This window comes from Rhinolophus hipposideros (assembly GCF_964194185.1).
Source record: "Rhinolophus hipposideros genome assembly, chromosome: 23".
NCBI lineage: Eukaryota > Metazoa > Chordata > Mammalia > Chiroptera > Rhinolophidae > Rhinolophus > Rhinolophus hipposideros.
In genome coordinates, this window is record NC_138069.1 from 17143680 (window position 1) to 17287444 (window position 143765).

The window sequence follows — 143765 nt, forward strand, 5'->3', positions numbered from 1 at the left end:
CCTCTGGAGTCTCACAGACTGGCTCTGAGCAGCCTTGGGCAAAGTTATTTCACTTCTCTCAGCCGTAGTTTATTTATCTGTATAATGGGGATAATATAACCTACTTAGAATTGTTGTGAGAATTAAAGTATATACTGGAGGTAAATCAACTCGCATGTGTCTGTCCTATAAGTGCTCACAAAATGTAAATTACTGGCCCCGTTTCTAATGCTACTAATAAAGGTGGGCTGTTCTTTTCCAAAACATGTGGCTTGAGTCACTGGAGTGAGCTGGCAAAGCTCCACTCCCCCAGCAGGTCTGGCCTTGTGATTTCGTTTAGGAAGATACAATCTGGTACAAGACGCTAAGGGAAGGAAACGCATGTGGCTGCCTTGCTTGGAGCTCTGCTGCCATCTTTCTGACAATGCATCAGGCCAGCAGTGTGGCTCTTGACATCAGGAGATGCATTTATTAATTATTTTTTATCCCACCAATATTTATTGTGAACGTGCTATGTCAGATCCTAGGTCCAATGTCTTAGGAAAAATATGTGGGTAGGGCAGCCAGGTTGCTAAGTGGTTAGAGAGAAGCGCTCATAACACCAAGGTCGCCTGTTCAATCCCCGCGTGGGCCACCGTGAGCTGCGCCCTCCACAACTAGATTGAAAAACAGCGACTTCACTTGGAACTGATGGGTCCTGGAAAAACACACTGTTTCCCAAAATTCCCCAATTAAAAAAAAAGTGAAAAAGAAAGAATAAAGACAAAATTATAAAACAAAAAAAGAATATGTGGGTAAAGGTGATGAGAGGCAGAAAGTGGAGACAAAAAACTTCAATTCTTTCCAAAACTAACCTCATAATCAGAAATGTATTTGGAGGCCATAGTTCATTTGCGTTTTGTTACACTATACCTGGCAATTTGGTGAACGGGGGAACCAATTTCTTTCTATGTGTCTTTTTCATGGGCGTGTGAGTGCCTCAAGAGTAATCATTGTGGGGACCATTGTATGTGTCCATCTGGCCATCCAACAGGTATCTGTTGGCACCTACTACATGCCTGGCAGTCTTCTGTGCACTAGCTGTTTAAATGATCTTTGAGATATGAAGAGCTTTCTCCTTGTCAAACAGAGTTGGAAAGAGAAAGGTGGAAAACCCATGGACCTATGGTATTGTCCATGCTGGAATCAAATGCTACTCAGGGATTGGGGTGTGATGGGTGGGAAAGGCTGGGGGGCGAAGGGGCTCTGCTCCTATTTTACAGTTCTCTCTCTCTGTGGGGGTGAGGTATTTCCCTAAAGAACAGCCTTCTGGACTCTCCTATGCAAGAAGTCACATTTTACTGTCAATTGGCATGGGGTGGTGGTGTTTCATTCTATTTATGGAAGAGCAACTGCTTACTCTCTCCTCACTCCACACACACTTGAAATCAGTCTCTTCAGAAGGAAGTTTATCCCCTGGTATTTCATTGGAGGAAACGGCTACCTCAGACATGTTGAGAAGGAGACTGAAGAATAATAATGAAACTAATTTCATAGTAGCAGTAGCCATCATGTTTGAATGCTTATAATGTTCCAGGCAAACAAGTGCTTTTCATACATCATCTCCTTCAATCCTCACAACAACCCCACCAAGTTTGTACTGTCATTCTCATTTCACAGACAAGAAAAATGGAGACCAAGAGAATGGTCACATAGCTGGTAAATAGAAGAGCTGGGAGTTGAGCCCATTTCGCTCAGTCTTCAGATGCCTTTACTCATACACTATCCTGCTGATGGGGTAGACCCTCCCTTCTCCTTGACCCCCTCCCCTCTCGTCCCTGCCCCTCCCCTCCCCTCTCCTCTCCTCTCCCTTCCCCTCCTCCCCTCCTTCTCTTTCTTAATGATTCTTCAATTAACCAAACCAGGCTCAGAAAATTCTGGTGAGCTTTCTCTAGCAGTGCGACCAGCAGAGCTTTCTCTACTAGTGCGGCTAGTAGCAAGGCACCCACCCTGGCAATGCAGGGGTTAAGTCTGGCTTAGTGCTTCAGAGATGGATGCCTTGGCCTTGGGAGACGGCTATCAGTCCTCCTTTCTAATTAAAAATCGCCACCACTGGCTTTCATCCCTGTCCTAACTAGAAGAGTCTGTGTGTTTGTGTGTTTGTGTGCACAGCTCTTTATCTCCATTTCCTGTTTCATATTTAATTCGGCATTTTTTCCAGTTTGTGTATGTGGAACATGTGTAAGGTCGGGACATCGTCTGTTAGTAATCATTCCCGCATTTGGGGGCTGGCTTGCTCCCATTGAGCCTGACCAAAGGCTTATGCATTCTAATCCCCCAGCGTCCATTAGGTACTTTGTCCTCATCGCTCTGGTTTCCAAAGGGACTGCCTTTGGGGCAGTGGTTTGGCTTTGCTCCTTGCTTTCTGCCAGGTCTGGGATGGTCCTTCTGTAGCAAGGGCAGGTAGCATGGAACCCTGACTTCGAGTTAATATAAACACTGAAGGCTCTGGGAAAAATAACGCCCATCAATGGTCAGCTGGATTGGGACGAGACATGGCTCCAGACCTTTATTCTTGGTCACGGTGACTAGTATATGTATGTTCACTTTCTGACCTTTCTATGAAGTCTGGGTCCCAAACCAATCTGGACTGGACTCTCAGGCTGCCTCTGCTCGGTCACATGGCTTTACAGACCCCTGTTCTGGAGTGTGGGGTTGAGGCCACATGGGAGGATGGTGACACTGGGGATGAGGGAAGCTCCGCCTTCTCATTGGTTGGTCCTCAGCTTAGTAGTGGGTCTGATGAGGCAGCTGGGAATCCTGTTAGGCCTTAGGGTCCTAGAGACCCCTCCCGGTGTCATGGGTGAGAGTTAGGGTTCAGACCTGCTGTCCAGGGGCCTGCCCGATGAATACCCTGGTGGTAACAGTTCTCCTGCTCACTTGAGCTTCTCACTCTCCTGGGAGTTTCTGAGCCACTGAAATGTTTCTGTAATTAGACTCTGGTTGTTAAGGATTATCTCATATAAAGAATGGAATTAAAGCAGTTATAGAATGAGAGCTAGAAGGAAGCTTACCAGTCTTTCTGATCTGAGAGGGACAGAACCTGGGATCTTTGGAGCCTTTGAATGTGCTTGGGGGGCATGAGGAGTCTTAGACCCCTCGATGCTGTACGGTTCTGCATGGTATGCACACATGCATTCCCAAGGAGTCTGGGAATTCTCCAAAAAGTTGAGAATCACTGCCCTAATCACTTCCTCGGCTCACCAAAGAGTGCTGTGGAAAAAGTCCTAGCAGAATATGGTAGGGGGTGCGGTTCAGAATGGACACGGGTGAGTCTAAGCACTTCTAGATGTCATACTTTCAGGTGGCTTCTGGTGATGGGAGGGGGACACTCAGAAGAGTGGATGAGGTAGAAATAAATAGTTCGTATGGCTTTGCAGACAAGAGTAATCCATTTTTATTATTTGCTCTTAGCTTTGAGGATATGCAGTGCGGAGTCTCAAATACAAATTATAACCAGCCCAGACGTCCTGACTTTGAATAATCCATTATAAGAGCACAGTCCCTTTTATCACAATATTCTTATCTTCTGTTTGTTTCGGAGCTGAACAGAAATGCCCTAAGCTACACCCCAGCTGTAGAGTTTCTAGACCAAAGGCTACTGTTTTCTTCCTGCAGGAACCCTGGGGTGTTTGGGGGTTAAAAGGCCTAGGCCAGCCATGTGTGTTTAAAAAACAAGGCTGATTCCGCAGCCGGTGGCTCCAGCCTGACTCCATCCTGCTGTTAATGGAGGACAGAGGACCACTTATAGCTTCCTCTTCACCCCATAACAAATAACCTGGTGCTCCCCCAGGCCTTCCTGCGCCCCCACCCCCACCGCCCTCCCAGTGGCGGCAGCAGTAGGCCTGTTCTGAGTCTGGTTTCTCAGCCCCCACATAGTGTCAGGCCCAGCTCCACTCTGTGATAAGCCCTAACTAACCACATTAGCAGGGTGGTGGGCAGGTTCGCCTTGCCTTTGCTTTGTCTTTGGCCACTCCAGGGCCTCCCGAGCAGGGTAGAGGCCTGTCTTGCAAACAAAGCTTGGTTGGGCTTTGAGCACAGGCTCCTGTGGCACCTCCTCTGGGAAGTCCTCCATGATTGTTCTAGCCCTGGTGGGTTCCCTCTTTGTTGTATTCATTGAACACATATTTGTCATGTATCCTTAAAAAAATGCTTTGTCACAGCCTGTACACACACAATTTAGCAAATTATTATTAATATTGTTAATATTCCCATTTATTGGAATGCACTATGCACTCAGCTTGGCACTAAGCATTTCACATGAAATGTTTTATTGGCTCAGCACAAGAGTCCTTAGGAAGTTGGAACCACTGGCATCCCACCTGACATACATGGAAATTGAGGTATTTCTGTATTTCCTTTTCGGAGCTTTTATCAGTCTTTGTGGTCACATTATGTATTTATTTGGTCACTTGTTTCATATCTGACTCCCATATTATATCACGAGCTCCCGGAGGGCAGGGATTTCCCACCTGAGGGGCTGAGGACCTGGCATGAGCAGTGCTTGGCAGCTAGGCGGTCCTTAATAAATGCTTATTCCGTGGTTCACTGAGACACAGGTGGCTGTCTCTTGTTCATAGCCTCACAGCTGGTCAGCGGTGCAGCTGGGATCTGAACCCGCGTCCCCAAGTGCAGTTTCTGCATTCGGCAGTGCTTCTCGTATGTGCGCGTCCTTTCCCCCAGGCAGAACTTCAGCTCCTTGGGAAGGGCCCAGTCTTACCTGGAAGGGCATATGGGCTTTGGAGTGGGACCCCCCCTGGGTTCAAACTCGGGTCCTGCCATTCAGTTGGGTGACATTTGGAAAAATACGTATCCTTTCTGAACCTGAGTTTCCACATTCTGAAATTGGAGAAATCATTCCCTGCTGCTTGGGTTGTTGTGAAAATTAGAAATACTATGTGGGTTGCCTGCTTTGTCACAGGTGCTCAAGTGAAATGACAGCTAACATGAAACTAGGTTCATCCTAAATTCTCAGGTCAGTGGACTGAGTTGAAAAGGCTTAGAAATCTATTTGTCATTTCTTATTAGATTATAAAACGAATGAGTACATACTCATTGCAAAAAAAAAAAATCAAACAATTGCAGAAATAAAAAACTAGAAGTTTCTGCATTCTTTTTTTGTTTCCCAAACCCATCTTTCTTCTGGAAGTAACTACTATTAATGGTTGGGTGTGTATGCATTTATCCAAATAATCAATATTTCCCATGCAATTATACTAGGCATATTGTTCTGAAATTTGCTTTCATTAACCTGCCTCGGGGGTCTTTTTGTGTCATTACATTCAGATTTACTTCAGTCTTCTTAATGGCTGCACAGTATGGCTAGACCATAACTTAGGTAACCATTCTCCTATTGATGGCTTTTTAATTTGTTTCTAGTTTTTCTCTATTTCATGCGAGATGACAATGAACATTGTTTCTGTTATCTATCGCTGAGGAACAAAGCCTTCAAAACTTAGTGGCTTAGAACAACAGTTTATTAGTTCTCATGTTTCTACGGACTGACTGACTGGTTCTTCTGCCAGTGGTGTTGGCCAAGATGGAGGGTCCAAAATGTACTCGCATGGCTAGCTCCTGGTGCTGACTAGCGGCTGGGAGCTGAGCTGGGGCTGTCACCAGAAGATCCTTGGCTCCCCTCCCCCCTGGTCTCTACCTGTGGCTTGGGTTTTTCACAACAGAGGTCTGGGTTCTATAATGTCACTTCTGTTGTCTACGATTGATCAATTGCAGTCACGGGGCAAGCTCTGCCTCAGACCTCAGCTCTACCCCAGATTCAGGCTCTACCTCTTGATGTGGGAGCAGCATGTGTGCCCGTGCAGGGAGCGGGGGAATTGTTGGGGACCATTTTTGGAGACTGGATCCCATAAATATAGAAATACAAATACATGTGTATCCTTATTCTTCATATATCTTTGTAAATAGATGGGAGTGTTTTTCTGTAGGTTAATTTTTTTTGTCTCTTATGTTATTCACTTGTTAGTGTTTTTTTTGTTTGTTTTTAAAGTTTTTATTGGGGAAGGGGAATAGGACTTTATTGGGGAACAGTGTGTACTTCCAGGACTTTTTTCCAAGTCAAGTTGTTGTCCTTTCAATCTTAGTTGTGGAGGGTGTGTTTTAGCTTCAAGTTGTCCTTTTGGTCTTAGTTGTGGAGGGCACAGCTCAGCTCCAGGTTCGTTGCTAGTTGCAGGGGCACAGCCCACGATCCCTTGCGGGACTGGAGGAATCAAACCCGCAACCTTGTGGTTGAGAGCCGACTGGCCCATGTGGGAATCGAACCCTCAGCCTTCGGAGTTAGGAGCACAGAGCTTTAACCGCCTGAGCCACCGGGCCAGCCTTGTAGGTTAATTCTGAGAAGGGAGTTGTTAGGTCAAAAGATATGCACGTTTCCAGATGGGAGGGGTTAGGGGAATGGGTGAAAAAGATGAAAGGGATTAAGAAGTACAAATTGCCAGTTATAAAAATAGTCATGGGAATGTAAAGTACAGCATGGGGAATATAGTCAATAATATTGTAGTAACTCAATAATATTGTAGTAACTCAATAATATTGTGATAACTATATATGGTGTCAGATGGGTCCTAGACTTATTGGGGTGATTACTTCATAAGGTATATATAAATGTGTAATCACTATGATGTACACTTGAAACTAATATAATACTGTATGTCAACTGTAATTTGAAAAGAAAATTTTAAAAGTACACATTCCCGATTGGAGCTACTGCAAAGTTGCCATTGACAAAGCTGTACGAACACACACTTTCCTCCGTGAGGAACAAGAGTACCCATTTCTCCGTACCCTCACCAGTGTTGTTATCATCTTTGTCAATCCAATGGGTGAAAATGAAATCTTGTTTTTCTTGTTAGTAGTGTTGAGCATCTTTGTAATGTTTCATTCTTCTTTATACTTGAGGAAGTATATGCCCATGAATTTCCCATACCTCTGGTGCCATCAAACAAAGGGGGAGCACATACAGCCTATGACGACTCTGAATCAGGGCCTTGTCAAACACTCCACTGCCTGCCCACCTACCTTTGAGAGAAGGCTTTCGCCGTGTTGGTGAGCAAATCATTAACCTTGTACCATCTTCAGGCTCATTACTTACTTGGAAAGGTTTTCAGAGGACCCTGAAACACCCAGTAAGTGAATGCTCTGCCGTTCACTGGAATCCTGAGGCCAGCTCTGAACTCTGAGCCCAGGGGCAGGGCTGAAAAAGCCTGATTAGGAATGAGGAGGGAGTACCCACGAACAGGTAGGGAAATCAGGAGGAAAATCTCCATTTAACGCCCTCCCGTTAACATGCTTTTCAGGCTTTTTCCCTCTTGTATTCCCATTTTCCCACAAAAGGGAGATGAGAGAATATAGGCAATGATGATTTGATAGAGGATCTGGGGTTTAAGTGAAAGCCACTCGCTTGTCCAGGTTGGCCCCCTGCTTTTCCAGCTTTGGATCTAAGTTTCAGTCTCCTAGACTTTGCACATTATCATGTCAGATAGGACATGCTCATTGTAAGAGACAGAAAAACCAATCCACACGCTGGCTTAAGCAGGAAAAACACAAGAGGTATTTATTGGATCATATACTAGGATGTCTGGGGTGGAGATGGGAATAGATTGGATTCAGGGCTCAGAGATGACATTTTTCAACCCTGGACTCTGTCTCTCGGATCTCCTATCCTCAGACCTTGTGAGCAAGATGGTGGTGACATGTGGCCCCTCGTCCTTGGAGGGTGGAAGACCAAGAGAAGGCCTGTCTGCGTTCCCAGCAAAGGCCTCTGCGGTTCATGGACTCCGGCTCCCGTGGGGCTGCTTTCCCATCCCTGATTCAGGCCCTGTGTCCCTGGGAATCTGGCAATGTGTGTCCTCCCCAGGCCTGTGTTTTGGAACCTCACCTTGAGCATGGAGGAGGGGTGGACCTCAAACAAACCCTGGGAGCTGTTTCCTGAAGGCAGAAGGAACAACATTAGGGTGTCAAGGTCAAAAGTCCCTGTCCCTGGGTCTTCCATGGTGCACCTCACATAGTCGTTAATTTAGGATATAAAATCTGGGGATCCAACCCATTTTCACGTAATGCTAATTCATTTCATTGCGGCATCAGCAGCAGCAGCAGCAGCAAGCAAAAAACTGCAGACAGTCCAAGAACAATTAGCAGTGACCCAAAAGCCGAACCAGCTATAGTCTGTTCATCCACCTTCACCAAGTGGGTAAGTAAGAGGCTAAATGTGACCCCTTCTCGGCCCTCTTGCCATAAGGGAAGGTGTCTGAATGGTGAAAAGACCAAGAAGGGAGGGCAGGAGCTGATGGAGATTCAGTGCTTCTTTCAAAAGTCAGTTACAGGGTTTGTATTCGTAAAATTGATTATCTTTATTACAAATTATCTGTGCAGCTTTAGGTCAGGGGTATATACAGAGGGTGCCAAAAAAATGTATACACATTTTAAGAAAGGAAAAAACTTTTAAAATTGTAATACTCAATATATATCGATAACAAAAGATGAATACAAGTCACGTTTGACTTCTGCAATGACAAGAGGTGTTCAAAGTGGTTACCATCAGCATCCAGACACTTCTGGCGAACTACTGCTTGAGCAACGTTGACCAAAGTGTCCACCTGTATACATTTTTTTTGGTACCCCCGGTATTCTCTTCAACCACAAACCTAAACAGTTCGGAGACGTGACATGTCCTTCTTTGCCAGGCAAGGTGAACAACCCTGGGATGTGCTAACAGGCCCCCTGGGGTCACTAGCCTCCTGTTAATCCTTTTATTGTTTACTTTTTTGTTTTTTAGAGAAAACGCAGGTTAAATATTTATTGTAGAGGAAAGGAATGCTACTACTTCCTCCTGCTTTGTTGCTGTTAGTTGTTTAATAGACAGTAGCATGCAAACCGTGTAAAATCTAAAAGGTACAAAATGCTCTCTGGGAAAAGTCTGTTGCCCCTGGATCTCTGCCCCCGCCCCACACTCACCACCTTAGAGGCGGTCCCTATGACCAGTCTCCATTGTGTCCTGCCTGAGACAGTCCCTATACTATTCCTTTTTCATAGAGAAGTGTACCACATACACATTACTGAATGACAACTTATTCTTTCATTCTTTAAAATAAAACAATGAGAGTGTTCCACCACAGTGACTTTTACAGCCCCCGAGTGAAAGCCACAGAGTTCAAGAAACACATCAGACCTCACCTCCAGTCAGCTAACCTGCCGACCTCTGATGAATGCTCACTGATTCCAGAGGTTCATACTCCTCTGTGGGTTCTCTTCCCACAGCGCTCCCCCACTCACAGGGCTGGCACCGTGGACTGCTTCCCAGCACATCGGACCATAACTGGTTTCACTCAGCATTATTTGACAAGCTCCCCCTCGCCTTGTTGGCCGTCTGGGTTCCAAATGGCCCACAGTTTCCAAAAATAAAGCCCATCTTCAAAGTTAAAGACTTGTCACCACGGAGGGTGTACCAAAGCTGCTGGCTCAGAACCTGAAGGCACCTCTGAAAGAACAGGCCAAAAACCATCTCAAACAAGGGCAAGGCTCCTCTGGGGAACGTCAGGTACCCCTCTGTGTTCCAGGCCTTGTGTTGGGCCCTGGGGGTAAAGTGACGAATAGCGCCCAGTCCCCTTCCTTGTGTAGCTTGGTGCAGTCCTGGGGGAATGGGCCTGGGCGCTGTTGTGACAACTACTCAGTGCCCCTCATGTGGGTCTCAGTCCCAGGGAGATGTCTATGAACGAACAGCATTATTTTAGACACAAAAGTTCTGCTGTGTTTCAGAAAAACAAATCAATCACTCTGCAGTCCCTTACGATACAACAAACCGAAGGCTGTGGAAATGATAAGACTGGTAATAATCCTCACTTACTGAGGAGCGGAAACAATAATTGCCGAGCACACGGGTCAGGCCCTGTCCCAAGGCCTCCCAAGATTTCCCTCAAAAGAGCCCTGTGAGGTAGGGCTGAGTGTCACACTCATTTCGCAGGCAAGCGCTTGGCCTCAGGGAGAGAGGAAGTTAGCAGCCCGAGGCCACCAAGTTGGGGCTTCACACCGGCTCCTTCTGAGTCCCGTGCCCACACTTTAGGCTCTGTGGAAAACCACTGCCCATCTGGCACCGTGAAGCCACCAATTCAGCCTTTGGGAATTTGTTATGAAATAAAAGTAGTTTTTAAAGTGAGCAGTAATTCCTGATTCCGGGTCGGCAGGTTCTTCCTACTGAGCTGGATTTGTGTTACAGTAAGAAGTAACGTAATTATTTCATAAAAAATAAACGCTTCATTAGTTTGTAGTAGGGCCATAAATTTTGTTCACTCCTCTCTCACATGTGCAGAGGAAGTATAATGTCTTTATTTAAGGCTTTAACTGGTAGCAGCCCCGCCTCACCTCTGTGTACTGGGGGTCAGGGAAAAAAGGCAGTGCTGTCCGGTGCAACTTACAATGGAGTCTGATCTTTCTGACAGTCTCTTGAGGTTTCCCTCGGTCTCTTCTCCCTGATCTGAGAGGGTGTGTGGCGAGGGGTGTGGGAGAATTCGCAGTCTGGGGCAAAGGTCCCTCTGTCCTTCTGCTTGTGCTTGGGTGAGAGCAGATTGGTGTCAGAGGACTTGCCTAGCCCTGTCCCTGAGCCCTCCTGGTATCCGCTGTACGTCTGAATCAATTCCTCCTCAGCTCAGACAGCTTCTGACAGGACATCCTTGCTGACTTGTTTTCCCCTTGGTGAATCCTCCTGTCTCTGCTTGACCTTCCATCTTGGTCCCTGGCCGGAGTTCCACCCTCAGCCTCTGGCTCTTAACTCTGTGTGCCCCCCCCCCACCCACCCACCACAGGACTGAGGAAGGCTACAGTGGGAACCCAGACCGCTCCTCCGGGCTACACCGCTTGGCCCACTCTTCTCCTCAGCCTCGTGCTGTGTTGGTAACCCTTCCGGAGGTCACAGCAGAAGCGGGGCAAGAACCTTCTCTGCTCACCGCATTCTCCTCACTGACCTAGCCGCTAGCACCTCTCAGAGTGAAAACTGGGAGTTACAAGTCTACCTCTGGATTCTTCGGCTTGCCGTCTTTTCTCCACAATCCTTTCAACAGCAAGTGTAGGCCTCTCTTTTCCTTCCTCTGCATTCTATTTGTTTTCCAACTCCAACCTTATAGCTAAGTCTTATGGCCAACAGGAGTGAGAGGTGCCTCAGCACACCAATAATTTTCTCCAGAGAAACGATCGTTTCTAACTTCTTCAGTCTTTTCCTTTGATGCCTTTAACGTGGATGTTAGCCAAGGGTTGTGAAGTCGTTTTTGACAACCCCCTTTAGGTCCCACATTGGGGGTTTGGTGCCCCATTTTGGGTGATAGGAATGCTTGGCAGCATGGTTTTGTTCAAAGCCACAGGAACCTCAGAAAACCAAAACATAAGAATCATCCTTAGCATCTGGGGTCTCAAGTTTTACAGTATATGTTTTAAGTGTCTGTATAGACACTCCGTTCTGAGCCTCTCAACAAGCCTATAGTGTGGGCAGGTAAACTGAAGCTTAAAGAGCTTAAATGATTGAGTAGGCCAAAATGAGTTGGGCGTATAAAAGAAGGATATGGTGGTGGTGGTGGGGGGGGGGCTGGTTAGCTCAGTTGGTTAGAATGCAGTGCTGGGAGCACCAAGTTTGCCGGTTCGATCCCCACATGGGCCACTGTGAGCTACACCCTCCTTAAAAAAAAAGGGGAAAAAAAAGGTCATGGTAGACATTGTTGAGTTTGAAATAATTTTAGATTCTTTTTGTCTTCCAGATTTACGCCATGTTTGTTTGATCTTGTTTGACTTGTTGAGTTAGACTTTCACTTTAGATAGGTAGGCTTATGTTGATTTAAAACATTTTTTTAATCATTTCATGTTTCAAATACTTGTGTTCTTTTTTTTTAAATTTATTGGGATGACAATTGTTAGTAAAATTACATAGATTTCAGGTGTATAATTCTGTATTACATCATCTATAAACCCATTGTGTGTTCACCACTCAGAGTGAGTTCTCCTTCCATCACCATATATTTGATCCCCCTTACCTTCATCTCCCTCCCCCCACCCCCTTACCCTCTGGTAACCACTAAACTATTGTCTGTGTCTATGAGTTTTTGTTTCTCATTTGTTTGTCTTGTTCTTTTGTTGTTTTTGGTTTATATACCATATATCAGTGAAATCATAGGGTTCTCTGCTTTTTCTGTCTGACTTATTTCACTTAGCATTATACTCTCAAGATCCATCCATGTTGTCACAAATGCTCCTATATCATCTTTCCTTAACGCCGAATAGTATTCCATTGTGTATATATACCACAACTTCTTTATTCATTCATCTATTGAAGGACATTTTGGTGGTTTCCATGTCTTGGCCACCGTAAACAAAGCTGCAATGAACATTGGAGCACACGTGTCTTTATGTATAAATGTTTGCAGATTTTTTGGGTAGATACCCAGGAGAGCGATTGCTGGGTCATATGGTAATTCTATTCGTAATTTTTTGAGGAACCTCCACACTGCCTTCCATAGCGGCTGCACCAGTCTGCATTCCCACCAACAGTGTATGAGGGTTCCTTTTTCTCCACAGCCTCTCCAACACTTGTTACTATTTGTCTTGTTGATGATAGCCATTCTGACTGGGGTGAGGTGATATCTCATTGTGGTTTTTATATGCACTTCTCTGATGATTAGTGATGTTGAACATTTCTTCTTATGTCTCTTTGCCATTTGTATGTCCTCTTTGGAGAAATGTCTCTTCAGGTCCTCTGCCCATTTCTCAATTGGGTTGTTTGTTTTTTTGTTGTTGAGTTTCATGAGTTCCTTGTATATTTTGGGTATTAGTCCCTCATTGGAGGCACTCTTTGCAAAAATCTTTTCCCATTTAGATGGTTGCCTCTTTATTTTGTCGATGGTTTCTTTTTTTCTTTTTCTTTTTTTTTTAAGATTTTATTGGGGAAGGGGAACAGGACTTTATTGGGGAACAGTGTGTACTTCCAGGACTTTTTTTCCAAGTCAAGTTGTTGACTGTCAATCTTAGTTGTAGAGGGTGCTGTTCAGCTTCAAGTTGTTGTCCTTTCAGTCTTAGTTGTGGAGGGTGCAGCTCAGCTCCAGGTCCAGTTGCCAGTTGCTAGTTGCAGGGGGTGCAGCCCACCATCCCTTGCGGGAGTCTAACCGGCAACCTTGTGGTTGAGAGGATGTGCTCCAACCAACTGAGCCATCCGGGAGCTCAGAGGCAGCTTAGATCAAGGTGCTGTGTTCAATCTTAATTGCAGGGGGTGGTGCCCACCATCCCTTGGAGGAATTGAGCTGGCAACCTTGTGGTTGAGAGCCCACTGGGCCATGTGGGAATCGAACCTGCAGCCTTCGGAGTTAGGAGCACGGAATTCCAATGCCTTAGCCACCGGGCCAGTCCCAGGTTTCTTTTGCTGTGCAGAAGCTTTTAAGTTTCATATAGTCCCATTCGTTTATTTTAGCTTTTACTTCCATTGCCTTTGGAGTCAAATTCATAAAATGCTCTTTGAACCCAAGGTCCATAAGTTTAGTACCTATGTTTTCTTCTATGCAGTTTATTGTGTCAGGTCTTATGCTTAAGTCTTTGATCCATTTTGAATTAATTTTGGTACACGGGGACAGATAGCAGTCCAGTTTCATTCTTTTGCACGTGGCTATCCAATTCTCCCAGCACCATTTATTGAAGAGGCTGTCTTTCCTCCATTGTATGTTTTTAGCTTCTTTGTAAAAAATTATCTGTCCATATTTATGTGGTTTTATTTCTGGGTTCTCAGATCTATTCCATTGGTCTACATGTCTGTTTTACTGCCAGTACCATGCTGTTTTGATTATTGTAGCCCTGTAGTACAAGCTAAAGTCAGGGAGTGTGATACCTCCAGTATTGTTCTTTTTTCTTAAGATTGCTTTGGCTATTCGGGGTCTTTTGTTCCAAACAAATGTGATGATTTGTTGTTCTATTTCTTTAAAAAATGCCATTGGGATTTTGATGGGGATTGCATTAAATCTGTATATTGCTTTGGGTAATATGGCCATTTTAACTACGTTGATTCTTCCAATCCATGAGCACGGAATGTCTTTCCATTTCTTTGTGTCTTCTTCAATTTCTTTCAAAAATGTCTTATAGTTTTCAGCATATAGGTCCTTCACATCCTTGGTTAAGTTTATTTCTAGGTATTTTATTCTTTCGCTGCAATTGCAAAAGGAATTGTTTTTTGTATTTCTTTTTCTGAGATTTAATTGTTAGTATATAGAATGCAATGGACTTTTGTATGTTGATTTTGTAGCCAGCAACTTTACTGTATTCGTTGATCGTTTCTAATAGCTTTTCGGTGGAGTCTTTAGGGTTTTCTCTACATAGCATAATGTCATCTGCAAAGAGTGATAATTTAACTTCTTCCTTCCCAATTTGGATGCCTTTTATTTCTTTCTCTTGCCTGATAGCTCTGGCGAGGACTTCCAACACTATGTTGAAAAGCAGAGGTGATAGGGGACAGCCCTGTCGTGTTCCTGAACGTAGAGCAAAGGGCTTCAGTTTTTCACCATTAATTATGAGATTAGCTGAGGGCTTGTCATATATGGCCTTTATTATGTTAAGGTATTTTCCTTGTATACCTATTTTATTAAGTGTTTTAATCATAAATGGATGCTGTATCTTGTCAAATGCTTTTTCTGCATCAGTTGATATAATCATATGATTTTTGTCCTTTATTTTGTTTATGTGATGTATCACATTGATGGATTTGAGGGTGTTGAACCATCCTTGTGCCCCGGGGATGAACCCCACTTGGTCGTGATGAATAATCTTTTTAATGCATTGTTGTATTCGATTTGCTAGAATTTTGTTTAGGATTTTTGAATCTGTATTCATCAGAGATATTGGTCTGTAGTTTTCTTTTTTTGTGTTGTCCTTACCAGGTTTTGGTATCAGAGTAATGTTGGCCTCATAAAATGAGTTAGGGAGTACTGTCTCTTCAATTTTTTGGAAGAGTTTGAGCAGGATTGGTATGAGATCTTCTTTGAAGGTTTGGTAGAATTCACTAGTGAAGCCATCTGGTCCTGGATTTTTGCTTTTGGGAAGGTTTTGGATGACTGATTCAATTTCGTTACTGGTGATCGGTCTGTTTAGATTTTCCAGTTCTTCATAGTTCAGCCTTGGAAGGCTATATGTTTCTAAGCACTTGTCAATTTCTTCTAGGTTATTGAATTTGGTGGCATATAGTCCTTCATAGTATTCTTGGATGATCCTTTGTATTTCCGTGGTGTCCGTGATAACTTCCCCTTTTTCATTTCTGATTTTGTTCATTAGTGTCTTCTCTCTTTTTATCTTAGTGAGTCTAGCCAAGGGTTTGTCAATTTTGTTAATCTTTTCAAAGAACCAGCTCTTTGTCACATTAATTTTTTCTATTGTCTTTTTGTTCTCTATTTCATTTAGTTCTCTTATTTTTGTTATTTCCTTTCTCCTGCTGACCTTGGGTTTCACTTGTTCTTCTTTTTCTAGTTCTTTAAGGTATAACATGAGGTTATTTGGGATTTTTCTTGTTTCTTGAGACAGGCCTGTAATGATATAAATTTCCCTCTTAAAATTGCTTTCGCGGCATCCCAAAAATTTTGGTAGGATGTATTTTCATTGTCATTTGTTTCTATGTATCTTTTGATCTCTCCTCTAATTTCTTCTTTGATCCAGTCGTTCTTTAAAAGTATGTGGTTTAATCTCCATGCATTTGTGTTTTTTCCTGCTTTCTTTTTGCAGTTAATATCCAATTTCAAAGCCTTGTGATCAGAGAATATGCTTGGTATGATTTCAGTCTCTTAAATTTGCTGAGGCTGATTTTATGTCCCAATATATGATCTATCCTTGAGAATGTTCCATGTACACTAGAAAAGAATGTATAGTCTGATGTTTTAGGATGAAATACTCTATATATGTCAGTTATGTCCATTTCATCTAATGTGTCATTTAGGGCTGCTATTTCATTATTTATTTTCTGTTTGGATGATCTATCCATAGCTGTCAATGATGTATTTAAGTCCCCTAGTATAATTGTGTTTTGGTCAATTTCTTCCTTTAGTTCTGTTAGTAGTTGCTTGGTATATTTCAGTGCTCCCTGACTGGGGGCATAAATATTGATGACTGTTATGTCTTCTTGTTATATAGTTCCCTTTAACATTATGAAATGTCCATCTTTGTCTCTTGTTACCTTTTTCACCCTGAAGTCTGTTTCATCTGATATCATTATGGCTACACCTGATTTTCTCTGGGTACCATTTGCTTGGAGTGTCAATTTCCACCCTTTCACTTTGAGTCTATGCTTGTCCTTGTAGCTGAGATGTGTCTCTTGGAGACAGCATATGGTTGGGTTTAGTTTTTTGATCCAATCTGCTTCTCTGTGCCTTTTTATTGGTGAGTTCAGTCCATTTACATTTAGGGTGATTATTGATATGTGAGGTTTCCTGTCATTCTATCTTTAGTTTTCTGGTAAGACTGTGTCTCCATTGTTTCTTTGCCTTTTTGTTGTTGTCTATTATTTCTGTGTGGTAATATTCTATAATGTTTTCCTCTGTTTCTTCTTTTATTACAGTATATATTTCAGTTCTGGATTTTTTTTTGAGTGGTTACCCTTAAGTTTATGTAAAGAAAGTTTGGTATTTAGAGTATTCCATTTTCTTCAGCACGCTTACTTTCTCCATTCCCATATTCCGGTTCAGGCCTTTACTCTCCCCCTTTTTATGTTGCCACAAATTGTCCCTGTTGATAGTGGTCGAATAGCCTCCTTTAGTATTTCTTGTAGTGCAGGTTGTGTTTTAGAAAATTCCCTCAGCTTCTGTATGTCTGGAAAGGTCTTTATTCCTCCTTCATATCTAAAGGTTATCTTTGCTGGATATATTATTCTTGGCTCATAATTTCTCTCTTTCAATAGTTTGAATATTTGATTCCACTCCCTCCTGGCTTGTAGAGTTTCTGCTGAACAATATGATGATAATCTAATGGGCTTTCCTTTGTAGGTTACCGTCTTCTTTTCCCTGTCTGCCTTGAGGATTCTTTCTTTGTCGTTGATTTTAGACAGCTTCAATACAATATGCCTGGGAGAAGGCCTGTTGGATTGAGGTAATTAGGTGTTCTATTTGCTTCTTGGATTCGAGGATCCAGTTCTGTCCACAAGTTTGGGAAGTTCTCATCAACAATTTGTTTGAATATATTCTCTGTTCCCCTCTCTCTTTCTTCTCCTTCTGGTATGCCCATTATTCTTATATTGCTCTTTCTGATGGAGTCAGAAAGTTCTTGTAGAGTTCTTTCATTTCTCTTAAGTCTCAAGTCTCTTTCTTCTTCCATCTGTGTAATTTCCATGTTTCTATCTTCGACGTCACTGATTCTTTCCTCCATCTGGTCAACTTTACCACCTAAGTTGGTTATTTCATTTTTAATTTCTTCTATTGAGCTCTTAATCTCCAGAAATTCTATTTGGTTCTCTTTTAAAATTTCAATCTCTTTCATAGAATGCTCATGTTGTTCTTTGATTGTGTTTCTGAGTTCATTAAACTGTCTTTCTGTGTTTTCTTGCATCTTGTTGAGTTTTTTCAGAACTGCAATCTTGAATTCTCTGTCATTTAAGTCACATATTTACTATCTTTAAGTTCCTTTTCTGGAGACTTTTCACTTTCTTTCTGAGCTGTCTTGTTGCCTTGGTTATTCATGGCAATTACTGATTTATTATTTCTGTTCCTAGACATCTACAGGAGTGGCTTCTGCAACAGGTTGATAGGAAGAGGTCTTTCTTTTGTTTTCCAGTACTTGTTGGTGGAATGTTTTATTTTCTCTCCAACTGCAGCCTGTTTTTCCCTCACACGGTAGTGCTATGTTTTCTCTGCAGTATTCCAGCTTCTCAAACAATGGGGGGATTTGCTGGGAGACAGGCTTCTCCTCTGTTAATAGGTCGCTTGGGTCACAGGTCGCAGTGTCCGTGTGGGTATGAGGAGAGCTTTTGAAGTTCCAAAGCTCTTCTTGTACCAGATTCAGAGGCTGTTGTTTCAGCAGTTCTGTTTACCCCTGCAGGTATCCGCCCAGATAGGTGGGGCCAGGGGCGGGGTCAGTTGTCAGAGGTGGCCCAAAGCAATGGCGGGGACACCACCACAGCTGGTCCTGCTTCCACAGCTCCATGCCCTTTGCCAGAACTAGTTGGGCTGCGAATCTGTGTCTGTGGTCCACAGTTCTTAGAACAGCAAATATTCTGTTCTTTTGATCTGACACTGCTACTGTTCCGCTTCTAGCACCGGGCAGGTGGGGGCAGGGTGGGCTCTGGGAGGGTAGGGAGGGGGCGGCTAGTCTCATTGCCTAAGGCTTCTGTTCTCCAATCAGCAGTGAGGACTTAAACCACCGTTTTCAGCCTTCTTCCCTCAGTCTTTGCTCCGAGGTCTCTGCCAGGAGCGTTGGGTTCAGCCGTGCTATATGCTGCCCCCTCAGCCCTGTGGGCCATAAGCAGAGCCCTAGCAGTCCGAGTCCTTCCCTCTCCCGCAGCTGCGGTAGTTCCAGGATGGAGCGAGCTCGGAGCACTGAGCTAGGTCTGTGTCCTGCATCCGTCCCCGCACTTCTCCCCTCTTTCCTCCCCCGCTCGCGTGATTCTGCCACCTTTAGGTGAATTCAGTAGTGGGCTTCTTTGTCTTGCCTGTATGCTGTGCAGGGAGTCCTTTGTGGAGTTATTGTTGTTGGATTAGTTGTAAATTCCAGGGGAGCTTTACAGAGGCTCACCTCACGCCGCCATTTTGATTATGTCCAAGTTCTTTTTTTTGAGATGCAGAGGCCACCTTCAGATGAGAGAGCCACATTTTTCAGGCGCAAAATGTCCCTGGTTCATGGATGGACCTAAAAATGTCAGTATTTTATGGTGCCACATGTGATGACTCACAAATTCAATACTACCTGGACAAGTTGACCATTTCCTGAAATGGGTCCTTAGAGCCGATGTCACTGAAGAAGGAGCAATGGCAGGAGATGTGTGTCCCATGGTCAAATAGGTTTAACAAATCACCCAGGCTTCTTAACTAGTGGACTTCTTACCTCTTTCACAGTACACGCCACTGTATTAATTGCAGGATGGGACTATTGTGGATAGTATTGCCCAAACATATTTTTTAATGAGCATTTCATGGAATTAATGTTGTGTGGAAAGTGCTGGTCTAGATTGAACCATGTAGAGGAAAACAAAGAACTCATATTATCTTAGTATTTTCTTGTGAACAAATCTTTGGTCCCTGAGTCAGACAGGGAGCCTGTGGGACAGAACAATTTCCATGGTTGGTGGAGAGCCCAGGATCACAGTGCTTTATTGCTCTGATCCAACAGGTTCTCTCCTATCTCTGACAGAAGCAAATTGTTCCTGAGGAAGGGATGGGGTCATGCAGCTTGGTTTGGAGGTAGGGCAGGATCTATTTAGCCTTAGGAAGTAAATATCCTTCAAGCCCTTTCTTACCCATCCCTATATCAAACACTACAGCTCTCTCCCAACCAAGCTCCACTCTGAAAGGAAGAGGTGGGGGGAAATTAACAGGAATTTCAAGAATTTGCATGACACTTCCTTTTTTTTGCTCTAGCGCCATATTGCTTTAGACTGCAAATAGGATTCTAGCCATGTAAGATTTGAATGACAACTGGAATTAGTTGTAACAGGATTCCACCTCTGTTTTGTTGTTATGTAGCCCCTTTAGCCAAGGTCTTAGAGAGGATAGAATTAACTAGAGCAAGTGGTATTAGCAAAATTAGCAAATCAAATTGACTCTCCAAGCCTGTAGACAACAATTGGGTGGCTACACTGGAACGGTAGACTGGGTTGGCTTTTCTAATAATAAAGACAGCCTGAATGCAAGTGTGTGTGTGGGGGTGGGGGGGTGGGAGAGCTCTGAAAGAATCTATAGAAGAGAACAAAATCTTGCCCACCTGGGAAAGACCTCTTGGGCTATATACCACCCTCTAACAGATTTATATGTCTGAGGTATGAAGCCAGCCCTTGGAGAAGCAATACTATAAAAACAAAGCCACAGAGGGTATAAATTTGCTGACTGCACAAGCCATAAATCAGTGGTGAGGGAGTCCAGGGACCTGTAGAGGTCCACTGCCTGCAGAATCAGAGGACACCACAGCTCCCGGGCCCTCTGCTGGGTCTGTCATGTCTGCTGTAATATAACCACAAATTTCCCTCATCCCCTTACCCCACTAGCCTCTGTCCTGGGGACTGAGATGCTGCTGATTAGAACCTGGTCATAGGTAGGGTTTGTCCATTTCTGAAGGCCACCATTGCTTCTTGGAGTTCCTGCCACATAACCCTTGTGGTCTTGAATCAGTATTTTGGGTGGGGGAGTGGCGGGAGAGGCTATAATAATGACTAATATATATTGAATGCTTACTATATGCTAGGCGCCATGGAATCATTTTGTTACTGTTTCATATCTTACTTAGTTCCCTTCCAAGATTGTTGGCTTGAAGATATGGGTTGTGTCCTGTCTATGCTTGTGTACTATATAATCCTTTGCATTGGATAGATGAATAGGTCACAATTTTGGGATGTGTCTTTCCTGCCCATTGACCCTTAGTCCCTAAAGAGTGCCTCCTCCACCATCAAGAAAGGGCCCAGGAGCCAAGTTTGTCCTACGGAAGCCTGCTCCCCTGGCTATATATAAGAGGTGAACAGCTGACTCATGATGGACTCACTCAGATTCTGTCTCCTGGGATTTGGGACTGGGGACCAGACACTAGTTTGTTTCCACTAGTCTTGTGAGCAGGGCATGTAAAACAGGAGCTGTGGATCATCATATCATCTTCTGTCACATGCACGGAAGACAGAAGAAGGAGGTCCGCCAAGAAAGGAGAATGGAGTAGATGTGTGGAGAGCAGCACTGACGATGGCCATGTTGCCCTAGAGGTAGTTAGAGGGGCAGGGTGCTTTGTCCGGCCGCAGATGGTCTCCAGGTCCTGGCGTCTGTTCTTCAGGAGGCCTGGTCGCTCTTCCTGCCTGTGGGTCCTGACAGATACACCTGAATCCTTATACATTCATCTTCTTTACTTAATCTAGTTTGAGTTGATTTCCATTTCTTGCAACCAGAGAGCCTTGATTAAGCAATAGGAAACATAAATGATCCTTGGTTAAATTCCCAGCTATTTTATCAGCACATCTTATTGGCTTTATCTTTAGAATATATCTAGAACCTGACCATTTCTCAGAACCCCCACTGCTGTGGCGTCTCCATGACCTCACTTGGATTATTGCAACACCCTCTCAGCTGGTCACCTTCCTTCTAATGCTATCTCCTCCCTCTGGTCTGTTCTTCACCCAGCAGCCTGATGAGCAGAGGCCCCTTTCCTCCCTTTTCCTCCTTTCCTCTCCCTGCCTCTCCTGTGCCTTCCTGTGTTTTCTAATTCCTTCTTGAACAGATTGGTCCTAAAGCCATTAGGTGGGACAAAGCATGGCAGGCACGTAGTGCACCTGGGGAGAGCTGCCCTGGTTCAGAATGAGGTTGGAGCCTGAATGGGGTAAGAAGGGTGTGTGTGTAGAAAGACTATCTGGCATGAGTCAGAACCCAAAGGAACGAGAAGGCATCCAAAAAGGAGGGAGGCCAGAGCATTTGAAGCGTGGTGAAGGTGTCCAGGTGGCGTAGGGGATGCCCTCATGTGGGAAGACGAGAAGACAGAACCTGAGTGGGAGAGGAATGTGGCCATTGGGAGAAGAGGCCTGCTATGGGGTAGCACAGTCCAAGTAGTGTGATAAAGGAATCTACACGGGGGGTGGGGAGCTGGGCATGAAGGGTCAGAGTCCAGGCAGAGTGAGGAACATGCCCATGTGAGTGACAGTTGTCCTGACACAGGAGGCAGAGGGTAAGATGGGTGTCTGGGGAAAGGATGGTGACAGCAGATTGGTGACATCCGCGAGAGTGACCACATAAGTGAATATATTAGGACTAATGAGAGCCAGATTTTTCACTGTCAGAGAAGAGAGTTACAATTGTGGTGAAAAATGAAACTTAAATGAACCCTGCAGTGTTGGACTGGAATTGGAGATACCTATCAGAACTCATGGCTTTCAGTACAGATAGGTAGATGATAAGCAGATAGTTAGGTAGGCAGGTAGACAGATAGATGTAAATGTCCACTATCTCTGACCACTGAGGATCCAGGAATAGTGATACCTCAACAGCAATGAACATACCTAGTATCCAAATCATGGCTTCTAAATATAATATTCCATTAGTAGGAGCTAGGGCTCCTTGGAGAAATGGCTAATTTCTAGATTAGGGCACAGAAAGTGCAAGAAGAGCCTGGAAAATCTTGTGCTGAAAAGCAACAATGTGCTCAAAAAAATGATGGGGAAATGTCACTTACACACAGAAGACAGCTTGAAGGGGCTCCTACTGGCCAAATCTGGGACAACTTAAACATCAAAATAAATAATGATAGTGATGGATTATTACCTACTGACTAAATCAGGAAACTATTACTCCATACTAATATAAATTGATTAATATTTATGTAGTTTCAAATATTCTCTCCATAAGATATTTTTCATTTAAAAGGAGGAAAACAGTGACTTTACAGTGACGTCTGGCAGACATCACATTAATCCAATGATCAGAGTGAACACTATCAGCAAGGGGACAAATAGAAATAATGTACCACTGATAAGAACACAGCCTGACTTCTCTGTTATTTTTGCCAAAGATGTATAACCAGAATCTAATCATAGGGACCCAAATTTAAAGACATTCTATGAAATAATGGACCTGTAATCTTGAAAAGTGTCAGGGTTGTGAAGGCTGAGGTCCTGTTCTAAATGGAAGGAGAGTAAAGAGCCATGGTGCCATGTGTGATTCTGCGCTGTGTCTGGGCCACAGGGGTTCAGCTGACCTGAGCCAGGCTCTATTGGTCTTGGCTCCAGGCTTTGGGCTGAGTTCAAGTGTGTAGCACATGTCTCTCATCCACCTTGGATCAGCAGGTACCTGAGGCACATTCTTTTCATGGCCAAAAAGCAAGTCAAGCCCAACTGCACAACCATATTTCAAGTTTCTGCTCACTTCACATCTGAAATATCTAATTGCTGAACGTAAATCTCAAGGCCACGCCCAATGTCAAGGGTGGAAAGGCATATTCTGCCCTCCGTAAAATCATGGAAAGGCATGGATGTGTGCCACTACTATAGGCCAGTAAAGAATCGAGACCAATAAGCCAACCTATCCACTTATTTACTATGTGCCTTAACCCTTTTCTAGGCACACTGTGTGGTCTGGGAATTCCCATGTTGGGTACATATTAGTACCAACCACACTGTGAACTCCAGGAAGGTGCTCATCCTGATTGATCAAGTGCTGCCAATGTTTTTGTATCCTTGTTGGGGAGGAGATTAAACCTACTTCGCATACTAGAACCATGGCAGTGCTCCCTACCTATGTGGGTTCCAGGCAAAGGGAGCCTTCCTGCAATCTGGACTTACCTGCTAAGATGTGAAATGTGCTAACCTTTGGAATCATTTATTTCTCTGTCCTGGATAAATAATTACAGATATGAGTTAAAAAAAAAAAAAGCCATGAACAAAGGTGTTTCTTATATAAGAGTGACAAAGGGTAACTTCCCCAAGGTCCTTCAATAGGGGAAAAGTTAAATAACACTGGCATTTCCATGGTAGTTAAGAAGAATGAAGAATATAGTCATATGTTCTTATCAGCTCAATTAGGAGGATGCACTATCGTGTTTCCCCGAAAATAAGACCTAGCTGGACAATCAGCTCTAATGCAGCTTTTGGAGCAAAAATTAATATAAGACCCGGTCTTATTTTGCTATAATATAAGACCAGGTCTTTAATATAATATAATATAATATAATATAATATAATATAATATAATATAATATAATATAATATAATATAATATAATATAATAATATAATATAATACTGGGTCTTATATTAATTTTTGCTCCAAAAGATGCATTAGAGCTGATTGTCCGGCTAGGTCTTATTTTTGGGGAAACACGGTAAGAAGTACAACGTGTGTGTGTGTTTGTGTGTGTGATGGAGATTTGACTTCACAGCATTGGGAGAGCTGGTTGGACAGTCTTTGTAAGGCTATTGTCTTCTCTGTTGCTGGAGCTTGACGTTCACAGGGCAGGCGGGTAGAGAAGAGCGATGTCAATAAAGTCAGGGAGTAAGGACCAGCTGGAGCCTACTGAAACCCATGTCAGCCTCACTGCCTCCAGCTTGTTGACATGAATGTCCTTCAGGAGAAGCTGACCAGGCCCAGGAGATAGCGGAGCTGAAAGAGGACACGGAGAAGGCAGAGCAGCTGCAGGTCAGGACAGAAAGGGCGCTATGTGGGGCCCACAAGAGCACCCGGTGACATTGCTCTCACCTTTCGAGAGTAAAAGGGAACAAGCTTGCTGTATCACATCTGCCCTCCAAATCTCAGGAAAATGCCTGTTGGCCCACCCTAACTGGAAACATGCAGGAACGTGCTTCAGCCTCGCCAAATTGCCGCATTACAAAGCCACCACTCTGCTTTGAGGGAAAGATTTCCAAGACACATGGATGTGTGAACAGTGCAAGTTTCAGGGCATTATGGACATATGTTCTAGAAAATACTTTTACAAAAATCATTTCCATCTGTACACATATAGGTGCGTGCACGCATAGAGACAGATTTGAAAGATAAGCACTGACCGTTGTTACCTCTGGAAGGGGATCGGAACTGAGGAAGGAGTGTCGAGAGGACTTTGAGTTCATCTGGATTCAAGTACAGTTGAAAGCAAACAAAAAAGATAAAGCAGATCCCCATCTGTATTAGTCTCTAAGCAATGAAGTAGGTATGCAGGACACTCCAGGGTAGATGGAGATGGTCAAAGGGTTATTCTGGTGTCCATTTATTTTCTATTTTGCATAATTAACAGCACCGTGACGCGGCACCACACTGGTCTGGCCCTTTGCTCCTGAGACTTAGGGGAGCACCCTGGGCTTCTGCTGGCAGTGAGTCTGGCCTAAGGGAAGGATGTTGCTGTCCCTTTTGTACCCTCTCCTGGGCAGAGGTCATGGGCAGTGATAATGTCCCGTCGTAATGCCAGGACTTCCTTCAGGGAGTAGGAGCAGGTCCCTCTCTGTTTATTCAATACTGAAGTTAAAGAGCAAGCTGGCACAATTTTTCAAAAGATGTTTCTCCCAAAAACGTTCCCATGGAACCAGAGGGAGCTCTCTCTCTGAGGATGGCGCCACAGATCTCTGCGGGGTTCACTCAAGAACAACAGTTTCAACTAGTTTTCAAAAGAGAGAAACAAATAGATGGTGCATGTCAAGAGTGCCTAATCAACTAGGGCGGCCGGATGGCTCTGTTGGTTAGAGCGCAAGCTCTGAACAGGATTGCTGGTTCGATTCCCACATGGGCCAGTGAGCTGCGCCCTCCACAACTAGATTGAAGACGATGAGCTGCTGCTGAGCTTCCAGAGGGGTGGCTGGATGGCTCAGTTGGTTAGAGCGTGGGCTCTCAACAACAAGATTGCCGGTTCAATTCCCACATGGGATGGTGGGCTGTGCCCCCTGCAACAAAGATTGAAAATGGTGACTAGACTTGGAGCTGAGCTGTGCCCTCCACAACTAGACTGAAGGACAACGACTTGGAGCTGATGGGCCCTGGAGAAACACACTGTCCCCCAATATTCCTCAATAAAATATATTTTAAAAAAATAAAAAGAAAAGAGTGCCTAGTCCACTGAAGAGGCCTCTCGGACCATGTCCCCAGGCTCAGGGGATAGCCGCCCCTTTGGGGCCACCCCCATCCCAGCCTCTTACTCTCCTGTCCTCTGGGTAGCCTTCAGGTGTTCTCTCCCATCTCTTTTTTTCTGTTGGCATTCTAACCACACTTCATATCTTTCGGGAAGAAGTCTCTTATGAGCCAAAATGGCTTTGATTTTCCTTCATCACCCTGATCTCCCTTCAAGGCAGGACTTGCTGCTTAGCTGTGGGCTGTCAGCAGGCCGCTTCCAGCTGTCGACTCCCTTAGGGTCTGCCACAGCTGCCAGGAGCTGCCCCACCCAAGGTCATGCCCTCCTCAGGGCAGCCCACATCTGGTGGCCTGAGGAGGCGAGGGCTTAAAAGCCTGGCCATTTCAGCCTGACCAGGACAACTCTGGTGCAACTTTTGCTCCCGAGTTCCCTGCTGGGTTGGCCAGGCATTTGACCGGCCTGCTTTGCAGCTCGACTTTCCCCTCTGCCCAGTTTTGCTGCTGCCTCCTTCCTTTCACAGATGTTGATCCCTAATAAACATCTTGTACCCCCAACTCCATACCAGCGTCTGCTTTTGGAGACCCCAACGTGAGACAGTTGGTGCAGGGGATGGTCCAGAAAAGCAGGCAGTAAGGTGGCGTTTGCAGCTGGATCCCTTATCCCAGAGCTGACCATGAGTTGGGGTGGAGCAGAGGCAGCCCTTGGGATGAGATGGTGGCCTGGCTGGCTGTTAATTCACCTGGTGGTGACGTGGGGGATGCAGGAGTAGGCATGGGAGGTACCCGAGAGCCATGGAGTTCCCAGAGCTGAATGGATGAAGGGGTTGGAGGGCTATTACTAAGCCCCTCTGATGCTCTGCAGAATGATAAAGGACAGCTGAGAGCCAGTAACAGGCAACTGAAAGGCAGGTCTAAAAGCCAAAGAGCCTGTTTGGGTCACACAAAGAAGTTCTAATCTCTTTCAGCAGAGGGCAGAGACCCAAACCCAGGATTGAATAGGCCAAGTAGCTGAACTTCAAAGAAAGGGAAATGCCCAACTAAGCAGTTTTATTATACCAAGGTCGAGACCCCGGGACCCGACGTATGGGATGGGGACATCGACGTGGACGCCTGAGCACACTGTGATTGCCGGGCTCCTTGAACCTTCAGAGCAGGCAGAAGTGGCCCAGCACTCCTACTAAGACCGACTGCTCTCTCTGTGCTAGACAGCCATGTAAGGACCTCTCCCCAAAGGCAGCAGGTACCTCTAGGATCTGCCTTACCTTTTCCTGGCCTTAGGCCTGAAATGAAAGTTAAATCTCAGCATAACCCAGTTGGGGATGTGAAGGCCTGATATGGGAGGAAAGGGAACATCGCACAGGGGCTGCAGAACCAAGCCAGGCGGTGTCTGCAGGGGCCAGGGGAGTGGGCATGGGCCTGGATCTGAGGGATGCTCAAAGGACCAGAACATATGAGTAATATGGGGTAGGAAAGAGTTTGCCTTTGATGAGCCCTCCTGAGATGCTGAACCCTGGGAGATGGTGCGAGCTCACTCCTGGGATACTCCCCCAGGTATGGAGAAAGTGACCACCTCTTGCTGAGCAAAGGTGACATGCCAGCATTGCCATGGCAGAAGGTGGAGGAAGGGACGAAAAGGCTCAGAGAGGTGGGTGTGCTGAAATGGATAGAGGAGGGACAGCCGGAGCACCTGCCTGGTTATGTCCCACGGGAGGGCTCAGAGGACATGCCAGTCCCCAATGGTGCTAGAACACACTGGTGAGAGGGGCCAAGCAGCACTCTCAAGTTCAGTGGCTCTTCTTGGTAGGCCAAAGCTGAGGGTAGAATGGCAGCCATAGACTTTGTCTCCCTGATAGTGGTTGGAACCCCAAATAATAGAAGTTGGGGGCATAGGAGACAATGTAAAAAAGTGGATTCCTGACGAAGATCCAGCTAACAGTGGGTCTGCTGGGTCTGTCCACTACCAACGGCATCCCCCCTCCTCACTTCCCTACCCTCTTAATTTGAAGTTTCCTGAGAATAGGACCAGGGTCTGAATTCCCCGTACTGCCCGGCATGATGCCTGCCGTGCGTCATGGGGTAGGTACTTAATAAACATCAGTTTTGTTGAAGCTTTTCTTGACCATTCCCAAGTGGATGGGGACCATACCTCCCCTGGCTGCCTATAGCTTTTGACATTTATTATGCACATTTGGAGCTTTCACCCATACTGTACTTACTCATTTTTAAAAATTTTTTATTTTGAAATAGTTATAGACTTCAGGAAGTTGCAAAACTAGCACAGCGGGCTCCTGTCCATTTCTTGTCTCTTCATTCTGCTTCCCCGATGGTAGATCTTACATAACTGTGGTGTATGAACAAACCAGGAAATTGACATTGGTGCGATACCATTCACAGCAGATCTTGTTTGGACTTCACTTTTTTTGTTTTTAATTTTTATTTATTTTAAGTGTGTTTTCCCAGGACCCATCAGATCCAAGCCAAGTAGTTGTTTCAATCTAGTTGTGGAGGGCGCAGCTCACAGTGACCCATGTGGGGAATCGAACCAGCAACCTTGTTGTTAAGAGCACCATCTCTAACCAACTGAGCTAACCGGCCATCCTCTCACCAGTATTTTTTATGTGTGTATGTAGTTCTATTAAATTTTTATCACCTGTAGAAGCTTGTGTGACTACCACTACAACCAAGATGAAAAGCTCCCATCACCACAAAGGAACACCCTCATGCTACCTCGTTATGGTCACACGCTGTCCCCATCCCTACCCCCTGGCAGCCACTGATCTGTTCTCCATCTTTATAATCTTGTCGTTTTGAGTCTATGAATTCAACTCAATGCCCTTAATATGTACCCGTCTTACTGCATCTGTTCCTTTTCTCTGCTGCATAGTATTCCTTTGTGTGAAAGTACCACAGGCTGTTCATCTAGTCATCCGCTGGAGGACATTTGTGTTGCTGTCATTTTTTGGCAATTACAAACAAAGCTGCTTTGAACATTCATGGATAGATTTCTGTTGGAACATAAGGTTTCATTTCTCTAGGATAAATGCCCTGGAGGATGATTGCTAGGTCACATGGTAAGTGTTTAATTTTATGAGCAACTGCTAAACTAGTTTCCAGAATGGCTGGGCCATTTTACATTTCTACCACTCATGGATGAGAGCTCTGTGTCCTTGCCAGCACTTGATAGAGTGAGTATTTGTTTTCTAACTGTTCTAATAGGTGTGTAGTGGTTGTCATTGTGGTTTTTAATTTGCATTTCCCAGTTGGCTATGATGTTGAACATCTTTTCACGTGCTTATTTCCATCTGCATGTTCTCTTTGGTGAAGTCTCCACTGAAGTCTTCGCTTATTTTCTAATTGGATCGTTTATCTTCTTACTGTTGAGTTTTAAGAGGTCTTCTTATATTCTGGATACAAGCCCTTTGCTACAATATGATTTGCAAATATTTTCTCCCAATCGGTGCCTTGTCTTTTCACCCTCTTAACAGAGTCTTTGACAGAGCAATAAAGTTTTGATGAAGTCCAATTTATCAATTGTTTTCTTTTATGGATTGTGATTTTGGTGTGAAGTCTAAGGACTCTTCACCTAACTGTAGTTCATAAAAATATTTCTCCCGTGTTTCCTTCTAAAAGTTTTATATTTTATATTTAGATTGATGATTCACTTTGAATTAATTTTTGCATAAGGTGTGAGACTTAGCTCAAGTGTCCTTTTGGTGATGAATGCCTTTAAAATTATTCCTATTTATTGAATGACTATTTGTTGAATGCTTTCATTTATGGATTACTTTTTCTACACAACCATCTTTTTCACTACTTAAATAGTAAGGCTGGAACTAGGGACCACATCTTATATCTCTTGACATCTCTTGCTGATCTTAGTTTTCATTCATTCATTTAACATATCCTAACTGAATACTCATTATGTGCCAGAATTATGCTGGATACTTAGAATACGTCTGTTCTCATGGAGCTTATAACCTAATGGAGGAGAAAGAATAGACAATCAAAAACTATCTGGCTAACATTGTGATGGAGTGCTCAGAAGGAAAAGGACACCTTATAGAGACAAAGACCAGTGGGGATGGAGGACCACCCACGTGGTTAGGGAGGTTGCTTGGAGGAAGTTTACGCCTAAGCTAAGACCTTCAGATCTTAAGATCTGTGATATCACTGTGACCACAATGAAGCAAGAGGGGCGGGGAGAATCCCTAACTCTTTATTGGTCCCGCCGTCTGTCTATCTCTATACCTTCCAACTCTCACAGCTAAAAAAGGCACTTGAAAATATTTGTCGTTTTATATCATAAAATGCAAAATGAATACAATACAATACATCTCCTGACACAGAAAAATATCCTCAACATATTGTTCAGTAAAAAAAAAAGACAATTTCCTGAAATTGCTATCTTTCCTCCTATCCCTCCCTCGTATCATTCTTTAGCCGCCAGAGTTCCCCAAACCCCTGATTTCTTCCCCTTAGTCAGAAATTATAATGAGCAGTGACAAGGCTCCAGATATTTGAGAAGGTTCCAAGTTATCTCTATTGGTGACTGACCCTCTGAGCTACGTCATGGACCTTCCACCCTACACCCCTTCCCCCATTCCCCATTCTCAAGTCGACTTGGGGAGAAAGCAGAGTTGGATGTCCAAACTGGGAGGCCATGGGGCCTGGTGGACTGGGCAGAGGCCAGCAGGAGCCCAGCCTAGGAGGATACAGGGGTGTTCCCAGTGTCTATAGCCCATTGTGGTTTTGTGGTTCTCCTTGGATTTTGGATGTTCATAAAACAAGTTGCCAGCTGCCTGCCTGCCACGTGGGTCAGGCTCTGTAGGACGAGTGCCTTGCTGGGAGCTAGGAGCTGAGAGCTGAGTGGCTAACAGGGCTGAGCACAGTGGCCTGTGAACCTCCTGGTCTGCTCTCTGGAGCTCTTTCCCAGGCTAGGGAGGGGTCTGCTGGCAATTGAGGAGTAGCAGATAGGCAGGACTCTACAGCACATCTGTCGGCGTTCTCACAGGGCCTCCGAGTTTTCCAGCCTTCACTCTGTCTCCTCATGGCGGTACCCTTCTCTGGGCCTACCTTCGGCACCCAGATCCCCAGAAACCTGATGGCACTTACACATGCCTGGCAAAGGGGGCTGAGCCTCCAACTTTTCCAGGGCATTCTCAGCATACGTGTGTTTTAGGAACTGCGGAAGTGTGAGGAGTGAGGATTAAGCAGGTTCTTTATTTTCTAGGGGCACTGTCAGCCAGCAAGAACTTTTGCACAGGGACAAGGGCTATTGCTTTGAATATCTGGGGACCATTTGCTCTTTGCTGGAAGACCTGGCAGGGCTTCCTATTGCTGGTGGGGAGAGAGCAGTGCAGTCCAAGCACCTTGGTCCTGGCACTCTGGGAACGTGGCCTGCCAGCTCTGGGGCTGGGGGAGGGGGTGTTCTGGAGAGGGTGTTCTGGGGGGACAGTGTTCCGGCCTTCTGATCTCCAGACGACTTAACCCTGTGGTTGCCTTGGTTACGCAGACTATCAGTGAACCCAGTCACTCATTACCTCTCGCTGGGCTTGGCCTGACTGGAGCAGGTAGCCTCACCTTCTGCTATTTGGCCTGCCCTCCAACTTTGTCCACAGCTGGTAGGAGGAAGGCCACTCCGGCTGGGATGGGACTCTGTCTCTTCTTGTACTTGACCGGCCTCCGACTTAACGTTTGTTCCCCAGTGCCTTGCTGTCTTGTCTGGCTCTGAAGGCAGGCCCTTCTCCTCCTCCTCGGAAACCAGAGACGCCAGCATCCCTGAGAATGGCCAGGGATTGGGGTGTGACCTGCATCCACATGACACATGCTCTACTGTTTGGTTTTCACCTCTCACTACAGGGCCTCACGACCAGGGTCCTGCTGGTGCACCTCCCAGAGCCTCAACTAAGCTCAAGGGGATTGGCCTGAGTGCCAGACTGCCTGCGTTCAAACCCTGATGCCATGACTTACCTGCTCTGTGACCTTGGATACGTCACACGGCCTTGCTAAGGCTTAGTGTCCTCTTCCAGCTAATGGGAACAATAACACATTGCCACCTCCCCGGACTATGACAGATTAGACAGTGTAGTATATGTAAAATGCTTAGCACAGTACCTGGTACGTACTACGTGCTCATTAAATGTTAGCCATTGTTTTTGCCCTCCTTTTCAGAATTTACCCGTCTTGTGTTCCATTCCTTAGAATTGATCTTGCTCAGTGACAGTGGCTAATACAGAATTAGCTTAATTGGCTGCTGAAGGTATTAATAATAACAACAGGAAGTCCTTATGTAACACTTTCTTTGTGGCACTCCCTGTTCTGAGCACTTACTATACATTATTTACTTAATCCTCCCAACATCTAAGATAGGTGCTATTATTATACCCATTTAAAACAAGGAAAGTGAGGCACACAGAGCTCAAGTGAGTTGGTGGAGGATACCCAGCGAGTGAGTGGCAGATCCAGGATTCAGACCTAGGGAGTCTGGCTGCCGAATTGTCAGGCTTAACCCTGACACCCTTGATTTGCCTCCCCCAGAAAACTCAGGGCCGTGCAGGAGGGTGCCTCATACATGCATGGATTGATGGTCAGCTGGACTTGGAGTGCTTTTCCTATCCCCCTAGGCAGGAAGCCACCATCTCTGCTTAATGTCTCGTGTGTCTGAAGCATCTCACTGTTGCAAAGCATTTTGGGATTTGCCAGGTGTTTTTCACACACCTGCAATTTATCTGCCCCTTCCAGCAATCAGGTGGAGCAGGCAGAAGAGAGTAATTGGTATTTCTATTTTACTGAGCTTCAAAGAAGTGAAGCAACTTGCCCAAGGTCACCCAGCTCACACCAAATTATACATCTTCAGTCTTTGGACACAAATTCTTTCTCTTATATTATCTTGCTTTTTGTTGATGTCAAGGGTAATTTCCTATACCTGTAAAGCATAATATAATAACAAAATCCTGGAATTAGAAGGTTCCGTAGAGCCATACACTTTATATTTGAATATGCTTGAACACCTCCCGTGACGGGGAACTCACTACCTATAAGAGTCAACGGGAGAATGCATTCTGATGGTATACAAGGAGGCGGTGGTCAGGGGCATGGCCAGCCCCCTGAGTGAGGCCTCGGGATGGAGCCTCTCTGAGGAATGTCCCTGAAGCCAGACAAACGAGGTCTCCCGTTCAGTCCTGCCTCGGAGCCCTCTCAATCCTTCCTCTCTAAAACCGCAGTCCCTCCCTCGGAAGGGAGCCCTCTCTGCACAGACTGGTTAAGGTTTATTAGCCCTTAAAATTCCTCCGAGATGAGTTGGTATTTATTTCTCTGCAAAGCTTATGTAACCGTAAGAGGATACTGGGGCTGCCAAAGCTGTCTGTGGTTTGGATGGCGCTTGCAGCGGTTTCTTCTGGGAGCTAAATATTATAATGAATGATCTCATACTATCATTTTCTTTGGAACCAAGTCATGCTTGTCCCAGTGGTACCCGGAGCTACCTCCCAGGCCCCTGCTGTTTTGATTCAGGCCGGTACCTGTGGGTAGAATCAAGGGGACAGAGACAGCAAAAATTAGTCCCTTGAGGCAACTCGGCCACTCAGATTTTTTGAGGAGGCTCAGATCTGGGTCTTCAGCCAGGGCCGAGGCTCTGGGTGGCCTACGGTGATTGGGCTGCCAAGGAGATGACGGGGAAAGCCAGCCTTCCAGCCACCATCTATGTTAGTCTGAGCTTTTGTAAGGAGGCAGATTGGGGACTTGGAATGGAAACAGACCTGAGGGTCTGACTGCTGGGAGATCACAGGCCAATCCTGAAGAATGTCAGAGCTGGAGCAGCCTTGTATTGGGAGCCTCCAGCTGTTGAATTAGAGGTACCATTTACCCAGTACTTACTGCAGACCAGGCACCAAGCTAAGCACTTTGCTTGCATTTACTGGGGAGGCTTGGAAGGCAGTGGGTTAGAGGGAAGGCTGCCACAGTGGCTGGCTCTGCGTCCCAGCTCTGCACGTGCTGGCTTAGGTGACATCAGGCATTGATGTAACTTGTCTGTCCTCATCGCTAAAAACAGGAGTGATAACAGCCCTCCTTATGGGGTTCTTGGAAGATTAAATGTGATAATGAGGACAAAGCTCTTAGTAAAGAGTTCAAAAAATGTTAGCAATTATCATCATCAGCTAATCTAACAGTGCTGTGGGGTGAGGACTCTTGATCTTGTTTTCTGGGGGGAAAAATGCAGCTTAGAGAGGTCATGTGCTCAAGGTCATGTGGTTAATGAGCCACAGGGCTGGGATATGAAAGCTTCATTTCTAGTGTCCCCTGGGCCTGGAGTCAGGGGTAGGGGGTGGCAGTTACTACATCAATTCCTTCTCTGGAGAACTTGAAAACTGACACATGCAGGGCTGGGGAAGGGGAAGAGCTGGATTCCCTGGCCATGGAGGTCTGCCTTGGGGGCGAATGGTTCTTGGAAAAGACTTTGAGGTCCCTACTAGACTGTGAGCTCCAAGAGGCCACGTTAGTCTGTCCACCATGTCCCAGCTCTGAGCACGGTGTCTGGCATGTGGCCAGCACTCAGAGTCTTTGTTTGGACAACTTACGCCTCCAGTGGGGATCCTTTGGGTGCCATCGTTGTAACAAGTGGAGGCTGGCTTCTCTTTCTGCTGTCAGTAACCTCTCTGACCTCAGTGACATGATGCACGTGGCAGCCCCTGGGTTGATAAGTCCCCTGGGAATAAAACGCCTGGGGCAGGTGAAGAGAAAGGAGGACTCTGTTCTGGGGGCAGACATTGGCAGTGGCCGCCAGAGCTGTAGGGACGGAGAAAGACCACAAGAGGGAAAGCTGGATGGAAGCTTTTAAAGCCCTTATCCAGTGCCTTGAATTTAGTGGGCAAATACTTGTTTCCCCGAAAATAAGACCTAGCCGGACAATCAACTCTAATGTGTCTTTTGGAGCAAAAATTAATATGAGACCCAGTCTTAATTTACGATAAGACCAGGTATATTATAATATGATATAATATAATATAATATGATATAATATAATACCGGGTCTTACATTAATTTTTGCTCCCAAAGACACGTTAGAGCTGATTGTCCGGCTAGGTCTTATTTTGGGGGAAACAGGGTATGTACAAACCACCTACTAGGTGCCTGCAGTGTGCCTGGGTGCTGCAGATGCAGCCTGAAGAGAGATGTTCCCTGCCCCCAGCGAGGACCCAGCTTCAAGGGGAAAGAATGGAAAAAGGTAGTCAAATAAGTCATTGTTAATTATAAATTATAATAATTGCTATGAATGAAAAAGCACTGTGTACAGAGATGGAGAGTAACAGAGAGGTGGAATTCCCATTTTAGAGTAGTCAGGGCAGGCCTCATGGAGGAGGGGACATTTGAGTATATGACTTCAAATGGGACTTAGCCTTTTATCTCCATAGTCACTGGAATTTGAGGCTCTGAGACCCCAAAACTGGTGCCAAAGCTTAAGTAAAGCCACGCTAAGGCATTTCTGAAAATGGTACAGGGCCAGAATCTCAAGAGTAAAGGTCCTTTCCCACCCAGGAAGCTGGGAAAAATTAATAGTGAAGGGGCTTAGAGAGGTGCTTAATTAAAGAAAAGAAGTGGATGGCTTGAGCCCAGGGGTGTCCAAACTTTTTTCAACGTTTTTCACCAAGGGCCATATGCAGTAAAATACACAAACAGTCGGGCCACTCACTTGAGGTGAAGTACGTATTGCCTCACCTGGTTTATTTAAGTAAACTAAATATATTTTTGGAATTTGCTGCGGGCCAATAAAAAATGGATTGCGGGCCACAGTTGGCCTGCGGGCCGCAGTTTGGACACCGCTGCTCTAGCCAATCAGTTTGGAGGCCCTGTTCCCTGAGAGCATATGTGAGGCTTATCTTCAAGAGTTTTCCCATGTTTATCCACTAGGTTTGGGATTTTCTTAAATTTTGTAAGTGTCCCCAACAAGTAGCAAACTCTGGAGTTTTGCTTTACTCCTTTGCAAAGCACTTTTAACCTTTAGTGCTCTCTTTCGGTCATCCTCACATCCAACAGGTCCTGTCGGTTCTACCTCCAAAGTAACTCTCAAATGCAAATCCATCCTCTTCCTTGTAGCTGCACTACTCCTCCCCTCTCCTCCAGGTCCCTATTGCCCACCAGCCCTCCATACTTGCTGCCAGGGGTGCTTTTAAACATGTAGGCCTTTCAATGCTTTCTTATTGAAATTTGGATCCAAATACTCAAAATCCTTTTGCATGGCCTGGGAGGCCCATTGATCTGACCCTGCCCCTCTCTGGCTTCATCTTATACCCTGTGCCCCCTTCCCTGCTCTTCACCCACATTGGGGCCTGTGCCTAGGCTGCTCCCCTCTCCCTAGGATTTTGTCTGATTGGCTCCGGTCTGAGCCCCAGTGTCACATCCCAGAGGGATGCATGTGGCAGAGACCATGACGGACGTCTAGGCTGCAGTGCTTAGACACACAAGGCCGGGTGCTCTGTGAACCTGTTTCCTCTGAATGCGCGGCATAGAAAACCACACCTTTGAGAGCATATGTTTGGTAAATGCTAAAATCTCTTTCCTACTTGGGCTAAAAGAGTACATCTCTTAGTGTACTTTGTACTGTACACTTTCCAGGGCATTTTCCCATTCAGTCATTACCTTATGAAATCCTGTTGAAATCCTGCCTCTAGGCAGAGTGAATATTGTGATCTTATCAACCAAGAAGTGGCCTCAGAGAGGTTACGGCCATGCTCAAGGTCACACTGGGGCTGGACAGTGAAACTGACGGTGATGACAGATGCACTTGAACTTCTCCTGAGGGTGATGACATGGAGGGATCAGATGAAGATCACACTGAGACCCAAAGGGAGCCCTCGTGTAAGGAGCAGGGGCAGAGGGAGGGCTGTGCTTGCAGGTCAGCCACCAGCCGGCTGTGCAGCCATAGGGAAATGATCAGAGTCTGAATCCCCTGCAGCCCAGAGATGGGGTTCTCGGGCTCACTTTTCCACAACTTTCACCCTCTCTCAGGATCTTCCCCCAGCCACTTCTGCCACTGATCTTGGCTTCCCCACCCTTCCCTTCCCAGTTTACAGCCAGCCTGGAAGGGGCCTAGGTGGCTCCCACCCACCGGGCAGTGTGGGAGGCTTGGGCCAAAGGTGGGATTTGGCTGTGGGCGGAGTAGGACTCACAGGACGGCTTATGCAACGTCAAACAGCTTTCCCACAGCCTCCACATCCCCAGGGCCAGGGAAGCACTTCCTAAGAGAAGCCCAGTTCACTGCCTACATCCTTCCAGGTGGGGAGCCAGAGGGAGAAGACCTTAAGGTCTTCAACTTTCGGAATTTGCATTCTTGGAATGAGGACCCTGCCCAGCTGAGACACATACCAATGACACCAACTGTGGAGCCAGTGTCAGCAGGAAGAAGAGGTTTTGCTCTGGGGCTGTAGTGTGAATACTCTCCCAGCAGGGTGGATGGGTGCCTGCTTCTGGGGCTGGAGAGGGTGGAGGGGGGAAGGGAGGCTTCTTTTGAAAAGTCCGAAGGGCTGTGTAGTGTAGCTACATGAGAGGAAGCTGTCTGAACCCCATCTCTGCCATTTACCAGCTATTTGACCTTGTGAAGTGGCTTAACTTCTCTGAGCCTCAATTTCTTCATATAAAACAAGGGGCAATACTTTCTTTATTAAGTAAATCTGCCTGCTGTGTGTTTGACCCTGTGCAGTGAACAAGACAAACAGGAGCCAGGATCTCTCTGCTGTCATACAGCTGGGGGTGGGGAGAGGGGAGGCAAACAAGAAATACATCAATAAACAAGGTAATTGTGGGTAATTCTAAGTGTCAGGTCAAGTAGCCAAAAGGGAGCAGGAAAGATGGGGCAGACCGAGCAGGCCTCTCTGAGGAGGCAATGTTTGACCTAAGATCCGGAGGCAAGAAGTCAATTCTAACCAGAAATGCAGGAAGAGCATTCCAGGCAGAGGGAGCAGCAAGTGTAAAGGCTTTGAGGTGGGAATGATCTTGATATATTGGAGGAACAGGCAGTGGCCACAAAATGGAAAGGTGGTGAGCAAGCAGGAGGGTGGTTTGAGTGGAGGTGGGAGAGGGAGGCAGGAGACAGACCTTGCAGCGCTCTCGAGGCCATGATAGCGTCTGGAAGCCTTGGGAGGGTTTTAAGTTAAGCAGGGGAATGACACGATTGGATTTGTATTTCAAAAAATCACCCCCTTGAACGTTCAGACTTTCTTAGCTTCGTTTTCCCCATCTGTTAAATTGGGCATAATAACACATATCTCAGGATTATCGAGGGGAAATAAAAGACATGAAAGCAGCAGCACATTGATTCACAGTTATTAAATGCACAACGAATGTTAGGGTCACCACGGAAAGACCTTGCAGGAGATTGGTAGCTCTCTGTGTGGGAGTGGGGTGGCTCCTGAAGGGTTAATCAAACCTGTCTTGGGAAAAGCAGTCCTATTCTGCTAACATAACAGTAAGGGATGCAATTCAGGCTGTTTAGTTTTTAGAGATTCGGTCCTCCTATTGAGCAATCACCTTGTTTATGTCACTGCTAATTGAAGTAAATTGCTTTCTGCAATCAAATCGGGAAGTTCCCCCTTCTGATCATGAGGGGAAGTGGACTCCGGTTCCTGATTTTTAGTATTTAGTCTGCCTTGAGACTTGCCCTTTAATTAATTGCATACATTCCACTGATTTCCTTAACTGTGCAGTTGGATTGCTGTTGGATTGGCAATGCGCTGAATTTGAAATTGCCCTCTGGGATAGGAAGTGTTCCCTCTCCTTCTCCCTCTCCTCGCCCCAGCCAGAGCAGCCTTCTGGCTGGTCCGAGGTAGGCTTTGAGCAGATGTGAGAGGTGGAGGTGAGTCGCAGGTGTGACTGCTGCCGGTGCCCCTGCCCAGTGGAGAACTTCTCCAGGACCATAGGCTTCTGCTCATCAACCTTCTGCTCTATCTCTGTTCTTTCCAATGGAGGCACTCCAGTGAAGCCTGATTCTCCTGGCTACCCTGCCACCACACACATACCCCATTTCGCTGTCAGGCACACAAGCCTGGCTAGAATGGGAATCCTGGGGACAGAGAAGGTGTGGGGGCAGTTCACCAGTAGACAATGAGTAGGGCAGACCCTGGGACGTGAGGCATGGAAGATGGGCAGCAAGGAGCTGTAGGGGTATCCTAGGAAGGGGAGAACAGCGAGTTCTAATGCCTATGGCCCAGGCCCATGGACGGGCACCCCAGCGCCTGCTCCTCGTCTTGACGGTCAGGGGCAGAGGGTGGGGAGGAAGTATCTGATGCTAGAAACAGCTGTCAAGTTGGATGCCCTTGGAAATCATTATCCCAACTTTCTCCAGGTGCCTGAGAAAATAGGTAGGAAGTTTCCCCATCATTCTTCCTCAGTGCCAAAAGGAAAATAAAGGTCCCCAGGATTCAGTCCAAGGTGAGGTATTTTGGATGCTTCACCTCGAGGTGTGGAGAGCGTGTCTTTGTGGATCAGTCCTGTGCCTCTGCAGAAGGCAGCCTTCGAGGTCCCGCTCAGTGCTGCTGCCTTCGTGAAGAGGCATCAGCCGGAATCGCTCCCTCTCGCCATCCCCATGGCGCTGCATGCCTCTGGGACAGTGCTGCGCTCCGTCTGCTCTGTAGTCTGTCTTATAGTTGAGTCTTGAGACTCTGCTGTGTCTGGGGATAAAGAGGCAAATCAGACAGCCTCTGCCTTCAGACCTTACTATACCCAGGCCAGGTAGGGATTCAGCACGTACATTAAGTTTGCAGATGAGAAGATCAAGGCAGAGACCCTTTGGAAAATAGTGGGGCAATTTCTTGAAGAGTTAGACATCAATTTACCTTTTCACGCCCAGGTATATATACCCGTGAGAACTGAAAACGCGTCTATACAAATACTTAGATGAAAATGTTCTTAGCAGCACTTTTTACAATAGCCCCAAACTGGAAACAATTCAAATGTCTATCAGCTGATGAAGGATATATGTATATGGAATATATATGTTCCATACAATGGAATATTATTCAGCAATAACAAGGAATGAAGTACTGGTACATGCCACAATGTGGATAAACCTCAAAGACATTATACTAGGTGAAAGAACCCAGACACAGAAGGTTCCATTGTATGACTCCATGTATATGAAATGTTCAGAAAAGGCAAACCTACGGAGACAGAAGGTAGATTAGTGGTTACCTAGGGCTGAGCGTAAGAATGAAGATTAACTGTAAACGGCACAAGGGATCTCACGGGGTCCTAGAAATGTTCTGAAACTGGATTATGGCTGTGCAGCTCAGTACATTGACTGGAAAGCATTCAATTGTACACTTAACATAGGTGAATTTTATGATATATAAGTTATACAACAATAACTTTTTTTTAAAATTGAGGTTAAGATCATGTAACCTGCCTAAAGTGAATGGCTATTAAATGGTAAAGCTGGGACCCAAACCCAGGCAGCTGCAGCATTCTTAACCGTTAGGCAACATTGTTTCCCTGAGAGAGCCCTTATCTTGGCCCAGCAGGGGGAAGTCCGCACAGGCCTGGGAGGGCACGGCTCTTGGCATGTTCCTGGAAACGTGGCCGCACTTGGGTTGTATCTGGAGGTCTGTGTACAAGTTGGCCTTCTCCACCAGAAGGCCTTCTGGGCTCCCATTGTTGACCCTTACTTCCTTGTAGGAGCTGGATCTCGTTGAGTTAATAGAACAGTGAGTATCCACAGAGAGAGGAGGAGGCTGACACCAGCCATCGTCCTGACAGGAGAAAAATCCGTAATTGGTGACTAATGTGGAAGGTGGAGCTGGGGACAGGCCGAGGCTCAGAACTGTTTCCCGTGGGCAGGCACTGTCCTCTGCCCCTCTCCAGGCAAGAAGGACAACTTCAGGCCCCTTGGGAATTCTTTCTGGGGAGTCAGGGAGTCGGGATGGGGAGGCCCTTCAGAAGCACATTTGCATTAGGGGTGAGAAGGCAGAGGGAAATAAAGGCTTTAAAAAATATTTCCGAAACCCTACTGGATTGGTCCTCACTGACTTAGTTATGGCAGTTCCCAAAGAGCTTGGGGGGTGGTTGGGTGTCCCCACCCTGGTGCAGGCAATAAGTGGGCACATTGTTTGCAGAGAACGAAGAGTCAAGCCTGAAGCCCACCTAAAGGACTGCTTGCCATACAGCAGCAGTTCGAAACAATGTCAGTGATCAAGTACACCCCACAGGGGCAGACGGCTCCCCTGCCCTGCCCTGGTGTGCTAGCATTTGGGCCTGTCCACCTCGCGGCAGGTGACACAGACTCGTTGTAAACTGGCTTAAGAGAAAAAATAAGTGTATTGTAAGAAACTGGGGTCTCTCCTTTCTCCAGAGCCCTGTGACACACCTCTGGCTTTCCTCTGTGTCGGCCCCTCTGTTCCCTCTCTGGCTTTCTCAGCTTTACTAAAGTGACATGTCATCAATTTCAGGACCTAGCAGAGGCTGACCTGTCTCTTTTGGTTTCAATTCCCATTTCCTGGGAGGCAGAATCTTAACTGAACCAGTGTGGATCAGGTCACCAATGCTAATCCAGTAGCCAAAGGAGGGTACCCTGAAAACCAGGGCTTTCAGGGCCTGTGGAAGGTTGTGTGCTGGCCAGACACCCCAAAAGATGTCTGTATTCTTTGAGGTACTGTTTGAGAGCAGCTGGACAGTTCTTGGTTTGGGACCCCCATGAGCCTTTTTCTTTATATACCCTGTCTATATATTGTCTCCTTATGATATATCCTTTTTCACTTAAGTGACCTGGAGTGGATTTCTACTTCTTACAGCAGGACAACCCTTGACCAAAAAAAGAACATCCATAACGTGATGGGCAAAAGTAGCCACATAAAAAAGGCTAGCATCCTTAGCGAATAGGGGGTGTTGGGGTTTTGGGGGGTAGAGGTTGGGCGTGGGGACAGTTCCCCTCTGAATGAGGCACAAGTCCATATGTTGGTTCTTCACCGTGGGGAGTGTCCTCCTTGGAGTGGGTGTAAAATGAGATGCGTTGTAACTGTGTGGAGAAGACCGCAAGCAGGGTCATCTGTCCGTCTTTTCCTCTGTCCTGTTCTTTCCCATGGATGTTCCGTTCTCCCACCCAGACAACTCTCAGTAGGGAATTCCCCAGTCTGGATTTTTCTAAGGGTCAGCAAGCTCATCTCTTAGCTTTCCCCTCCCCTCCTCTACTCCCTGGCTGGGGCCAGAGCCCTGATTGGCAGGTGGGTGTGTGTAGGCGCTAGGGGCCTCTTGGCAGCAGCCCTCCTGAGGAGATGCAACCGGGGGACCAGAGTCACCTGTAAAGCATCCTTATCCAAAATGCATAACCTGAATCTCATACAGTCTCTACTTCCCGTTTACAGAAATAAGAGGAACACAGTGGCAATTTAAATGACATTAGGAAGCAATAGTCAGACAAATTGAGAATATGGAGTGTTCGATAAGTTAGCAGGCTTGGACCCTTAACAAAGCCAATGTCATTTAATCAAAAATTGGGGGGGACAGGTCTAGATTAAAAGAGGCTAAAATACACATGCAGTGTAGAAACTTGAATGGGTCCTTGGTTCAAACAAATAAATAAGAAGATGTTTGAGGAAACAGTAGAGAAATTTGACTCTACACTGGTTTGCTTGATACTAGGAAATTGGTGTAATGTTCTTAGGTGTGATTGAGTAAGATAATTATGAGGAGAATATCATTAATTTTTAAGTTGCATGAGGGAATATTTGTACCTTATCTTACATTTTTTCTAAATAAAAATTATGTATTTATGGATACATATATAGATAAAGAGAATATGACAGAACGTTTATAATTGTTGAACCTAGGTGGTTGATATAAGGATATTCATTGATTTGTTTTTTTAACTTTGCTTATGTTTAAAAATTTTTATAATGAAAAGTTGGGAAATAAAAATAAATGAGAAAGATTAGACTTGAATCCCAATTCCTCCATTTACTAAGTGTGGGCTTTGAGCCAATTACATAAGCCTTTTGAGACTCAGTTTTCTTCTCTATAAAATGGGAATAATAATAGTGCTTACCTCATAGGGATGTTATGAAGATGAAGTAAGATCATTTATTTTGTGCCTTTAATACAGTGCTTGGTCCATAAGTGCGTTAGTGAGTTGACATTATCCACAAACAGCAATAACACAGAGAAACACCATATGGCTTCTTTCCCTGTTAGTTTCCTCCTCGGTCAGAGGCTGGCTTCTCAGTCAACCAGCAAATCCTTATGAAGGTTGGATGTCTTCTGTTTGCCCCTCCAGATCCCATCTTTCCCTTCTCTCCCTTCTCTGGGACCTGAAGGGCTGACCGGAGTAGGTTACACCTTGGCCCCACCTGAGTCTGTTTTCTGGTTGAGTTCGCCCAATAGGAAGCACCAGAAGGAGATGAAGGGAGGAAGGAGAGTGAGGTGGGTTGCCTTGGGTGGGCACCATGCTTTTCTCTTGCCCCTTTAGGCCTAGGACTGTGAAGCCCCCACCCCCCACACTCCATACTGCGGCTCTCTCTGAGACACTGCCCTATCCCTTGTTGCTTTCCTTCACATTTGTAACGAGAACCTTTATTAAAATGTTCATTGATCCAGTTGGAGGATACCACCTATTTCCTACCAGAACTTGGATGGCATAGGGTCTACCAGGTGTTGACCATTTTGCCAGGTCCTGAGGGATATCACAATTAGTAAGCAGACATAGTCAGGTTCCTTCTGTAGCTTATCTGTCTTCACATCAGGCCTGTCTCTTTGGGAATTTATGAGCGGATGCTGAGTTCCCTATTCTAATGGACTAGTGTACACTGAAGGACAAGCCATGTCTACTCTCAACACACAGACAGAGAAATCCGACTTGGATCCTGGGGTATCTTGGCGCTCCCCAAATTTTCAGATCCGCAGAGAGGAAAGTTGGCTGCACCCCCTTTCTCTCTCTTCTCTGGGTGTCTAGGAGCTTAAGAGCTCAATGGAACCTCTTTAAATGTCTGAGGCTCATTGACAACAGGCAAACAAATGTGGTAACACTTAGCAAGATGCCGTGTGCAGCGTGAGACGCTTCAATTCAGTCAAGTTCATGGTGAGAAGAACTTGGAAAGCACATTTGACTAACACAATAGGATTAGATCATGTTCTCCTCAGATGTTTCCTTGAGTCTTTCGATATCTGTATAAATAACCCCAAATGAAACTAGGATTTAACGTCTTTGGGGAAGCTGGGATTTATGAACTCAGGGTCTTGTTTTATATCTCCTCTGAGAATGGTTTTCCCACTCCCACCTGCAAACATGAAGAGGTGGATATTGTTTGTGGGCAAGAATTCTTTGTAGCAATAAGGTAAATAGGCCCCACCCTGGTCACGTCCCCACTGTATTCAGTGAATGGTTTCAAACGTCCTGTGTTCTCCTCATGATGGGACCTGTCTTTTTGTCCCAATACCAATGAGATACTTGATGAGACTTGAGTCGTCTTTTGGCTGGGTAGCTCAGAAAGAGCCCTCTCAGAGGTACAGTTTTCTCTCACATTGCTCAGTGGCATAATGAAAAAGTCTCCTGGGTTGTGCTTCTCAAGGACCCCAGAAAGCTGAACCAGATGGAGAGTTTGTTTGCCCTTGGGTCCTGTCCCCTGGCTCCATGCATTGGCTGCAAGGTTGCGATTATAGTTCCTAAGAAGAAGCCTCATCCAGAGGCTTTTCCGAGGTTGTGGTGAGCCTATGGACAAATAGAAAACAAACAGCCCAAGGAATTTCTGGCTTGGGAGCTGGTTCACAATAAAATGTTTCAGAAAAGGGAGCAGTCAGGACAAGTGGAACTTTTGCAAGTACAGTGTAAACCAGAGCAAAGATTCTTTCCTGCAGACAGCATCTCCTGGGAAGAATGGTCCCATGATGACACATAATGTTTATCGAGCATTTATTGATTGCATGCCTGACACTGACCAAGCCCTTGACATGAATCTTCTCATTGGATCCTCACAATAACCCTTGTGATAATTGTTACCCTTTCTAATAATGTTATAGCAGTAATAAAACCCCATAGTACAGAAGAGGAAACTGAGACTTAGAAGGCTAAGAAAAATTATCCTGAAGTTATACAGTTCGCAAATGGGTAGGCTTGAACCCAGGACCTACCTTCAAGCAGGCCTTGAACCCAGGTCTAGTTAGCTCCAAAAACCCGACTCCTAACCACTGTGTAACACTGTCACTCTCCTGGCTATGTTGCCACATAGATCTGGCACACAGGTGAGAGCAGGAAACAAGGAAAGCTCCACCGGTTAGGATGTAAGCTTCATAAGGACAGGGAGCTTTGCTTAGCTGACTGCTGTATCCCTAGTACCTTCAACAGTGCCTGGCACATGTTTGTTAAAAGCAGTTATAGAACAAATTATTCATCATTTGTCACCTCACCTTAGCCATCACACTCCTGGCCTGTGATTTTGTGGGTGATGACTACAGTGGGAGAAACAGATTTTGATTAGTAACCACCCGCCGTGGGTGTGGCCTTGGAAATGGTGGGTGGGGTCTGCAGGACCAGGAATGTGTTGGATGTTAACTCTGTGGAGGGTGCCTATAGAAGGAATGCTGTAGGGAGAACCACAAGAGGGACGGCGGGGGAGGAGGGGAGGGGGCCGCGTTGCTGGCCACAGGTACCATGCACAGGCAGGGTTGGGCCCTCCCTGCCCTGCACTTCCAGCAGACTGAAAGCAAGGAGGGGAAGGTAGGGGGAAAGAGGAATAAGAAGAGATGCAGGAAATTGAGGGCAGGGAGGGAAGGAGAAAACAAGAGAGCCTAGGGAGATTGGAAGTTCCCAGTTACCGCTGCTCCAAGAGGTCAGGCAAACTCGAAGATGCCTCTTTCCTCTGCTCCTTCTCCCATTGAAGGCAGTCTGAGTGAGAACAATGGGAATGGAATCCTTCTTCCCCGCCCGCCTGGCAGGGCTGGGTCCACTTCCTCCTTGCCCCACCGAAAGCAATGCTTTCTTGTTCTGACTGTGTGGTACCCGCAAGGAAGAATGGCGCTGAGGGCTCCCCGAGGACGCAGAGCTTTGTGGCTAAGAGCTGATGACAACTGGGGTTGGAATAGGGAGGGGCTGGGTGTGGAGGATCTTCACAAAATTCCTCCTGGGTTTCCAGTAGCTATTTCTGCTCTTTCTCCTGACTCTTTCTAGGGTCTCTGTGGTGAGGCGCTGGGTCACCAGGGGCCTTGGCTGACTTCTGGAGCAGACCACTCGGGCAGATGTTGGGACCAGAGGGACAGTGCCAACACCCCAGCAGAGTCCTTTGAGACAGCTTAGCTGTGCCAGGTGCCTCCCCTCCTACGCCGGGCTGCACATCATCTGGACTCTGTCCCTGGTTTTCCAATAGTCCCGAAGCTGCTGCACATTGTGTGGAAACAGCTTCATTGCTCCATCTCTCAGCAGGCCCTTAGACAGACATGATTTACCCCTAAACTCTGCCAATGTCGGCAGCAATGGGGTGGCATGAGGGGGGAGACGAGGGTTTTCATTTCAGGTTTGGAAGTCACAGAAGGTGCTGTTTCTCCTCCCTCCCCACATGTGATGGTCTCAGAGCAGTTGTTTAACCTCCCCCTTGCCTGGGAGAGGGTACCCACTCACCCCACAACCTATGGCTGTGACCAGTAAGTTCTCAAGAATGGCTTGTGTGAAGACCAAACTCTGGCCACTGAAACCATCTCTCACTCCTGGGCCCAAGACCCGTGGGGACTCTTCAGATCTCCAGATTTTCAGAAAAACTTCTCCTAGTGACTGCTAAGGCTAGAAAAATGTGAGGGAGGGATTCATGGTGGCTCTGAGTAGTGTGTGTGTGGGAGTCTGAGTGATAAGCTTTCCAAGGGCAGGGAAGGGTCGCCAGGCCCTCAACATGTCAGAGGGGATACCAGCTAATTATTTCAATCAGTATATTGTTGGAATTGGGGACTGTGGGGTGGGGGTGGAAATGGGGGTTAGAGGCAAGTGTCTGCCTGAGCTGGGGGAGCCAGTGGAAAAATGGGAAATAATGTGGGCTTGGAAGGCCTGGGTGGGTGTCTGGGTTCTAGCCTGGCCTCTAAGGTTCTAGCCTGGCTGTGGAACCAGGGAAAAGAGACATGTTACTGACACAGTGATGAGAGCTGGAGTATTGAGCTTTTCAAGGAACAAGTCATCATACTTAGCTGCCTGTTGCCAAATTCTGGGGAACCACGGGGATGGAAGAGGGCTGGGGTGTGTCTCAGCACATAGTATATAAACATTCACTTAATCCCGCTGTTGTCCACTGAGCTGCTGCCCCTAGGAAAGAGACCCTGTATGTTTCTCTTCTCTTGTCCACCAGCCTCAGGGAGGGGCAGACCCAGGATTGCATGGAGACAGGAGCAAATGGAGTCTAGCTGCATCTTAAACAGCATGGCAACCCATTTTCAGCTCTTAGGCTCCACCTTCACCCCCACTCCTGCAGATACATGGTACTGTCACCCCTCAGCCCTTTGCAGGGATCATGTGCAAACCATGTGGCTGCTGCCCTGCTGCTGGCTAAGGAGTCGGCTTTGTGGGGCCCGCTAAGTGAGTGACCACTCATCCACCTGCTTTCTTTCTTTTTCTTTCTTTTTTTTTTTTTTTTTTTTTACCATATTTTGCCATGTTTAATGCACTCCCACGTATAATGCACACCCAGGTTTTAGGCCCAAACTTTCAGGGAAAATCTTTTGTTTTAATTTTTTTTTTTTTAATTTATTGGGGTGACAATCGTTAGTAAATTTACATAGATTTCAGGTGTACAATTCTGTATTACATCGTCTATAAATCCCATTGTGTGTTCACCACCCTGAGTCAGTTCTCCTTCCATCACCATATATTTGATCCCCTTTACCCTCATCACCCACCCCCCACCCTCTTTCTTTTTCTTGTTGCTGGGTTTTTGTTTTGGGTTTTGCTGCTGTCTCTCTCTTGTGTTCACATTGTCCTTCTGGGTTTACGTGTTTCAGAACTAAAAAAAAAAAATCCCTTCGTCTTATTTTAGTAGGTTTTGGAATGTTAAATGCATGTGTTCAGTCTTCCATCTTTAACTGGATGGAATTTATCTAGTCTGTTGCTATATCCCTTTATCAACCATCTAAAGCTTTCAGGCTTCCAGTATCAGAAAACATTACAAGTCGCGGCCCTTAAACACATTTCAATTTGCCAAGTAACTTTGTCAATAAGTCAGTGTGTGTTCTTTCTCTTCTCTCAGCTCCCACCATCTTTTCCTACAAATTTGTTCCCTCGTTTTGGAGCCCAGAGCCTAGCATAGTATCAACCCTCCCCAACGTTGGTGAGTATATGTCGGGTGATTGACTGAATGATATGCCCTAGCTGGCCCATATTTCATGGAATCTTTCATCTGAGAAGCACACTGGCAAGGTTAATTTCCATACACTTATACTTTCTTTGTTAATTTTTATTATAAATGATATTGAAGATATTGGAATCTATGAAAGGTACATGGAGAGCATAAAGAGGAATAATATAAGAGATACCATTGTACACAGCACCCAGCGTAAACGCCACAACCTGCTGAGCTCTGAGTGCCTCTTCCCCACCCCAGACCCCTCCCTCCCAGAAGTAATCACTGTTTTGTATTAATCAGTCACTTCCTTTCCTTTATAGCTCTACTAAATAATACATTGTTTTCTTTTACCTGTTTTTGAAATTTATATAAATGGAATCATAGATTTGTAGTTTTCTCTGATTTGTTTCTTTCACTCAACATATTTTTGAGATGCATTTAAATTGACCCAGGTAGCTGCAGTTCATTCATTTGGCTACAATGTTCCATTGTGATATGACACCACAATTTATTCGTGTATTCTCCTGGTGTTGGACAGTTAGGATTGTTTCCTTTTCAAAAAAAACTCTTCTGAACAACAGAGCTGGGACCCTGTATGAGTTTCCTGGAGCTGCCAGAACAAATGACCACAAACTTGGTGGCTTAAAACAGACCTTTATTCTTTCACAGTTCTGGAGGCCGAAAGTCTATAATCACCCTGTCGGCTGGGCCACACTCCCTTTAAAGGACCTAGGGGAGAATCCCTTCTTGCCTCTTCTAGGTTCTCGAGGCTCCGAGTGTTGCTTGGTTTATGGCATGTGGCAGCATAACTGCAATCCCTGCCTTCGTCTTATGTGACCCTCCCACTTTTCCCTGTGTGTCCCTTATAAGGACACTGGTCATTGAATTTAGAGCCCACCTACAGTATCCCGAAAGATTTCATCTTCAGATCCTTAACTGAATTACGTCTTCAAAGACCCTTTTTCCAAATAAGGTCACATTCACAGGTTTCAGGACAGGCTCTTCTATTCTGGGGGTCCCACCACTCAACCTACTGCAGACGAGGGTGCAATATTAGAGGCAACAACCTATAACAAAAACCCTTAGGCTGAGTGCCATCTTACCTTTTGTGCCCCGGAGCCTCTCTTCCTCCCAGGCTCTGCTAAATAACCCTGCTCCAAACATCTGTGCACGTCTCCTGAAATTCTTGGACAGGAGTTTGTCTAAGGTACATAACACAGGAGTGAAATTGCTGCGTGGGAGAAAATGTGCATTTTGACCTTTACTGGGTAAGGCCAAACTTTTTTCAAAGTGTTTGTACCGATTTCTGTTACCACCAGCCGTGGATGGCAGTTCCTGTTGCTCCACATCCTCTCCAGGACCTGGGTTGACTGACTTTGTAAGTGCAGTCAGTCTGGTCGGTGTGAAGGAGTAGGTGCAGTAAGACTAGGTGCGAAAGAGTTTCTCATCAAGGGTTTCATGTGCATTTCTCTGATGACTCATGAGGTTGAGCATATTTTCACATGTTGATGGGCCATTGTGTTTCCTTTTCTGTGAAATGCTTCCTTAATGCTTTTGCTCATGTTTATAATTTATCTTTACTTTTTCTTTTTGATTCATAGGAGTACTTTATATAGTCTCTCTATTACCGTATTTTGTCGTGTATAATGCACTCCCATGTATAATGTGCACCCATGTTTTTGGTCCAAACTTTCGGGGGGAAAAATCTTTCGTTTTAATTTTTTAATTCAAACTTTTATTTGTTTACATGTAGGTAATTTTTTTTGTATTATAAAGGAATTTTAGCATTTGGTTTTTAACATATTATGGTACAAGAAATTTTATGTAACAAATAATTACAAAATACAAGAACAGATACAAGGTACAAGACACTTTACTGGTAATAAATTTGCGATATTTATGCATCAGAGAAGGCCAAGAACTCTTCGTCGTCGTAAGTTCATCTAAGTTCAACAAAACTGATTATCATATTCCAGGATATTATTTTGCATACAGATGTCATTATTGATTTCTAGAGTGACACTTTTAACTCATAAGCATAAATAAAAGAATTAAAAACATTTATATAGATATGGAATTAGTACTACCCATGTATAATGCTCATCCTTGTTCTCCCCTCACAAATTTGGGCCAAAAGTGTGCATTATACATGGCAAAATACGTAATCCTTTGTTAGTTAAACATGTTCTAAATATCTTTTCCCAGTAAGTTGTCTTTTTACTCTCTCCTTTTAAAATGTAGTTGAATTTATCAATCGTTTCCTTTATCATTTGGGCTTTTGGTTCTTGATTAAGAAATCCTCCCTGTCTTAAGCAGATAAAAATATTTCTCTGTGTTGCTTTTAAAAGATTTTATTCTTTTGTCTTGAATATTCGAGTCTCAGAATGGATATTTTGGTAGATGCTGTAAGGCAGGGATTCAGTTTTACTTACATATTTGTATTTAATTAGCCAATTGTCTCAGCACCATTTCTTAAACAGTCTAGACCAGGGGTGTCTAAACTGTGGCCCACGGGCCAACTGCGGCCCGCTATCCATTTTTTATTGGCCCACAGCAAATTCCAAAAATATATTTAGTTTATTTAAATAAACCAGGTGAGGCAATACGTACTTCACCTCGAGTGAGTGGCCCGGCTGTTTGTGTATTTTACCGAATATGGCCCTTGGTGAAAAACGTTGAAAAAAGTTTGGACACCTCTGGTCTAGACTTTCCCCACTATATGAAAGGTCCCCTGGTCATAAATAAGCTTCGCGTTCTGCAGGACAAGAGCTGTGGGAAGCGAGAAGGCAGCGCAGGGTTAAGAAAGACAGTAGCCAAGACTAGAGAGCAAGCAAGCGGGGCCAAGGGACTCAAGCCTCAAGGACTGAGCCCCAAATCGGGCCAACGCATAGCTTTTATTGGTTAACTTCTGAGGAGGTAAAGGTTGTTAATCTCAAGATCTGTGTGTTACGTGGCCTGCTGGCTGTCTTTCCGAAAGTTCCCATTGTGCTCCAGCTTGTACTTTGCCTTCACACACACAATCCCAGGGGATCCATTGAAGGGAAGGGACCGATATTCCATCGGTCTCAGTTTGCTGAGACATCCCCTCAAGGAAGCTTCTCTGATGTGTCTCCATCGGGCCTCAGTTTGCTGTGGCACTCCCTTGTGAAATCCTGGGAAGAACGAGGGGGAACAAATGGTTTGGCAGCTGTAAGGCAACACACATATACATGAATTTTGTTCTAGGTTCTCTGTTCTGTTCTATTGGTCCATTTGTCCATCCTCGTTCTAATGAACACTATCTTTATTACTCCAGCTTTAATAGTAAGTCATAGTACCTGGCTCGGTAGGTCCCCCCAACTTCCTCTTTTTCAGAAGTGTCTTGGTTTCCTTCGACAGTTGCTCTACCACAAACATTTTTGAAACAACTTTTCAAGTCCCTTGAAAATGCCTGTTTAAGGCATTGCATTAAAGGTATAGATAACTTTGGCTAGAATTGATGTGATTATGATTTTGAATTTTCTTATCGAAGAACAGTGTATTTCTCTCCATTTATTTAGATCTTTTAAAATGTCACTCAAAGTTTAATCATTTTCCACAAAGAGTTTATATATCTTTTCTAGAATTATTCCTAGATACTTTAAAAAATTTTGGTGGGGGGTGGACAGGTACCTCAGTTGGTTAGAGTGCATGCTCTCAACAACAAGGTTGCTGATTCGACTCCCGCAAGGGATGGTGGGCTGTGCCCCCTGCAATTAGCAACGGCAACTGGACCTGGAGCTGAGCTGCGCCCTCCACAACTAAGACTGAAAGGACAACAACTTGACTTGGAGCTGATGGGTCCTGGGAAAAACACACTGTTCCCAATAAAGTCCTGTTCCCCTTTCTCCAATTAAAAAAAAATCTTTAAAAAAAATTTTGGTGGCCTTCACACATGGGTATCTTTTTAAGAAAATTATATTTTCTAACTTATTACTGGTGATGTATAGAAATGTAAATGATTTTTGTATCCAGCAATCTTGTAGACCTCTCTTCTTAGTTCAAATACTGTAGCTGCATATTATTTTGGGGTTTCTACGTAGCCAATCATTCATCTGCAAATAATGACAGCTTTCTTCTACTCATCCTTTCTTTTCTTTTTTTTTTTTAAAGATTTTATTGGGGAAGGGGAACAGGACTCCACTGGGGAACAGTGTGCACTTCCGGGACTCTTCTCCAAGTCAAGTTGCTGTCCCCTCAAGTCCCAGCTGTGGAGGGCGCCGTTCAGCCTCAAGTTGCCGCCATTTCAGTCTCAGTTGTGGAGGGCGCAGCTCAGCTCCAGGTCCAGCCGCCATTGCCAGCAGCAGGGGGCACAGCCCACCATCCCTTGCGGGAGTCAAGGCATCGAACTGGCAACCTTGTGTTTGAGAGCCCGCACTCCAACCAACAGAGCCATCTGGGAGCTCAGCGGCATCTCAGCGGCAACTCAGCTCAAGGTGCTGTGTTCAATCCCAGTTGGAGGGGGCAGAGCCCACCATCCCCTGCAGGACCCGAGGAGTTGAACCGGCAACCTTGTTGTTTAGAGCCCACTGGCCCATGCAGGAATTGAACCGGCAGCCTTCGGAGCTAATAGCATGGAGCTCTAACTGCCTGAGCCACTGGGCTGGCCCTACTCATCCTTTCTTGACTGCCTGGAGTGTTTAATGAGACATTGTTAGTGCTGCAGGTCCAGTAGGAAAACATGAAGTAACACTGAATTCAAAATAATCATTTGCCCATTTTATGTCAATTAACTTTAGTGTGAAGAGGCCCTAATCCAAATATGTAGCATAAAATGCAAAAATCAGTTGGAGCAGCAGTTCTGAATGCCTGTTTATGTGGTCCATAGGATTCTGAAGAGAATAAGGAAACAAACAGCCCTTTGATTTAGAGATGGTAGGGACAAATTCCCTATCATATATGGCAGGTCTGTACCATAGTGGGGTTGGGGATGATACTTGCTGACAGAATGACAGCCTCGGCACTTCCTCTCCTTTCTTCTAAAATGGTGGCGAATGAGCATGGGCTTTTGAATCAAATGGATCGCTCTGTGTGGCTCTGAGCAACCTGTCTGAGCCATAGTTTTCTCATTCGTAACTGCTGATAATAAGCGTTTCTTGTAGGGCTTGGGGGAGGATTGGATGGGTTAACAAATACAAAGCATGTTAAGACAGCCTGGTACCTGGTAAATGCACCTTCAATGTTGGCAACCAAACCGTGGACCTTTCAAGCCAGACAGGACCTCAAGTCCTATGACTTCAGAATCCTTAGCACAGGTAATAGAATACTATCAGGATGGCAGGCATTGGCTTCCAGAAATCCTTCAGTCCTGGTGTTTCGAAACTGTTCATAAAAGAAACTTTATTAAAAAGAAAAAAAAAACATTTATCCCCCAATTTAAAAAATACCATGGTTCCCTGAAAATAAGACCTAGTCAGACAATCAACTCTAATGCATCTTTTGGAGCAAAAATTAATATAAGATCCGGTCTTATTTTACTATAAGACCCAGTATAATATAATGTAATATAATATAATATAATATAATATAATATAATATAATATAATATAATATAATATAATACTGGGTCTTATATTAATTTTTGCTCCTAAAGACGCATTAGAGCAGATTGTCCAACTAGGTCTTATTTTCGGGGAAACACGGTAACTAAAATAGGTGCTGGTTTCAGTGAAGCGAGTAATGAAGGATCTGGAGCCCATTCTGCTGGTCTCTCCTTGCCCAGCCTCCCTCTCCCCTGCCTCCCACAGCTCCCAGCCTCTATGCCACCTCTAATGTACTCCCTTTGTCCACAGGGCACTAATTCTGTCCACCACCTCTGTATTAGTCTGCTCACGCTGCCATTACAAAATAAAATGGGTGGCTTGAACAACAGAAATTAATTTTCTTACAGTTCTAGAGGCTGGAAGGCCAAGAGCAAAGTGCCAGCACACTTGGTTTCTGGTGAGGCTTCTCTTCTTGGCGTGTGGAGGGCAGCCTTCTTGCTGGATCCACACATGGTCTCTTGTCTGTGCACCTGAGGAGAGAGGGCGCTTTGGTGTCTCTTGTAAGGACACTAATTCTATCAGAGTAAGGACCCACTCTTAGGACCTCATTTAACCTTCATGACCTCCATGTAGGGCCTATCTCCAAATACTGTCACATTGGGGGTTAGAGCTTCCACATATGAATTTTGGGGGAACACGATTCTAATTCTGTCCATAACACCCTCCCATTTTCCAGATGGAAAAATTGAGGCTCCTCCAAGGTAGATGGTTCTTCCCAGCACATTATGAAAATTAGGAGCTGAGGTTAGACCAGAGTCTCTGTGTAAGTCTGGGCACAAGTTTGGCAGGGACCTTTTGGCCTCTTCTCAGAACCTAGCCTTCCACCTGTGCCCTGAGACGGGTCGGAAACTCCAGGAGCACTTGCAAGAAGCCTTGACGGCATGGATAGTGGGCATTTTTTCCCAAGGAGCTTTGTGAGCTGGAGCATAAGAGTGGAGCAGACGCCATGTGGTGACGGCAGTCTGTGCACATGGGATTAGGGAGCCCTCAGGGTGGGGGTGGGGCAGAGGGCCACTGAGGTTCTGCTGTTGCAAGACAGGGGAGTCTCAAGACAGCAAACCTTTGGATTGGCTGCAGCAGCTCACATGCATCAAATCCTTGCCATATGCTGGCTGGGCTAAGTGCTTTATACACCTGTATTACATGACCACCTTTGGAGACAATAGTTCAGGTGAGCTCCCAATGTGACGCAGGTAGGAAGTGGTGGGGCACAGCCATGGACTGAGGCTGTTTGGCTCCAGAGTTCACTCCCTAATACTGTGTTCTACTGGGTCCTCCCAGGCCTGCCCTTGAAGCTCCTTTCTTCACTGAAGCTGGAGAGCAGCCTCTTGGCGATGCTGCTGGGCTGGGATGGCCTGGCCTCTTCTCACAGCCGGGTCAGACTTGGATGGTTCTCATCTCCAAGAGGAAACATGGGCAAGGGAAATGTATGTTGTCGTTTTCCCAACCCCGTCTAGGAGCCAAGCAGATCAAACGAGGTGAGGGTGGGGGTTGGGGGCTGGAATGTCCCAGGGTGTCTTTTCCCAAGTTGAGGAGCGGAAGCCATGACAGCTAAGGGGATTTGTGGAAATTCCTCCGTGCATTGTTACCAGGCAAAGGAAGTGTTTTAGAGTTGAGCTCTCAATTTCTGCCCTAGGGAGCTAGGGCCAGTTTCCGCTTCTGAAACTTGTTTGTGGGAAACTGAAGGGGCTGTTTCAGGTCCTCAGGGTTGGGGGCTCCACATCACCCCCCATTACTCCCTGCCAGAGGTGAAGGGAGCAGAGGGTCCGGCGAGCCAGACAAAACAGCCCCGGAATCTGTTCCGCCTCTTTTTCCTTCCACTTTGGGGTGGATGGCTCAGAGCCGAGGCAAACGAACAGAAACATTTTTTCCAGGCCTGCTGGTATTTGTTTCTGGCAAAATCAGCACAAGCAGATTAGAGAAATAAGTTGCATTTTTTTAGTCTGTGTTCGCCTTCAGGACTGGACCTTATCAAGCTCTGTCTGTGTGGCCTTCCACGGCCACCAGTTCACTCTGGAAGGATAGCCAGGCCTGACGTCTGTGGCATGGCTGTCCAAAGTCTGCCAGCTGGTGAATCAACTACCAGTCTCTGGGGAAAGTCGTAATTAACTCATCAGGAAAGATATACATGCATCTCTACGTGTCTACATATGGAGACACCCACTTACAGACGTACACGTGTGTATACTTAAGCCTGTCAGATGGCTACTTGTTTCCGTTCCATAGCTGTCCTGGGCTTCCTCTGGCTCCACTCTCTGAGGGAGAAGCACCCTGTGGGAGTCCTGGACAGGACCCTGGAGGAAGGGGAGGCTACCACGGGTTCCCCCTGGAAAGTCTTGCTGGGAGCCAGACACTGAGGGCTGTACCAGGCTGCTCCACCCAGGCCCTGCCAGGAAAACCCTTTCCCAGAAAATCACCTCTGAGGTGTGACAGAAACCTGGAGGGGAAGGAGGGGCACTAGGCCCACAAGGCCTTTCTCAGCCCCCGCATTCTCTCTGGTTGGAAAGTGAGGGTATATCAGCTTGGCTGAACAACCTGAGTGGGAGGAACCAGCCTGTGAAAGAACTTTTACAAGATGAATTCACGGAGCAGGAGGTGCTCACTTGCCAGCCTTTCTTCTTCCCTCCCTCCTGTCTCCCTCCTTCCTCCCTCCCGTCCTCCTTCTCCCTTTCCTCTTTCCTTTCTCTCTCCTTCTCCAGCTTTCTTTCTTTCTCTTTATTCCATCCTGGAAGAGAGTGCCAAGCACTCCTCCCCTTGAATCTCTCAGTATAGCTGCCTCAGTGGAAGCACCAGGTTGGAGGATGGGAGGATCCCCAGCCCTTGGACCCAAGGATTACACAGTATCTTTCCCTTTCACAAACTCCACCTCTGGGCGACACTTCAGGATGGCTGGCAATGAACCTGTCATATCTCAACCTCCAAATCTTCCCGTCCTCTGTAGGAGTTAGGAACGGGGCATCTGGGGAGCCCAGGCAACAACCTAAGGATGAGAGTGCCTAAGAGAAATGGAATATGTCAAGCAGCATATTCTATTTGGAAGAATTTTTATTTCAGAGTTAATAGAGAAGGTGTTTTTTTGTTGTTTTGGTTTTTTTGGATTTTTTTTTTTTTGATGGTTTACATCCATAAGACTTCTGGGAAAGGGACAGTTTCCCATCATGTAAAATATGAATTTTTCAGAGTCAACATTCCTAATGCCCAAATACACTTTAGGACTATGAAAACTTCACGTACAATGATATGTTGTTATGAACTAAATCGTACCGAGCAGTTAGTTGTAAGAGGGCATTTTATGTTTTATTTTTATTTCCATGCGCGGTTTATTTTTGCTCTGACATTTTATTATAATTTCTTCCTACAGTAGGTGAAGTGCTTGGGAAGTTAATTTAAACCAGCCTGACTCTGTGTGTTTTTTAATATTTGTTTAAGCTTTTATTGAGCTTGTCAGGCAAGTCAGTGTGCAAAAATGCAGCTGAAAACCCCTTTTTCCTTCTGCGGTGCCTACCCATTAATACTAGGTGGTGACAACAAGATTCGCGCGCACTTCAAATGGGGGATTATTCTGGGTTTTCAAGGAAATTTGAGCCACCTGTTTCAGAAACCTCTTAGTGACTTAGCAGGATGATGAAGGGTGTCTCCCCGCTCAGCTGTCACTCAGCGTTCCAGCTCTTCGGGCCCCCTCCGACCTGGCAGGGCCCTGCAGGAGCCATTTGCATCACCGATTGGGGGCCAGGGCTCAAGTTGTCCTCCCAGCTTGTGGCTTGGCCTCGGCTTGGGCCAGAGAAGCAGCTGCCATGTATCTGCCTGCGGGGAACTTTCCAGGTCCACAGCAGGCTGACTTCCCCTGGGTTTGGGCTGCCCAGTCTGGAGCTGTTTATCATGGACAGCAGAATGACATGGGATCACCTTGAGGAAGTGGGTTGTGAGAGCCATTGTGTGGCCTACGTGTCAGGGAGCCACGCTACCCACAGAATTTGGCCAAGAAAGAAATAGAACGTCAACATTTTCCAGCAGGCTGGAAGCGGCGAGGTAATTCTGGAGCCCTGGACTCCCTGGTAAAACGGTCCTTGTGGTGGCAAGAGGTAGAAAAAATGGGGGGGGCGGGCAGTCTGATCTCAGCTAGGCTTAGGAAGACCTCCTCCTCCCCCAAGCAAGAGGTTTCCCTGGTCCCCAATCCAAGCTCTCCATCCAACCTGACCTAGCAGTAGACTAGACTCATGTGTGTCAGGGCTAGAAAGGAGTCTTAGTGATGAGCTGGACCAGTGGTTCTCCAAGTGTCGTCCTAGGTCAGTAGCCGTAGCATCAGCTGGGAACTTGTTAGAGACGGAAATTCTCAGACGCCATCCTAGTCCTGCTGACTCACAAACTCTAGGAATGGAACCCAGTCATCTGTGTTCGACTAAGCCCTCCAGGTGATTCTGATGCAGGGTGTAGTTTGCGGACCACTGGTCTAATTCAGCCCAATCGTGTGCTCAGTGGGTAAACTGAGGCCTGGGGTGGGATGGGAGGAAGGAAAGTAACAGGCTCATTATCCCTCAGTTTGTTTGTGGCAGAAGCAGGACAAGTTCTGCCAGGCTGGATTTCTGTCTGCCCCTTCTTTTCCTGCCGGTCCAGGTAGGACAAGACTGTGATTTCTGAAATCCCGCCAGTTGCTCTGGTGGATCTGCTCATCTCTCCCTCGGGTGGGTTGGTCCTCAGCTGACCTTATACCATCTGCAAACTCCAGTTTGCCATCCAGTTTTACCATCTACTCCCTCTCTCCTGAAGGCATGTTGATCACTCAGATTTTGGCTTTTTGGTCAATGTTGTGAATAAGAGAGTCAGAAGAATTCTTTCACATTGAGAAAAGACGAGGTCCCTCACAAGCCTGAGTCTGGCTCCTGCTGTGTTGCATTCTCTTCTAAAGGAAGGCTCTGTGCCTACAGCCCCTGCTGAGTGGACAACACATTCTGTTCCATGTGACAATGCCCTATAGTCACTGATCTGGATCCAGGGATAGGATGCTGACTAAGGAGGGGAGGGCACCCGCCCCAGCCTGGCCAGAAATCTCTAAGAACCTATAGGCTTAAAAGATGGTCTGGGCCAATCACATTCTTCCCCTGGGAGTTCAGAATTGGGAAACTCAGAGACTGGGGCCATTTAATAACGGAAACCAGAGCTGAAAGGCTGTTTGGGATTGCGTGGTTGTAGAAGGGGTCTGGGTAACCCCCAGGAGACATATGCTAGCTGAGAGAAGGCAAAATAAGTTGAGAAAAGCAGGCAGTGGAAAGTGAACAGAGGAGAAACAGAGAGAAGCAGAAACTCCACAAGAAAGATCTGCAGTTATATTTTACTTCCTCTGAGACCTGGTTTCTCTGTGGCTTATGTCTTTGGCATCTGGCACACCCCCTGTGATGTCCTGACCACAAACATCCTTTGCTTGAACTTACCTGGACGGGCCTCTGTTCCTTGCAATCCAAGGTGCTAGATCAGGGATTGGCAACTTTTTCTATAAAGGGCAGATAATAAATATTTTAGGCTTGCCAGCCTAATTTTAGGTTTGTCACATGGTCTCTGTTGAAACTACTCAATACTGCCTTCGTGTAGTGAAAGCAATGATAGACAATGTGTAAATAAATGGGCATGGCTGTGTTCCAGTAAAACATTATTTTCGAAGACGGGTGACTAACTCACTGGCCAGGGTTTGCCAACCCTTGTGCTAGATGAAAACTTGAGTGTTGCATTGACCTGGGATGAAAGACTTTGACTCCTTAGGAGGACTGAAGACTAGTCTCCCCTCCCCTTGAGGTTAGCCCAGGCCTCTTGACTGTGGATTAAGGGAAGGTGGGATATGGGCCTCACATTCCCCCTGTACCCTCTTTGCTCACAGTGCTCTGCCACTTCCGCGGGCTGGCCAGCTATGCCCCAAGTCATGGTAGGAGCCCCAACCCCAGAAGTTTACAGGAGCCATGATTACCCAACTGGCAGAACAAGGTATTCACAAAACAAGATACTATGTTCTAAACTCGGTTTCAATGAACTATGCAAATTATTACAAAGCAAAGCTTGTCTGAGTGCTATAATATTCTAAAAAATCAAATCAAGTATTTAAATTACATTTTTATAATTATTAACATGAAACAGACTTAGCAGTAGGGAGTGGTGGAGACTGTGGCAAAGTGGTCCAAAGAGATACTGCCCTGTCTAAAATCAGTGACAGCCCATTCCCCAGCTCAGCTCGTTGTTCCCTTTGGGAATGCAGCCCATCTGATGTTAGAATTTCCATTTCTTGGATATCTTGGGAACAATAACAGTGTCTGCTTCATAACGTTCTTGTGACATTAAAATGAGAAATGCATTCATTCAATTCAATTTTTTAAAATGTAAAACCTCCTGGGTTTTTCACTCTTAGAGACTCATTTAAATTTGGGGGAAAAAACGTTCTTTGTAAATTATGTCCACAAGTCAGATTTAATCCACGGGATTCTCAAGGCCAATTTGCCCTTTCACCTGTGCCCATGTCAAAATGAGCTCCTTTGGGCATATTCACCTCACTTTTTGGAGAAGGAAAGCCTGCTTTAATCTCTGTGTTCTTGAGAAGGAAACTTGAGTCCAGAAAGTGTGGGTCACTTGCTTATGATTCACTGAGTCGGGACCAGATCTGAGCTGAAAGCATACAGGCTCCAGGTTTCCACTTGAAACCTGCTCTGGGTCTCACCCTGACACTGGCCTTATGAGCGTTTCTCTCCACTCACTCACGCTTCCACTTCTGGGCTCTGTGCCTACACTGTGCTATCCTCGTGTGGTTGTTGGGGTTGGCAGGAGGGGCTGTGAGAAACCAAAAGGGTTGGATATATGTCATAAGTCAGAATATGAGCTGGGAGGTCATGCTGTGAGGTAGGCGGCTCTCGCCTTGACCTTCAAACACGTGTTGGGGAATGGACCTTTCCCTGGTCCTCATGCAGAGTCACCCCAAGGAGAATCAGAGGTGTTTTTTTCAAATTCAGGAATATGTTTTCTTCCTAAGGGCATAACAGGAAGAAATGCACTGTTTGCAAAGCGAGAGTTATAAGTGAAACTTCAGGGAGAAAAGAGACTGAAAAACAGGGACACAGCTTCCAGAGTTGTGTGTAGACATGCTTTTCCTAGAGACTCTTAGAGAGGCACTAACTCAGGGCAGCCTGCACGGCACGGGCTGATTCCTTTGAGAATCCCTCCCACAGACCGTTAGCCCTGGGTACGGATGGGAGCCATATCCATATGGTTTGAATGTCACTGATCCTGATAGTATGTCTCTGGCTATATTCCTGAGCTAAATGAAAATGGGTTTTGGATTATCCAGTGTTTTGTTTTAATTCAGACCTCATCTTCCTCCCATTAGTTTAAACCAACCCACTGTTACTACCGTGTTTCCCCGAAAATAAGACCTAGCCAGACCATCAGCTCTAACGCGTCTTTTGGAGCAAAAAGTAATATAAGACCCAGTATTATATGATACGATATTTTATTATGTTATGTTATGTTATGTTATGTTATGTTATGTTATGTTATGTTATGTAAGACCCGGTCTTATTTTATTATAAGACCGGGTCTAATATTAATTTTAGCTCCAAAAGACACATTAGAGCTGGAGGTCTGGCTAGGTCTTATTTTCGGGGAAACACGGTAGTACAGATATTTCTCAACTTTCAATGGGGTCAATGTCCCTATAAATCCATTGGAAATTGGAAATATTGTAAATCGAAAATGCATTTAATGCACCCAACCTACTGAAAATCGTATCTTAGCCAAGACTATCTTAAGTGTCCTCAGAACCCTTACATTAGCCTACAGTGGGGCAAAATAATTTCACATAATTAATACACTAAAGTATCAGTTGTTTACCCTCGTGATCACATGGCTGACTGGGAGCTGTGCTTTCCGCCTCTGTCCAGCATCACAAGAGCATCGGAGCACATAGCGGTAGCCTGGGAAAAGATCAAAATCAAAATTCACAGTATGGTTTCTACTGAATGTGCACAGCTTTTGCACCATAAGTTGAACCATCGTCATAAGTTGAACCATCGTTAAGTCAGGAAACATCCATATTGGTTCAATAATTACAAGCTGTCCATGTATTTGTCTATGACCATTGGGGGTATTAGTGGTGTTTGGAGTCAGATAGTCTGGGCTCTAATCCTAACTCCACCATTATTAGTCATGTCACTTTGGCAAATTACTTAATCTTCTTGTGCCTCAGTTTTCCCACCTGTAGGATGGGAACAATAACAGTATCTACCTCATAAGGTTCTTGTGACATTAAAATGAGAAATGCATTTATTCAATCCTAAATATTTATTGAGCACCTGCTTCTAGGTGCTGAAAATATATTAGAGAACTAAACAGGCAATGCTTCTGCTCTTGAGATGTTAACATTGTCAAGTGTGCTAAGCAGATATTAGGTGCCATTATTATTGTTATGTTTTGTTGATGCTGTTGTTGTTGAATGTTCTCGCCACCCGACTCACAAGGAGGGGGAGAGAGATAATCCCAATCTGTCACTCATTAGTTTTCTTGAATAAGCCTGGTCTTAAAGATCCATCCTTCATTTATGATAACCATTTCTCAGAGTCTGCTCAGTATCAGAAATAAACTCCTAGAGTACCTTGACCTTTAAAATATGCTCACAAATTATTTGATGTACCTCCCTTCAAGAAATAAAGCCTAGTTCCTCTCCTTTTGAAAGTGGGTTGTACTTAGTAACTCACTTTCAACAAGCAGAATGTGGCCAAAATGATGGGGTGTGTGACACCTCAGGGCAGATCATAGGAAGGATTGCAGCTTTTTCCATGGTCTCCCTGATATCACTCCCTGTGGGGGAAGCCAGCCGCCATATTGTGGGGACACTCAAGCAGCCCTAGGGAGAGGTTCACAGGGTAAGAAACTTAGGCCTCCTTCCAGCAGCCAGCTGAGGCCTCCTGATAATAGCCCCGTGAGTGAGCCATCTTGGAAAAGCAACCTCCATCCCCCCAGTCAAGCTGTCAGAGGATTTCAGGCCCTGCCAGCATCTTGACTGCAATCCCATGAGAGACCCTGAGTCAGAACCACACAGTTTCAGCTGCTTCTGGATTCTTGACCCACAGAAACTACAAGAGAATAAATGTTAGTTGTTTAAGCCACTAAGTTTTGAGGTAATTTATTGCCTCCAGAGGGAGTATGGCCCTGCTGACACCTTGACTTTGGACTTCTGCCCTCAAGAACTGTGAGAGAATGTCTACTGTTTTAAGCCACCAAGTTGGCAGCAATAGATAACTAATACAATGCCATTACCTAGAACAGGCATTGAAGGAATATTTTTCTCTAAATACCGAGGTGGACGTCTGCAGAATTAGTTATGTATCAAAATCTCAGTGGGTTTCGATCTTAATATAAGGAGAAAACAATAAAGTAGGGGAAGCTGAAAGATCTTGAGCATAACCACAGGTCTCACAGTTTCACTGGTGTGGAAATCACCCACTCAGGTTGAAATCAGAATGCTACAGAATGGGTGCAGCACGATAGACTGCTATTAATTGTACATTCCCGAGCTGGAGATGTGGAGGAAAGGTTTTCAAAGATTCCATTTCCATGTCATAAGATGGTGCCCAGCTTTGCAGTGATCTGTTTGCTTGGTGATAATGCCATCACAGCCGAGGAATTCCTTCATCCATAAAGGGAGCAAACTGTCTCGACAGCTGGCAGGGAAATACTTTTCTAGGGATGAGGGAAGATCAGAGATGCAGGACGGTGTCAGTGTTGAGGCAATGACTCAGCTTCCTTCTCCAACAGGGCAGTGTCCAACAGCCTCTGGCTTCTCTGAGGCCTCTCTTCTCCACCTCTGTCATTTATTTGTCCCTGAATTAAGCTACTCAGTATATATCTCTTCTTGGAACATGAGGCCTCTCATTCCCTTCATCCCTCCTTTCTTCCCCATCTGTTATGGTCAATTTTAGGTGTCAACTTGACCAGGGCACGGGGTGCCCAGACATTGGCCAAACATTATTTTGGATGTGTCTGTGAGGGCGTTTCTAGATGAGACGAATATTTGAACTGATAGACTGAGCAAAGCAGATGGCCCTCCCTAATGTGGGTACGCCTCATCCAATCAAAGACTTGAGTAGAACAAAAAGAGCCGAGCAAGAAGGAACTCCTCCTGCCTGATGGTTTGAGCTGGAACATAACTCTTTATCAACCTTCTGTCTTGGACAAAACATTGACTCTTGCTGGGTCTCAAGCCTGTCAGCTTTAGGACTGGAATTTGCATCCGCAGTTCTGTTTCTTAGGCCTTTGGACTCCTACCTAGAACTCCACAGTGGCTTTCCTGGTCTCCAGCTTGGCAGCTGCGGACTTTCGAATTTCTCCTGTGAGACAATTCCTTATAATAAATCTCCTTCTATATGTGTGTATACATCCCTTTGGTTCTGTTTCTCTGGAGAACCCTGGCAAACACACCACCCATCCAACGCACCCACTTTTCTCCATGTCTGTGGTCACCTCCCTGCTCTAATGCACCATCGTCCCTCACCGGAATAACCTCATTAATCTCCTCATGGATCTCTGTAGTAGGTTGAATTGTAGCCCCCACAAAAATGATGTGAACAACTCTTAACGCCTGATACCTGTGAGTTTTACCTGATTTGGAAAGCAGGTTTGTGTAGATGTCAGGAAGGTTCTCGAGATTAGGTAATCCTGGATTAACTGGATGGACTTTCAATCCAGCAAGGGCCATTAGAAGAAAAGGAGAAACGCAGACACACTGGGGAGAAGACGATGTGAAAACAGAAGCAGAGGTTGACCTTATGCTCCCACAAGCCACGGAACACTTGGGGCCACCAAAACCTGAAAGAGAAGATTCTCCCCTGGAGCCTCCAGAGGGAGTATGGCCCTGCTGACACCTTGACTTTGGACTTCTGTCCTCAAGAACTGTGAGAGAATAAGTGTCTATTGTTTTAAGCCACCAAGTTCGTAGTAATTTGTATGGCAGCCCCAGGAAAACAATACAGTCCTCTCCTTCCACTCTTGACCACTGGGGCCCATTCTCCACCCAGCAGTCAGAATGAACTTTGAGCAATACAAACCTGATGATAACTTCCACGGAAATACTACAATTAAAAAAAAAACACCACACACGCATTTAGAATAAAACACCCACCCCTTCCCATAGCCTACAAAGCCCAGCTGGACACAGCCTCTGCTATCGCTCAGCTCGACAGCTCTCACACTGCCCTCCTCCTCCCTCAACACATACCTGTCACCAGGACATCAGCTATTATCTGAAGCACACGGAGCTCTCTCCTGCTTCAGGGTCTTTGCAACTCTCTTTCCTCCTGCCTCCCATCTCTTGCCCCGGATCTTGTGGGGTCGGTCCAGTTTAAAAGTTACCATCACAGAGAGGACCTCCCTGCCGCATCTACAATGCTCTCCAACCACAGCCCCGTACTGACCATACATTCATCGTGTTTATTCCCTTCATACTCTCTGTTTGAAATGAACTCATTTGTTTACTTGTTAATACTGTTCTCTACCCTCACTATGGAAGTCGGGGTTGGACTTGTTTTGTTTTCCCCTGTATCCTCTTTTGACAAATGATTGTAAATGCACACTTGCATGAATTGCTTCTTTCCATTCCCTCATTCACTCAGTAAATGTATATTAAGCCCATTGTGTGCCAAGCATATATCACTGCCAAGCTCAGTGACAAATGTCAGGTTTTCTCTTCTTTTAAACTTAAATTTGATGTATTTTTAAAAGTAGGTAATACTTTCAGTGGAATAAAATTCCAAAGGTAACCCAGCTATTCAGTTGAAGACTCTGTGCCAGTTATCAAGTCATGGTCGGGCAGGTCCAAACCCATTCTTTTATACTCAGCTTTTGGATGCTAGGCCTGCGGCTCTGGGCAGTACATTTCTGCTTCGTCAGCTGTCTTGTGTGAGACTCTCCCAGTAACAGCGTTAGGGGGACTGTGAAGCCACAGGAGGAAGAGACCTGCTCCTTCTATGGGCTTCCTGCCTGCCTCTAGCACTGTGAGCATCACCCCAGCACGTCCCCCTGCCTTCCTCAAGCAGCAACGGAATCCAATTTATACTTCTTCTCACACAGGCTTCATTGCACCCCCCTGAAGGACACCATCACCAGCCATCGGTGCCCCCTTCCTCAGAGGTCCCTGTCCTTGCATATGATAGGAAGTCCCCTCCCCAACTTCGAAGCATTAAGAATTAATTTCATTGCAACCCTCACCTTTGTGGGTGGTAGTGGTGGCCTGCCGTTGTTACTTCCATGAAACCTTGGAGGGTTTACCCTTTCCGTTACCTGGGTAACAATTTTACATCGCATTACCACTTCTTTAGGCTAATTTCTCTCTGGGCAAATGACTTCTGTGGTTTCTGTCTCTTGAGGAGACCTTGGCTGATTCAGCCTCCTTCCCCCATCTATGCCTGCTTTTCCGTGGAAGCTACCAACCAACCAGTTTCTTGTGTATCCTCCAGAGATCAAATGCGTTTTTTGAGTCAAATAGTCCTATCAAACATAGAATAAGATGAAAGCCATCAAACTTTGTCAATAGTTAAGGTAATAAGAACTAACTTTCCTGTTAGTACCAGGCTCTGTGTGAAGTACTACTTCATATGGAAGATATTATTATTCACCTTATTTTACAGATGAGGAAACTGAGGCAAAATGAGGAAACAGCTCACTCCAGGTCACACAGTTAGTGAATGTCAGAACGTGTGTTTGAATCTAGAGACACTGGCTCTGCATCCTCACACTTCACCACTTTGCAATATTGCCTCCCCTGTGTTGCTGGTGTCCAGCGCTTTGGCTTTAAATCTGAGGCAGGAAGCTTAATTCCTACCTCCTAGCTTGTATCCTTGAGCAAACTACCTACTCTGTTTGGACCTTAGTCCCAGTGTGTGTAAAATAGTTAAAAATAAAGATCTACCTTGTAGGGCTTTTGCAAGATGAAGTAAGACAGTATATGAAAGCATCTACTCCACATTATAAATGTTAGCTCTTATAATCAATGTGATCATTATACCTTTCCCGTTCACTCAGTCTGTGTCTGTTTTTCCCTCTGTTTAACACATTAGGCAGTGGCGTGCTGATAAATGTTCAACAACTAGCTTTCTGAAATTAAAACAACGCCCTAATTCCTAGTTTTTACTGATTTCTGTGGTGTTACTGCTCCCTCCATGGCAGATTTCAAGCTACCGGCATGATGACAACTGGCTTACAATTCTCGAGAGCCTGTATGAGGGGGTCTAGCACCCCACCCCACCTAGGTCTTGGTGAGACCTGAGATTTGAGCATTCTTTGTCTGAGAGCCTCCAAAACATCCAGCGTACCACTGCATACGGTTCAGGAAGGTGAATCTGAACCCCTGAAGAGCTCCTGACTTTTGCTCATGCATTCATGTATTCAGCGGATATTACTGAGCTCCCTGCTATTTGCTCTCTCTGGAAGCACTTATTCAAGAATGAAAACCTGCAGCTGCCCTGTTGAATGGGCTTTGTCCTGGGCTGTGCTCCCGTTCCTGTCCAGGGAGCGTCCTTTTCCCTCCTCGGCCCGCCCTTCCTTCCTCTCCTCCCACCAGTGTCTCTACAGAGCGTCCAAACTTCTATCCCTGTGGGCGCCTGTTTCTCTGTGATCCATCCAAACCTTCGCTCACACAGGCCATCCCTCCCCATTGCCCCAGTACCTAGCTCAGTTCAGGGGACACCCTCACGTGTGTCTGATTATTGGTCTACCAGATCATCTGTGTCTCCACGACCTCTCACTAACGGTGCCCCTGGCCTCTCTATCTGCCTGAGGTGCAGAGTCACCCACTAGACAAGTGAACACTTTGAGGGGCTCATGTGGTGCTGTATAGCTGTTTCTAGTAAGTGTTGGGGAATCAGATGAACCTGGGCACAAAACTCAGCTCTGTCATTTACCAGCTCTCTGAACTTGGCGCAGGCAAGTTAACTATTTAAAATCTTCCATTTTCTTTCTCCTTTCCTCTCCCTCTTCCCCTTCATCCTTCCCTTTCCCTCTTTCTTTCCTTAAGAGTTGGTGGCTGTCTTAGTCTGTTCAGGTTGCTATTATAAAAAGCCACAAATCTAGTGGCTTATAAACAACAGAAATTTATTTCTTACAGTTCTAGGGGCTGGAAGTCTGAGACCAGGATGCCAATATGGTTGGGTTCTGGTGACAACCCTCTTTGGGACTGAAGACTAATAACTTCTTGCTGTATCCTCACTCGGGAATTCTCTGCGATCTCATTTTTATGGGCATTGATCCCATTCACAACCTAAGCACCTCCCGAAGGCCCTACCTCCTAACACCATCACATTGGCATTGGGATTTCAACATATGCATTTTAGGGGTCACCGACATTCAGACCATAGCAGGGGCTGTGTTGTGGTTAGTTGTTTTTTTTTTTTGTCAGAATACCACACATACATGGTGTAGAGTTAAGGACTTTTACAAAACTTATTTTGAAATGGCTGGTCTCCCCAACTCTATTTTCTCCTCCCCAGAGGCAAGTACATTGAAGTTCTTTAGCTATTTCTTTTGGCAATTACCTTTGCATATCTAAACAACATAATTAGACCGCTACTTCTTGATTTTTTTCGTTTTAAGCCTACTCTTTGGCTTCCTACTATGGAACAGGACCCTACGTACAAACTGTATGTGTTTTTTCTATTAGGCAATACTTTACCATGGAATAAAATCAGATCAAATAGTTACCTTAGAATTCCAGATTGGAACAGGAGGATCAGTCCTTTAGTATCTTCATCCCCGCCCACCATGTACACACTCTCTGCCCCTCTTGCTGTCTCCCAATATGGTTACATCTAATATTCCTCAGATCGATATTCAGCGTTTATATCACTGTGGAATGCTGTTCATAGCTGACCCATGTAGGGTTCTGTGAATACTTTTCCTTTCTTCTATAATTATTGTTGTCCCTGGAGGCCATGCCTGTCCCGATTTGTTTGCTAAGCATTTGATATGATTATCACAAACTCAACCCAAAGAATCCCTCATTGTGAGTGTCCTCTCGATACATTAAAATACGTGAGACATTCTGTCAACTTCACCTCAGAGAAACTCCTGCAGACCCCCTGACCATCAGGTCTGGCCTAGGTTTTTTCCTGGGCCCGAGGCACAGCTATTGTCTTGGGGTCTCCGTATACTGTCATCCAGGGCTTTGGTCACTTTCCTCTGCCGTTGGAGCCATCCTTGCCAGAATCTTGTATCTCCTGGTAGAGGAGGCCTGTTATGCTACAGCCTCCTCAGACCTCACATGCCTTGAAAATGCCCAATTCTACCTTGACCTTTAAGTGATCATTTGGGTGAAGAATTCTAGGTTGGAAGTCATTTCTCTTCAGAAGTTTGAAGACATGGCTTCGTTTTCTTCTAACTTTCACAGTTGCTGTTGAGTGGCCTGATGTCATTGTGATTCTTTGAAACCTGTTTTTTTCTCCCTGGAAACTTATTTTCCATTTGTCCCCAGTTTTCTGAAATTTCGCAATGATATGCCTTGATGTGAACCTATTTTTATCCATGATTCAGGACACTCTATGGACTCTTAATTAAAAATGTCTTTCCATTCTGATAAATGTTACTGAATTATTTCTTATGGTTGCTTTGTACTATGTTAGCTAAGCTGGAACTGTGGCTCCCAGAATTCCCTTCTCTGGATGGTATCAGGCTAGTGTTGGCCACAAAGGACAGTGTGTACCAGATCTGGGAGGGAGAAATGAAGCGGCAGCATATATGTGTGCTTTGAAGGTTGGTGTCCAGTACCAGCCACTGAGGCGTCTGCTAGCTCACCTTCTTGGTTTGGGGCAGCCCATTAGTTCCTACGATATCTGTTCCTTTAGCCTCTCCATCCTCTGGCCAGTGTGTGTGTGTGTGTGTGTGTGTAGCTCTCTGGTGGTAAAAGGGTGCCAGATTCTCCTATGGGTCTCCCATGGCTTCAGGTTGGAGGTAGTGAGAGAAAGACATGGGTTCCAGTTTGCCCTCTTGGGTTCCACTGATCTTTGCTCTTAGCCATGTCCAGCTTCTCTTCCCAACTGCCAGCCTATAGAGACTTTAGGCTCAACACTAGGTGCAAAGGCAACAGTCTGCGTAGACTTCTCCAACACCTCCGTAATCATGTGGCACAGGCCTAACTCCTGTACCAAATCCCTCATCCTGTATCACGTCAGTGGTTCTGCCTCTCTGTTCAAACCCTGACTGATTCATTTCCTTAGTGATTTCTTATCCTTCGTTGTCTCTATTCTTTCTTTCTGGAAACCTTATTCACTGAAGATTGACCTCCCGGATAGGTCCTTCATTTTTCTTATGATTTCTTTCTTATTTTACACCTCTTTGTCTTGTTACTTTACTTTCGAGGAGAGTTACTCAGTTTTATCTTTCAACAATTCCATTGAAATTTTAATTCATGCTATTTGTAATTTCCAGGAGGACTTCTTTAGTCTCTGAGTATTCCTTTTTAGTAGCATACTCTTCTTTCTTCATGGATGCAAAAATCTCTTAACATTTTGGAAATAGTAATGATAGTTTTTCTTTTTTTTTTTTTTTTTTTTTTTTTTTTTTTTTTTAGTGCTCATCTTTTTATTGGGGAGGCCGGTGTGTATTCAAACATTTTTGTAATGTTTGAATTTTTAATTTTCACTTTAGAAATTATTTTTAATTGCAAATTAAGATAAAATGGCCTCAATCCCCCAACCTAAGCTCCAGTTAAATATGTTTGCAAAGCATTAAAGATAATTTCCAAACATACAAAAAGCCATGTATAGTCCCAGTCCAGATACACATCCTTTCCATGTTCCCTTCTGATGCCTGTTCAGGGACACTATTGACTTACTTTTGGGCTCAGATGTAATAGCAGCAGGGATTTGGTTTTCTTTTCTGCTTTTTCCATTTAATGGATATCAGAGTTTTCACTTTTTTTTTCTTGCAACAATTAATTGTGCCTCATGGTTAGTTACTAAGGGTATTTCCAAATTATATTGTTATAAACATGATCTATGAACACTTTTGAATATCCTCATATCTTTGTTTTCTCTTGGCTTTTTAAAGAATTTCCTTTGAATTCTCAGGAGTCGGATTCTTGGATCAAAACATATAAATTTCTAGACCCTTGATTGCCTTCCAAATGGGCTATTCTTATACTGCCACCAGTAATGTTTGAGTACCACTTTTTCTACATGTACTATATAATTAGTAATGATAGTTTTAAAAGAGATTTCTTCTTCATGTTCTATTTCTATTTCCATCAAAATGCTTTGTTATGTTTGCTTTGGTCTCTACCTTTCATTTGGCCTTCCTCAAGTGTCTAATGCCTCTTGTTTATATTTAAGAATGAGGTACTGGTGGGCAGCGACTGCAGTGAAAGAGTTTGGTGTGATGTCTCACACCATTTTGCTGGTACAGCCTACCACAAGGCCAGAAGGCAGAACTTAATGTTGACTGTGAATCTGGAGGCGTTTGTAAAGTGTACGAAGATCATCTGAAGAGAATGAATCCCAACAGCCCCTCTATCACATATGATATCAGTCAGTTGTTTGATTTCATTGATGATTGGTTGACCTCAGCTGCCTTGTTTACCAAACTGATACCCAGGCATACCAGCCTTATAACAAAGACTGGATTGAAGAGAAGACCTACGTGCTCCTTTGTCGGCAAGCCCAACAGGCCGGGAAATAATTGTATTGGAAGCATTAAGGGGTGTGGGATGGGCTTGGAACACAGGTATACACAGCATGCAGTAGTGGAAGTTTTGCATTATAGCAATCCTGTTTTCATTTTGGTACACTCTAGCCAGGATTAAATGTATTAGATGAAATGTGAGGATCTTATTTAGTCTGGAACTCCCAACACGCCCTTTTCCTTCCTTCTTTCCTTCCTTCCTTCCTTCCTTCCTTCTTTCCTTCCTTCCTTCCTTCCTTCCTTCCTTCCTTCCTTCCTTCCTTCCTTCCTTCCTTCCTTCCTTCCTTCCTTCCTTCCTTCCTTCCTTTCTTTTTTCAATTAAACACTTTTATAATTATTTAGATGGAAGTTGCTCTCTGTGAGTTATGTTGGTTCCAGTCCTTCAAAAACTGTTCATATCCGCTTTATAACATTCACTGTACTAACCCTTCTTCAAGTTGGAGTGGCGATGGGGTAGGGGGAATTTAGTTATGTCCTCAAGATAAAGTCTTAGTGAAAACCAAATAAATGTTCTTTAATTATACTTTCAATAATAATAATGATAATAATAATAATAATAATAATAATAATAATGTATTTATTGGAAAATCTGCGTGTGTGGGGCTTACTAACTAATTTTTACTGTATGTTAATCTAGCCAGGTCCTTCATTGGGAAACTCCTGATTTTAGTATTCTCTATCTTTCCTCTTGGGCTAGTCAAACACCCTAGAGAAGGGGTTTCCAATCTCCTGCCAGGAGAGTACAACTGGCTGCTAGCTTTCTGGAAACCAAGGCAGGAAAGAGGGCTGGGGGTCTCAGCATTTAGAATGGCAATGCTGCTTGATCCCTGTTTTCCCATGGCATCCTCACCCTCAGTTGTAGGATTTTCTCTAATCCAGAGCCTGCCTGTTCCACCCTTTCCTGAGAAGAAAGCACAGTCTTCTGCCGAAGTGGAGAAGAGGGAGTTATATGGCTGACTGGAGTAGGGGAGGAGATCTGGGTTCCACTGGTTCTTAAATCAACTTTTAACCAGTCCCCTGTTTTTAGCTAGTGCACCCTATCCCAAGTCCTTAGCTGGTATCTGAGCTATAATCTCTCTGCTCCTTGGCTTTCTCCACAGCCAATTTAGGATTCAGCTTTCTCAGGTCTGCAAAGTCCATTCATATTCATCCCAGCTTCCAAATTTTTATTGGTATGAGTTCAATGTCTACTTTATTTACCTTGTAGGTTTGTTAATTTTTTCAGTCATTATTTTATTTATTTATTTATTCAACAAATATTTATGAACAAGAACTACGTGCCAGGCATTGTTTGGCTTTTTTAAAACATCACTTTTATAATGGAATTTTGGATGGGAGCAAACACATTTATGTGTATTCAATCCTCCATCTTTACCTGGAAGTCAAAATCTCTTTCTCTCTCTAATCAATTAAAGAAGAGTAATAATATTTACTCATGAGGTTGGGAAAGAATTAATTGAGATAATGCATGTAAAGTACCTAGAATAGTGCCCTGTACATATCTGCCTAACACATTGTTAGCACTATGGTTATTATTTTAGTTTTTACTGGTCTAAGGCAGACCCCATCTGGATGGTTAAGAATTATAGACATTTTGTTTAGTTGAGGACAGTTATGTTCAAGTAGATTGTGCACACTGTGAATTATGTTGCAAATTTTAAGTTTTTGGCTGACCTCTCCCACCAGGCCATTAGAAGTGTGCCCAGAGGACACAGTCTCAGCGTAAGGAAAGCCCACATGGGATTTGGATGGTGTCTCTGCTAGGAGCAGAAATCCTATATAATGGTCCAAAGTCAGATAGAAATCACTTGGAAATTTTCACCGCTGGTCTCCTCCAATAACATGACATTTGAAATTTCTTCAACAAGTGACCCTTTCCACATACTGTCACAATTATTCTCATGTCAACCCTGACAGGTAGGCAGAGTTGGTAGTGCTATTCTATTTTCTAACTTAGGAAACTGAGGCACCAAACAGTGATGGTCCTTTTCTACTGAGGTGTAGCCAACAAGCAACAAGCTAAGATTAGCACACAGGGTTGTTCCTTTTTAATCTCTAATTCTACTGAGAAGAACATAAGCATCCTGAACTACCATTGAGTAATGATGAAGTCTAGGAAGTAAGTGGTTTCTGTAGGCCAGGAATTCAGGGAGGTCTTGGCTGGGCAGTGTATATTTGGGGTCACTTACGCAATGGCAGTCACATGTCAGCTAGGACTGCAGTCATCTGAAGGCTTGACCAAGGTTGGAGGATCCAACATGGCTGACTTACATGCCCGGCAGGTTGGTTCTGGCTGATGGCTTATGGCTAATGTATGGCTCTTGTATCAGTTACCTAATGCTGCGTAACAAATTACCCCTAAAGTTAGACATTTAAAACTACTCATCTTGCTTTTTGTTGTTATTGTTAATAAAAAATAGGATGGGGGCATAGGGTGGATTGGTTGCCAGATACAACCTTTCTAGGAAGCAGCATAGATGGCTGGGATGCAGAACAACAGGAACTCTCATTCATTGCTGGTGGGAATCCAAAATGCGATAGCCATCTGAAAGACAGTTTGCCAGTTTCTTAAGCTAAATATACTCTTACCATATGATGCAGTAATTGTGCTCCTTGGTATTTATCCAAATGAGTTGAAAACATGTCCACACAAAAACCTGCACATGGGTGTTTAGAGCAGATTTATTCATAATTGCCCAAACTTGGAAGATGTCCCACAGTGGGTGAATGGATAAATAAACTGTGGTACATCCAGACAATGGAATATTATTCAGTGCTGCAAAGACATGAGCTATCCAGCCATGAAAAGATACGGAGGAAATTGAAATGCATATTACTCAGGAAAAGAAGCCAGTCATATATGATTCCAACTATGTGACATTCTGGAAAAGGCAAAACTAGGGAAACAGTACAAGATCAGTCAGTGGTTACCAAGGTTTTAGGGGGAGAGAGAGGGATGAGCACAGGTGGAGCACAGGGGATTTTTAGGACAGTGAAACTATTCTGTATGAATTGTAATGGTAGATGTGTGACATTATACCTTTGTCAAAACCCAGAGAATGTACAACACAAACAGTGAACCCTAATATAAGCTATGGACTTTAGTTAATAATCATGCATTACTATTGGTTCATCAACTATAACAAATGCACCACAGTAATACAAACTGTTGATAACAGGGAAATAATGTAGGAGAGAGGGAATAGAGCTAATGGAAATTCTCTGTACTTGCTGCTCAGTTTTTCTATGAACCTAAAACTGCTCTAAAAAATACTATCTAGTAAAAAGAAAAAGAAAAAGGACGGAGCATGGGATGGTTTGGTTACAAGGTAAAAACCTTTCTAGAAAATATAGCTCAGATGTCCCTGAGGGCTTTGAGCTGCTTATTCTCTAAATAAATAAATCTTGAGGTAAAAATGCTTTGAGGATAATGATGTAGTTGGGTTAATATCTGCACCATCCTGAAATGAGGGCCTAATTTGGGTAACTTTGAGGTTATTTGGAGATCTGAATTTTTAATACATTTGAGCCCGAGGAAAGAAGAGAAGCTATTCATGTTCATAAGTTTTTCTCTCCTGTTCTCTCTCTCTCTTTCTCTCTCCCTCCCTCTCTCTGTCTCTCTTATTATCATTATAATATTTTGCTTCAGAGCCTGTGCCATGAAGCCCCAGAGACCCAAAAGAGACCGGAAACCTGTTTTAAAAAGACAGAGTGAGTCATGCTCAATGAATAGGGATTTTCACAGAGGGGCATTGTTCAGTAAAGCCAGTACTGATACCCCCAGCCCCCACACCCACCTTGGTGACTCACGCCATCACCTTTGGATTGGAAGTGCAGCTCAGGGCACTGAGCCCACAGAGATTCCTGGGAGGTTGACAACACCTCAAATAACCCACCAGCCACTGACAGTTGGCACCACCCCACGCAAAGCTCAGGGAAGAACTGTGCCTGGCAGCGGTGATAGGACCAGTCCTCATCTGGGACAGATCTAAAGCCCCCTCCCTAGGCATGGTGCTCAGTGGTTTATGAATCTCTTATAGAATCCTTGCACTTAGAATTTTTGTTCTTACTTACTGAACACTTTTTTGTTCATTAGACAGACACACTATGTGCTAGAATCAGAGAACAGGAATGAATAAGACATAGTTATTGTTACCAAGTGCTTACGCCTTTCTGATGTGCTTACAGGGAGATAAATGCAGTCCCAGAGCTGTCATGGGAACAGTGTAGGACTCAGTGCCAATACGGTGGGCATTTTCTGGTGTGGCTGCAGCATCCATTCTGCTAACAGTCCCCTGATAACAGCCAGCTAGTCTCCTTCGGGCCGGTCCTTCATGCCTGTGCTCAGAATCGGGCAGATTGGCCTCCAAGCCTCGCTCCAGGGTTGGATTCTGATTCCTGAATCAATCGGTGTATCTCGTTCTACGACCATGATCCTTGTTTAGAGAGGGGCGTACGTCCCCAGTTCAAGCCAAAAGCAGAGAAGGAGTCTCCACCTATGTCAGAGCCACTAGAAAAATCTTCTAGAATGGGAGATGGAAAGGCATATACTTTAAAACGGTGGTGACTATTTGGTTACTATGGGAGGATGAAACTGACACTGGGGGAGGCAGAGCAGAGACAGAAAGAAATGAAGTCCTTTATGATATCACGCGAAATGCTGGCTTAAACTTTGCCTGAAGGCAAATACTTTCATGACTTTTTTAGCTACATCAGTAGCTAAACCAGATACATTCTCATACATTCTCTTTATTGTTTGAGCTGGGTTTTCCTATCCTTTGTAACTGAATGTGTCCTAAGTTATGGCGAAGAAAGAAATATAGGGAGCAGGATAAGAAAAGTGATGTGTGATATTCCATATGTCTCCAAGAAGCACAAAGAAACTGGCTGCCCATACTGAGCCCCCAAGGAGTTAGGGAAAACCAGTGTGTGAAAGGATAGAGCTCCCTGAGGCAACCCAGCATCTGAACCCCCTCCTATGCTTGGGGACCCCCCACTGTAGGAGTTCTGACGGAGGGATCGACCTCCCAGCCTCAGAAGCCCACCCCGCCACCCTGAAGGTTAGGGTGGAACCAAGTGATTGGTGCTCAGCCAATCACAAGCTCCCACTGGGGCTCTTAATCCAGATAAGCGATGCCAGGAAGCAGGAAAAGAGAATTCATTCCCAACAGTGGTAACTACATCCACTTTCCAACAGCAGCAAAGCTGGTGCCAGTGTCCAGTGGTGTAGTGCCATTTCTGGTGTCCTCACCCGGTGGGTGCCTGGTCTCCCTCGATCCCTGCTTGTTTTCCAAGCTTGATTCTTTCTTTCTAGCAATTTTGTGCACCACCGAGTAACCTCTAAATAAATCCCTTTTCTGCTAAAACCATCAAAATTGGTTTGTGGTGTTTGCAGGTGAGGACCCCCCCCAACTGAGTAGCCAAGGTGGAGGTCAGTACTAGTAGGAAAAGAAGCACTGGTGAGGAGAGAAGGCTGTGAAAGTGTCCTGAAGAGAAACAGCCTCCATGTCAGGTATAAGGGATGTTGGGGCAGACAGACTGGGATTGTATCAAGCTCTGTCATTTACTGCGCCAGTGACTGTGCACATGTGACCTAACGTCTCCGAGCCTCAGTGTCTCATGTGTAAGGGGGGTATGACAGTAGGACCTACCTTACAGCACTGTTGGGATGATTAGATGAGAAATTGCCAGTAGCATCCTTAGTCCAGATTCTGGCACAGCCCTGGTCTTCGGATAATGGTAGCTATTGTGACTTCCTGTATCTCAAGAGGTGACCTTGCTTATACGGGGCTCCATGGCACCCTTTTTTTGAGTCTACTCATCTTTCCTCTTTCCTCTTCATTCATAGCAAAAAGAAATTATTCTTCATGGGCGGTGAGAGAAATTTAATTTGGATCCAGACAGGTGTGTGCTGGTAGATATGTGAGAACCAGCTCTCCAGGGAAATAAAAGCACGGATTTATTTGTAGCATTTCTTGATTTCCATGGTGTAAGTATTTCCTCTGTGGCTGATTTCAAGCAACCAACATGATGTTACTGAACGTGGAGGTGGGAAGGTGCACCACCAGACCCAGGGAAGGATATCTGGGGAGTGGGGGGAAATAGGTGGTTCCTAAGCTCTGGAGCAGATTCCTAAAAGAAACTCCTTAAGTACTGTTGACAGGATGGGACCCATGTTATGCTTTGGCTTAAAACCTGACAGTACTCTTCAAACGATACCTGTAACACCCCATACTTATAGCCAGTCCGCTTCCAGCCCGTCTTTCCTTCTGTAAAGTCTCTTCTGCATCTATCCACCCTTCCTCTCCAAGTTCACCGCGGCCTCCCCAGCCCATGGGCTCAGCTTGTCAACTCTGAAACAGTACTCCCTTCCTGCTGTACGTAATGGGCCAGGTATGCCATCCCTATGCCAGCTTTTAGTGCATCACCCCACTCCTGGTTTACTGTCATACGACTCCAGTTTTATTGTTCCATCCACTGTAAATGCAGCTGCCTGGCTGTCCCAGCCTTCACCTGGCCCCCCTCAGTCTGTGAGTGACCTGTGTCTGAGTCTCAGATCTTCTACTTATGAGCTCTAGGGCAAACCTTAACTTCCTTACCTGTAAAGTGCTGATAATAAAAGAACTTTCTCTGGGTTGTTTCAAAGATGAAATCATTCTGTAAAAGGCTAGGCATAGTACCTGGCCCATTGTAAATGCTGAATTGGATCTTGGCTCTGTGACAATGGCCAGGACGATGACTGCTCTAAAGTGGTAGCTGGTGGAAGGATGATTTTCCTCCCACCTGAAATTCTATCCTGCTTTCCTTTGCTGTTTCAGGGCCACTTTTCTATCTGCTTTGGTTCTGTTTTCTTCTGATACACTTTTTCTCTGTACTCATTAGCTCCTTTTCTCTGTGAGCTTCTGAGGCAATTACACACACCATGGCACATTTAATGCAGTACTGTCCCTTACTGTCCCCTGTTGATGTCAAGAGTGCCTTTCTGGCTCCTCTGTAAGTGGCTTGCAGGGAGTGGCTCCTCATCTTCATTTTCTCCCCAAAGGGTCTTGGATCAGCAGGCTCCGAGCAGCCAGGCTGGTGCTCGTAAGTGTCCAGAACAGTGCCTGGCATTCTACCTGCAACATGTCATGTTTTTTGTTTTTTTTTTCAATCAACCAAGATTTCTTTGAGCACCAGGTATGTGCTGGGCACTGAGGCCACAGTGAGTAAGACAGGAGCCTCCGTCCTCTGAGTGTTTCCGGTGTCGTGAGAGCAGCTGACCTGAAACACACAAACACCCAAACCAGTGGCTGAGGCCGCACAGTGCCATGTGCTATGAAGGGACAGAAGAGTGTGTGACCGGAGATTAAAACAGGGGCCTGATTTGGATAGGGGTGGGGGTCAAGGCAGGAACATTTCAGTTAAAACTGGAAGGAGTCACTCAAGGGAAGAGGTTTTCCAGGAAGCTGGTACACTGGGTGCTGAGTGGAATGGTTCAACGTGCTAAGGACCTAAGATAAGACCACACATCGAGAGAGTGAGCAGGAGAGACAGAGCAGCCTGCAATGATGGGCAAGCAAGCAGGTAGCCCAGGGCCTGCTGGGCTTCCTAGGCTGGATTGGGTGTTTTGGTTTCCATCGTAAGGGTAGGAAGCAGTTCATGCTCTCAGAAATCTTGTGAGGTAGCTGCTATTATCACCCCGTTTTATTTTGGAGGGAATGGAGGCCCAGAGTGATTGAGTAACTTGCCCGGGGTCACACAGCTAGTCAGCAGCACAGCCAGAATGCCAGTGTTGCCCAAGCTGGCCTGGACCTCTCGGGCCCCCAGCAGCCAGCAGCTGAGTGATTGAGGGCAGAGCTGACCACTCTAGGACCCACCAGCCCCATCCTTCCCACAGGCTGTTTGGAAAGGACCCTCTAACTGGGGGCTTTTCTCTGAGGAGGGCCAGCCTGAGGCCCCCTGGGAAGCACGAGACTGGTTTGGTGGGAGTAAAGATGTCAATTCTGATGTCATAGTGGGGTGTTTAGGCTGCAAAGCACTAGATCCCACGGTCTTCCCGGGCTCTGTCTTTTGTTTTGTTTTCCTCAGAAGCCTGGGCCCACGGTACCAAGGAAAGGAGGTGGTAGTGGTTTACGGTGAGTGGTGATCTTCAGCTGGCCCGCTCTTGGCAGAGAAGCCAACACACACGGGGGCCTGAGGAAGTCTCATGGAGACAGGATGTGCTTGGGAAACTGTGAAATAGGCTGCGTTTGTCTTCTCAACTCCTGAGTCCCCTTCAGGCTAAGACCTCCTTCCTTTCTCCCCGCCCACCCGCAGGGAGATTTGGTCCCGAGCCCCCAGGCCTCAGCGTTCCCAGCCCGGCCTCTGCGGCCCCTCCCAGAACATTAAAACTTACTTAAGATGTTAATAGGTGACAATGACACCTCCCAGGGTTTGGGACCCAGGTGGTAGTGAAGGGTGGGAATTTCAGGCACCAAATGGAGGTGGCCTTTTGGCCCGCCTCAAGTCACCCCAGGGAGATAACTCTTTTTATTTCCAGAGTCTTCTGTAGTAGGGAGATTTCTTTTCATCCATCGTTGAAACCCCCTTGTTTTGTGGAGAGGAAGGAGCTTGCAGCTCAGTGAGGCAGAGGGGCCATCAGACCAGTGAGAGGTGGGAAAAAAATGAGGCAATCAAACCTCTTGTCAGCTTCCTGCCAAGGAAGGTCCCTTTGTTCGCCCTGAGCCTGGCCCTTCGGCCACGACATGACCGAGGCCCTTGGGTCAGGAGGCTTGCCCCCTTTATGGCCTTCTAATAGACCTTCCTTCCTGCCACTTGACCAAATGCCCCTGCTTGCCGAGGAGGGGGCAACCCTATAGCTCTCCCTTTGGTTTGCCCAATGTCCCCTCCCCCTAGCCTCACCCCACGAAGAAACTAGCACCTGGAGCTAGAAGGGGAGGATGTGCCTGCATTCCCACTGGCTCTTTTGTCTGAAAGGACAGGAAGGTTCCCTGGCTCCTCAGCCCTAAGGAGGTGCTCTCTTCGCCTTGCTCTTTGTCGTTTGGTTATCTGTTCATATCCCTTCATGACTTCCCCATGCTGTACGTTCTAAGCTCCACCATTATTTTGTCAGGACAGGTTGACCCTGGTTTCCATAATGCAGTTCAATCTTAGTTGCAGAGGGTGGATTCTACCATCCTTTGCTGGACTTGAGGAGTTGAACCGGCAACCTTGTGGTTGAGAGCCCACTGGCCCATGTGGGAATCGAACCGGCAGCCTTCGGAGTTAGGAGCATGGAGCTCTAACCGCCTGAGCCACCGGGCTGGCCCACTGTGAATCTTGAAGTCTACTAGAAACTTTCGTTAAGCTGTCAGTATTACCTCCATTTTGCAGTTGAGGAAACCGGCAGGTTGAGTAATTTGTCCAGTGACACAGTTAATAAGTGGCAGAGTTAGAATTTGAGTGCAGTGGGCCTGGATGCAGAGTCTGCTCTCCTAACCACCGTTACCATGGAATTTAGAGATATTTCCCCTAAGTGATAATTATGAAGAAAGCACTAGGCTAGGCACTGAAGGCATTTAAACATGAGGAGGATGAAACCTGCTTCCTCTTGCAGTTTCTCCCTCAAGAAGTTGATGATAGAGAGGAAGCGTTGCCTGGGAAGATGGGTAAGACAAGTCGAGACATGACGGACTGCAGCAGAGGGCAGAGTACGTGCGGAAGAGAAGATACACACAGAGGGCCTTTCATACAGAGGATGGGAGAAGCCACATCCGGTTTGGGAGACTCAGGAAGTCAGGAAGAGTTCCAGGGAGGCATTTGGGTGGGGGATGGTTTGGAAGGACGCATAGGCTTTATGGCAGGGTCCTGGGGGGGATGAAAGACTAGATTGGATCAGAGAAGATGGGGCTGATGCCTGAAAACCGCAGACTGAAGGGCAGGAGAATCAGATCTGAGGTAAAAATACCCTGAGTACAAGACACATCCCTGAGAACAGAACATAGAAATTTCAGACAATGAGCTCTGGACTGCCTGGGTTCGTTTCTGTTTTAGCACCTTCCAGCACTATAACCAAGACAAATAACATAACCCATCCCTCATGTTTCAGTTTCCTTATCTGAAAAGTGGGTGTAATTCAGGGCCAAGACCAAGGCGAGGTGGGAAAGGCAGTCGCCTTGAGCACAAAATTTAAGGGATACCCCCCCAAAAACTCAGTGATCAAGATAAACAATAATGAAATGCAGTATGTTTAAAGAGTTAAAATCAGTGCAAAAAAACCCCACCACAAAACAAACCATGATGAATGAAATATTAAGAATTTAAATAAAGAAGGGCCATACTGAGCCACATTGGAGCCTAAGGCAAAAGGAAAAATCGGGATAACTGATCCTGTTTTTAGTTAAGATAAAGACACTCCATGCTAGTCCCGGCCCTGATAACACTAGACAAGGATTAAATGAGCTAACTCATGGTGAGTGTTTGGCAGGGCGTCTGGCAATGGAGAACCTCGGAGAGTCTAGGGGTCTGAGGCCTGTGCTGGGGTGAGGTGGAGCTGTGTGAACACCTGCTCCTCCACTTCCCAGCTGTGAGACCTGGGCCAGAACCTGTTTCCTGTCTCCATCTTGCTCATCAGCTGTTGGATAGCCTAGGAAGAAAGACGCAAAGTGCTTCATGCAGTGCTGGCACGTAAGTCAAAGAATCACGCTTGTCGCAGTTACCTGTGTTTGCCTACAAGCATACCTGCACATGAAAGGTTTTCTGGTTGTTCCTGGTGAATTATTGTTTGTTGGCTTTTGTTTTCTTTTTTTTACAAAACATTATTTTTCATTTCATTAGACATTGGGGTCAGGGATTTAGCTTTATTCCACGGTCCTCGTGTCACAATCCTCTTTGAGGACCTCTGGTTGCTCTGACCACAGCCTGGTCCACCCCTGCCCCCTCTCTGACCAGGCTGGGATGGTTTCTGGGATGGATTCTTTGATGATATTATCTCTGGAATGAAAGGGGGCCTTTGCCTGGCCATTCCTGTGTCTTCCTGTCCCCTTCTTCTCTGCTCCCCACCTGCCCTTCCAGTGGGAACACTGCCTCCTGGGTGCTGGCAGCCCACTTTGATTACTCGTGTCACCCATTTGTGTGGTACAGTCTTTGCTGGTGCTTAGACTGAACCAGTGTTATTAAATGATGTTTGTCATTAAAGGCACCCTTTAACAATTCATTCCTGCTACTGTCCACAGTGGGGGCTCAGTAGGTCCTTCAGTGTTGCCTGCGGGACCAGCAGAGCCATTTCCCACTCATTGTGTGACCCTCAAGGCTACCTCAAAAATGTGGCTTGGAGCCTAGACAGGAAAGTAACATGGCGCCTCCCCCACACTATTCCTGTTCCCAAAGGTAGGCCAGCCTGGGAGGATCCAGGCTCCACTTCTCACTAGTTGTGTAACTCTGAGCAAGTCACTGAATGTTTCCAGCCTCAGTTTCCTCATCTGCAAAATGGTGCTGATCTCAGGCCCTTGCTGTGAGGATTGAATGGGAAATCAATGTTCACATCTATGATAGTTATTTATATTAACACATTTGGTTAGAACATGAATTGAATTAATTAATTCACTCATGCAACAGATACATATTGGGCAGGTACTATGGACAACATAACTTTCTAGGTTGTACAGGGAGATACAAAGAAAATATATAACCCCTGCACCTAACCAGTGTTTAAACGGAGGAGGAAAGAAGTATGAGCAAAAGACTGTACGGCAAGATAGCATTGTGTAGTATCTGAAAGTAGGCACTCCATAAGTGTTTGCTGAATGAATCAAAGAAAGAAAATTAGGCAGACATTAACATTTAGGAGATATTTTCATGGGGCAATCAGGGAGAGGCTGAATTTAAGCTGCTCAATATAGTTATTAAAGTATCTTTCAGTAGGCACTAGAGATACAGCAGTATATTATGAGAGATACTACCCATACTTTCAAGAATTTTATACTTTAAGTATTAGCAAATACTTGCGAATAACTAATTAATCACCATAAGTATAAGAACTGTTAGGGGACCATCCACTCCTGGAAGACAGGAACTGTTCACTGGATTTTTCTTTTCCGCTATACTTATAAGCTAGACCTAAAGGACAAAAGGTTTTTAAATGTATAGATAAATTTTAAACTTGATGTCATTTCTGAGTAGGAGTTACTCGAATATAAGGTACACAATTTAAATTTTAAAAAATGAAAGTGAAAATTCTTCCCAGAGGCGAGTGATACCACACCACCTCAGCTGTGGTCCCAGAGCCAGTCTAGCCAGCCAATGACACTCATGAGTAATTACATAAGTGGGTCATGCCATCCTCACTGAGCAGCTTTACTTTTGTCTTGGAGATTGTTTCATAGCAGTTCACAATTTTCATGGCTGCATAGTACTCCACTGTGTTGTTCTAGCACAGTGTTTTAAATCAAAGGCCTATTGATGGACATGTAGTTTGGTTTTTTTTTGAAGTGAATAGACTTTATTTTTAAAGCAGTTTTAGATTTACAGAAAAATGAGCAGAAAGTACAGAGTTCCCTTCTTATCCCTTTCTCCCCCAAGTTCCCCTATTATTCACACGTGTAATACGGTTGGTTACAACTGACGAGCCAGTATCGACATATTAACTAAAGTCCATGGTTTACATTAGGGTTCACTCTGTCGTACATTCTATGGTATTTGACAGATAGATAACACATATACCCATCATCACAGTACTGCACAGAATAGTTTCACTGCCCTACAAGTCCTCTGTGCTGTCCCTCTTCACCCCTCTCTCCCTCCCTCCAAAACCCCCGGCACAATGTAGTTTTTTTCTAATTGAAGTTATTTGTAGCTCAACTTTCAGAGCCTTTATGACCTACTTGCAACCCTCCTTTATCGCCTTGCTCCTGCCCCTGTACTCTGGCCACACCGCGTGGCTCTTGCTCTCTGAAACACTGCAGGCAGTCCCCACCTGGCCTGCACTTTGGGGCTGCTCTTCCTGCAGGGTACACTCAGATGTCACTTCTCTGAAGCCTTTCACAGTCCAAGCTACTCCCCCAACAGAGTCTTGGTTCCCTCCTCTGTGTGATTCTTACATTAATTCCAGCATGCAGGCAACAGGTATTTAGGGAGCCTGCACCCAGCAGAATGCTGGTGGTGAGGGTCTAGCAGGGACACATGGCTGTGAAGCCCGACTCCCAGATGTTTGAAAGTGCTTGAAAAAAATAAAGTCAACGAATACAATGAAAGATGTAAGCATAGTCAGCGATGCGCTCTCAGGGCAGGTGACATTTAAGAAGGGATTGGTGGGGAGAATACTCAAGGGGGAAGAAACAGCAAGTGCCAGGTCACACAGCATTTTATGCAAACCTGGAGGAGCACTTATCATGACTCCTGGCTGCTTCTCTTACTCTAGAAGGAAGCGAGCAGTCCTTAGGCACGCTCAGTGACCAGCCTGGGTCAGGGACGCAGGGCAGCACGGGGTGGGGGTGGGGAAGGAACGGACTGGCCAGGCCTGTCCCTGAGCTCCTGGGCTTCCCCAGAGCACGCACTCTCCACCTCACTCTCCCAGCGGGCCACTGTGGCTTTGTTTGCCGAAGCATCTGAGCCCCTAATACCAAACTACAATTACCTGAGAGAAGGCTAGTGCCTCTTTAAACAGTTCAAAAGCCCCAGACTTTTTATAAATAGCTTGGCATCCTTTCACCACCCCTTAGTGGGGATTTATGGCCCACTTCCCCAAAGGCAGATAGACCAGCAGACAGGTTACTTCCCTTGGAGTCCAGGTTCCTACAATTGTGGGATGCTCCCACTTCCTCTTTGCATTTTATGACCTCCTGGCTGGCTAACCCTGAAATGGGTTACACAGGAAGGAGGTGAATTCTACGGGGCTGCAGCTGCCTCAGAAGCCAGAGGCCAGGCCAGGCCAGACGCAGGAAAGGGCTGGTGGGCATTGGGGAGCTTCCTAGGGCCTTTCCCCAGCAAGACACCAGAAGTGGAAGCCTCCGCATAACAGGCCCTCTGCGGAGTCTGCCACTGAGGGATAGACGAGAGGTCAAAATAACGTCCGTTCATAATCTCATAATCTAGTGGGACAGTATGATAAAATTAACAAGAAGCCACTGGTCACATAAAACCATCACTTTCATTTTTAGAGCACATGCGTATTTCTTGTTTCCTTTAGTTTTGACAGAACTCTGGTGAAGTAGTTTCTATGATATCCTTATGACAGATGAGGAAACTGAGGCAGAGACTAGCCCAATTGGCCCAGCTAAGAGGTGACAGGTCCAGATTCTGACCCTGCCTTCAAATGCTGGCTTGAGGCTTGGAGGCAACAACCTGGGAGGTCAGGAAAGGGGGTGGCCTTTGGGGGTGTGTGGGTCAGCTTTCAAGAGACCACAAGAAGGGGAAGGGCGTTCTAGGAGGGGACACAGCACAAGAAAAGGCAAAGACTATCAAGGGACCGTGACACTGGGCTCGACCAGGGCTCGGGGAGGTACAAACCTCCTGATATTTGTCTGCAGGTCCCTTCCACTGGCCACCAGCCTCGCCTTTCCCACACACTCTTACTCCTCACCTCTCACCCAGACAGGCAAGGCGGTGGTCAGGAGAATGGGCTGTGAGTTCAAATCTTACCAGCCATGGGATTTTGGGCAGATGGTTTAACCTCTCTGAATCTCCTTTTCCTCATCTCGAACTTGAGCTTGATAACAGCAGGATTGGAGTGAGCAGAGTGCAACAATAATAGCCGATACAGTCTTTCTGTGATTGTCACTCCCAGTCAGTACTTCTCTTTCTCAAGTACAGCTCCTCACTTGTCCTTTGCCCTGCTCAAAACCCTTAGACTGTTATTTCAGTACTCTAGGCCCCCTCAGGTCTGATCCTAAACTCCCCTACAGCCAGACCATCTTCAGGTGGTCTGAAATCCTCAGAGGCTGGAGACGTACTTTTAATTCCCTGTGACACAGGGGAAAGAACACCAGCTTTGGAGTTGGGAGAGCCAGTGCTCAAATCCTGGCTCTTGCAGTTTGTGGGGCACCTAACCTCCCAGCATCTCAGCAGCCGGACCTGTAAGGAGGGGGTCTCGCTCCTGTGCTGGCTGCTCTGAGAGGCTGGTACCACAGTGGGAGTGGGGGCTTCTTTAATGTGTCTCCTTTCCTTCATTTCAATAAGTAATGTATTCATTTCACACCATCTGTATAAAAGGTGTTCTGCTAAGAACCCGTCATCGAGGGGCTCACCAGCAGAGCTTACACAATGCTGACCTTGCATTCAGCTGCCCCAGTGTGTCTGTGTCACGTCTCCCAGCCAGAGGACAAGGCTCCATGTCTGTCTGGTTCACTCCAGGTCCTGTTCTGACAAGTAGTCAGCGCTCAATAAAATGTATTGGATGAATTCGTTATTGAAGAGAAGCCTTGACTGCCATGTTCAGTGCCCAGGAGACATGTTGGCAACATGTGCTGTGAATCTCAAAGGCCTCTGAAAGTAACTCATGCTCCTAATAGTATGACGGTGACTTAGAATCAGCAGGTAAGTCACAGCCCGGGAACCTGGAGAGCAAAGATGAAAGAGTACAGTTGTAGGAAGTAAGGGAATCCCTCTGTGAGCTGCTCTCCTCAGCTCCGCTCTGGCTCTGCAGGCTCAGGGGTCCCTCTCCCTCTGGGGGAGTGAAGTAACGTGTTACCGTTGCCTCCCACGTCCTCTGTCCTTGGCATTTGACAGCCATCATCCCTCTTCATCCCAATAATAGTGTAAGGTGAGAATAATGATCCCCATTTTACAAATGAGGAAGGTGAGGCATAGAAAAGACCGTGGGGTGGTAGAACTGAAATCTGAACCCAAGGCTGGCCCCCAAACCCATGCTCTTTGGACTTCCCCGCACTTCCTGCACTGGCCAGGTTAGCCCACTACGGCTTTCCAACTGTACATCTATCATTCTTTTCTTGGCACCCATTTCACAGGCTAGCAGGACCACTCTTAAAAGACCAGAACAACTCATCCGAGTTTGTTTCTAGGTTTGGACAAGCCCAGACCGCTCAGTGTACTGGGTGCTGGCAGCGCTCAGCTGTGCGCTTCCGACAGTCCCTGAAGGGGGTTGAAACTCAGGGCAAGTGGAAACTTCCCCCAATGTGGTGTTCAGAGATGGAATTCTCTCTCTCTCTCTCTCTCTCTCTCTCTCTCTCTCTCTCTCTCTCTCTCTCTCTCTCTCTCTCTCTCTCTCTCCTCTCTCCTCTCTCCTCTCTCCTCTCTCCTCTCTCCTCTCTCTCTCTCCTCTCTCCCAGTTTTAAAACAGTCAGGAGGATTGGAGCTACAGTCTGGGTTGGGCTCCTCCAGGCTTGATGATTTATTCATCAGGTGGCTTTGGTTCCTACATTCCTCCACAGGAATTTGTTGTAGAAGGAAGTGAAGATACAAGGAAACCCATGGGGCTCTTGTTCCCCCGCTCCACCACTCAACCCTCACCCAGAGGTGAACAATGACAACTCTCCAGATCCGCCCTCCACCCCAAGCTGGGTGCTTGATTGCCAAAGAGATAGCATCTGGGCAGCAGGAAACAATTAGCTGCTATTGTATTATTTAGGCTGGAGCCAGAGGGAGGTTAGGGACTCAGGGTGGGAGATTTGCAAGTTTATTAGCTCTCTTCCCTTTTACACACAAGTTGACACTAATCCCCTTGAGCCCTGTGTTGACTAAGCCAATAGTAAGGTCAAGTTGACTTCCTTCTTTCCTTCCTTCCTTCCTTCCTTCCTTCCTTCCTTCCTTCCTTCCTTCCTTCCTTCCTTCCTTCCTTCCTTCCTTCCTTCCTTCCTTCCTCCCTCCCTCCCTCCCTCCCTCCCTCCCTTCCTTCCTTCCTTCCTGCCTCCCTTCCTTCCATTTCTCCCTCCCTCCCTCATTCACTCCCTCCATTTCTCCCTCCTTCCCTCGTTCACTCCCTCCATTTCTCCCTCCCTCCCTTCCTTCCATTTCCTCCCTCCCTCCCTCCCTCATTCACTCCCTGCCTTCCTTCCATTTCCTCCCTCCCTCCCTCCCTCATTCACTCCCTCCATTTCTCCCTCTCTCCCTTCCTTCTTGTTTGAATGCTTACTTCACTACTTACTATTTGGGCAGCAATTTGCTTCAACTTTGAAAGCCTTAGTTTCCTTTTCTGGTAAATGGCAAAAATTATAGCACCTCGTGGGTTTGTTGTGAGGCTTAGATGAGTGAATCCATTTTAAGTGTTTAATGAAGTGAATCCATTTTAAGTGGCCCAGCACAGAAAAAGGACATACTGAATGTAAGCTTTCACTATTACTGTTGTTGATTTAGCAAACAGTGATCGCTAACCTACTGTGTGCCATGCTTTGTGCTAGGTGTTAGGTACGGTCCATGCCTTTCAGTGACGCCCAACTAGTAGGAGGAGCTGGACCAGTTACCACACAGCATGGAAATGAAATGACAGATGAAGCATGATATTAGGAATTACCATATGCCAGGCGATCTTCGAAGATCATTGCTTATTTAATCTTTACAACAGTCTCACGAGGCAGATACTATTATTTTCTTCACTCTTTAGATTCAGGAGCTTTTTCGAGGAATGAAGTAACTTGCCCAACCCCACTCAACTGTTGGGAGGTGGGATGGGAAATCAGACAGACTATACCGGTTGCCTGGCTAGCGTGGGGCAAGAGGCTGCGTAGACTAAAACATGCCTGAATTGGCCTTGCAGGTCCAGTGGGCCAAGAAAGCAAAACAGGAGTGAGCAGGGGCAGAGGGCACAACATGTGGGGTCCCTCTGCTTGGGGCTCGCCCAATTGTGGAAGGCTGAGGATTTCATCTGGTTTCCCGTGTCTTTAAAATGGGAGTCCCACTTAGTGGTGTAATGACTGTGAGGCCTGAACAAAGCATGTGTAGTATGTAAAGAGCATTCCACGTGACAGGGTGCAGAGTGCCAATAAATTCATTCACTCATTCCTTCATTCATTCACCCATCCAACACATTTTTATTAAGCACCTACCATGAGCCAGGCACCTTCCTGGGCACTGGGTATAGTGGTAAAATAGACAACCTCCGTGCCCTCATAGAACTTATATCCTAGTAGCCAAGACAGACAATAAACAAGTAAACAAAAAAATGTATATGTAACATAAGAGCAGGTGGTAGCAAAATATAAAACAGGCCAAGGGGTGGCTGGAGGTTGAAGGGGGAATGAAGAAGGCCTTTCTGAAGAGGTAGTAACAATTAAGCCAAGACCTGAATGGAGGAAATGAGCCATGCAAATATCCGGGCAAAGAGCTTTCCAGACCAAGGGGCAGCAAGTGCAAAGGTCCTGAGGCAGAACATGCATGGGGTGATGGAAGAGCCTTAAGGAAGATCACATGGCCAGAAGGAAGTGAATAAGAGGAAGGAGAGTGGAGGAGATACAGTCAGGCACAGATCATATGGAGGCTTGTGAGCCAATGGGGACTTTAGATATTGTTTTCAATGAGCTGAGAAGCCACTGGGGAGGGTGGGAGCAGGGGACTGCCTTCCGATTTTGTGCTAGGTGTTTCTATGGTCCATGTCTTCCGGCAACACCCAATCTAGTGGGAAGAGAGAACTCTTCAAAAACTAGTTAGAACACAACATGGTAAGTGATCTGACAGACAAATAATAATACCAGGGTTTACTCTACGCTCGGCACTCTTATTTTATTTCATTGAATCTTCACAACAGTCTCATGAGGCAGCTACTATTCTTTTCTCTTTTGTTTAAATGAAGAGACTGAAGTGCAGAGAAGTGAAATAACCTGCCCAAGGCCATTCAGTTGGTAAATGTTTCCAGTAAGTTCCCTCTGGCCACTTCCCGGAGAATCAATTGACTGTAGGGGTTACAGGAGACAGCGGGGTGACCTGTGAGGAAGCGGGTGTGATCATCCGGATGAGAGAGGTGGTGGGTGGCTTGGATGTTGGTGGCGGCAGTGGAGGTGGTGACAATCAATCTGATTCTGGATTTCTTTGAATGAAAACCGACACGATTTGCTACTGGATCAGATGTGGGTGGGAAATAAAGAGAGAAAGCAAGAATGAGCCCAAGATTTTTGGCCTGAGCTACTGGGTAAAATTAAATATTTACTGAGATGGGGAAAGCTGCAGGAAGAACAGGTTGGCAGAGAAAGTCGAGAATTTGGCTTGTTTAAAACATGTAAAAATACATGTTTACTGGAGGATGAAACTGGCTGCTGATGCCATGTATCCACCCTTCCCACACTCTTTGATTATAGTTGAGGGGCCTCCATAGTTAAAATGGTTGAAAAGCGCTTTTTAGGCAAGGCCTTTTCATACGCTGCCCTACCCTAGGTTTCCAGAGAGGCCCATCCTGTGTGACCTTCTCACTTTGTTTTTACACCTTTAACTTTGTTTTGGCAGCTTTGACCTGAAGAGAGCAATTTCAACTCCACTTGTCCTAGGGTCAAGGGGAGGCATCTTGCCTTGACCTCTTTCCCTGGTGCCCCCTGCTCCCCGACTCTTAAGCATTTTTTCATATGTAGATAATAGTCCTGGTGGCCCTGGACGAGGTGGAGATGGGCTTGGGGCCTGCAGAGCTAAGTTCGAAGTCCGTCCCCCCCTTCCTTGCTGTCTGAGGAAGCCCAGATGATTCGGTGAGAGGAGACGCTGTCTTAGGGAGGGAAATAACATGCAGTGGGGAGATCTCTATCTGAGCCATTTGTCTGCTGCCGAACCCGCCCCCACCCCACTTCCCCATTGAGGGCCTCCCTGGGGCGGGCAGCCTCTTTTAGCTCTTGCCGTGGGGGGGTGATGGTGGCGGGTGACTGAGTTCTGAAAAACTGACTATCCAGTTCATCTCGTTCATGTTTTATGTGGGCAGTTCCTGCAGATTTTTGACTTCCTTTTATAGGGTGTGCGTGTGCACAGACCAAGGTTCTGCTTAAACCTCAGATTTCTCAGTGGTTTTCATCTCCAACATCATTTCCTTAGCGAGGCCTTCCCTGACCACTACCTAGATCATTCTCCAGCAGGTCACCTGATTTATTTTCCCTGTTGCTCTCTTCACCCTCTAAAATTGTCCTGACCACCCTTTTCTTTCATCATCTGTGTCCTTCCTTCTGAGATGTAAGCGCCGTGAGGGTCTCACCATCCATTACTGGCCCCGGAGCCCAGGCCTGTGCCTGGCACACGTGAGGCCCTTGGTAAAGGCTGGTGAGGGTCCTGGGGGCGGGCCCGTCAGCAGGGGCGACCCACTCCTCTTCTGGGTCTCTGCTTGCTATGAGAGGACTCCAAGGTATAATTTTTCCTTTCTGTACGGTGGAATCTTTGTTATCTTTATCAGGCAATGGGGGCTCGTAGGTGAACATTCTGCTCAACTCCCAGCGTAAGACCTGGGCAGTGGAGTTTTACAGACCACCCTCCACCAGGAAAAAGCCATTCTATCCCTTTTCCTCTCAGGACATCCCAAACCACCCCAGATTCCTCCCAGTGTCTCGCTCTGGATCTGGGGGCTCTCTTTGTCTCTCCCCCACCCCCATGTCTCTGTGATTCTCTGTCCCTCTGTTTCCGTATTTCCATCTCCCCCTCCGTCTCTCTCTCCCTTTCCTTTTGTTCTGTCTTCTTTCATTTACTGAATTCTTCCTTCATGGTAAATGTACACACAGAGGCTCGCCAACCTGATGAGTTCACGATTGTCCACTTTTCAGATGGGAAATGGATGCTTAGGGAGGTTTGTGACTTGTCTCTTCACACAGCTGGTGCATGGCCCAGCCGGGATTTGAACCCAGGGCCTCGGCTGCTTATGCAATGCGAGACCATGGATCGACAGAATACAAATGCTAGCCGGTGAAGGACATGGTGATTTCAGGTCCACTGTTCCAACAGATTTCCTCTGAGCAGGAGTGAGGTGGAGATGAGGCTGGCCAGGCCAAGGGTGTCTGGATGGGTGGGCTTGTGAGGTCACACACCCTGGAGGGTAGTTGTCTCCACGCACTGCTGCCTCATCGAGTCCTACCTGATGTGAGAAGTGGGGAGCCCCTTTGGTGTCAGTCCAGGTGCTGCCTGCAGGCCTGTTTGGTTTATTTGTAACCCCAAGGCTAGAGAAACTTGGGGAAGCTGGAGCTGGAAGGAAAGAGGCAGCTAGAAATTGTCTCCACAAGTTCATCTGTGACAGATGCAAGGAGAAGACTAACTCCAGCAGATTCCTGTTTGGAAAGAAGTACAGGCATAAAACTCTCTTCTTGTTCAACCTAAAAGAAATACAGCTCTTCAAACTTCAACATGGGGGGTGGAAAGCCTAGGCTGGGTCAACCTCAACCATGATCTCACAGACCGCATTTTCCAGAGATGTTTGGGGCGCCTTGGAAATAGTACTCTCCAGCTGACCTGGCCTGGAGACGTTATTGCTAGAGCAGGGGAGAAAATGTACCTAATGCCTTACACTACCATCCTCACCCACTGAGTGGGCCGGTAACCTTATTTACAAGGCTGGCTTATTCACTCATGGCCACTGAAGCTAGGAGAGGCAGGATGGAGACAGACTCTAACAAACGAGTTATTTATATCTACATCCCAGACCTCAGAAGGAAAATTCCCATACTTAGACATTCCTAGATGGCCTGCGACACAGGATATTTAAAGTAACAATGGGCCAAATTCTTGCTCACATTTTTGGCAGGGCTCCAGCCTCAGAGTCCGCGCGAGAGAGACTTGTCCGGCTGTGTAGCTTTGGATGGGGTGGGCAGGGAAGACTGTTTCTAATTTGGGACTTATTTAAGACCTGACTCCCCCCCACCCCCACCCCCTTCCTGGAATTACAAGGAAAACATGATTTTGATTTTAGAGACAACCTTCCGTGTTATCTACTTTGGAAGATTGTAGGAGTTGTAGCTCTGTGGATACCCCACTTTGCAAAAATAGGACGGATGTTAACCAACAGGATACTCTTTGAAAAACCCTAGAACTCTTCCTATATTTTTTTTACCTGGGGGTGGAAACAGCTACTACCTATGAGCAGTCTAGTAGCCAAACTGAATGCTGCAGGCGACTGTCTCGAGCTGGACGTGGCCCTCTACAAAACAGTCACTAGCCCACGTAACATGCGACTTTGTGGCAAGAGTTCCACGGAAGATCTCAGAAAGGGTTGAAAATGGTGACTTCCTATGCTTAGGAAGTTGGTGACTTCCTGTACTTAGGAAGTTGAGATTCTAGTCAAGATGACTTACGGCCCAAGTATATGGTATTTCCAAACAACCAACCTGATAAAGTAGAAAATGTACTAGCTCTGTCCGTGAGGGTGACTTTGACTCAGGTCACAAGAAGTACCCAGCTTACACTGGCTTCCATTGTAAGATTTAGTCACTTATATAAAAGAAGTCTCCCAGTATCTGACTTCAGGATTGGCTAATTAGGCAGCTCAATGCTGTCGAAGGGACCCAGTTTCTTGCCCGGTTTTCTCTGCCCTCCAGCTTCTGGTCTTTAGACCAGCTCTCTTTCCAGTACTAAGAAGGCTGCAATTCCAGTGTTAAGAGACACTGGATATGTTCCATTTCTTCCTTGTTTCTCATTTTAAGAATGAAGAAACTTTCTCCAGAAGCCCCCAGCAGATTTCCCCTCACATCCCATTGGCCATCACTGTATCACATGTCAATGCATGAACCAATTGCCAGCAAGGGGATTGGGGCCAACATAATTTGACTAGACTCCTTACGGTGTATCACTGGAGCTGTGAATAGAGTTACTTTTCCCTGAATCACATGGCAGAGGGGTGAACTCTCGAAGAAACTTGGGGCAGCAAAAATGAGGAATGGTTATCAACCAAGATGTCTGCCACACTAGCTGTGAGAGCAAAAGTTTGCAAGCAACTTAAATGTCCATCAATAGGGGATAGGTTCATTTATTAAAAAAAGACAGAAAACTGATAATCAATGTGCCAGGCACTGTCTAGACCCTGCAGAGACAGCAGTGACTAAAACTGCCCTTAACGAGGGGAAGGCAGATAGGAAGTAAGTAAATGAACATATCTGTATCTCATTGCAAATTAAAATAAGGCACAGTTGAAGGAAAAGACCAGGACAACAGGAACAGCCCAGGAAGGTCTGTCTGAGGAGGTGCCATTTCAGCTGGGAGATGAGCCATGCCCAAGGGAGTAGAAGAGCCTTCCGGCAGGCGCCAGGGGCTGCACAAGGGCTCAGAAGCAGGAAAAGGCTTCTTAGCTGGGTGGGGGAGGGGACAAAATATAGGGGGGCCAGATTAGGCAGGGTCTTGTGGACGTGGGTAAGGGGTTTGACTTGCATTCTAAATTCAATGAGAAGAAACTGAAGATTCTGGAAATTTTATTTTAAAAGAAACTTTTTTATTTTGAAATAATTTTAGGTTTACAGAGAGTTGTAGAATACAGAGTTCCCATATTCCCAGCTCCCCTAATGTGAACGTCTTACATACCCACATAGGTTTATCAAAACGAGACAATTAACATTGGTGCAATACTATGCAGACTTGATTCAGATTTCACCACGTTTTCCACCACGTTGCGTTTAGTTGTCATATCGCCTCCGTTTTTCCTCTATGGCACAATTTCTCAGTCTTTCCTTGTTTCTTATGGCCTTGACACTTTCGACGAGTGCTGGTCCAGTATTTTGTCAAGTGTCCCTTCATTTGGGTTTCTCTGTTGTTTTCTCATGATTTCACTAAGGCTATGGATTTGGGAATAGGAGACGTGAAATGCCCTTCTCATCACATGATTTTAAGGAGTCTGTGACACCACTGTGACTTATACAGGTGATGTTTAACCTTGGTCACTTGGTCCAGGTGACGTCTGCCAGATTTCTCCAGTGAAAAGTTACTGTTGTCCCCTCTTCCAGGCTCTATTCTTTGGAAGCGCACACTCATGTGGAGGAAGAAACTGGAGGGTGCTAGGGCAGTGACATGAAGGGAATGGATAAAAACAACGCTCCCGACGAAATACACTTCTCTAAGCACTGCGGAGCAGGAGCTGAGGACCCAGGGAAAGCTGTGTGCCTTTCATGTTCCCTCCTGTTTCTTTTTGTAATCACCTTTAAGGTGCATGAATGCCATACCATCTCGGATTTTGCCCTAACTCAGAGATGTGCAACTTGGCAGGTTTTCTGGAGAGGAATTTCCTGTGTCCCCCAGTGATGACTACAACAGGCTACCTGTGTGCACCCCCCCCCCCCTTTGTCTCCATCACACACACTCCTGTTTTGACCACTGGCTTCCTTGGGCAGGGTGGGCAGAAACACCCTAGTATGTAGTGGTCCAGGTGAGGCTTGTGGCTGGGTATGGAGAGCAGGGCATATCACAAGGGAAGGTGGCAAGGTCATAAAATGAAGTGCCAAGCATTCTGTTAGAAAGTCAGAAACTCCCTGTTCAGGTTCCTGTGCATTGTTGAGTGAAAAATGCATTTTGTGCTGTATGATCCCTTGTGTGTGGTTTTAAAGATGGAAGGACAACCCCTAGCACATCCGAGGAGTAGACGCTCACTATTTGTGAAAAGAATGCATGGTGTGTACCAAAATGTCAAACTGAATCTGGGAATATGGTTTTATTTTTTCTGCTGTGTCCCTTTTTGCAGTAGTCATGTTATTTTCTTTATAAAAGAATAATTCTTTTTAAAAGATTTTTTAAAAAGGAAGTACGTCCTTGATTCTTTTTCCTGAAGCTGATCAGTGATAATTCTTCTTATGCTGGCCTGGTCTAAGTGGTGAATGTTCCATACTGACCCTTAATCAATGTTTCTGGTAACCATACATGTTCTAGAAGGGCCAGGAGAACCAAACAGCACAAGTTCCTAAACTGATTTCCTTTTTTTTTCTCCTTGGAGATGTTCTGTCATAGGCAAGTGGTGATGGGAGCTGAGGGCTAGGAATTTGCCAGATTGGCCCTGAAGACCTTCACAGTCCATGAGTGATGCCACAGGGTTGCAGCCAGGGCTTCCAGCTCCTCCCACATGCCAACCATCCCCACAGATGGCTCGCTGGACACCCTGCTGACACCCTCTTTCCCAGTGTCCATGGGTGGGAGCATGGGTTAAGGAAGCAGGGGCTCTGGAGTCAGGCCTGCATGAACTTAGAGATATTATTTCACCTTCTAGGACCTCGGTTTCTTCATCTGTAAAATGGGGGTAATAAAAATACTAACACAGAGTGAGGATTAAAGGAACTAATGGGGGAAAAGCACTTGGTTGGCATTGGTAAATACTCAAGTGTCAACCATACGAGATGGAAGCTTATTAGTCACATGATGATTCCGTAGTGGAAATGTTACGTCCTCTCACGTGGCTAGCTTTAGGACAGAAATAAAGTCTGAGGCCTCTCGTCCATTCCCCTTTGACTCTCCTCTCAGAGTATCATTAATTAATTAATACATTTAACAAATATTTATTGACTGCCACACATATGCCAGGTGCTGTGCTGGAAGCTTCCGAACAGGTGTGGAGTATATAGAAATGCTCAGGGCTGTGGGTGTGGCGTGGGGAAGGAGTGCCCCGTCACTAGCAAGGTACCTTGTTGGTTTACCCCAGGGGACAGTTTCCATGTGCTTTGTGACAAAGGCCAGGCAGCACTGAAGTCATAAACAGGAGGCTGGTTTCATGGCATCAGAGCTCATTCTCTAGTGAGGGACAGGCTGTGAACAAGTAAACAGGTGATCACATCACGACTGTAGGGGTGACAGGAAGGAAGGAGGCAGGTAAGGTCACAGAGAGAGAGAAAATCCAGGCGAGATTGAGTGGGGGGATTCCTGATGGCATCATTATGGTTGATATCACTTTTGGGGAATTTTTTCATAGGAGACACAACAAATTGGCTCATCAATGCTTGGAAACTAGTTTCCTAGAAAGACAGAAAACCTGGCTCCTATTATTGGCTTTGTAGCTAACCCGTTGTGTGACTGCCATTCTTGGGGCCTCACACCCACATCCATACAATGGGAGTGGGTGGATTGGACCAGTGATTCTTAACACTTTGTGAGGGTCACATACTCCTCTGAGAATCTGGAAAGTCTCTCTCAGACAAAAAGCACCAACACACAGAAATGTATCTATAATGTCAAAGGGCTCCCTTTAAAACCCCACAAATCCTGGGCTATGAACCACTGGCCTCCATGACCTCAGATGTCCTTTTTGGGATTATGACTCTGGTGTCTGTGTCTGAGTGACATGACTGTAGGGTGAACGTCCTTAGGAAGCCCTCTAGGTGGGGTTGGGGACATCATGTTTTGGGTTCAACTACTCTAGGAGGCCAATCAGACTTGACACAGGAGCAGCGAGCCAGGTAGGTAATATAAAAAAGAGAAGCAGACTGGGCTAAGGGACAGCAAGGTACAAACATGATGATCAATGCCAGCTGGCACTCGGCCTGGGGGACTTGGTCAGTGGAAGGGGAGGGTATGCCATGGGAAGTGAGGAGACTCTGCTCAGTGTGGAAAGTGGGGCTAGGCAGACCAACTCGTCTTATTTTTCAAGAGAAGTTTCATATCTGGGTTTAGAAACTTCTTTTCAAATGACAGCCAACAGTTTCTGAAAACACCGTGGGCCAACACTTTGTGACTTGCCTACGTGGTCCAGGCTGCTAGGCTGAAGATGGAGAAACTGGTGCTGAGAGGAGAGAAGACTTCTAGTCTCTGCTCTCCCATGTGAGTCAGGTTTTCACCGCGAAGCTACTAGTAACGCTTATCAATGCTATGCACAGCCACTACCTCGCACTCCAGCTGTTACCAGGTCTCACTAGTGAAGGCAGCAGAGCAGGCTCATTGCTCTTCTCACCACATTGCCTTAAGAGGAGTAGCAGTCACTTCGCAGAGGGCCCCATGGCCCTGGCTGTGCCCACTCTGAGACCTGGCCCCGCCGATGGACACTGCTTCTCTAATCCAATTAGATCCTGGCATCTCAGAGCTTTGGTGATCCAGGGCTGGCTGGAGCACGGCCTGGAAACTGGTCAAGCAGTAGCTGGGGGGGTGTGGGATCACAGCTTGGGGGCTCCCAGGTTCCTACCGCTGCCGCTGTCCATTTCCACCCTGGATGCTTTGGCTTCTGGGTCCCTGCCCCCCATCTACTCCAAGGCTGGCATAAAGATGAATGTGACTTTGCCCTGTAAGCAGAGGGGTGGCCTACACCTTTTACCCTTTGTAAATCTCTCTCCCACCCACCCATGAAGACCACATGTCTGATTACCTGGAGCAACTTCTGGCGCCCTCTCTCCCCTGTGAGATTCTTGCCCCTGGCCAACATAGCCCATACATTCCATAGGTCTGGGGAAGTCATTCCTCTTTTGATTGCAGAGGAAATCAGGAAAGCTGGTCAAGAGCAATGTAGTATGGTAATGGAAGGTCCTTCCTGAGATCAGTTTGAAGATGGGGCCTCTCATTTTATGTGGGGTATTGTGGTGTGGTGGTTAGACCCAAGTTCAAGTCCCATCTCAATTAGTCTATGTAATCTTGGTTAAATATCACTTACTCTATTGATTTATACAGAAGCACAAGTAGGAAGGAAACTTCTTCCTAGGGACACAGGAAAACATCCCAAGGGAGGTGATATTTGGATTGGGTCTGAAAGTTAGAATGGACCTTAGCATGCGGTGCACACAGGCTTTGGAGGAAGATCCACCACCTATCAGCTGTGTGACTTGAGGCAAGTGACTTAACCTCTCTGAGCCTGTTTCCTCATCTGTAAAATGAGACTGATTATATCAACCTCATTTGATTGTTTTCAAGATTGTAAATGATAATACAGCATCTTTACTTAGAAGCAATAGTTTCTGTCATGATTTCATAAGGCCACTTGACCTTTGTTACCCTGGGAAGGCTTACTAGAAGATTGCAGGTATTCCAACTATTGATTTCAATTAGAGGATCACCTCAAGCCCCATTTTCTTGCTTTGTGGATGATGGATACTTTGTTTAGGGTCCAAAGCCACTCCCTCCCTCACCATGCCCAATGGGAAGGCAGCCAGTCAGAAGTTTACCTGAGTCTCTCCAGGTACAGAAAAGAAAGAGGCCAGACCTAGTTAGGAGAAGATGGGAAAGGAAGGGAACAGGGAGGGTTCCAAATCTTGCAACAGTTAAATGTTAATATAGGTGTCGGCATAGGAAGTGTCTTCTAATGGCAGAAGGAAGCCAGGGAGTTTTTCAATCATCTCCTGCTTAACAGATACAGATGTATTCATAATTATCCCTTGCCTGGGGCCTCGAGGCCCAGGTGGGCTCCAGAAGGCCTGTGTTCCTGCCAGACAAGAGTCCTTAAAGAACATCATGTAGACAATTGGAATGCCATTTATCGTGCAAAACACAATAAAACCCTGAGCTCTCTTCCTGTCTCAGAGACCCATAAATTATGAAAATTATACCTGCCCTAGGCCATGGACATATTGTTTTATTAAAGTTCCGATGAATAAACTTAAGGCTCTTAAAAATGTCCTCTCGGCTTTCATCTGGCACACACCTCCAGCATAGAGCTGTCTGCCTGGGTTCATTTGATTAGTTCACAAATGTTCTTTGGAAAGTTGAGCTCATTTCAAGTTGCTGGTTCAGCAGGCGGGAAGGGCTGGCTGGGGAGCTAGCTGCAGGAGTGGCATGGGGCCTCCTGGCCAGATGACAGAGTTGCCAAGGGGTTCTCGTTTGCGGTTGGAGCTGGGGAACCCTATTTTTTGTGGGATGAGCACCTGGCTTGTGGTGCCCTCATAAGGGCTGTGTGGTTATAAGGTGTGGAGAAGGTTGAAGTTCTGCTTCCCTGCCTCACCCCCTTAATTTTAAATGCAATGACTGGAGAGTGTTTTTAGTTCATCTTGTGCTTCTTCCCTAAATTGAGATGCTAAACCTTCAACTATCTGTTTTTCTGGTCGACCCCTCAATCATTTATTTGGCATGCGACTTCTTTGACCCTCAATTTCTGAATCTCTGAGCGGGAACTAACAATGGTATCTGCCATGTATAGAACCTGGCAAAAAGAAACCATTCAACAAAGGCTAACCCTTATTATTACTCAAAAGCTATTTCATAACTGGGAACTGAGAGGGACAGGGGGGCCAGTCAGGGATAGACAGAGAGGCAGATGTGGAACTTTTTGCTGGATACCAACTTAAAACAAACAAACAAAAAAAAACAAGCACATGCTCCTTCAGCTCCCCTTTCCCCAGGAGCATTTGGGTGGGTGGGACTCTTTAAGTTCCCAACACCCTGTATAGGATTTTGTTACTTTTAATCCCCACTCAAAAGAAGCAAAGTAAAACCAGGGGCACCTACTCCTCAGGAAACCCAAGGCTGAATCAAAGCCTGGTATACAGTCCACGTTTCCCCCACGATGGGAAAGTAGAACATGCCTATGAATCCTTCCGTTAGTTAAAATGGCATCAAGTGAAGAAGCAATTACCATTAATTTATACAGGAAACTTTTTGGGTGTTCTCAGATGCAAAAACTAACCAAATATGCTTAATTACATCCAGTTTTACGCCAAGTGTCACACTCCTACGAGCTCTTAGGCTTTTCTGTTACTTTCGGACGCATCTTACTAAGGGATGCAGGAGACCGAAATGACGCAGATGCTCTCAGTTCCAAGCTATGGCGGCTGAGATGCTGAGTGTAGTTTTCAGGGAAGGAGCTTGGCGGTACCACTCTCGCTGCTTGCGGTGCACGCAGTCTGTATCTGCTCACTGCAAAACAAATGCTGAACGCTATTTACGCAAAAGCGAAAATCCTGTTCAGATTTCTTTCAGTTAGCCAAAACAGGAACTGTTTACAAAGTGGCGTGAAGTGACTTTCAAAAGGCAGAGGATCCCTGTAATTGGGACTGAGGCAATTAAAAAAAAAAGCACCCAGTTACCTCCACACTGGTGGAAGACAGCTAAGCACTAATTACCCTTTGTCCCTCCAGTGGGAATGGCACAAGGCCACAAGGATGGGTGACAGGGAGGGGCGGAGCCTATCTTTATTCTTAAAGTCGTATAGCAGACAAGACCAAGCTGAGCAAAAATATCCTTTGTGCGTTCTTGAGCAGTGACCAAGGGGATCCCTGGAATGGGCTTGGATATCTCAAAGAGGAGCCCAAGGATTTCCCAAAGAATTGAAAGACACCATCATTGGTGACTCCAGAGAAACCAGTAAATGGACCCAGGGCTCCTGATCTCATCTCTCCTTCCACCCCCCCTGACCCTCATCTTTTGTTAGTTGTCTGGCCCCACTGATGGGTAACAGAAAAAAAAAAAATTTCCCCCTTTCTTCCGCCTCCCCCTCCCACTCCGTTTCAAGCCTCCCCCTCCCACTCCGTTTCAAGCCGTTGTTTCTCAGTCTAGTTGTGTAGGACACAGCTCCCTGGCCCACGCTGGTATTATGAGCCTTGCTCTCCTTCTGGCTGAGGCAGTTGGTCGCCAGTCGTTGGTGGGCCACTCACAGCAGCTCTCGCCAGCTGTCGGCCACTCACACTGGCCACTCATGGCAGCATACAGTAGCCCAGGGCAGCACACAGCAGCTCACGCTGGTTGCCGGCCACTCTGCTGGCTGCTGGCCACTCATGGCAGCACATGGTAGCCCAGCTCCAGGGAGAGCCGTTGTTCACAATCTTAGCTGTAGAGGGCGCAGCTCACTGGCCCATGTGGGAATCAAACCAGCCACCTCTGGGTTAGGAGCACCGCACTGCGACCACCTGAGCCACCTTGACAGCCCAGAAAATCTTTAATTATTGCTCAATTCCTTTTCTTTCAGAAAACAAGAGGCATGTGTTCACATGTTCAAAATACAAGTCTAACTCATTGTGATTGGCATATGAATTAAAAGTAATGAAAAAGTTCCCCAGCTACATAAACTGAGAAGTGGCCAGAGTCTCTACCAAGTTTGTGTATTTGGTCGGGGGGTATTGGGAAGCAGATGGAAGGTGCATTAAAAGGGCAAAGGCAAGTCATTCAATGGATGGAAGTCTTTACAGGTCAAAGGAACTGGTTTTGTGTAATATCCACCAATCTATTGAAAATAAAACCACCAAAGGCTTTTCTGTTTGCCTTTTTGAAGCATGTATGTGCATGAAAATCTGTTTTGGGGACACCAGGGCATAAAAGCTGCAGAATTTTTGTAAACTGCAGGTCAGGTGACAATTCCCCACCTCTACCACTTCCCAGTTTGAGTTTTGTTGTCCATCTGTTACCAATACACGTAAGAGAGGGCTTGCCAGAGGGTTTAGCAGCACCTGGCAGGATTCAGCTTTATAAGAAAGTGAAGCTTTCCTCCAGTTATCATAGAAGCAGGACAAGGGACTGCCCCAGTCCAGGGGCCCTGCCCCTTTGTCCTGCCAGAGCTTGGCTACACATTTCCATTTGGTGAGTGACAAACGTGGGGCCTTGCTGGGTGAGGATATCGGGAGCGTTAAGACACAAACACGAGACACAGCAGTCTTGGGTATATTTAACAATATATATTTATATATATATTTCTAGATCAGTACATTCAGTTTTAACTTGTTTTTTTCTTCACAAACAGAAGAACTCTTACAATAGTAGACTTTCTAAAATAAATACTATTAAAATAGAGCTTCAAAATAAATATTCTATACAAAGGGAACCTTCTGTGGTAACTTTTGTTGTGGGGGTGTGAAGGGACTACAGTGAAGAGGGAAAATGAAGTAAGAATGTGGTGGAATGGGAACCTTGAACAGCTTTTCTAACACAAAACCAAACTGTGGGGCAGCGAGAAGAGAAAGCAAGATAAGACACCACATGGAGTTACCCACAGCAAAAAAAATGGCAGCGCAAGAATCGTCATCAACTGTCACAGTAAGCAGAGGGCATGAAAATGCTTTCAGAAGGCATGAACCAGAAGGCCGGTGAAGCTTGCGGGATGATGCCCTAGTGAACGGAATTGTACGGTGCAAGTTGTGCTGCCCACACCCCGTCCGACATCTCCTGGGGCAGCATGGGAGAACACGAAGCTTTGAGGTGACGGAATCTGGGTGCTGGTCCCAACCAACACTTTACTTTCTATGTTGTGCAACCTTGGACAAGTCATTATCTAACTGGGTCTTACTCGATGTACACTGGGGACCCACGGAGACTCCAGCGATGCTGAAAGAACCAGACCAGATGTGTCACATGAAGGTCTTCCATTTCTGTCAGCTATGAAGGGGCCCACATCAACAGCAGGGACTGGTCTCCACCTCCTTCTAGCCAGGGGTGGTGATACCTTATTATGCCCCATCATTTATCTGGGAGGGCTTTGCTCTCCTAGACCCAGTTCCCAGGGTGCTTGCTGGAGTATTGGGCCTTCAAAAACCCACCCCCAAGAGGGGAGCACAACCAGGGTCCCCTAGGACAAGTGTCCTGGACCCAGGCTTGTGGGCCCCACCCCCAATTCCTGGTAGAACCACCACCTACTCCAGGTTGACCAGAAGTGGAAACTAGCTGGCACTTTTCAAAAAAAGGTCAAGATGAGGTCTCATCCAGCCAAGCAAGCCGCTGGTGACAGAAAACATAATCATCCAGAAGCAGCCATAGAAATGTGTTGTCTTTCTGAGAGCTTGGTCCCTCGGTGGCCCTTGGCTGGCCCACGGGGTCCACGGGCAAGCCAGTTTTCTTTTGTTTTGCCAAGAAGCAGAGAAAAACATGCTGAGGGACTGCTATGCAAAGCAGCTGGGAGAAACCAAGCTGTTCCACTCCTTCCCTTCACCACCGAGCACAAGGGACGCGAGTTCTGCCGACATCCATCTAGCAGGTTAAATGCAAACTAAAAAGAACAAGCCAAAACGGGGAAGGGAAAAAAAAAAGAAAACAGAAAACTAAAACCCAGAGACGTCCGTGTTTACAACTATGTACACAAAAAGTCAGGGTTCAGGAGGCTGTTTGCCAGAAACGGTCTGTAGAGAGGGGGTTGGTGGGGTAGGTGTGTGTGTGTGTATGTATACACAGCTTATGTATATCAGTTCTCCACAGAATGGGCGTGTAGAACACCATCACCAAAGTGCAACTTGCCACTGGGTCAAGTTTCCCATGGAGACATCTGAGGGAGAGACTCTTGGAAAAGCTCCGAGGCCTCGCCAAGAGCGGCCACGTGCCCTCTTGTTTGGGGGTTAACCTCGGCACACCTATTCTGAGGAAGACATCGCCAGGTCCCTTCAGTACACATCTGATACATTCAATTAGTATAAGTGGTTGGCTGAATGTGTTTTTTCCTACCATTCTCTCCGTTTGTGCAAGAACATCCATCACGACTGTGGCAAGGATAGCTACATGAATCAGCCTTAGAAAATGCAGATGCAATATTTCATATTTGCCTTTTACAAGCTAGCAAGTGTTATATAAATAAAGCCTAACATAATAAGACCCTCCCCTCCTTTCCTCCAATCAATAAATACCTATGGTTACAATTAACTTATTCTAAATCATAAGATGTTACTACTAGTCTTCCAGAAGGGGGGAAAAGAAAAGTCCTTGAGAAGAACTGGATTGGATGCATGTCAAATAACAGCGACCTGCCTCCTCGCCTCCTTTCTGGAGACAGTTCTGTTCCTACAGAACACACTGGAAACGCTACAAACGCTCTACCTAATGCACTTCCAGTTTCACCTGGGGAGGCTTTTCTGACCCAAGCCACTTCCTCTCCTTGGGGGGTTGGGGAGACGACACAAAATACCACATGAAGCGAAAGCCCCGCAGAATAGCTGGGGAGAAGGACCAGACACACTACAACGTTTGCATGCAACAAGTACCGACCCACTGGACGTGCTGCACTTTCTGAGTCCTTTAGCACCTTGAGAGAAAGAGTTGCTACGTCTTTGGGGCTGTCGGGACGGGGTGGTGCGGCCACGCACAGAAGTGGGGCTCAACCCCAAGAAGTCCCTGGGGAACGTTTTCCCTACCCACGCTCTTCCGACTTCCCCGTCAGGGCTTTCTAGCACTAAAATAGACTCTTTTTTCATCATCTGTCTATTTACATTAAAGATACAGACACATCACTGTACATAAAAGGCTATGACAGCAAGCAGCAGAATCAGAAGAGAAGAAACCCACACCCAGCTCGGCTCCACTGTCACTCTGCCAACGGGAGGTGCTGCCTCTCTTCTTTGCTGTTAAAATCCTCTTCTTGGTGGGGAGGGGGGTTGTGTTCCTTGAGGTTGCTCTCCCCCCAGATTTTGAAATCAGCCCTTCCTGGGGGGTGGCCCAAAAGGAAGCAAGTGTTTTATTATTGTTTTCTAAAACACCGTTAGCATCTGGTTTAATTATTCTATAAAAACGTAACGACTGGATCCAGAGACCACAGCCTCAGACTCATTGGCAAAATGATATTTGGTCTCGCATTTGCCGCCCTGGGCTTCTTGACCCAGAAAGTTTCTGAAAAGGATCTGGGTAGAGAGAACTTGGGACACGTAGCAGGCAGGTGAGCCTGTGACTCAATAAGAACTGGAGCCCGGCGCTGGAAGTGGAACACCCCAAGAGTTAGTGATAAGCCAGAAGGGAGAGATGCTCTGTGTAGTGGCTCCTAAATCCATCTGTGGCTCCGGAGACAGAGCGAGGAACGTGGCCTGGGCTAGTGCCCGGCCGTCCTGTTCTCAGGGGCTCCCGAGTATGTACAACAGGGACTGCCAGGGTCTACTACACCTTCCCCGAGATACCCCACTGTGGGGGAAGAAGGGCAGGAGAAGAAGGTATAGACGTCAAGACTCCAAGGGTCTTCTTCGAAGGTCCCCTGGCCATTCAGTTAATGGTTCCTCCCAGGCAGCCAAAGAGAATGGAAAAGGGGGGGGAGGGAGAGAGGCGGGAGAACTGGGAAGGCATTCAAGCAGCTGCAACTTCCGGATATGTGGCCACATCTGTGTTCCGTCTTCTGAAAAAAATCCCCCCACACCACACCACGCCCCTGCCACTGTCTGTCTGACACAAAGTTCCAGGACCCTGAAAAAAACCCAAAGTGCTCCTTCATCCTTTTGGGGAAGAGGGTGGGTGAGGGGGGGTCTCTGTGTCTTTAGAAGCTGGGGCTGGGGTGGGCAGACAGACAAGGTCAGGCGCAGGACACGAAAGCCTCTGGCCTCGCTGCGGTCTTCTCGGGCTTCGGAAGGGATCCAAGTTTCCAGGGGGAGCGCGGGGGCTTCGACCCAAAGTGTCAGAAAGGCTTCTCGGGTCTGCAGGCCTTGGCGTCGCCGGCGGTGGCCTTGCAGATGACGCTGTTCGTGTGCTTGCAGCGGCACCCAGGGCGGCGCAGGCGGTCGTAGCCGCGCTGGGCCAGCTTCACGCAGCCGGTGGCAGGCAGGTAGCACAGCAGGCAGGGCAGCACCAGGGAGAGGGCGCCCATGAAGGACCAGCGGGCGCAGCAGTTTGAGCGGGAGCAGGAGCAGGGGTGGTCAGCACACGAGCCCTCATCGTCCTCGTTGGTGCAGTGGTAGAAGACACCCTGCACCAGGCACATGCAGGTGCCGTAGTTGACCAGGGTCTGCGCCGAGCACAGGCACTCCTGGTTGCAGACCCAGCAGGAGGGCAACGTCCGGGGGGACGCGCAGTCCTTGCACTTACACTTCCCACAGGCCTCGCACAGCAAGAAGTGCTTGTCCAGCTCGGGGGGGACTCCTGGGCCCTTGAGGTCCAGCGGCTTGCAGTGGACAGCCTTGGGCTGGATACGCACAGCCCTCGGGGAGGCCTGGTCCGCCACAGGCGGTGGGGCCATGTGGTCTAAGAGCCGCTGGTCAGAGGACGTGCTGCTGCTGCTGCTCACAGAGCTGGGGCGCCCACTGAAGGAGATCCAGTGGTGGGTGACATCCTGGTCACAGCGGGCAGGCATCGGGGCCAGCTCCGGGGCCCCAGCCCGGGTCCGCTTAGGGCCGGTGGGGGGAGCCAGGCCAGGGTTGTCTATGTAATCGTTCTCCACATGGCTAGTCTTCATCTGGTCGATGGGAAGGATGGTAAGTGGGTGTTGGAGCCGGCTGTGGGGCATTCGGCTGTCAAGAAGGGGCTGGACCATGAGTGAGCTGGGAGTCAAGGGGACGCTCTGTGGGATCGGGGGCTCCATGGGGCTGGAGGTCCTGGACTGCGCTGAGAAACAGGCTTCTAGGGGCCCTGGGGGTGGGGAAAAGGAAGAAAGAATGGATTCCAGGCATCAGTGTTTGGCCTGTTAAGACCCCCCACCCCCATCAGGTCCTTGGGAGCCCAAATGAACCGGGAACTGGTTTCCCTTGGTGGACTCTCCAGCACTGAGGCTTCGATGTTTAATTAACGACCGTAATAATAGTTAAGTGGAAGAAATAACACTTATTTAGCACTTAGTATATGCCAGCCGCTCTCCTAAGCACCATAAATATTAAGTCACTGACTCTTCACAATAACCCTAAAACTACCTTCTATTCTCATCCCTTTTCTAGTTATACAAAAACGAACGTTCAAAGTAACTTGTCCAAGGTCACGCAAAACTATCAGTAGCAGAAGCAGGACTCAAACCTGGGCTATCCAAGTTCATTTTTATAATCCCCATGGAACATGCGCCTTTAGAGAGAGAGCCCCATGGTGATCAACACAGGCAGGCTCTGGAATCAGATCCAAGTTTCAACTCTCCCCTCTGCCTCTCCGTGTTGCTGTGAATGAGGTTTATTAACCTTTATGCGTTAGTTCTGTCAACTGTAAAATGGGTTCTTGTGACGAGTCAAAGAGAAAATGCACATCCAGTACCTAGCACTTTGCTTGGCAGACACAGCAAGTGCTCAGTCATTAATCACCATCCCAGAGAGCAACAGTTTCGATTTCCTGAGCACTAATAAGCACTACACGCCAAGCATTGTGCTGAGTGCTGAGGATGTGGTGACTCGGGGAGGCAGCCCTTGTGTGCTCCCATGGCGTTTATCAACTGGATAAACAAAAGGCTTTATTTCAGATAGTCACAAGAGAAGGGCTGTATCTGATGCCTTCACGTCCAGGATATTAACTTATTACCAGCACTTCTAAGAGCCGCAACCTCCAGTGGCTAATAACCCCTGGGTAGGTGTGCTTCTGACAACTTGGATGGGAAATCCTCTTGAGGGGCACTCACATCGCCCATTTCCAAGTGCTGAGCTGAACATTCAGCCTAAATGCTATTTACTAGAATAGCTAAGCCAACCCTGGATCAGTTTCTAATTTCACCGAGAGAGTGCAATTTTAAGTTGGAATCAGGCCAGAGATTCAACTGCAGTGCCTGACACGGAACCCCAGGAAGTCACTTAAATCAAAGAGCGGAAACGGCTTGGTTCAGATTTAGAAAGTGCACATTGTTTTCTATTAGAAGTGCCATTTCCTTGCCTGCTGACCTTTACATTCGGAATTCGGCTGGAGATCAATTTAAAGAAATAGCAGCAGAAGGCCAAGACCTCTGCCCAAGGGGACACGATTTGGAATCCAAGAGAAAGATTAGACTCTGGGAAGATTCTACCAGGGGGTGGGGGTGGGGGACGGAACAGGGTGTATCATAGAAGGAGAAGATAACCGTCTGGAGAAAAAAGGCTGTTGTATTAATGTGTTATGGGGTGGGGGTTTTGGTAAATGCTTTTTCAAGATGCTAATGATGTTCTAATTAGGAGAGCTGAGACCCTGGGCCTTGGCCATTTGATTTATCTTCTCTCAAAGGTGGTGCCTTAGAAGGGGGTGTAGATTCATTTCCTCTTCCAGTTAACTCCATACCGATCCATACTTGGGACACAGTGGGCCCATCCCAATATTCCAATCACAGGAGAATGACACCTCACCCAGGTGACTCATCCATACTTATCAATGTCTATAGTAAAGAGTGAAGAGGGAAAAAAATGAAAGGTATTCAAAGCAACTCAGGATCATATTTCCCTTACTTGAAACAACAGTTTGATCAGAGATGGTGACATTGTTAGATGCTTTCCAGCCTGTCCAAAATGAAGAGCTCCTCTGGATACAAAGTTCATGACGGGGATAAAAGGGAATTTATTCACAGGATTCTCATCTGTGTATCACCTACACTGTCAAATGCAAAAAGCATTAAGTCTTTTCTACAAGGTTCAGTGCTCAGTCAACTGATATTTCCCATGTGCATAGGGCATGAACTCCTGATTTTTTTCTCATCGCCCTACCTACTTAAAAGATGCTAGTCTTTCTGGGCATGGTTTTTCCCATCTTGGAGAAAGTCTGCCCAGGGGCAGCGCCTGCCACCCGCTTCTACATTCCCTTCAGATGAAAAGAGCATCATCTTCAAATAGGAGGCTTCCTTCCCAGGGGTGGGTCTGTCACCAAGAAGTAGTCATTCACTGTCACTCGCCAAGGCAGCCTCCTGTGGTCAGGGCTGGATGGAGGAATGTCAAATAAACACATACGAGGGGGAGTTTTTCCAAGGATCAGGTTGGCTATAGGGGAGGAACTTCAGAGAGTGCTACCTCAGCCCACTTACACTCTGTAGGGCTTCCAAAGCCTTGCTTCTAGAATAAATGGGTTTGGAGCCAACAGAAGAGGGTTAAGAGCCCCCAGGTCCTTTACCCGGAGGAAAAGGGTGACGAGGCATAAGAATGGGAAATGCTGACAGAGGTACAGGATAAGACTCTCTGGCGCCAGCCAAGAGGTGCCTTAGCCAGAATCTCCACCCTGGACAAAAACACAATTCCCTTATTCTAGAAACTCAGGTGACGAATATGCAGGGTATTGCCAACAAAATGTCAGTAGCAGTTTAAAGGCTGCATTGCCCCATGTTGTTGGACTCTTGTCTCTTAGGACCAAGATTGGGACTTGCCCCAGCCCGATGATCCATTCTCCTTTCCCCAATTCTGTTCCCGGAGTTCTGTTAAAATAGCCACGTTTTCTATGGATGAAGCAAAAAGGCATGAGCAATGCTCAGGGATTTTAATAGGTCCTGGAATCAGAAGGCAGATACATGGGAAAAGTCCCACCAGGACACCGTGGTGGGAGCAGCAGCTATAGGCAATGGGGAAATTGGTATTAGAAAGTCTCCATCACCCTCCAGAGGCAGCTGTCAACATCTGGGTCTGCAGTTGGGGCCAGACACGGGAATGAGAGCTTGCTCCATGACTCAGCTCTCAGGACAGGCTGCATCCAGCATGGCTCCAGCAGGCACATTCTAAAATGCATCTTCCCTGAAATCCAAAACACTAATTCAAAAAGACATATGAGCCCCATGTTCATTGCAGCATTGTTTACAACAGTCAAGATATGGAGGCAACCTAAGCGTCCATCGATAGACAAATGGATAAAGTGGCACATCTGTGCCATGATTACTCAGCCATAAAAAAGAATGAAATCTTACCATGTGCGACAACATGGATGGACCTAGTGGGTATTGTGCTAAGTGAAGTAAGTCAGACAAAGACAAGTACCATATGATTTCACTTCTATGTGGAATCTAAAAAAAAAACCAAAAATGAATAGGCAAAACAGAAACAAACTTGTAGATTCAGAGAACAAATTGATGGTTGCCAGATGGAAGGGGGTTGGGGGATAGGGGAAAAAGGTGAAAGGGATTAAGAAGTACAAATTGGCAGTTACGAAATAGTCACAGGGATGTAAAGTACAGCATAGGGAATGTAGTCAATAATATTGTAATAACTGTGTGGTGTCAGATGGCTACTAGACTTACCAGGGTGCTTACTTTATAAGGTACATACATGTCTAATCACCATGTTGTACACCTGAATCCAATATAATGTATGTCAACTATAATTGGAAAATGAAATTAAAATAAAAATGAAAACAAAAACAAAACAAAAAAAATCTTGAATTGAAAAAATAAAATACACCTTCCCTATCATAACCCGGATCAGGATTCCTCCTGGCCAACCAGCTCAGCTGGCTCAGAGCTGTACTGCTCAAATCTTCTCAGACCTCATGGCCTCACCTCCCCATTAGCAGAGACCCTCCACAGGAGGGCTGAATTCATTTGGCTGACAAAGAAAAACAACTTCCGAGCAGCCAGTGTGATTACCCCTCAGCACAGCTAAATGATGTCTCAAAAGAAAAAAAAAAAAAAAAAAAAAAATTCCAATCCTCAATTGGCTTCGAAGATCAATCTCTAATCTCTGCTCCCTGGGACACACCCACTCTCCAGTCTAAGCAACGGCTGCTGAACTTAAGTGCAGTTTAATATGTACTCTGCTTCCCCTGCAAGGAAGGAAGAGATTTATAATATAAATAGGAGAGAGCAGGCTTTGCCTCATTTAGGCTGTTTGGAAGACTGATGGCCAATTTGGAAGACTGTGGACAGAGAAACAAAGCCAGCACTCCACTTAGCCAGAGAAGCACCTCTGTGGAGTTTTAGGTGGCGGTCTTATGGATTAGTATGAGGAAAGAAAACTTTCACTCCACTCCATCCTTCTAATAATAATAAATAATAATTATAGAAGCAGCTAATATTTATGAAACATTTCTTGGTGTTAGGCTCTGTGCTAAGCCCTCTGTGATTTTCTCATGTAATCTTACCATCTCTTTGGAGGATAGCACCCATTTTGCAGAGGAAAAAAAAAAGGAAGAACAAAGGGTCACAGAGCTGGCAAGCAATCAGGGATGCGTCCAAACCCAGTAGCAGGAGCTCCAGAGTTTGCAGTCTCAGCCCTGCAGCCCTGACTTACAACAACTTCTGGTTATTCGTGGAAAGGCATCAAAGTGTCAGTCACTTTCATAGCCATGAACGACACCAGTCTCCCTAGTTTGCCACCAGCCCTCAGGCACCGCATCAGGCTATTTTCAGGCTCTTAACCAAACCAGCAGGGAAATGAAGCCAGGCAGGGCTGACAGGAGACTGGCCCCAGGTTAGGGGAATTTTCAGTGTGGAGAGCAGAGATGGGGGTTTGAAATCTGTTGTTAAAGGAAGGCTTGGAGCTCAAGTTATCTTCATTTCCAATTTCCTTTTCTTTGCTGTCCCTTCTATCACCTCACCGCCTATCCGCGCGCCCCCGCCCCTCCTCCCAAGTTACTAAATGTTTTCATTTTCAGTTTTCTTAAAGTTTCAATGGGTCCCACTTGTCGGACCTCACCACAAAGCAGTTCCTAAGAGGAAAGCCCTGGAGTAGGAGGGAATCCCCTCTCTCCTCCCACCTATAAAGCTGAACTTAAGGGTCCCTAGGGCTTCTTCATGGATGGGGCTTTCTGGTCTGTGGGGAAAGGGGAAGAGAAGGAGGAGCCAGTGTTGGAGGAAGCCAGAAGGGAGTCCTAGAATACTGAATCAGCAAGACATTGGCAAGCCCAGCGCACACAGACCTGTACTTGCAGCGTGGCCCCCTGTGAGCCTGAAACTGCATTTGTACCTGTTGGGTGGGGATGAGCATTGGACTGCTCCATACAGGCTGGCTGAAAAGAAGCAAGGGGCATGTTAAATGTCCAGGCCACCCACCCACCCCTTCCTTTCCCCTTGACTTACCCTGAGGAGAGGAGTTGGGAAATACTAGGAAAACCTGACAGTTGTGCTTTGAAAACTGCAGGTCAGCTCATGACAAACTGGCAAGAGGCTAAGAATGAATGGGCAGTTTCTGCACTGCCCCATTCAGTCTCAGCAGGTTCTTTCAGTGATGGTTGTTTAACCCTTTCACAGCTCAGCAAGAAGCGTCTCTAGGCTGCCAGAGATTGCCCACCACTAGCATCCACCTATCCCACCCCTTGGTTCTTTGTGACAAACCCCAGATTAGTCAATTAAGCTCCAACCAAATAATGACTGATTGCTTCAAAAAGTCTTTAAAGAGGAGGGGGCAGGAAGCCAAGGACTTGCCTTCCCTACACCCTAGTGAGGAAGATAATCTCTGCATCTCTGCTGAGAATGGCCCCAGTAGGAGAAGAAAGCATTCAGGCAGCTGGATTTGTCTGAGATTCTGTACTCCTCCCTACCACTCCCACTCCAGCGCCAGCACTAGGGAGCTCACCTCTCCCCATAATCTGTTCGAGATCACAAAAGAAAACAGCTGCTTTTCATCACTCTGTCCCATCACCAGTTATCACTTCCCCATCTTCTTCTCTTCCTCTTCCACAACCAATCAGCTGTGCTCCAAGCCCCAGGGCTCAGAGGATGTAGGAGAGGTTTGTAGTACTTTGGCTCTGGGTATTCTCACTGGCTTCAAATTTCGGCTTCAGGGTATTACCCCCATAATTGTCTGCTCAGATCCCCTTAAAGAGGGATTAGAAGTCAAGAGTGAGAGAAGAATGGGGCTAGAAGAAGCCTGTTCACACTGGAACAATTGGCCCACATCAAAGTTGGGGGGGACCAGAAACCTGGACCCCACGGGAGAGCCCCCGCTCCCTGACACCAAGATCCTTGTTTTTATCTCACCACCCTCCACGAACAGATGAACTTATAATAGATTTTAGCTTACTCCTGGGATGGGGCCGGAAATGACTCCCCCTTCCGCCCACCAGAAAAAGAAAGATTAGCCGAGGAAGGAGACAAGGGAAACCACTCTTCTTCTGCAAATGGCCACCTGCCCCAGAAGGGCCCCTTCCCTCCCCCACTAGATCCAACACATCTGTGCGTCCTCCCCAGTGCCCTTGCTTCCTCCACTGACTGTCCTTGGAAAGAACAATCGTGACCACAGCTGAACGGTGGAGCTGTTTAAGCCCAGACACATCCCCAGCCTGTCAGCTGTCCGGATCTGCAGGGTGGCCCCAGACCCCAAAAATATGCCACCTCTTACCTCATGCAGTACTCCCACACCTCCTGTGTAGAAAGGAGTAACCAGATAGCCAGGGCCTCAGACTACATACCCACGCGGAACAAGGAGCACAGCCCCAGACCCTAGGGTTCTCCCTATTCTGCAAAAGGGGAGACTAGGGCCTGACCTTAGCAGGTTTCCTAATCACCCTCGGCTCTGACCCCGCTCCTCGCTTGGTCTGGAAGGAGTAAAACAGTTTTCAGGACGTTGCTCTTCATCACATTCTTTCTCTGGCTCTTTGGAAAGAGCAAACATATATTCCAATGAGTCACTTCTATCAGGAAGATCCAGGTTGGCCATGAGATAGAACCTTCCCTCTTGCCATTCTCCTTCCTTAAAAACACGGTCATGTCTACATTTCAAATCCAAATTTTCAACTAGATCCAGAGGTTTGTGCAAGAATCCTTCCCCAAGGTTTCTTCTCAAGGAACTTCCCCCTCAGGAGCGACCAGATGACAAGAACTTTGGGTTTGTATACAAATTAAAATGCCACAACTCTCTAAGAACGCTGAACTTCTCTGAAGAAAAGGAGGTGGCTCCTTTCTACACCTCCTTGGTATCAACACCTGGGCCCTACCCCACGAGATGGCCTGAGGAAAGAAAAATGCTTGTTGGGGCCAGAAAATGTCACATCAAGGGACTTTTAGCAACAAGAACTGGAAGAGAAGTCCCCACAAGTGATTCTGAAGTATTAAACCCCAGAGCAGCACCCCTGAGGGCCAGTTCTGGAGGGTTAATGGGTGTCCCCCCTCTCTTAATTTTGTAAGCCACTGACTTTCAAATTTTGCACTGAAAGTCTCCCTTCATTTGTTATTAAAATCAGCCAAACCTCTGGGCAGTGGCGATGTTAGGTTTACCAGAGTGGGAAGTAAAGAATTTGAACTGAGCAGAACTGGACAGATGGCAGAATTCCAAAGAGCCTCATCTCTTCACCTATTCTAGATGGCTGAAAACAAAACTGACATCTGCAAGCTCCAAATAATCACCAAGCCCCCAGCCTCTGCCCAGCATTAGCCAGGAATCTTTCTGTGTCCCGTCTCCTCCCACCAAGCCCAACCAGAGCTTTAAGGAGACATTGCCATTTCAGAGGGTAATCTGGAAAAGGTCGTGGGAATAAGGAGAGCATTTATACTCCACAAAAAGGGAAATGAGTCCTGAGTTCAGAATCTAAAAAGGAAGATAACCAAGAGATGTCTTGAATGTCTTCCTCACCCTAGCTGACCAACATTTGTCCATCAAGATATCAGAAATCTGCCACCAAAATGCTCCCTACCTGGTACTGGCCACGTAGCTCAGTTGGTCAGTGTGTGCACTGCTCACAGTAAGATTGGCCTGGTACCTCTTGGCAAATAACACCCTTCCATGCGCTGGGAAAGAGGAAATTAATTTCACACTGGACGTGTCTACAACTTCTTTACCACTCGTCTGCTAAGAGAAAGTGGGTGGTGGGCGCAACTGCAGCCCTCCCTTTCCTATTCCATCCCACACTCACACACGAAGGGGCGAAAAGCTGAAAATTTCAGGTGTTTATGCTCCATTTGTGTGATGACCCAGAGATCTCTAAACACTGTGATATCACCAGTGCAATATGGGTAGGGCCTCAGGCCAGAGCGAGCTTATTAAGTGATTGATAAGGCTACATTTCCTAAATGCTCTGGGCCTTCTCCTTCTAGCTTTGTATCTCGGACCCTCATCAGAAAGATTGGGGAGCCTTGGTCAGCTAACCAGACAGACATGTACTTATTCCTGCCCCTCCCCATACTGGAGAGAATCATACCACAGATTTGCAGGCATGAAAGAGGTTGTCCCCATTGGATCTGGCCACCCCACTGAACCCACACCTTTCCATTCAACACAAACCATACTGAGGACTCCCAAAGCCTGCATGGGCCAGAAGGCAGGCTCCTGCCCTCACCCAGGCCTGGCAATATGGATGCCCATCCAGCAGCTGGTGAAAGAGGCAGCCAGCAGCTCTTCCCTCTCCCCACCATCCAGCCCCTCCAATCCAGTACGCTTCTCCCGTCCATCGCTCAGCCCACCAAGCCACGCAACCATTTTCTGCCTCTCTTCCCTCCTCTGCTCAAACCCCCAGCCCCCAATCAAATAGAACTGAGAAACCGCCTTCTTGCACAACAGCAGCTACTGTCTAAATGCTTTTTGATCGTCTGCATAGAGGGGGAACTGGGCACAGCCCTGGCCCCAGTGATGGAGCCAAGCTCCAGCCTTGGCTGGCCAAATCCGCCCTCGCCCCTCCTTTCATGGCCCCCGTGGCCTTGGCGATTCGGATTTTTCAGAACGTACCGTCTCTATCCTTCTCTTTTCTCGGGTGCTGTCAAGCCTGGTACCACCAAGAAGGAAGGAGGGAAAGCGGCAGCCTTATCTCTCCTACGCACGCAACCTCTTCCTCCACCTCCCACAAGCCCGGCGTTATGTAAACGCACCTTCAGCCCCCACCACAGCCCCAGCGCGGCCCCGGGGCCTCAAAGCCTGGCACAGCTCTGTGCCTGGGGATAGGGAGGCACGAGGAGGCCGAGAAGCCTCAGGCCCTGCAGAGGCCGTGGAAGGTAAAGGCAGCTGCAAGGCAGTTGCACAGCATAAAATGCGGCAGCAGAGCAAAGGTCAGACGGCCAGGAACCGCCTCGCCAGAGAGCAGAAATGCCCAGTCCCCGGCCAGCCCGGCGCTGACCATCGAGGGGGTAGGCAGAAGGGGAGAAAAGCCAGTTCGTCACGGCTCCGGAGGGGGAAGAAAAACCCACGTCGAGCATAGGCCGCTGCGGCGGGCTAGGAAGATCTATGGCAGAGCTGGCACTGTGGGCACCGAGCCCGGGGTGGGCGAGCCGCCCAGGGCGAGGGCACCCGCCGGACCCCAGAGTTGGCTCCTGACGGAGCCCAGAGCCCGAGGCGGGTGGTGGCAGGAGAAGGAAAGAAGCCAGGACAGAGGCAAACTCCCGGGGCACGCACCGGGCTTTCCGAGTCGCAGACAGCGGGGAAGCCGGGCTTGGCAATGCCCAGGGGTCGGAAACGCCGCTGGCAGGCTCTGAGCGCCCCCGGCGCCGTGCCGACCCAGCCCAGGGCGTCCCGGAGCTGCGGCGCACCGCAGCGGCTCCAGGAGGCGCAGGCAGAGGGAAGGGACACTGAGGAGCGCCTAGAAATAGCGCACCGTTGGCCCCAGCCCGAAGGGGAGTCGCGTCGCGGCTCGGAGGGGGACAGTTTCGGACCCTGAGACCGGCCAGGGACTTACTTTGAGGAGCCTCAGAGTCACGAGCATTGCTCCACGTCTGTGCAAATCCCCGAACCCAAGTGGGTCAGGCGCCGCTGTCCTCGCAGACGCCGGCGGGAGGAACCCACACAGCTTCCTGCGCTCCGCAGCGCCAGCTCCGCGCTGTCAGCTTCGCTCGCTGCCTCCGCGGCGATGTTGCAACCACTGCCTGGGAAAATGGCTTTTTTATGAATGGGAGGGAAGGGAGCTCTAGTGCGCACGCGCGCCGCTCGCGATTCTATGAATGGGTGGGCACAAGAGACCCTGCGCGCGCATGCGCCGCACTCCGATGGTGTTTTTTTTTTTTTTTTTTTTTTTATGAATGGGGGGCCGGAAAAGAACTTAACCCGTGATTGTTGGGGCTGGCTCTCGCTTCTCCAGGGGCCGTCGTTGTTTTACAAAGAGGGGTGGAGGTTGTTGTTGCTTTCTTTTCTTTTTTTTTTTTTTTAATGAATGGAGGGCGGCGGCGACTGCTGCAGCTGGCTCAGCTGCGCGGGCTGTACCCCCTCCCAGCTGCGAAAGGAGGTAAAGGCCACCTTCGCGCCACTGCGGGCCTGGGCTAGAACCGTCAGTGTCGCTGGGGGCGGAGGGAGGGGGCCTGCGGCCTCGGGATCCTAGGCCGAGAGCGGGCAGGGAGACGACACACCTAGATCTAGGGATCTTTACTCGCCGCAGGCAGTCGTGGGGGCGGGGGAACCGCACGACCCCTGCTGGGGGCCTTCTCTTTCTCCAGACTGGGAGCGTCGGGGGCGAGGGGTCTGGAAGCTGCGTTTACCAAAAATCAAGACAACGTCAAACGTCCATATCAAAGAAGGGTGGCGTGGGGGTTGCTGAGTGACTCTGGTTGCTTTCCTGAGGCTGAGTCTCCCTTGAGTGAGTGCAGACCACCCCTCCCCCCCATTTCTTGGGTGGGGACAGCGACACGGCTGAGGCCTCTTCCGGCTCGAGTGTCCTCCAGGGCGATGCTGGCTACTCTAGAGGAGACCTGGCTTTTGCCCCGCAGCAAACCCCTTCCCCACCCCCAGTTTAATGTCCGCAGTGCCCCGGCGTCTGTCCGCCCTTTGCTGCCCTGAGCAGCTCTGGCTACCCTGTCCGCGCCGGTGCGTTTCCCAGCCCTCACGGGATGAGGGCCTGAAGCACCGAAGGCCTCGGCTCTTTGCTGCTGTAGGCGCTTTTCCCCAGCCACCCCCTCCAGCTCCCCTCGGGAGAAGCGGGAGCGGCAGAGAATTGGCCAGGTGGATGGGTGGAGCCGGCCGCTCAGAGGATGCTGCCGGGGTGGCCACAGGATTAAATAACAGGGCTCTAGAGCCGCAGAGGAAATGGAAATGGCCGGGGATCCTTTCTTTGCAGTTAATGATGGGGGGGGGGGGCGGGGGGAGCGTATCGGCTCTGGCCGGTGAAAAGAAAGGCCCCGCCGTTAGGCCTGACTCAGGGAAAGTCGGGAGCCCTCGCAGCAGGCCCAGCTCCGCCCAGGAACCGAGGAGGCAGTAGCCTCCGGGGAATTGGGGGTAGGGGGTGGCTTTGATGCAGGGATAAAAGCTGGGCCAGGGCCTGAATCCCCTGTAAGTTTTGTCTTGCCGGTGTTCTGGCTTCACCCGGAGGTTGTGAGGCTATCTTTTTCTAACTACACCACCATAGGACTGTACTTGGCTGTTGTCAGAGGAGCCGATGACAGGCTTCCAGCCCAGGACGGAGGTCTGGCCTTGGACTGGGGCTGGGGCTGGGGTTCTGGAGACAGTCAGTGGAGGGGCATTTTGCAAACCCAGACCAGAACCCAAGGTCACCGAGTCCCAGTCTAAAATGCCTTCTCCATACTTACCTTTACAGTGTGATTGGTTTACTCAGCTTCTGGGGGGGCGGGGGCAGAACAGGCCCTCCATAGGGGAACTCAGTCTTTTAAGGCCAAGACCTTCCTTAAAGCCAAGAGGAAAACTCTGAAGACAATAAGAGTATTTTACAGTTCAGGACTTCCCTTGACAGGTATTTCAATATCATTCCTATTTGTCAGATAAAGAAATTGAGGTCAACAATGTACCTGGTAAATGGAAGATCTAGTACACTGTAGTGCTGATTTTCTAAATCTTTGCAACCCCGTTATTTCTTCTTTGCTCTGACCCCTTCAGCATCACAAACTTAAAAACCTGTTTCTTACAAGTCATTTAAGCACATTGAACAAGTAAAGTTGGAGCTGTAATTTTCCAGCCAGTGCTCACTTATAAGGCCTTCTTCAACAATTAAAAGAATAAGAACAATAAGTCCTTTCTAAACTATGGAAGAAAATCAGGGTGTTGAGGGGTTGGGGAGCGGTGGGGGGGGGGACCTCACTGTCCTGTTTCCTTTATTAGTGTTCCTTCCATTCCTGGTCTTTTCTCAGCTTTCCTGAAGGAGAAGGTAAGGAGACCCCAGCCCTGGTGGGATGGTGAGAAGATGGAAGCAACTCCAGTGCTGAACTGGGAGAAGCCTCTGATGCCTGAGCAGAGTGTGATTCAGTGTTTGGGCGGGCACTGGGGACCATATTCTGTTCCTACTTGGAACCTAAAGAGAGAAGAGGTTTCAAGCATGTTATGACAAATTCATTCATTCGTTCATTCATTCATTCATGTACTCTGTGCTGGGGCCTGGCCTGACTCTGAGGAGTCAGTGGTGACAGACTGACAGCCCTCCCTGCCCTTGTGGAGATCACAGTCTTTTGGAGAGACAGACCGATTTGAGATTTGAGGCACGATAAGCACCAGGCGGGGAGTAAACGGGATCAGAGGGTCTGGGGAGCCGGGAAGGACCTGATTTTAATTTGGGCATCAAGGAGTATCTTCCTGAGAGGGGCCTTGTGATTGTGAGTTGAGTCCTTATGACTGAGAAGGAGTGAGCCTGAGAGAAGAGACATGGCAGGCAGGGGGAGCCTGGGTGAAGGCCCTGTGTGGGGACACGTCTGACATGGAGGTGCTGACCAGAGGCTTCTGTGACCACAGCTTGATGAACAAGTTGGCCCCGTGAGGAGTTCAGATATTATCCTCGTAAGGGTTTGAAGCAGGGTTGTGACACGCTCTGATTTGTGTTTTAAACCTCTTCAGCAGCGCACAACCCAGTGGGTGAGGGGACAGAGTGAAAGATGGTAGAGGAATGCAAAACAGTTCTTCCTTAAGAGGTTGAAGACACTGCATTCTTTTGGATTGGGCAGCCAGTAGGCCTGTGCTGGGGTTTTTTTTTTCCTACTTCATCTGACTTTGTTCATTCCAAAACTGCTCAGTCTCTTTCCGGTATAACTTTTCTTTCTTCTTTTTTTCTTTAACATTTTTAGTTCTAATAAACTTTTTAAAAATTAGTTTCAGAAATGCAAAGTAATAGTTAGACATTTACAATTGTCACAAAGTGCTCCCCGCCCTCCCCCCTCCCCCAGACATCTAATACCCCTCTGACATCGTGTATAGCTGTTGCTATACCATTGACTATATTCCTTATGTTGTACTCAAAAATATGGAATGCTTTGTGAATTTGCGCGTCGTCCTTGTGGAGGGGCCATACTAATCTCTGTATCGTTCTAATTTTAGTTGATTGCCAAAGCAAGTACCCGGTATAACTTTTCTACTAGAGGGAAATCTGAACAATCTTGCATTCCTGCCCAGGCTAATTACAGTCTTTTCACCCCAACTTCAGTGTAAGTGTCTTCACCCCACCAGATTCTGGCCAGGAGAGTGGAGTGGGTTCAGTTCTGGGCTTTGCCCTCTTCTCTTAAGCTCCTGGCCTGGCCAGCATCTGAGAGCTGAGTTAGTGGGAGTGAGGAGAGGCAGAAATTCCAATTCAATAATAGACATTTATGAGCGTTTACTGTGTTCCAGACCTATGCTCAGCACGTTTTTCTCTGTAATATTGCTTTGAAAAGCTGTGTTCTGGGTCTTCTTTCTCTTTTCCAGATAGGAAGTCAGCGGTGCTGTTTTAATTATTTATCAATTCCACAGAAAATTATTATGCTCTTCCTGTATGTCAGACACAGTGTCAGGTGTTGGGGTGACAGTGATAAGAGGAATGGATACTATTGTTGCCCTCATGGAGCTTATAGTCAAATGGTGACACCACAGTGGGGATAGGGCCGGGATATGCTTTCCCTCATTCATTTCTATATTCGATTGACATTTTTCAGTCTTTTGTCAGGTAGTAAGCACACAAAGCCAAGCCCCCAACCCAAACAGATTACTTGCTCCCACCTACATAGAAATTGTGGAACAGCACTTGTTTATAGTAAAGTAGGGAGATAGACATTAAACAAATAAATGATCAAAGAATGATTTAATTACAGTTAACAGCAGTAGTGCCTTAGAGAGTACAGAGAGCGAAGGAGGGGGGCCACAGCCTGGGTTGGGTGCCCTGGAAAAGTTTCTCTGCAGCTCAGATCTGCAGAATACAGACTCAGCCAGGCGGGGTTCTGTGGCAGAAGGCCCAGAAGCAGGAGGGACAATGGGAAGTGCTAGAGCAACTGAAGATAGCCAGGGGGCCCCTCATCCTCTTCTGAGGAAGGAAGGAGGTGTCAGATCCCAGGTGAGAACTCTGTTCTTTCAGCTTTGGAGGCTGGAGAGCTTGAAAGACAGCCGTGCAGACACCAACTGCAGATTGCTGGGGTTCAGTCTTACCCTTACAAGCTCTGTAGCCTTGGACAAGTTATTCAAATTTTTCGTGCCTCAGTTTCCTCCTTTGTAATATGAAAACTAATAGCAGTACCGCCAAGAGTTGAGTGGAACTTAAGTGGAATAATGCACATAAAGGCCTTAGAATAGCTCTGGTACACTGTCAAGTGCTAAATACACATTTAGATCATTATTCAACATAGCTAGACATTTTGATCAAGGAATGAGTTAGAATTTTAAGAGGAGCCCATTTATCTGGGTGCATCAACACCTCAGAAAGGAAAAGACAATCTAAAGTGCAAGGAAAGTTTTCTTTATTAATGAATACTTAAAATAATAATGCTGTAACTGTCACTGCACGACAAAAGTGGTATTTTTCAACTGTGTATCTTTGGTTCACCAAAGAGTTGATTTTAACCATGGCCAATATAGATGCTTGAATTTCAGTGGTAGCAAAGTGTATAATATAATGCTGACTGTTTGCTGAATGATGGTTCTTTTGTGTCAATCTGGAGAGGGGATGTTAAACACTTGGTGACTTTGCATAATTCTTAATTTTCTCAAGCTTCTATTGTAAAAGGGATAGTCATACTGTAGTATCTGCTTCAGAGGGATTGTTCGGTGCTTCAGAGCACTAAATGCATGATGTTTTTAAAGTAACTTAGCTCAGAGCCAGGTGCACAGCTATTTTTGTGGTCCTCTCATTTCTGTGTAGTGGAAATTTTAAAGATTTTAATTTGGTTATGATAATACAGATCACTAGCTTCCTCTTCTCCATCCTTCCTCCAAGACCCTTGGTTTTTGCTCTTTGCTGAGAAGGGCAGTGGAATGTTATACAAAAAAAGCAATTCCTGAAGACCTCACATAATTCAAGAGTGATTTCCTCATCAGTGCGAATGTAAAGTCAGACTTGCATAGTATCGGCTTTGGCAACGGAATCAAGGTTTTAATGAATATATTTCTACGGCACAGTTCAAATCTGTGTTAGTTCAAATGCACATAAAATGCAGGCACACTGTCCATTTCCAATGTGGGAGCTAAATCCAGAGCAACCTGTGTGATCATTGAACAAGAAAAGAAGAAAAAAACAATGGCCAAATTAGCCCCCTTGGTGGTCCTTGCTTGCAAATCACAGAAATTCCCTGATAACCAGACTGGGGACCCTGGGAGAAGCACAGAGACAAGGAATGGATGTCTGGATCTCTGCAGGGACCAGTGACTTCTGAGGCCCTAGCTTGGCTCCCATGCTCCATGAGAGGGATGGGACTACACCCTTCTTCCTGACTTGGCAGGTGTGCTTTGGGCCACATTTCCTCCCCTGGTTTCCATTCATGCCACTTCATTTGGTCAGTCATTCATTCAACCAATGTTTAAGCACTTTTGAAGTACCAGGAGCCATACCAGGCTCTTAGGGTAAAACAGCAAATGCAAGGTGTGATTAAAAAAGAAAAATACAATGAGTATTTAAATTTAAAAACGCGATTACAGTAAAAGGTACATTGCCATTAATCCCCCTCAAAATACTCCCCCTCACTTCAAACACACTTATCCCATGTGTTCGTTCTTGGCACTTTCTGAAGCAGTTCTGGACGTCCTCTTTTGTGTCTTTAGTTGCATTGTCTTGGCTGCCTCGAGGTCCTGAATCAACTCAAAATGTTTACCTTTCGTGGTCATTATGACTTTGGGGAAGAGCCAGAAGTCGCATGGTGTCAGATCTAGTGAATAAGGTGGATGAGGACACACTGAAATGTTTTTATTTGACAGAAATCTCTGTATCAGAAGTGATGTGTGACACGGAACCTTTCCATTGTGATAAAAAGCTACAGTGAATGCTGCTGCCAAGTGCCAACCACTGGAAGGGCAGGGATCTTCAATACGGGAAGCAGCATGTCGAACCTTAGTAACAGTGTGTGACAAGTTTCAACTTGTTCGGTGCAGTCAGTCGGGTGTGAGCTACGGTTGAGAGAAGGTATGTTTTAAAGTGGGCCATAAATCATCCTCCATCATGACAACACTCCGTGTCACTGATCGCTTCTGGTATACGGCAATTTCTGTCAAATAGAAACATTACACTGTGTCCTCATCCACCTTATTCACTGGATCTGGCACCGTATGACTTCTGGCTCTTCCCCAAAGTCAAAATGATTCGGGACATGGAGGCAGCCACGACAGCACAACTAAAGACACGAAAGGACTTCCATAGCTGCTTCAGAAAGCGGCAAGAATGATGGGATAGGTGTGTTTGAAGCAAGGGGATGGGGGGTATTTTGAGGGGGATTAATGGCAGTGTGTCTTTTCCTGTAATTTTCTTTTTTAAATTTAAACATTCACCGTATTGTTTGATCACACCTTGTATAATATGGAAATCCTCTGCTCTCATACAAGTTAGTTTAATGAGAGCAGATAGTAAAAAAAATGACCACCCAAATAATAGCATAATTTCAGATGTAGGTCAAATCCACAAAGGGAATAATAAAGGAATGTGACAGTGCTTGGGGAAAGGAGCTAGCCTCTTTAGGGAGGTTGGGGAAAGCCTCTCTGGGCAGTCTGAAGGCTGAGGAACAAGAGCCATGCCAGTGCCTAAGAAGGAAGACCGTGAGTGCAAAGACGAGGGCAGGTGCAAACTGGTGTATTCCAGAAACACTGACACCTTGGGCCTGAGGCTAGAGTTGCTCATCTCTGCTCAAGGACATTTCTGGCCTCCTTCACCACACTGGGTCTGGTCCAGGCTCCAGACTCTGGAGTACACAGCCAAGTGCACCAGCCTCAGGCCCTGGGGAGGAATTTACAACCATGCTGAGCCTGTTTACCACCTGCCAAGGAGCCCTTGGAAGGCACAGGCTCCTTCTCAAAACCAGTTTTTATAGTGCTATGTGCAAGGCAGGATTTTTTTTCCCCTTAAGTAATCTTTTTATTGAAGTATAACATTAGTTGAACTATATGAAATTGCCAATGTTCAACCAGTTTTTATGGTTGTACAAAGATGGCAATTTCATATGATTCAACAAATACATTCAGAGACTGCACAGAGCAGAAGTGTAAGACTCAGTGAAGTTTCACAAAGTGAATACAGTTGTGGAAATAGCATCCAGGTCAAGAAACAAATCACTACCAGCATCTTGTAGACCCCACTCATGCTACTCCCATCCCTAACCACTACTATACCCCACCTCCAACCACAAGGGTAATCTCTATTTTAACTTTCAGCACTACAGATTAATGTAGCCTAGTTTTTGATCTTTCTATAAGTGGAATTATATAGTAGGTACTTTTTTTTGATGAGATTCATGCCTGTTGTTTCTTTTTTCATTGCTGTATAGTATTCCATTATATGACTATACTACAGTGTATTTATTCATTCTACTACTGATGGGCATTTCGATTGTTTCCAGTGTTTGCTTTTAAGACGACTGCTTCGGTGATCATTCTTGTACATGGCTTTTGTAGAACATATGTTTGTATATCTGTGGATGTATATTGAGGACTAGTTCAGCTTTAGTAAGTATTTTCAAACCATTATCGAAATTGTTGTACTAATTCACATTCTGCACTGCTTTATGCCTCTTTGCTTCCTTGGCCAGGAATGAATATGGGTGTAGTAGTGGGGAGGGTACTCGACACGATTCATGGGATGAATCTCAGTGTCTTTAGTGATGAAGAGGATAAGTCCTGCAGCCAGTTACACCTGGGTGTGATTGTCACTCAGATCCTCTCTTTACCTACTACTTCATTGACCTTGGGAAAGTCACCCAACGTCACTAAGCCTCAGGTCCTTCATCTATAAAATGGTATAAGTATAGTAGCTCTTATCTCACAGGGTCCCTTTACTTGAGAAATGTTTGTGGAATGCCTACTTTGTGCTAGGCTCTTCTCTGGACACTCAGAATTCAGGGGTAAACAAGACAGAGGAGACTTTGCCTACAAAGAATGTATGTTCTAGTTAGGGGAGACAGAGCAAACAAATCATTAAGGTAATTTCACATAGCAATGCATGCTATGGAGGCAATACAACAGGGTGCTGTGATCAAGCAATGGGGTGAGGGTGGTAGGGAAGTCAGCGAGGTATGACTGAGCTGGGACCCAAATGACTAGAAGGAGGCAGCCATGGGCAGATCTGATGGAAGAACACTTCAGGCAGAAGGGCTACATCACAAGTGTGGTGTCTGTGAATTGTAGAAAGAAGGCTGATACTGCTGGAACTGAGGGGAAGGGTTGTTTGAGACAAAGCAGCAGAAATAGGTAGGGGCCAGCTCATGTAGGGCATGATAAACAGTTTGCATTTTAATTTAATATCAGTGGAAGTCATTGGAGGGTTTTAAGCCGGGGACCAACATGAACTGATTTCCGTGAAGATTGTGTGTGTGTTTGTGTGTGTGTGCACACACATGCACATATATGAAACTTACCAGAGAGCCTAGCAGAGTGATGTTCAATAAATGTTAGTTGCTGCTACTGCTGTTATTGACGTTCTTAAAAAATCTAAGTATTCCTCCTCAATGAGGATGAGGAAGCTAAGGCATAGAGCCATTACCATTCATGTGTAAAGGCAATCAAATCAGAGAACAGGATGTAGATGTTATTAATCAACGGAAATGCTTTTGGTTCTCTTCCCGAATGGGAATTTTAACGCAGAGGATTTTCTCTCTGGTTAGCAATTGTCTGGAGCCAACCAAATTCAGCTCCCTCAGCCCCATTTTGCAAAAATGGTTAGAGTTCGGTCACTTTGGTGCCATTGGCCACAGCCCCGGCCGCCAATTAGGGCCCTTGTCAAAGTTCATGGTTGATTGTTCAATCCATCATCTACTTTCGCTCTGGGTCTGATGGGCCAAGCATGCGGCACTTCTCCCTGTCTTCCACCTTGACTGCTCACCAAGTTTACTGAGGTGCTATCCACTGCCCTGGTTTCGAGGCTCTTTCACCTGTTCTTGCCGTATAAACATCGGAGTGTTTTTACGTTCAGGAAAGGTCTTTGAAGGAAGCTGTTTTTAAATCTTTCTGATACAGAGAAATGTCAAGTTAATAATCTGTGAATGAATGAATGAATGAATGATGAATGAATGCAAATTGTGTAATGGAACTGGGCAAACTTCTTAGGGTACGTAACACTTCTTTCTGAGTAAAGTGCCCCTCTCTTAATTAGGATGTTTTCATTCCTTCATCAGTATTTATTGAGCTTCTGTTAGGTGCCAGGCACTGTACAGCAGTGAGCAAAAAGGGTGCCATTCTTACCCTCACGGAGCTTCCAGTCTAGTGGGACATACATTCATCAAATAGTTGCACAAATATAAATAGAAAATGACAACAGTGATAAGTGCTCTGTAGGAGAAGTATTAATGCCCTGAAGGTGTATAACGAAGGCTGGGGCTTTGGGAAAGTTTCTCTAGTAAGTGACACTTGAGCTCAGACCAAAAGGATGAGTGATGATAAGTGGATTTGGAATGTGGAGTGAGAAGTATTCCAGGCTGAGAAGAGCATATGCAAAGGCCCTGAGGTGGGAGGGAGTATGCATGGTGAATCCAAGGATATATGAGAAGGCCACTGTGACTAAAGGGCTGAAAATGAGGTGGATTTGGGTCCCAGAAAAAGCAAAGGGCACAGATCACAAAAGACTGGGGACTATGTTAGGATATTCATTTTATCCTTTTCAAGAACTGTAGGATGCTTTTAAAAGGCTTGAAGCTGTGGATGTGTGTGTCTGAGTATAGGTATTAAGGAGTGTATTATTCTGGCTAGTGGAAAATGGATTGGAAGGAGCCAGAATGGGTTCTGGGAACTGCCCAACCTTCCTTGGCCCTTCAGTCCCAGAGGTGATAATGGAGTGCTGTTTTCAGGGTGTTGCACTATCCGTGTGGTTTCCATATACTCTCCCCACTTGTTTGGACATAGTTTCTTTATCAGACTCTCCTCAAATGACCGAAGTTGTTCTGTTTGACTTTATAGAGAAATCACATTGGCTGGATAAAGCAGGAGCAAACTTTAGCAACTACTTAACCTAACTCCTTTGTTTTACCTGTAACAAGAACATATGACTGGATTTTGTTTTTTAATCAGTTTGACAAGCTTTGTCTTTTTAGTGAAAAGTAGAACATTTCAGTTTGCATGTATTTATATAAGAACTGAAAATTACTGAATTAGTTAGATTTCTTTCTATCTTATTTTGTGTTATTTGTCTTGGTGTGTGTGTGTGTGTGTGTGTGTTAAGACTATTTTTTAGAGCAGTTTTAGATTAATAATAAAGCTGACAGGAAGATACAGAGATTTCCCATATCCCCCCTTTCCCTATAGAGGCATAGCCTCCCCTATGCCCTGATTTTTCTTTTTGTTTTTCCTTTTACTTTTTTTGTGTTCTTATGGATTGAGGTTTTTCAATCATCCCATTTTTCCCCCCATTGATTGCCTTGGAAGTTACAGTCTCTTTGTCTATTCTTTTAGTGGATCCCCTAGTCACAATTTTTACCCTCTTAATGTACCTTAAAATACTTTACCTTAATTGCTTAAGTCACCACCCTCCTCTAAATCTCCCCGCATTTATATTCTGTTGTAGTCCCATGTTTTCATTCTATCCCCCTCTCCCCAGGACAGATAAGACATTATTATTGTTTCTTTATACAGTCAAATGTTCACTGGTAGCTTCCTTTCTATAAGAGCATCTGTCTGAGGGTGGCTGGTTAGTTCAGTTTGTTAGAGTGTGGTACTGATAACACCAAGGTTGCTGGTTCGATCCTCTCATGGGCCACTGTGAGCTGCACCCTCTTTAAAAACAAACAAACTCATAAGAGCATTTCTCTGAGATTGTCTTCCTTCTGCCTGAAATTAGTCCTTTAGAATTTCCTTTAGTAAGGGTCTGTTTGTAGTAAATTCTCTCATTTTTTGTTTGTTTGAAAATGACTTTCTTTTATCCTCATATTTAAATTCTTGAATAAAATTCTTTTTTTTTTTTCTTTTTGGTTGTTGAGAGCCCACTGGCCCATGTGGGAATCGAACCGGCAGCCTTTGGAGTTAGGAGCATGGAGCTCTAACTGCCTGCGCCACCAGGCCGGCCTTGAATAAAATTCTTGATTGCCACTTATTTTGTCTCAATACATGTAAGATACCCTTCTGGCTTCCATCATGGCTACTGAATAGTATGTGGTCAAAGTGTAGTTTCTTTGCTGTTGATCTGTGTTTGTCCCGGGCCCTCTGCGCTTTCACTATTATGTAAATAGGGGTGAGTATTTTTCTTTATCCTTCTTGGGATTTTTGGACCCAGAATTTGATGACTTACAACAATTTGGAAAATTTTCAGCAGTGCCAGCACGAGTGTGAACCCAGTAAAGTGCCTAGGGCACCAAATTTAAGGAGGTGCTCATTCTTGAGTTGGTGCAAATGCGGGATTGGCCCTGTGAACGAGTATCGAAAATAAATATTTAGCTTTAGGCACCTCACTCTAGTCCTGGTTCTTACTCTACAAATACTTCCTCTTGTTCTTTATTTTCTTCTGTAAATACAATTAAATATGCATTAGACCATCTTATTCTATCCTCTAATGTCACATATGTAATTCTTCACATTCTTTATCTCTTTATATTTCTGGGTCACATTCTAGATTTCTTCATATTCATCTTCCAGTAAACAAATTCTGCCTTTAACAGTATCTAATCTGCTATTTCATTCATCCTAGTTTTTAATTTTTTCCCCCCAATTGGCTTGTTTGCCTTCTATAGTCTTTGGCTCCTAGCTCATATATTTAAATCTCACATTTATTTCTTGAAATATAATAAAATACCTATTCATATTCTATACTTGATAATTTCTGTACCTCATATTTTTGTGGGTCTGATTACACTGTCTGTTGTTTCTGCTGGTTCTCACTTATGGTGCCTTGTTTCCTTGTGTGTTTTGTGATTTTTAACTTTAAGCTCAATTTCTTGGGACTTTGTGGGCGTTCCTTGAGGGATGGGTTGAAACTGCAGTCCTCCAAAGAGGAATTGTATTTGCTTTCACCAGTTACTTGGGTTTATTCCAAACAAGAGCTCCTTAAATTAAATTTTCTGCTTTAGGGTTTTCAAATTACATAGGGTACAGGTAGTATGAATTCAATCTATAAACTCATGTGGAGGCTTTGTAGTTATGAATTTTCAGGGGAGATTTGTTTTCATTCCCTCATCCAGTATCAAAAGTTGGTCATACAAATTTCCTTGATGCCTCTTCTGTGCCATGAATTTATTTCTCATTCACCCTTACACAGAGATTGTAACTCTTTGTTAACCCTTTGGAGGGGCTTCTATTAGACTTTTTACCTTGTGTGGGTTTAAGCTTTATCTCCTATCCTCCTCGTTCCTTGTATTCATCAAAATGGAAGCTTCAAATCACCAAGTTTTGGTAGATACCATCAATTTTAACTGTCTTGGGTACTCAGTTATGTTCCAGAGTTCCCTTTTCATTTCTTATTTTGGCCTCTGTATATACCTTACATTTTTGCCTATTAAGCAAGGATTTATGAAAGAAAAAAAATATATTTTATTCAGTGTTTGAAATTTTTCTCTTTGGGAAGGTCATCCATACTGTCAGAAACTGAACCAATTCCTTTATATTCCCAGAAAAAGCGGTAGCATGATATAGCACAAAGAGTTTTGAGGACAGACCTTACTGAGTTCAAATCCACATTTCATTTTTGCAAAATCCCTATGCTGTAGGTCTCAGAAAACCCATCTAAAGCCCTAGGACAGAACCAAGAACAAAACCCATGTGAGAGACTAGAGCTTGTGTTCTTATCCTCAATGCTATCCAACCTTTCTGACAGAACAGGCTACTGAGGCCTAAAAATTCAGTACTTACCTAAATATAAATGTGCCAAAATATTTAATCTATGGGAAGAAAACAAGATAGATCTAAAACACTGGACAACAGGCAGTGATTTTTGAATAAAGTGGACATTCTTTGATTGGCTATGAGGTATGAAAGAAAGGGCAGAATAAAAGATGACTTCACATTTTTGAGTGGTAACCAGATGCGTGGTGCTTTTAGGTATAGGGAAGTCAGAAAGAGAGCTGAGTTTGGTTTTTTGTTTTGTTTTGTTTTACTTAGTGCCTCACTTTCCTCATCTGTAAAGCAAGGTGGTTGGACTCGCCTTTAAAGATTCTGTGGTTCTAGATCTCTTGAGGCTTAAGGATTGGCCAAACAATTCAAGAGGAATTGTCTGGCAGGCATTAATTCAGAGCTGGAAACTGGATGAGTGTCCAGGTCTCAGTGTATGGACATGTCGACCAGAGTGGAAAATTGGGAAAGGTAGGGATGATAGTTTAAGCCATGCAGATGGATTTATAGAGGAGGATGGGATGTTTGGGTGTAATGTCTGTTGTCATACAATGCAGGGAATGTATTAGTTTGCTAGGGCTGCCATAACAAAGTACCTCAGACTGGGTGACTTATGCAACAGAAATTTATTTTCTCACAATTCTGGAGGCCAGAATTCGGAGATCAAAATGGCAACAGGGTTGATTTCTTCTGAGACCTCTTTCTTTGGCTTGAGATAGCCTTCTGTCTTCACATGAGCTACCTTCTGCCTATGTCCTAATTTCCTCTTATAAAGACACCAGTAATATAGAATTAGGGCCTACCCTAATGACCTCATTAATTACTTTTAAAGACCTTATGTCCCAATACAGTCACATTCTGAGGTACAAGGGGTTAGGACTTCAACATATGGATTTAGGGGGCTGGGGTCCCTATTCAGCCCATAACAGAAGGTAAGAATGGTGGGAGGACAACAGAAGAGTACAGTTACCCAGAGAAACCAAAGGAGAAGAAAGGTGCTAATAAAGAGAGTAAGGAAGGAACAAGAATGGAGGAATGGGCACTGGATTAACCCCGGGAACTCCTGGGGCTACATGCAAGGCAACCATTTCAGAAGAGAGATGGAGGCCAGGCTTTGAGGGGTTGTGGCATATGCCAGCCTGGTAGAGAGTGGAGGGGTCAGGCCCATGCAGCAAGCTTTTGGTTTCACTTCCAGACACAGTAGATACGCCATATGTATATTTATTGACTGCATAAGTTAATTTCCTTTCCTCTCTCTTCTGATATTCCCTGGTCCTGGGGTTTGGTTTCTCTTTAGAAACTCTGAGGCAAGGCTGCATTCCAGGACCTTGGCCCTAAGCTGATTCGTCTTATGTGGCTGGCTCTTGAGGACAAGCCAGGGAGAATAGAACATCTTTTCTCCTAGGAATCCAGAGACAGAGAGGAAAACAAAAAACCTGAGTGAAAAGCAAACCAAACCACATTATCACTAAGCTGCCACAGTTTTAAAGAACAGAATGGGGTGACATGGGGTTGGAGAGACCTTGAGGGTCATTTTGCTATTTTCCTGCCTGCCCTCCAGAAATGAAGAGGTTGTCCATTCATTCATTAAAAAAAAGTGTTTTAATTAAGCACCTACTCTGAATCGGACACTGTGCTAGGCAAGAAGGAGATATCAGTGGAGCAAATAGCAAAGATTTCTTGACTGCTTATGTAATGCCATGTCCTATATGAAGCACTTGGGTGAACCTCCTGCTCTCAAGGACAGTATAAGACAGGGACCGCTGGGGTTGCTTTTGCTTTTTTTTACAGATAGGGGAATGGACTAACTAATGAAGCTTAGGATGGGTCCCAGAGCTACAAGCAGGCAACTTTGACACAACCCAGGGGCACCTTTTTCCAGCCTAGCTTCCCTCAGGCCCCTGAGGCTTTCCTCAGAGTACAGTAAGTGGCTGGCTTGGGGTCGTGCATGAGTCCAGCTAAGCTGCAGATAAGTAGTCCCAGTTCCTGCCATTCCATCCTGTCCTTGGCCTGAGAAAGAACTCAGTGTAAAGGGACGGATGTGGGTTAAGATAATAATGCCGAGTCACTGCTGATCAAAGCCCTGTGCGTTCACCTCCTCTCAGCTACCATCTGAAGCCCATCTCAGCTACTGTCCTTATTGTCACACTCACATCCCTCTCAGCCCCACTGAAAACAGCTGGGATTGTGTCTCATGAACCAAAAACGCGTTTCCTTCCTTCTCTGGGGCTTCCTCAGGGCTACCTGAGAACACAGCTGGATTCTGCAATCCTATTCCCCAAAGCTCAGGATTTCCTCTATGCTTTCAGGGAAAGGGAGGAACATGGGTTCTGTGAGCTCCTATTGGGCAGGATCATGAGGAAATAGTCCAGTGACCTCTTTCTTCTATTTTGAAGTGAGGAAGACGGTGGTCATGCTGCAGATTGGTGAGTCAGTGGGTCCACGGACTGAATGCCACCGACTGTGTATGGGTGGAAAACTCGGGAGGTAGAACCAAATTTGAATAATCACCCTCTGTCTTGTCTAATCTGGCAATTAGAAGCCTTGAAGACTGAAGGGGTCCACACACACACACGCACACACACACACACTCACACACGAATGTTCATCATAATGTTGTAGTAGTGGCAACCTACATGCCCATCTGTAGGGAGCAGATAAAATCAATGATGATTGCTGTCTACAAAAGACATTTAAGTTGCTATTAAACACTGTGTGGTAGATCTATCAGGTGTGGATATAGAAAGGTGTGTAAGACTGATCGTTAATTGACTAAATCAAGCCACAAAACAGTATACGTGTGTATGTTTCTATAGCCATGGCTGCTGTCTGGAAGTACACAGGAGAAACTGCTAACTGGTTACTTCCAAAGAGTAAGAATGGAGGTTTGGATGGGAGTGAGACTTTCGTTCTTCACTTTACCCTCTTCTGTACTTTTTTAAAAAAAGAATAATAGGTATATATTGCTTTTATAATACAATGATAACGATAAAGAAAAAGTGGAAGAAAGGCTTAAGAAGATTCACAAACCAAAAGCTCCCACCCAGACAATTCAGCACTGATTCCAGGAGTGCTGAGGGCAGGAGGGATGACAAAATGGGGCCTCAGAAGACCTTGCATGATGCAACTTGCCCTTAGCCACTGCTTACAGAGATATGCTCTGACCAGCCAAGGGTGGACACAGAGGTAGGGAGTGGAAGGAAATCACTGTTTGCAAGGGTTGACTCAGTTACAGAAAGTCTGAAACAAAATCAAGGCCAAAGTTCAACTCTAAGAACTGGGATTGGAGTCTCTTACAACCGTAGCTAACATATATTGAGTATTTACCGTGTATCAAAACAAAGCGCTGTGCAAATTGCTTTACTTAGCATTATCTTATTTAATCTTCACAAACAACTCTATGAGGTAGCACGGTTATTATTCCAGTTTTGCAGATCAGCATACTGAGGCTCTGAGGGTTTAAATTACTTGCCCAAATACACACAGTTAGTAATTGCTTGGGCTGGGATTAACCCAGGTCTATCTAGTTCTGAAGTCAGCATTTTTATCACCTCCTGAATACTAACACATGTTAAACTCTAAGGGGTGTTTAGCTGCGAGAAAAGGACATCCTTACATCTTTGCCATCAAGGAGCAGCAAGGATAGCTGGGGGAAACCACACTAACCTATGTAGACTGTATAGTGTCTTATATAAGTCACCTATCCGGATTTAATTGGACTACAAGGATGGTAAGTACTATTCGGATTTCAAAGTTGGGGAGATCAGCAAGGCTTGAAGTTGTCAATAAAGGCATCTTAGAGGAGGGGAGATTTAAACCAGGTCTGGAAGGATGGATTGAATTAAAAGAGGCGTAGCGAGAACATTCCAGAGAAGAGAATGCACAAGTTGTGCACAAATCTGCTCCGTGACAGTGAAACAGCTTGCCTAATCAGAGTGAGTTGTGTATGTGTGATAAGTGAGCTGGTGCATGTAGGGAGGGAAAAACAGAGCATTTACAAGTAACTCTGAATGTTGAAAACTGGCAGAGGAATTGGGACTTAACGTAGAAGGAAAGGGAGAGCCTCTGAAAGTGTTTTGGGCAGTGAAGAGACACTGAAAAGTGATGCTCAGAGAGATTAATCTGATAGAGGAGTCAAAGTGACTTGGAGTGAAGGAGGGAGCCAACTGAAAACCTAGGTGTGGGTGATGGGGGCCTCTAAGGTGGTACTAGCAAGAGGAATGAAAAAGGAGGCTCAGTGTGAAAGCTACTGTAAAGGGAGACAAGGCAACAGGACTTGATGATTGAAGAGAAACAGACTATGAAGGAGAGGGTCCAAGCCAAATAATTCCAGGGCTTCTAATCCAGGTGTTCAAAGAAGGAAATGCCTATATCTGGAACAAGGAATTGGGAGAGGGTTCTTCTGATTTGCTATTGAGGTGGGCTGGGATGAGAGGATGAATTGAGTTTTCATCCCAAACTTTCCTTCTTCCCAAAATGGTGAGACAGCTTAGGGACTTATTCTCTGTTTGTTTTCTTGGTGGTATAATGCCACCAATGTTTCTTGGTGGTATAATTCCTTTATCTGGACCAGTTCATTCATTTAACAGCTCTTTATTAAGCTTTCAGTAAGGTCTGATTTTTGGGAGCGTAGCAGTGAGCAGGGCAGACCTGGTCCCTGTCCTCATGCGAAGCAGATATTGAACAAGAAATTATAAGGATTCTTTCTGTGTTCCTAGTATCAAGGTAGCATTTCTTTCCCCAGACCAGTCCTATTCTCTATCCCTCAAATCCAGAGCATGCAACAGCTGGTAAGAGCATTTGTCAAACATTTTATTAGCGATTGTATCTTGCAATAAAAAAGAAAAATACCATCACAACCATTAATTTATTCCTTTGTTCTACAAATATTTATTGAGTGGTACTGTGGATCTATATTTTTAGCTCCCATGCTCACAATCTAGTAGAAGACACAGACAAATAAGTGGGTAATGGTAATAAGGTGTAATAAGTGTAGTGAGAGTGTAAGCCCTAGGTGTTGCTGGAGCAACTAGGAGGGATATCTACCCAACTAGGAGGGGCAGGTGGCTGGCAGGGAAGTTTCCCTGAAAAGAATAATGAGGTGTTATCTACATAAGGGTGGAGGTGGGGGAGTATATGTTCCATGCAAAAATGTACTTTTAGTTCAAAGACCTGGAAACTGCAGAGGCCTAGGCTTGTTGGGGAATGATTTACAACCTAGAATTTTATACCTAGCAAAACTACCAATCAAAATGTGAAAAAAGAATAAAAGGAAATGCAAGATCTCAAAAAATGTACCTCCCATGTGTCTCTTCCCAGGAAGCTAGTGGAGGACCTGCACCAACAAAACAGAAGAGTAAATCGAAAGAGTAAACACCATAAGAGTAACTACATGGAGCTCAGGTAGGTGGGGGCTGAATCAAAAAGGCTTCTACAGGCATAGTGAGCAGTTGGACTTCATTATACTACCAAAATATACTTATAGTAATAATCAAGTGACATTCTAAAATAGTGATTTTTTTTTCCAAACTGAATCCTAGGGACCCTTTAGATCAACATTGTGATTGGCTTCAACCAGAAACAATAGTTTTAATATGTTTTTTATATTTTGCATTCCTTTGAAAAGGATTCTGAGTTTTAAAGAGGTTGAAAAAGCCTAAAAATGAATATAACTATTACTTAAGCAGCCTTATGCAATTTGGGGGAGCCCCTAGGGTCAAGAGTTGTAGGAATTTTAAGTCTTAGGTCTTATGTAGGTGGCCATAGGGCTATGAAAGTTCCTGGAGCAAATCTCTGTGGGAGAGGAAAGAGTGGTATAGGGAGGTAATAAGGCCCAGTTACCAAATTTCAGCAGGACTCTTTACTGGTCATTCTTCCTTCAGCAGCAAAGGTGATCTGTAGAAGAACTTTTCTACTAGAACAGATCTGCTTACCAATTAAGTGTTGTAACTGCCTTCCCCCAATCACTTCCAGACTGCCAAAAAATAAATTTTAAAAATGCATGTATGGGGTGGGGGAAACACAACATGACCATAGTTCCTTTCCTGCTGAACTTTGCCACAGCTGGAATGAGGCAGGTTGTGTATGATAGTGTGTGTGTGTGTGTGTCTATTCAGTGGGCTCAGAAGAAATTTAGGGTATGTTATATTTTAGCAAATCATGGTTGAAGCCAGAGGAGGGATCCAGGTGTTCCCTAGATCTGAAGCCAAGGAGAACCTTTTATTTATGGATTCAGCACACAGACAGTTGTTTTCTTTTCAATCTCTGTGTTCCAAGTACAACAATAAAAGATCAGCCCAGAAACCAAGCAGCTTGTTATGGTGTTTACTGGTCTTGCTGGCCATAAAAAAAGGGTGTTCCCCAGCTCCCCATCAGCTGGGAGAAATCCTTCCCCACCCCTCCTGACCAAACTCTCTCTCTCCTACTAAGCAAGTGAATTTTAAATACCACTCTAAAGTTGTTGGCTGGTGACCTGGAAAATTCCTTTTGCTTTGTTATGCTGCTAATGGCCCATCAGTTTAAACCTCCTACCCCCAGAAGCTTACTTTCTCCTAACTAGACTGAGGAAGGCAGGAGCAGAAGTCAAAGAGAAAGAGGGGGCTGGGGAGGAGGGAGGGAGGGAGGGAGGGAGGGGGAGGGGGACAGAGAGAGAGAGAGAGAGAGAGAGAGAGAGAGAGAAGGAGGGAGGGAGGCAGGGAGGAAGGGAGGGAAGGAGAGAGAGAGAGAGAGAGAGAGAGAGAGAGAGAGAGAGAGAGAGAGAGAGAATTCCTATTTCTAAGGCCTTTGGGAAGATTCAAAGATGGCCAGGCCAGGATGAACGGAAGGAAGGAATTCCATTTGTCTTGACCTGCCGATATAGCAGCCAGCACAAGGGCATCTGTACATAGAGCCTTATTGAATGACTTGAGTTGAAGGTGATAATTTTTGACTGTAGTAGTAGCTCAGCCATGTAGGATTTTGGTGGATGCAGGTCTTCTGGAAGACCTCTAATTGTGGGGGCCAAGATTCAGACTTATGTTTGAGATGTGTAAACTAGTAAGTGTCTGAATGTCAACGAGCCACAAAACTCAGTCATCTTTCTGACTCTCATTTGAAAGGTATAGTTAATAACTGACTTGGATCTTGTTATTGTTAGTTATAAAACCAACAGTTACCACTGACTGCATGTGCTAGGAACAACGTTCAAGACTTTTCCTGTATTATCTCATTTAATTCTTACCAAAAAACTCTATGAGGTAAGTATAAGTACTATTTTTCCCATTTTAGAGCAGAGGAAACTGAGGCTTAGCAAGGGTGATAGAGCTGAGAATCTACCTGGGTTCTCTATTCTCTTAGTTCATGCTCTTCACCAGGACATTACGCTGCGTATAAACTACAAAGATCTAAGAAAACATAAATAAGAGGAAGTATAGAGGGTCACAACCATTCCTCCCTAGAGATCTCCCTGCCAGTTCACCTTGTGCCAGTCATGCAGGCCATGAGTTTGCTGAGTTATCAGGTCCTCACTGGAGGGGACAGTTCTGCATATGTTATAAGTGGACCCCTGCCCATAGCTTTTGGGGTTTCTGGGATAAGGGTCTGACCATAAAGCACTATTGTTTCCCTTCAGGTCTTGGTCTGTCTGAGTCCATTTCTCAGCTTCCAGAACAAAGCACAGACACACAGGGAAGTCAGAGCCTTTGAACACCACTGCCATTCCCTTCACTCACCTCCACTGCCAAGTAGCCCCTTTGGCAATTTTTCTCTCTCAAATGAGCTTTGTCATCTCCTACATCGATTGGAGCTGGCAGCTCCCAAATCTGTCTTCTGTGGGACTTTCCCTGACGGGAGGGGAGGCAGTTGACCAGGTAAGAGACTGCCACTGGAATGGCATGCTGAGGTGAAAGCAGCTGTGAAGAGCCAGGGGATTAGTAACCGCAGCTGAAAGAATCAGCAAAGATGGCATTGCCAGGGGTCTACCCTGGAGAGTTCCCAGGGCCCAGAGTGGCCTGTTATGTTTCCCCTTTTAATATTTATTTTTGTTTTTTTTTATAAATAGAAGTACCTTTATCTTAAAAAAATTAACACATGATTGTTGTCATTAATACAGAGAATGTGAAAGTATACCATTAATACAACACACTCCCCCGCTGTGCCCCCTAACCCCGCCCCCATGCATGTGCCCAATCATTAGTCTGTCCTTCCAGATGGTTCTGCGGGTTTTCTGTGTGTGTGTGTGTTACATAAATATCACTGAGAAGATCCTGTTAGGTGCCTTGTATATATCGACTGCATCTTTCTAGTCTGTACAGTTCTCTTCTTTTGTAACAGCAGCCACAGTAGTCTGTAGGAATGAACCATCCTCTTTTTTCTAATCTCTGTTTTAACAGGCCTTTTACTCCCCGGGGGAACCTGTCTCAGTTCCCACTTACCACATCACTCCTGGGTCCTGTCTCACAAAACTTCTCACATGGGACAGTGGTCACAGGTGAAAAGGGCAGTGTTGAGCTCCATGCAGGAGTATGTGGGGATAGGTGAGTGTGTTCTATCCTGACCATACTGGAGTATAAAGAAAGCTCTTCTCTCCCCCTCACCCTGCCATATGGCTCTTACGTCTGGTTAAGGCAAAACTGCACATTTTACGGGGATCATCCTCGAAAATTACTAAGAGGATCAAGGCAGAGAAACATGAAAAGCTGTTTTCTTAGAGTCACACTCCCTCATTTGGGGCATGTACACCTTGGGGCTGTCACAATCACCAGAGGTCATCCAGGCCAGTTCCCTGCCTCCATCCACGATGTAGGAACAGCCCAGACTTAAAGCACCCCATGCTCTTCTCTTGGTAGCTACTCTATGTGATTGACAACTTCATTAGGTAGAAATTTGCTCCTTGTCACTGGAAATGCACTCCAGCTTAGAGGATTCAGGCAACACAACTTATTAGCTGTATGCTCTTAACCAAATTTTGTATTCTCTTTGTACCTCAATTTCCTCATTCGTAAAAAGGGGATAGTAATAGTACCTATCTCATCTGGTAGGGTTGTTCTTTGTAACTTAAAATATATACATAGTGTATTTAGTGTATGATACCCGGTAGTAGGTGCTAAGCACTCAGTGTAACTGATTATACCCTGAATTCAAATAGCTCTGGCTTTAAAGTCTGCGCTTTAAACCCAGACTTTAGAGGTCATCTAGGTCACTGGCTCTTAACCCTGGCTGCACACTAACCTCACCCAGGGAGCCTTAAAAAATGCCAGCACCCGGGCTCGGTTACCAGAGATTCTGATTCTGTTGGTCTGAGGTGAGATCGAGGGTCAGTATTTTAGAAAATTTCCCCAGGAAATCCTGATTTGCACCCAGGGCTGAGAACCACTGAATCTAGCTCAGTGTTCTCATTGTCCAGATGAAGGAAATGAGGCTAGAGCAAGGAAGGAGTCACTCCAGTTATACAGCCAGAGCAGGAGGACTCAGGTCTCTCTCATCCTGGATGCTAACCTCCAAGGATTGTCCTCGTGAAGACAATCTGTCCTCAAGGATGTCCTTCAGGTGATCTTGGGATGGGCTTATGTGCTGCCCGTTTCCAGTCTCTTTCCTGATAATATTCTGTGGACCCCTCAACCAGTTCTTCCCAGGGCTGGAGCCTTTTCACCCTCCAGTGCCGAGGTCAGAGGGTCACCTGCTCAGAGAGCTCTCCCTCTGGAAAGCCGCTCTTCTAGATCCTTTTATCATAGCCTTATAGCTGTGGAAATAATCCTGTCCATGCCTTCCTTCGTTCATTAATTCATTTTGAGACTCTAAGCCCCTTGTGGGCAGCGACCTGTCTATCCTGTTCCTTCTGCACCGGGCCTAGAATGATGACCAGTGCTTAGTACAAAAAAAAAAAAAAAAAAAGCTCATTAAATGACTGAATGAACGAAATCCCAGGAGGGCAGTTGAGTTTTTTTATTTTTTTTATTTTATTTTTCTGGTCCTAGCCATCTGATTCTCATTACTCCTACAGCTTGGGAAGCCTCTCTCTGCTTTAGCGTTTTACAAACCTCGTGTGCGGACGTGGACATTTAAACCATAAATCTAGAATTTGGGGGCTGGAAAATTCGAGGCGAGGGGATTCGGAGAAAAGGGATAAAAACTACACGGAGGTCCGAAGCTGGGACGGCATTGCTCTGGGGTTGGGGGTTGGAGGTCGGGAGGGGAACCATCCGACGGGCGCCCCTCGGATGCCTGTGGCCCCCGCGGTGGGAGATGGCCTCGGGCTGCGACATGCATCAGAGGGGTGCGCCGCCACCGCCCCACCTCCTCTCCGGGGAGGGGGAAGGGGAATGTGAGGACGCCACGGGGGAGGTGACGCGATGCGATCTGGGTCGCGGCCCGAGGGCGGCCGCCCGAGCCGCCCCCGCATTCCAGCCGCGCGCGCCCCCGGAGGTGGCGCCTTGGGGAGGCTTTGGGTTTTTTTTTTTTTTTTTTTTGGAGCCGCAGGGGAGTGGTGGGGGGAGGGGGCCTCTGTGTGTCCCTTTAAGAGCCGGAGCGCTGCCCCCGCCTCGCAGGCGCCCGGAGCCTCACAAAAGAACAGGATGTTGTTGATTTGTCACCAAACCACAGAGAGGAAATGATTGTAAATTTCCTTTAAACATCCCCACCGCGCTCCGGCCGCCCCCGCTTCCGCCTCCGCCGCCCCCGCCCGGCCCGGCGCAGCGGGGCCTCGGCGCTCCGGCTGGGCGCCCGCTCCCGGCCTCCCCGGCCTCGCGGGCCAGGCCACAGGCCCCGGCTGGCTCCGGGGCGCCCGCGGGGGGAGTCCCCGCCGCCGCGTCCCCCGCTCGCGTTCCAGTTGCTTTCTTCTGATTATTTTTTCAACAGCTGCAGCGGAGGAAGGGCCTCGGCTCTTGTGGACCTGAGCGCTCCCCTTCCCTGCTCGACCTTGTCCTACGGGAAGGAATGAGCCTCGGGCGCCCGCGCCCCGGCCGTGTCCGGGAAGCACCCAGCGCACCCCTGCTCTCTTTAGCCTCACAATCTCCTCGCGGAGGCCGGAGTCCTTAGTTCCCGTGTCTGGGGAAACTGAGGCCCAGGGAGGTTACGTGAGTAGCCGAAACTCACCAACCCCTGGAATCCCCCCAGGAGGCTTATGGAACACTCTACCCAGGTGGGGTTCACCCCAGAGCTTTCCTTTGTAACCATGGAACCATACTGCCGCCGGAACCTCTTGGAATCCTCCGTCATCCAAGGTGGCAGTTTCCACTGGGAAGTTCAAAGCCACAGTCACTGCAGGAGGAGCGTCCCCCACCATTTCCAGCCGGACACCCCTTTTCAGGAGCTGCTTGGCTCTCACTTCCACCTGTGCCTTTCTGCATCCTTACCTCTCCCTCCACCTATCCCCACTGCTCTGTAGGATTTCTGGAAGGCTCTGATGGAGTCAATATTCGCTCCCAACCTGTGGCACACGGCGGGGTGGTCGAGTCCGGTCTGTGGTCTCGGGAAGGGTTGCCTTTGCTGTCCAGTGTTCTTTGGGATCAGTTAATGCTTGGGATTCCCGCTTGGCTGCACTGGCCTTTTTGGCTTGACTATTCAAAGCAGTAGTTAATGTACGAGGCACTGGCCGCTTTTACTCATTTAATCTTTAAAATAGCGCCACAGATAGGCATTGCTATACACAGATGAGGAAACTGAGGTTCACAGGGGTTGGAGAACTAGGCTGGCTCACACAGTGGCAGTGCAAATGACAGGCCTCATTTAGTCACCCCGTTCTGATTACTGGTGGTGTCCCTCTTTTTAACCATAAATCCAGCACCTTAAATCTGATTATTAAAATCTGATTATTAAACCATGTGCTTTACATCTGATTATTTGGTTAGGGGAACTGGTAGTGAAGGGATTACAGGATATTTTTGTTGAGTCTTTTGTTACCTCTACCTCCACGGAGCTCTGGGAAAAAAGAACCTGAATAGCTGACACTAGCAGACTGGAATCTGCCTTTTTGGGGGCTGTCTGAGGTTCTGAGTGGCTTGGAAGGAGAGGAGGCCCTGATGTAGAGTCTTCTGTTCTCTCCAGTCTACTTGAGTGGGAAAATGGAATCCATTAAAAAATTACCTGGTGCTAGATTCCTCCGACTGAATAGCCCCCTTCTTTTGCAAGAACCTTAATTCTAAGCTCTAATTGCTGGTGAGGTGGATGGGGGTGGGGGAGAGAGTTGTGTTTGCCTCTGGAAATCATCAGTGTCATATAGGACAGTTACTGTCATATGCCTGCTGAGTGCCGTGCACCGTGCCAGGTGCCGGGTATGTGCTTTCTCTTTTGAGCCTAAGAAGGAAGGATCCTAAGAGATGAAAAGCTGGTTCCCAGAGAGGTTGTGCACCTAGGCAGGGGGAAGCTGGGGTTTGTGTCCCTCCTCGCAGCGTCCCCTGTGTCTGCGAGAGGAAGTCATACAGGCACCCCGGAAACTTCAGTGCTTGCCTTCAGTCAGTGCAGAAAGCTAGGAGGGCCTTCGTTGCTGCTGGATTTTGGCTCCTTTGTGCTCCAGCTGTCTGCAGTTCCTCAACTCTGAGCACATTTGTTGATGGATTTCCAGAGCGGCTGTGGTATCTCCACCTGTCCTTTTTGCTTTTATAGATTGCCAGTCACTGGGGCATCCGGGTCCCGAGCACTTGGGAGGGAAAGCCATCTGCTTAATTGCTTCCATTCCCCAGATGAGGAGCGCAGGGTACCAACATGCTGAGTTTTTGCTCTGAGCAAGGCTGACTGCAGCCACAGCAAGACGGCAGGAGCCAGGGCCCCCAGCCTCGCCACCACAGTTCCGGGGAAGAGGAACCAGAGGGCAGGGCTTTTGACGTCTCTCAGCCTCAATTTCCTAGCCTGTGAAGAACTTTGGCTGCTGGATGGCCCTTGCAGTCATCATCATCCGAAGAAAAGCTGCTGTTTATTCACTCAGTTAATATTTATTAAACATGCACTATATGCCAAGCACTTCTGTGTAGGTGCTGGAAAGAACAGCAGTTAACAAAACAAGCTTCTTGGAGTTTACCTTTTAGGTGAAGGAGACAAAAACAATTTAAATAAATGTATGTAAAGTGTCAGGTAGTGCTTCCTGCTGTGGACAAAAATGAAAAACATAAGGGGGGAAGCCAGGGTATGTGTCTGAGGACGGTAGCTAGTATTTTACTTAGGCTGACAAGGGAAGGCTTGCTGATCACGTGGCATTTGAGAAAGAAGGGAAGGAGGGAGCCACACAGCTTTCTGGACGTTTCCTTTAGGCAGAGGAGCAAAGATAAAAATCCAGGAGATGGGAGAG

At 46.2% G+C, this 143765-nt stretch overlaps 1 protein-coding gene, 1 long non-coding RNA gene and 1 pseudogene across 5 annotated transcripts; 2 read left to right on the forward strand and 1 right to left on the reverse strand.

Moving 5' to 3' along the window:
• Window positions 1-49804: 49804 nt before the first annotated feature.
• On the reverse strand, window positions 49805-117252 carry SPRY4 (sprouty RTK signaling antagonist 4). Of its 3 annotated transcripts, XR_013992352.1 has the most exons (4): window positions 117075-117252; window positions 53946-54070; window positions 53219-53379; window positions 49805-51191 (listed from the first exon to the last, which is right to left on the reverse strand). XR_013992352.1 is itself a non-coding variant. In XM_081035079.1 (2 exons), exon 2 carries the CDS (start codon window positions 107209-107211, stop codon window positions 106312-106314), a length of 900 nt encoding a protein of 299 aa, XP_080891205.1. In that variant the 5' UTR covers window positions 107212-107258; window positions 117075-117252; the 3' UTR covers window positions 102617-106311. The 3 variants fall into 3 exon arrangements, 2 of the variants coding, with proteins under 2 accessions (XP_080891205.1, XP_080891206.1); XM_081035079.1 differs by lacking the exons at window positions 49805-51191; window positions 53219-53379; window positions 53946-54070 and adding an exon at window positions 102617-107258; XM_081035080.1 differs by lacking the exons at window positions 49805-51191; window positions 53219-53379; window positions 53946-54070; window positions 117075-117252 and adding exons at window positions 106159-107258; window positions 115107-115155.
• Window positions 70992-71291, forward strand: LOC308491511 (enhancer of rudimentary homolog; annotated as a pseudogene). The gene has a single exon. The product of its transcript is annotated as an enhancer of rudimentary homolog (transcript).
• A 21639-nt stretch (window positions 117253-138891) lies between the features above and the next one.
• LOC308491738 lies at window positions 138892-142304 on the forward strand. Its single transcript, XR_013992396.1, has 2 exons — window positions 138892-139020; window positions 141341-142304. It is a non-coding gene; the product is annotated as an uncharacterized lncRNA (long non-coding RNA).
• Window positions 142305-143765: the final 1461 nt, after the last annotated feature.

Coding starts and splice junctions, on each gene's coding strand:
- SPRY4 (XM_081035079.1), bottom strand. CDS start 107,211: ATGGAGCCCCCGATCCCACAGAGCGTCCCCTTGACTCCCAGCTCACTC.